We start from the raw sequence: 144179 nt of genomic DNA, 5'->3' as shown, positions 1-144179 counted from the left end.
ATTTAATTACTGACGTGTCCGCTGTAACAGTATGTACGCCATGAATAGCGTATGCAGTCGAACCCCGCTATAACGAAATTCACGGGACCCGCGAAAAATTAAGCGGAAGCTTGATTGTAGTGAAGTCGGACCTTGAACACTGACAGACTGGACCGGACGGTTCGTGAACAATGTTCATTTTCAATGGTCGCTCCGCATTGTTCTTTCGCCGTTTCTAAGTGAGCGCCGTTGCGCAATTTGCTTACTCCGGAAATACCGAACAAGGTGTATTCGCGAGATAATGGCACCATAAACACTGGTTATAAAAATCCGTAATATTTTTCTTTTTCGCAAGCGTTATAAAAGAGCCCGTCTTTTTTTCCTGTGAAAGTTCGTACTAGGACCGCGCTGCCTGGAAGCATTTTGGCGTTGACGAGGTGCTCGTGAGAACACGTCACAGTGCGTTAAATAGGGGTCATATGCACCTCGAAATCGATGCTCTGGAAGACGCGACAGATATGCGGTTGCTCCGATTCTTCGAAAACGCTTTCCGACGCGTGGTACGATACCAGCGACGTGTTGTTGTGTCGACTCGATCAGCCTATAGAACCGCCTTTTCAAAGAGCGAAGGCTCTGTGCAGCACGACCAAAGCTGCAAAAGCCGTTTCGCTGAATCCTGACCTTGATTTGACCTTGTGAGCCTAAATAAATAAAATAATTATTGCAGCGGCTGGCCTGTACACGAGAGCATTATGCTATCGCCGCAGCCTATCACGCCTCGTATTAAACTGCAACACATTTTCGCGCTACGCATTGCACGTCGCCGTCTTCACCAACTAATACTAATATGGAATGGATATCGTCGCCAGACGTGCCGACGACCCAGAAAAGCAAAACCATGAGCCAACCAGGCTAAACACATGATTTCGCAAGTCTTCTCGGTTTAACTGCTTCAAAGCCCTTCCACTTTATTAGCCATTTGCGCGGCAGTTCGCGTACTAGGCATTTGAACCAACAGAAGGGGAAAAAAAAAACCCTAATATACTCGCCTGCGGTGCAAAGCGAACTTTGATTCCATGCACGCGGACGGTCCACTTCCTATAACTGCAGCGGCATGCTACCCGCCGGCACGCTAGGTGAAAACAGATTGGTTACGCGCCGCTTGCACGGTGTCTCTATCCTTAACGTGATCCGCACTGAAGTCCTTTGACTCTTGCCACTGCTTACTATAAAGAGACTAATTAGCGTTATTGTTACCTGCTACCGCGGACACGATAACTTCGCATTGAAATGAACAAGTGATTTCCATAACGCCTTCGTCAGCACAGCGAGCTAAAAAGAAGGCCAGCAGCAAACCGCCTCGTAACAATGGCCGCGGGTAGCATGTGCGGAATCTAAGCCGTAGGCCAAGCAGTAGCAGCTGGTCGTGCGCTGGATCGTATACATCGTTACGCGCACTTGTCTGTGCTTCAAATCAGTTTCCGCGGGGAATATCAGCGGCGCAATTTAAAGTTTAAACTTACTTCGGCGCCCAGTTTTGGTGGAACGAGATATTGAACCATGTATACCCATATTTTGGCGCGCAGAAAAAAAAAAGAAAGCTTTGTTGAAGCGGTACTTGGCTGCGATAATTGTTCGTTCTGGGTGAAATAATTGCGCTAATTGCATTGTACGGTTTGCTAACTGGGAATCGGAAATTATTTGTTATGGCGGATATCTCGTCGTAGCGGAGTTTGTTGCAATGTAGTTGGACTGTACTGCATACATGGACGCGTATCTAGCATGACAGGCTGTCCATATTATCCAGGGGAGCTTCGAAGAAGACGAAGATGAAATAGAGGATATAACACGGGGGCTTCCGTGGGTAATCATTGGGAATACATTTCTGCAGTGGTTGTACCTATAGCTTTTTGTGTGAATATCTAAAAGCTTTTTGGCGGCATAAAATTTTTAGGTACCGGCTTCATCGAATTTATGGACACATGTTTCGAGCTTATGGGGAGGTGATGGCGCAATATTCTCTGCCAGCCCAATAACGCTTGCATTGGGGGACAGACCGTGAAATGCGATGGGCGAAGGTGCACGGATTATGTCGAAGGTGAATGTGTTTTTATCAGTATTTTGAGTAGAGGTGGACAGATTCCCTCCTTTTTTGTTTTCCTCTCCAACTTTTAAAACATTCCCCCTCCCTTATCATCAGTCTCATTTCATAAAATTTGCTTGCCCTCTCTCACCCTCACTTCTTGAAAAAAAAAGTATTTACCCTACTGCTTCCTCCGTCCTCTCTGTCAGCAGTTTTCAATTTCAAGTGTCTTTCTCAAGCTGCCGACATGCGCCGATATTACTGAGTAACAAATGCATAATACAAGTCCCCAACGCGCCATTTGGGCGAGATGATTTGGACCTGATTCTGCAAAGCAGTTACGGTTTTATAAAAAGCTCAGCGTATAGGAGCAGTGGCGCACGCGACCAAATCGCTTGACTCGTGCATGCCTCGACATACCTCATGCGGCGCCTCGAATACATAGGCATCAGGGTAAATCCAGAACCTACAGTCAGCGTGTCTCCGCTTTGTCGCTCTTGCTTCGGAAATCAGTCTCCTTTTCCCCCATAAAAGCATGACAAGGGGAAGAAAAAGCATAGAGCGTTTCTGCCGCAAGGGTTTCCATGGTGCAGAGTACAAGAAAGAGCAACAAAAGACCTGTGAAAAGTTCGTAGACCTACGGTTTGAGTCATGTGGATACCTCGCAAGGAGCTGCCGAAACTATGTCTTAAGGGAGTTCTGATAGGCATCACGTGCACCGTTACGTAATGCCGAAAATTTTTCAGACCCCGTTTCGCTCAGCGCTGGCAGCAATAAATTTTAGGGGACTAGCTTTACATCGAGGCTAGTGGACTGTTTGGGATAAGTGCGACAGTTCGTGTCCTGAAAATCACTTTGAAGGAACTCATACCCTAAGGATAATGCTTCTCGACATGTCAAGGGTTGGGGTCGCCATAACAGGAAGGTAGGTGTGCTTCGTGTAAGGCATTTGGTTGGTGGCGCAACCTCTGCGGCTGCCATTGGTGAATGTGACCAAAAATCGATAGCTTGATAATGTTATCGCCGCGTCAAGATGTAGCGAAACACGCGATAGGCTGTCATGCCTCCACTGTGGGCCGGAAGACGAAAGAATACGCAGGATGGGCACTGCACCGACTTGTCTATATATCTGCGTGTTCACCTCTATAGGAATAGCTATGACAATAGTATTCTATAGCAATCAACAATGACGTAACCACCAGGTGCACTCGAGAATGTAGCGCTCCGTTTATTATACGTGATAATTACGACCCGCCCTTTTTTTGTTTCGAATGGTGTGTGGCACACTGCTTGCGCACCTGGTATTGAACTTCTGAGTTCTTTTTGGTCGCTACAATCTTTGGCACATTTCTGTTTGTTTATAGGCTCTTAGTGGATTTGACAGTATGCTATTTGTTAGTTCATTCGCCTGTGTTTATGCTTCGACGTTACAAAGTGTGGTTGGTTGGTTGATGGCGTTTGACGTCCCAGAGCGACTCAGGCTATGAGGGACGCCGTACTGGAGCGCTCCGGAAATTTCGACCATTTGCGGTTACTTAATGTGCACTGACATCGCACAGTACACGGGCCTCTAGCGTTTCGCCTCCATCGAAACGCGACCGCCGCGGCCGGGATCGAACCCACGTCTTCCGGGTCAGCACCCGAGCACCACAACCACTCAGCCACCGCGGCGGGTGCTACAAAGTATGCTGCGAACAAATAAATAAACATTATCGGTGGTAGGCCTGATGAGCCTGGGGTTCTTACGTTTAAACACAGAAGACTAACACATGCGACGCCGAGAAATGATGTAAACGGCCACATGGGGAGGGTGGGTGACTTCCTGCCTCGCCTGCACACTGGGCACATTGCTCTCTTTCTCACTCTCCCGTCCTCCCATTTGCCATCTCTCGCCCTCAGCTATTTTTCTACTCCTGTCCTCCCTTGCCTTCACTTCATCGCGTAAGCCTCTCACTAAGATGAGGGTGAATGGGTCCTCACGAGAGCTTCCACGTCTGATTTTGCGTTTTATATGATATCGGGACATATTACTAGATTTATTTGTCCACGAGACCGGCTCCCCGCCGTAATCTACGTAATAAACGGACTGCCTTATGTGAACGTAGTGTTCTGGCTCTGAGAAGTGCAAAACGACTGAACCAATTTTTTTCTTCAACCGTATGCATTATAATGGTTCGTTCGCACTTGGGCATTCGGCGGCCAGAGCAAGCGGAATCCGCCGCCGCCGAAATGCTTCCTCGTTCCCACCTTCCGACCAGCACGTTGCCGCTTCGACTGCGAGCTCTCGCGTTCAACGTGTTCCTCCGAAGCTTGTCGTCTGCGTGCCGTCTGCTCACGGCGCACACAGATATGGTTAGAACAGAGTATAAATCGACGCTCTCTAGGCACCATCAGCGTATGCACGCTTACGTACGATAAACGCAAGCGTTTTGCTGGACGTTACGCCATTTGTCACATTAGAGAGATTTAGCATACCGGAGTCGTACTAGCAGGTACGTAAACCGGTTTTACATACGCCTGCTGCGCACGCGCAGTCGCCATACCCGGCCACGCGCTTGCCACTGCACCTGCGCAACCGGCGTACGTAAGACCGGTATACGTCTCCGGTATGCTAAATCCCTGTTTTAGCACGCTTAGTTCAGCGTATGCAGAGAGGCAACAATGAGCTCAGCCGAGTGGTGCCATCTGGTTTTTAGAACGGGAACCATTTTTAGAATCGGCAGAATCGTCACTCTAAACAATAATTAAAGCAAGTTTGCTGCTCATACGTTTTGTTATAGACAGGTGAGGCGAGGCGAGATACCAGTGCTCCATTTATGACTAGTGAACGCAGTAAAAACGGAAATAACAACGACGAATTCAGTTCGAAGGGTGCCGCCATGGATGTCTCCCCGGGAACGCAGTTTGCTCTTCACCATTCTATTGGCCGATGGAAATCGGCTAAATTTTTCTGTCGGCAGAAATTGGCCATGGACCGATCAGCCTTTCTGCTGGGTGTTTCGGCGGAATCTCTGCCCCAGCTGCGAATTCCGCTCGCTCTCGCTACCCAATGCCCAACTACGAACCAGCCATTCTTCCTGTTACAAGTCTTCTACGGGAAACATGCGGGCATTTTTTTTTCTTCTGTAAGGTTATTCTGGAGTCAGCTGCACAGCACAGATATTTTTAGTGGGCTGCACTTGCTACTAAATGTTTTCAATGACCACACACTGTTTTAAGTGGTGCCTGATGGAACATAGCAAATAATTATTATAAAAAATAATCTAGGAGAAAAGTGCATCAGCAATCCTTCTGTGACATTAAGTGACATGGACATTCAATATCTGGACTTGCACATGGCATAGGTTGTTTACCCCCTTTTGTCGTATTTTCTTTTTTGATATATTTTACGTTCACTATATACTACCGCTTTTCGTTCTTCAATAAACTCAGTTGCTAGTCAGCGCTTGTCTTGCCTTTGTTGCGCTGTTCACCCACCATAAATAAAAACGGCCCTTTGCGAGGGGAAATCATTCATAATCTCGTCCCCGACAGCATGCAGGTTTCGAGAACGTCTTTCTTTTTTGGATTGAAACGCTTAATTCATGGCTTTTGTCGCTGGCAGAAGTAATCTATGCGGTCATTCACCATTATACTTCTCGCTGGTAAACCAGGAGCGGCGTGCAGAGCCGCTGAACGTCAGTAAAGAAGTAGAAGCGTTTTCTTGTCCATTACTGTCATTACGAGCGCAGATAAGTGTCGATACTAACTGTGCATGATGTACGTCACGAAAAAGATCTTCTCCCACCTTGCTCCTCAAACCATACTCAAGAAAAGAAGCTCTCAGCTGCATCTGTCGCTGTGGGGAATTTGGCGTTGCGCTAGAGTCCCTCCGCGAACGCCGGTCCCGCTAGAGGGAGGCGTGCACAAGGAGGAGAAGAGCGCGCCATAAAGATAGAAGTCGCGCCTCGGCTCCGGCTTCCAGTGTCGGAGAAGCGGCGAGCAAAAATGCCACTCCATTCGTGCAAGCTGTTAACGGCTGCGATCGCAAGGAGCAGAAAAGCCAGAGACATATGTCGGCACTTCTCAAAAATTACGTCCGACAAGTTTCCGAACAAGCTACTTTCGACGCGACGGGCCAAGCCGAAAGCACAAAAGGCGCGCGTGGGGCCCCCGCACGCACGCACGCACGCACGCGGTTCGCGCACGAGGTTCTCTCGGCGCACTAACAAGCGGCGGCTGTCGCGCGAGAGGAGAGCGGCCCGAGCCCGGCGCGACACGAGAGACCCTGGCGGAGGAGGGAGAGGAGGAGGGTCGCGCTGGCGGGCCCCTCTCTCGCCGGGACCCATAGTGGAAATCCATGTCAGGCATCAAGAATGAACACCGCTAAGGAGAGGGCCGAGCAACAGCGCCAAAATAAAGAGCGGCGGGGGCGCTTCTGCCGCCTCCCCCCCTCCACTCCCGCGACTTCAAACGAACATGTGTCGATCTGTAGGAAGGTACACGGAAAGTACATTAGTTCCTTCCCGCGCTTCTTTCCTGCGGGATCCAGTGCGTGCGTGAGTGGGAGCCCGGTTAGTCGCGGCTCTGCGCCCAACTGACTCCCACCGCCGGCCCGGGGCTTTCGGCATATCCATACGTCCCCGAACCACGTGCGCGCGCGCCTTTGCCCGGACACCGAGGCACGCGCACTCGCCGGCTTCGCTCGGGCCTCGCTGGGAGAGCTTCCTCCCCCGCTGCCACTTCTCGCCGATATCGAGGCACGGCGTGCGCCCGCAGCGCCTCCTGTGCAGTGGGCCGTGACTCCTGGTTGGGGCAGGGCGTGAGCACCACCAAGACTGAGCCGTTATTAGCAGTTTTTAACGCTCTCTTCCACTGCGCTTCGGGCTTTAATCACACGAGCCGCCAACGCCCCAGAACTATATATACGTGGAGCGTTGAAGCGTTGCACCTGCACTTACATCAAGCAGTTTGTCTGCGAAGCGTCAATTCACGCCTAACGCTGCAACTCAGTCGAAAATGAGCAGTATTTTCTTCAACTGCCTCACGAAATTAAGAGTGTGAACATAACTCCCAAAAGCCCCATTACAATTTTCTGATGAGCGCAAGAACATTTCACTGGCGTCTAGCTCACACATGCCATTCGGATAATCGCTGTAGTTAAGACCTATGGCCTCATCGGAGAGGTAGACAGCTGTGAGAGAACTGTAACAGGATTTTTGCTGCAAACGAGAGATTCTAATTTAGCAAACTATAGGTAGCTAGCCCTCGCTTTCATTACAGGTATACTTAAGCGACTACGCGTAATGGCCGCCTGTGAGATTAATGGTCTTTACTGCTGTTTCATGCATGTTAGAATGTAACAAGTCATGTAGCGAAACCTAACCCTGCATTTTTTTTTGGCATGACGGTTAGTCCGGAGGGTTCGCCTCAATATTAGCACCAAGCAGCGTCAACCGCAGCCATCTCTGGAAGAGGCGGCGCTGCGCTAGAGCTGCTGCCGCGTCTAGTTCAACCGCAAAACTTAAAACTAAACAAGTTCTCGTAGTTATCCGCAATTTACCTCGTCGGTAATCCGCACTCGCCATTCTGGGGAGAAGTACTGGTATGCGCGAAGGCAGACACGAGTTCTTCTTTTTCTCCCTAATTTTTTTTTTGAAGGCAATTTTTTTTTGTAGCTAATATTTATGTATTCTCCTCAGTTTTATCAGGCAGTAAAAGTAGATGAACCAAATACCGACACAAGGGAAGTACGGAGGAGGCCAGGTACGCTTCCAAGGACCTAACCTTGTGCAGAGGATCAACGCCCAGTGACAACTCTGCCCATTCCGACCGGATAATAAGCTGGAGAAAACCAAGCAGTGCAAGTTGCTCCCTTCTTCACCTGCTCTGCGACGCACACTTTTAAGTTTTGAAAACTGTGCAGGCGGGCCGCAGTGATCTGACATAGGTTTCTCTCCACGTATTACCAATTCAGGGGCAGAGAGAGGCGCTTCTCGGCCGTACGGGCAGGGAGGGAGAGAAGTGGCCCGAATCGTCGCCAAGGCGGCAGTCGCCGCTTGGCGAGGCAGCGCAAGCGGCTCCCTGGGGACTTACTGCGACAGAGCGCTTGGCGCGAACACCGCCGCGGAACGCGCAGGAAGCCGTATTCTGGGAACCGGGGTCTGCGAGACACCTTTTCTGGCAAATCCCAAATGCACTCCGGCCTCCACGACACGCGCCTTTCTTCCTTCGCAGCGCAGCCGGTACAACTCTGTTTACACTCAGATATAAATCCTGTTTACTCTTTCTCGGTGACGCTGCATTCTTCTCCCTCCAGCGGAGGCGGCGGAGGACAGCAACGTCGTTCCCGCGCGCGGTGGGGTCATGCATCGAAGCGCTATGGGTGGCGAGCCAGAGACCCGCTTTTGTGTTTCTCCCGCTTCTGCTGCGCCATTGCATCGAAGCAAACGGGTAACTGGAGCGTTCTCGGAGCGCTAAACAGGTAGTGGCAGTTGCATTACCGTGCATGTGTCCGAGAATCGTCGCACAGATCCGTTGTTTTCCCGTGTTCATCGCACCTAACATCAAGTGATAGTTGCGATGTACACTGTCTTTCGCCTGTATTGAGGTGGAATATGCATGCCCGGTGAAATGCTAGGATTGTGGAGGAAAGACGCTGTTTTTCTTTTTTTCCTCTTTCCTGGCCCAGTTTCTTCATATTTTTAACGCGATAGATTTAAGGGGCTCGTGGCGCAGTAAATCCGGCGTCGCTGTCGGCGCCGTTGACCGTGAGCGAAAAATACGCGAAAAATCCTCAGAAAAGCAACCTACGTGGGCAGCTGGGCCACCCAGGTCACGTAACCTTGTGGCGTCATCGCAACCTGCCAACCGGATTGCGAGTGAACTGCGCAACGTGACAGTCTGCAGTTAATTTAATGATTCGTCCAATTGGTTATTCTCTAACATTCATAGATCCCTGGGTGTCCTCATACCTGTGTATGGAGCAGTGGTGCAGCGGTTAAGCGCGCGCCACTGCCTGCGATGGCAGGTGCTGCCACTTGTGGGGCTTGTGCGATGCAGGTTGCTTTTCCTCTTGCGAAAAAAAAATTGAATTTTTTTTTTCGCGAGAGGAAAAGCAACCTGCAACATACAAGTGCCACCGGTAGCAGCACCTGCCATCGCAGGGCAGTGGCGCATCGCTTAACCGCTGCACCACTGCTCCATACACAGGTATGAGGACACCCAGGATCTATGAAATGTTAGAGAATAACCATTTCGGCATATACGGACATTAACGCATTAGCTATCACGTCATACCCTTAAGGCGGAGCTTAAGTGCCCCATCCAAGTCTTTCTTCGCGTCTAACCTAACAACAATGGGTTGTAGTCTGTGAAGCGGCGTTTGATTTTCTTTCAATAAGGACCCACTAAACACAGAATAGTAGCCACAAAGGAACTCGTTCGCTGCATGTCATATCTCAAGATTGTGGCTTTACAACCTTGTTCTATTCATCAATACAGATTTGAGGTCACTTGCAAGAAAAGCCTACATGCAGCGCAGCAACATTCACAGGTATACGCAGATGAGTAATGCTTCATTTTTTGTGAACAACGCCGAGTACTTATCACGTGCAAAAATTTCCTTGTTCTCGCACCGTGTGTTTCGCGCGAATACATGCAGTGCTGCGCTTTACTCGAGGAGTGGGACTCAACCCGCGTTATTCCAGGCACGTCCACGGTCAGCGCGACATCTGCTTGTTAAGCTGGAGGCAGTCACCATCTGCCTGAGACGGTGGAAACAGGAAGCCGCGAACGGCAGTCGCCATGATTACGGCGCGCCGCCGTCGGGCTGGGCCTGTCCCCGGGGCCCGGCGACGTCCCCCTTCGCCCACCTGGGCAGGCCGAGGCAGGAAGGTAACCATTTTAAACAATTACCGGGTGCAAACTTGCGGCTCCTCTTACGCTGCCCCTGGCTATCATATATCTTGTCTGTCACGCGCTGCCGTTGCCCCCTCGCCTCGGCACCGGTGGCAGTGAGGAACCTGGCAGAAATCGCGCGCGCGTGCGCGCGCACACACGTGAGATAGAGCTGTAGGCACAGACGCGCTAGACCCACTGGGGCTCTCCGGCGTACTCGGGGAGGTCCCTCCCCCTTTTCGCGCGCGCGCCCCAACGACATGAGCGGCCGTGTGTGCAAATTAACTCCGAAAGCTGTTTAAAAGTTTGGGTATAGCTTCTTTTAAAACCGAATCGAGCAGAGCTGTTCTATACCTGTAATTAGTTACAGCCTGGTCAATTCATCTGCTGGAATCTAAATACGATAGAAGAAGAAAATGCGCCCACGTTGTTCGTTGCTTTTACTTTCAGAGACTCAGGGCACGACTCCGCAGAAGCTATATGCATAGTGCTCTCATTCAGTATTAGTGAAATGAAGAATGAGGTTGCCAGAGATTACTCCAGGGAACCTCAATGCGACGCACAGCACTTCTTGAAAAGTTTGTTCTCATAACTGCTGAATCTAGCTATATAGGGTAGCCTATGTTTGGGATCCCTTCAGTACCGTTCAACAGCAATGTTCAATTGAGAAACAGTATACAATCGAATTTGCTTTTAAATCACTAACCCTTTGACACGTGGGGCGGCTTCACGTTGTCCGAAGTCGTGCGCTCTTATGACGTCACTGTCACGTGGATCGTGAGCGCACCGTCTGAGACGATGGGCTGTCCAGAACAGTACTCGAAATAATAGCTTCGCGAGCGTCGCCACGGACGCGAATGTAAGCGACGACTACTTAAAGAAAAGAAGTTTCAGTCCTCTGAAGCGGAGCGAAGGCGTCGATGGCGAGCGGATCCTGACGTACAGTCTTCGCCAAAAGTAATGAAGCAAGGGAGTTTGCTTCACCCGTATAGCGGAGCCCTTACGGCACCCCTAAGGACCAGAAGGTGGAGGACAAAGGTTCTTACACAGATTTAGAGCTTAAAGGGTGCCATAAGTTTTCCACTATGCGGCCAAGAATTAAACGACATGGCCTGATTACCTTTGACAAAGATGACACAGCCGAGCTCGCGACAACAGCTCCGGAATAAGAAAGTGAGATCCCTCAAAGCCAAAGCCACCGAAAGCAAGTGCCCGGCGAGCTACGATGGTGCTCTAACACATTCGGCTTTTAGTGCCTGTTCAGCGAGAAACTGTAGAGGATGCTGTCAGTTTGAGCGGTAGGTGTACGCTGAACAGCCTCGCATTCATCAGTAATACCATAAAGAGGCGCGGTTAAGCGGCCAACTAGCGCTGGAATTCGTGGCACCACTGATGGCCGCCTGGCGGTTTTTTTCTTCTGCCCTTTTGTTCTACATTTATCTCTAGTATTTAATGCTGGCTATTTTATTTCCTTTTTGTATGCTCTTAGCACATATCCAGTACCTTTCCAGGTCTCACTGTTTAACTGCTGTCTATATGAAAAATCTACGGCGGTGGATGTGCATTTGAAAATAAATGCTGAAGAAGAAATGATTGTATGAAGCGCCTGTTGAACTTGACAAAAGGAACGAAAATATCAAGCTGCCCTGTAACAAGATTAAGTTTAGTAACTGATGACCATGCCAATATGTGCTGACTGTGATGGAATCACGACTAGTGGTGCCTTCGTCACTGCCGTATTTTAGCTAGACGCCCGCATCCTTTTCTAGTGAACAGCGACCATTGGCATATGAATGCACCAATGCCTCAAGGTCATGTTCTTTAAAGAGCTATTTTTTTTATTGTGACAGTGTGTCTGCTGGCACAAAGTATTTACAAATATAGGTACACACTGGATTCGCTTTCGTTTTCAGCAAAGTTAATTAGCCGTGACGTAGCGCCATGCACCTTACGCTCGCTGGCATGCTAGAGTTTAAAGTTAGTGCTAAGTGAACCTCTCTTTCAAACATCCTCCAAAAGTGTGTATTTTTATCCTGAACGTTTTCGGTAAATTAATGCTTTCAGGTCATGAATACAAAGCTGTCATTCAAGGGATATCACAGCTGGAATTAAGTATGGGAAAGACGACGGTGTACGAAACAGTTTTTATGGCTAATAGTTACTTCAAAGCGCATAACGAGGCATTAGGTGATCAAGCGTAAAAAATGAAACCTTGAAGAACTTTCTCTGTAGTCCGTGCAGTACCTTTCGGCCTGACAGATAACAACACAAGCATTCACTGCGCAGTTCTCGTATGCTCATCAAGCACCGCTTTAATAAAACATTAGGCCTGTTAAAAAAACTACGATATCTTGCCGACTGCAAGAGATCATCTGAACGATTTTTTCCCGAAAATCATATAGAAAACAATAAGGTGCGCATCGTCCTCACTCGGGATGAATAATTTTATGGCTGGCATTTGAACGACAGCGTTAACGTAAATATTCCATCCAGTGAATGAATAATAATAAGTGCAACGGATGAAAATAAGAGATGTATTGCGTAAGGTTGCTTTCTTGAACTAGTCGGTCGTTCATCAGGTAAAGAAACTGCGCGACTTTGACAGGACGAAAGAAACAGACAGATACAGAGCTCACCCATGACTGAGGATCTTTATTGCTGTCACGCAATAAATACGTGAAAAATGTGCACAGCCAACATAACACGTGGCACTGCATCAAAGATTGACTACATAGGAAAAAAAAAATTGGTATTTTTTTTTATTCGCCAATGTGGGCAACGTGAATCGCTGGCGTTCCAAAGCGTGTTGGATTCATTTGGACAACGACCAAAGATATTCTGGTATTAGAAACTTGATATGATGATCCCATGTGCGAAAAAGAGGCTGACCCCGAAAAAACTTGTCATCACCACAGCACAGAGGCCCCCGTGCTGCAGCATGGCAAACGCCGCTGTGCAAAGGATCGGGATTGGTTCTTCACATTCATTCTTTAGCCAACCCCAACACGCGAGCAGCCCATCAACGAGGGCAGTGAATAGACGCGTTGCTACAGTTTACTCAGCACGCCATTGGAACTATGCCCTATGTGTGCACTTCAGTCGTAGGCTGCAATTTTTCAAGTGACTGGACTGATACGACCGGCGAAAAAAAAGAGTCCGAAAAAGTTTATACAAGCTGTCGTGCCGTGCCAAGTAACTGACCTCTAGCTGTTTATTGAAGGAAGGCTTATGGAAAAATCTTGAACTTGCAGAGTTCTTGCAAGGACCGTCCACAGTTCCAGGTTTGCAAGCTTATCGGACGTTGGTGCATCCGCGATCAGTTACCAGCAGCCATTCAAAATGTACCGACCGTGCCAAAGAGACGTCAGCGTCTACCGGTTGGAAGCACTGCCTGCGCCTCGTGCGGCCGTTGCGCTATCAGGGGGCATCGTTTACTTTCAAAGAAAAGGGAGGCGCAGCTCCCACACGTCGCATATCCGGCCCTCCGAGCAGGAGCAGCACCGGGTGCCATTTTGCACGCTCAGGCGCGCAGGATCTGTGAAATCTATTGTCGCCCGCTCTTTTCGGCCGGTGTCCCCAGCTGGGGGTTCCATCGTAAGCCGCGTTTCACGCCTTGCCACCGAAATCCCCTATCTACACAGCGGACCCTCGCCGAGGCGAATTTCAATCTCGAGGCGGCGGAGAAACGAGGAGCATTTCCTCTCCTGCGGCCATTGTCGCGTCGGTCAATGCGAAACATATGTCTACGGGGCTCGAGCCCGAGGCACACAAAAATGTTTCTCTTTGAGCGACGACGACGTGGCTCCCTACAAGAGAGATTCCTTTCTCGACAAATTATTGTACACACTAGAGGGCCCCGCTCTCGGCGCATTCTCCGGTTCTTGGCCGCGCATCGAGGCGGTTAAAAAAAAAAGAGCGCGTCAGACAGCGGATGATCTGATCTTGTAAACAGACCGCGTGTCACTCATCTCGCCGCAGCCTCGCCAAACACGAGCGATGCCGCTGCGCGCACATGTGGCCAGAAAGGTGCTCTAATCCCACGACAAAGGGTGTCCTGTGAACGAGGTTAACTCCCGGCCCCCACCGCGCTCCCGGCCGGGTGTCGCCGAGTGACAGGCTCTCTTCAGGCGCGCCCGTCTCTCTGAAGACCGGCTGCCAATCACGGCGACACCCGGCTCACTCCCCCGGCTGCTGCCATTGTGCTCGCCCTCCCAACGCGGCGGCCGCTTCCACAATGGAAGCACGCTTGTCTGAATCGTATCAAGTCGTCCAGCTTGTGCTTCCGAGACCTGATACCGGCCTGCCACTTCGCAGGCAACCTGCCAGGCTTCCAATGCGCGCTGAATGGTCGCGGAGCAAGTCGAATAATCGTCGCCGCTCAACGTGGGATGACTTCCGCAGCTCTCCATCCTACTGAACAAAACGTCAGAGACATTTTAGAGGTTAGTAGGGATCCACATAATGACATAATATCATTTCCCACTTTTTTTTTGTATACGTGATGCTTAGAGCTGTCACAGTCGACAAAGCACAGTGTGAACTGCAGACTGACGCATTCACAGGCTCAAGCAAGTAACGGTGCAGCTTATATATGTGTTTAGACTGTGCGTTAAAATTATCGCAGTGCACTAATGCTATCTGCATGTTAAAAAGTGATTGCATCTGCTTAAGGTAGTAGTACAAAGCAATGTAAAGACACACAAGATGAGCGCAAAGCCTTCCACAAGTCGTTTATATCTGGAGTGCGGAAGTTTTAGTAAACATATTCATAATAATTACGGCGTAAAGCGTGCGATGAAAATTCGTTTGGTCAGGTATAGTGGCGCCATGAAAGAAATACCAGTCAGGGATGGAGGGGGAGGGGGAGGGGGGAGGTTTGATTAACGTTTCAAAACACTTAATGTTGCCTGTCCGTAATGCGCAGCGGCGAACATGCAACACGAAATGGCTTCGAAACGCCGACTTTTGTCGCCGTCATTATGACTTTCAGTGGATTTTCTCCATTCGTATTTTGACACACAAGTTTCATTTAATTAATCTACAGAGGGTTATAAATAATAGAGGACAAATTACACAGTATAATTCGCTGCGTTTCCGACGCAGATGGATCCACTCTGATCGTTCCATTTGGGTGAGCGAATAATGACAGAAAACTCGGCGGCAAACCGTTCGTGAACTGGAGGTGCCCTTGGGACCTGCGCGTCACTCACTCCAAACCGCGGAGGTTTCAGTTACTGCTTTAACTTTCGCGCTTATTGGCCTGGTTGTTGCCCCTGCTTCGCTCAACGCTGGAGCGTACGAACGAGTCCGCATCGAATTTCACAAAAGCACCCGCGTGCGGTTGAAAGAAGTAACACCAAATGGTAGCAAATGTTAGGATGGCAATTTAAAAAAAGAAACGATAAATGCCCCCTTGCCTAGTAGCGTAAAATCGAAAACCGCAGTCTGGTGGATAAAATTACAGCATGGTACGGGGACGTAAATACAGAATAAAAAGTGCTTCGCAAAGGTTGCGCAATGCACCCTTTAAATATTATTTTTGCTGGGTTAACGGTTCAATTCCCCATCCCAGCACAGAACTAACAATGCAGTGAATATCGAACGCTTGTCCGCAAAGTGCCAAGCAAGCACCCTTTTGGCTGGTGATGCCGTCAAGAGCCCCATGGGGAATACATGTAGGCTTGCATGCACGCTCGCGCACGCCGTGCAGTTCAGCAGTCATCGGCTACAAAATGTATCAGGCATGCTTTGTTATGAAGCAGTTTGTTTAGATCTACGCTCGTTCTCGTAATGCATGAAATGCACTCTGTCCAACTGCAATGTCTGCACGCCTTATGTCTCTATCATGTCTCGTCAACGTCGCACAGTCGTTGATGCGAAGGCGCTGTGAAAAGGCGGAGCCTGCTCTTTTGCTCAACATATTTCTGAACAGACAGTTCGCATAGGCTGTCTGTACACCCTACATGGACTTTTAAAAAACTTTTCTGGGGGAAGTTTGTGCAGCAAAAACACAAACAAGCACAAGTGGCTGTAAAACACAATCGAAGAGTTGTCTGTAAAAGCTTAGTCATCTCTATCGTCCGATACTTGACCCTTCCAGGTTTTTTGTACACCTAAAATTTGACCTAGGTCGACCAGAGCAATGCAGAGCACTGCTTTAAAGCTGTTAAGTACAGCTACCAGCCCTTGTTACAAAATGTGAAAAAGCAGCGATAATGAAAAATAAAATGAGTGCAGTTAGATTACTTTATGACGGGGACGGGGAGCTGTTCATGCAACGAAGAAATAATTTGCGTGACACACAACAGAAGGTATTGGTGAACTCTGCAGAAGCACATATTTTCATTCATTCATTCATTCATTCTTCATTCTTTTTTTCTCACTATACAGTGAAAAAAGGAGCCAAGGGAAAAGCCGTTCAAGCACGGCTAGAGTTGTCCTTGCCCCCCCCCCCCCCATATCAGGCATTGGCAGCAGCGTGAACAGCACAAAAAGCAATGCTCTAGGACGCAGCGAGCTCAGTCAGTATAAAGCAAAATATACAGCAATAAAAATGGAACCGTAGCAAGTGGTACAAACACTCAACTTATCAAAATAAACTACATCACACTGCATCAATTGGGCGCATATCACATGGTACAGAATATAATAGAGTAAGATTCAACGGATGGGGGGGTCATGGCGATGAGATCAGAAAGTTGCAGCTTAGAAATGTCAATACATTGATTTATATAGTCATTTAACATACGTGGTAACAGATCGTGCAGCATTTGTTGACCGTAATTTGTCCGACAGGCAGATATTTTTCAAAATGGGGCAGACCCGGTGGTGTATACTGAATCCGCTAACCATAGTCTGGCAATGTCGGTAAGGGTATTTCTTCCGCGCTTTTGACTAATATAATATTCTTGTGATAAACTAAACCTACATAGCTCACTCTGAGTATATTGAACTGTTTAAAAAGCTGAGTGGTAGATTGCAGGTATGGTACGTTAGCAATAATGCATAGAAATTTCTTTTGTGTTATTAGTAACTTGTGTAGATTACCGTCTGTGTTTGTGCCCCATACTAGAAATGAATAATTTAGGTAGGATGCGAACAGAGACCTGTATAAGATTAACTTCACGCTCTCAGGTAAAAGAAACCTATTTCGATTTACTATCCCTATCGTACTGCTCAGTCTGTTCAACACAAAATTTACATGGTCATCCCACGGCAAGTGCTCGGAAAAATGCTCTCCAAGAACTTTAACGTACTGCATAATTTCAATCTTCGAGGATTTAAATATTAGGTCAGTAATCATAGCGGCCTGTTTACCTCTAGGATGAAAAATTATTGCTTTTGTTTTTGTAGCATTAACCTTTACACTGAACGTTCGGGGAGGCACACCACAGCGCCGAAATACGGCAGCTCTATAAACGAAGATTTTCCTTTATTTCACCTCGTCTCCTATGCGCACAGAACAGATTATGAGGGCTTGGAGAGAATCATGCGATAATGTTGGCGTTCTATACAGTATACCTGTGCTTCGAGAAAATAAACGGTATTTACTTCATATGGCATCGACGCCGCCTTCGTGGATGACGCGCCTTCAGCTGCCGCGTCGGTATTGGGAGCGATCCCTCATGCCGGTCACGAAGGGGCGACAGCGCGCTCACGAAATTGGTGATGGCCGGAAGAAGACAGGGCGAGCAAGCTCCACGAAAGCTCGCGCTCCCACTCGCAGCAAAAGCCCCGACCGCGTGTACTGGCTGCGGGGGATAAACCCTTCGGCGCCTCGCCGCAAACCGGTGTTTATGACGCCCTGCCATGGAGAACTGCCAAATCCTCTCCGCGTGTCCGACATCGTGTAGCAGCTAATAAAGGCAGGCACCGCCTGGAGGATCTAAGGGGTGCGCGTCCGCCGCTCTGCTCGCTCTGCCATCTTTGTACAGCGCCGCGGGGGCCCTTCATAACGACGCTGGCCCGGTCATTTGGAGGCTGCGCTGCCTTGCTAAATGACAGAGCACGATGCTCTCCGCGCAAAAGGTTCGCAATCCTTCACCCTTTGGTCGTACGTCGACCGTAATATGTGACTTCAGTGCAGAAAATGCGTCATCTGAAACTTCCCATGGTTGCAGGCATATGGCTGTCTCGCGGTCCATGTCTGAACTCTACAACTTTTCTCTTGGCTTGGTGCGCTAGACGAGGCTTCATTGTATACAACACTGCAAGTGTTTTATTTGCATGATAAGTTATTTCGCGAAACTGTTCCGTTCGCCAACTTCTGCAAGCGCGCGGCGGCTGAAAATGTGACTAAATTATGTATGTGAGTGTATGCAGGCATGCATGAGTGTGTGTGCATGTATGAGTATACTTTTAGATTTTCTCGGTGCTACACACACTAAATGCGATCAATTCAGTTAAAACAACAGCAACTTGTAGATAACGATATTAGTAATGCCGTTTGCCCGCAGATGAGGCCCGGAAAGTTTGTAAATATTCTGGGAGCCCAATTTTCCGCACGTCTGAAACCTGAGTGCATGCGAAGAGGGCTGTACTTCAGCGGGCCACGTTCGAAGACAGCACAAGTGTAGACGCTGGTCGCCACTTTCACTCAGGCAGTGGGCGAAAAAATAGTTCCATATAGGGAAAAAAAAGGAAAATAAAGGTACAGGCTTACTCAGGTGCATGCGTTCACGTGTGCGAGGCTGAGTGTTTTTGCAGCCGACCGTAAAGTCAATCAGGGCCGCAGTGAGCGCACACTCGCTTGAGTCCTTCAGTTTGCACAAGGCCCACTGCACCTACGTCTGCCTTCAGAACTGGCAGTGATCCCCTCGCGAATAAATTATTCTCAGCTTGCCCTACTCGCTGAAAGTAAACAGCGAGCGGTCCGGCAAGGACATCGCACAGCACGGTTAATCCAGTCTGGCACAAATATAATGCATCCCTGAGCTGACTTCACGAATTATACATGTTCCGAAACATGTAACAAACGAACAGTTGACGGGAGTTCGAAGAATGGTCTGAACGCCATATCTTTTCATTAATAACATGCGCTCCTTTGTGGTGATGTTTGTCAAACGTGTTTCAGAACCTCCAATTTTTCCTTCTGCCGTCATTACCATGGGGCAACTTGTGGTGCCAGAGTAACAACACTATGCTGCTGAATGAATCAGTAAAGTAACTAATATATGTAATGCTGTCAGAGGGAAGAAAAAAGACGAATCTCACAGGGGGCCGCGCGTATACATAGTTAATCGCCGCCTTTTTTTTCGATATGGCTTTTGGGCCTTTTCTTACTTTTTTTTTCACCTTTGTCGGATGCCTAACAAGGGGGGTGAACTGCGGACACCTCTGTTTTGCAAGATAACTGTGCTCCATATGTATTGCAGCTTTTCCTGCCTATAGCCGCCGCGGTGGCTGAGTGGTTATGGCGCTCGGCTGCTGGCCCGAAAGACGCGGGTTCGATCCCGGCCGAGGCGGTCGAATTTCGATGGAGGCGAAATTCTAGAGGCCCGTGCACTGTGCGATGTCAGTGCACATTAAAGAACCCCAGGTGGTCGAAATTTCCGGAGCCCTTCACTACGGCGTCCCTCATAGCCTGAGTCGCTTTGGGACGTTAAACCCCCATAACCCATAACCCATTTTCCTGTCTATAAAAGATACTGTAGCGTTTATGCTTGCGGCTTACTCTAGGGTATACAAGTGTGCTTCTAGCGCACCATTTGGAGCGTACTTATCATAAAATGACGTTTTGTCATGTCGCATTAAGAGCACTATTATAAGCTCGTGACTGATGCGCTTGCACGAACAGGGAAGAAACCCTTTCGCTTGGTGTTATGGGCTCGTAATAATCTTCCAGCTCCCTCCGGTCAAACTGCTCTGCTGCGCGTTGCAGCAGCGCGATGTACAGAGATGTCCGTCACGACGGACGCATGCTCAACATTCTTCATGATCCAGTAATTTTTTGTGTCTGTGATGTTGCAGCCGTATGAACGCAACCTGTAATTAGCAGTCGTTCAGGAGCTGTGAAACGCGTGAATGAATGAAGGATAGGTGAACGAGGACAACCAAGGGGCGTGCCAGATTACATTACGACGGGTCTTAAACAGAAGGCTGGCGTCCGGCTTTCCCCTGATTCTCGGCAAACTACGCCCTAAAACGGCGGACATCACGTAGCAGAGTTCCCGCCCACATTGCCTGTGCCTAACACTACCAATTTCTTATCGGTGTTCATGAAGACTTTACTCGCTGCTAACACGTACAGCTGTGTCAATATTGTTTCTTTACTGGGCTCTGAATCTTCAAGATTCTCATGAGTTTGATTTTGGCTAGGCTCGCATGGATACGTAGCTACCAGAGTAATTAACGAAAAGGAGGTGCGTACTATTTTGTAATGCGTTCCGTGCTTCCAGCAGAGAGGGGAAAGCGGAAGCAATAAACAAATTTTATGAAAAAAATGCCTATTTTAAAGCAAACTTGGCTGTGTACACCATTACTGGGCCGTACTCAATGTGTGCCAAACAACTTGCACGGGGCCTCCGGGACTTCTTCGGTAAGTTCCACGAACTGCATGCATCAGTCGTCTTTTTTTTATTTTTGCTTTTCACTTGATCGGTTTATTCCAGGACTGAGATGAATCTAAAGCTTATTTATTATTGGGCTACTTTCTACTTAGAAAGGAGCCTGATTTATGCAGCTCTCAGAAACGATGAATATTTTGTAAGTTATTTTTACTTGTCAGTAAAGAAAAAAAACCCATTAAACTCGCGTCACAAAACCCCTTAGCCATCGCAATAATAAATCGGGTTTCAAGTATGCATACAAACGACCATTTCAGCCTTTTCTAGAAATAATAGAAACGTTGGCAGCTGGGAAAATACCTAAAAACTAATTTAAGTGTATGTATACGTTTGCTACGGCTTACTATTACTTTTCCGACCCTCGTTGGACCCAGAAAGCAAGTCGCGCTGTCGGAAAGGTTGAGTTATGGATTGGACAACTCACAAGTTAGCATTTTCACGTGAACAATTATTTCCTGAAAAATATTTTAGCGGGAACAAAATCGAAAGGCAGCTGCTGCAAAGAGGATGCAAGCGGCGATAATGCTTACGCTTCCTTCGAAGTTTTGAAGAATGATATGGTGAAAATGGACCAATTATGAATCAATAAGTTATCCACTAGCCCCTTCCTTATTTTCATTTGCTGCCGTACTATTTAATATGTGCAGAAATTTGAACAGATACAACACATTTGTTTTGTTTGTGTTCATGTGTAGCCCCTGCCCAGGTTTATTAACAAAATCTCAATTCCGTGTAATCTTCAACTACAAAAAAACCCTATATTTCGGTCTCTCATTAAGTGCTCATTTTACGCTGCCATGAAAGCATTTTTTGGAATAGTGGAAGCATGCAGTAGCATTGTTCTGTAAAAAAGCTGCAAGTTAATTGAGGCCTTCTTTCTGCGCTAGTGGTTCATTGTATGAGCTGAATGACTCTTCTGTACAATCAAACGCGTAGGTATCGCTATATCTGAGAATCACATGAGACACGAATATCCAAAAAACGTACTTTTTAAGACATAGCATAAAGATCTACCCAACCCCTTTTGTACACAAAGCGATGCAGACTTCTGCGATCTTCAACAGGTGTTCCACGTCACTTGACACAAGAGTACACCTTAAGATTTAGGATTTCAAACATGTGTAGACGACGTTTTATTAAAATAAAATATACATTAGAGAGTGACCAGCCAACCACTTTCATAGAAAACACCTCGGACTTGTATTATGCGATGCGAGAAACCTTTTTACTCAATTCTATTTCATTCTGATCATGCGCCAGAGAGCCATTGCATAGTCTGTGGCATTGTCCGGAAAAGATACCAACCCAATCTGAGCTCTCAGGTTGTCGTAAAAGGCGAATAGGGAAAGCAGGTTTTAACAAAAAGAGATCCAGAAAAAAATACAGGGCCTTTTTTTTTATTTAAAGGATTTCGAAACCGCTGAAATGGGGCACTATAGGGAAATAGGCTCGAAAACGCTGTTTCTCTTACGAATATGTTTGGTGTATAAGTGGTAGAAATATGTGAAAAAGGCATAATTAATAACTCACGAGGAACTGAAGGAACAACGATGTTGGTGTTTAAAAGTTGACAGACTCAGTTTAAATGAAATAGAATTAGGCGATGTTTTCAACCAGCACGTTAATTGTTAATTGGCCTGTCCAAACCCATAACTCCCTTCCCAAATTAGGATGATCGAAACCAAACTCATAAATCTGCTTTAAGAAATTGAACTAGTGGCAGGTTTTAAAGATTTGCGTAATGAAACATCTCATGTGATTAATGGACTCAAAATAAAGTCCATTATATTTTCATATGAAAACATTCCTCTACTAGAACATAATACTGTGCACCTGTTTCCCGAATATGATTTCCTGTCGTGAAATCCAAGTCGCGCGTGTTTCTGTAATTCTCAAGAAGGATCACAGAATACGAAAAAAAAATTACAAGCCGCATCTATTCTGCCGATATTTTCAACACTACTAGAAATAATAAACTGCTAACTTTAGAAAACTTTGAGCAAAAACAACGAACATAACATAACTAACCTACAGTACGGCTACCGAAAAGCTCTACCTAATTATCGCTTTATGAAAAAAAAAAGATATTCTTGGAATTCGAGTAGGATAAAATTGTCGACGGTCTTTTTCTGCATTTAGCTAGTGCATTTCCCTTATATATTACCAAATATTGATTCGTAAGCTGGAATGTTATGGTTCTCACAGTCACGTGACATGACTTATGCAATCTGATCTGCAACGTACACCGTCTATGAGCAGTGAGCGTTAACGGCTTTTTATCAGATGCGCAGCTCAACTGTCGCAGCTCTCGGTATGGAAGCATGTTTGGCCTTTTATTTACCAGTATTTTCGCGACAGTGACATCGCGCACATTATCCTTAGCGTAAGTTTACTGCGTCGTGTGACAACTAAGGAATATTTGTTACAATGGGGTACATATTGAAATATTTATACGAAGGGACTTTCATGAATGCGCTACAAGTTAACTTCGTGAAGAACGATATTGTTTTCTGAATCAAGAAGGATTGAGGTCTTCTAAGGAAGGTTAAATATCCTAGATCAACACGCATTTAAGGTTGTACCGGTTCTCAAAACAGCAAGGATCAATTTCTACAAGAACAATGTACTGGGAGGAGTATATTTTCATCTCGCACAAAATGTATCGCGAATTATTCGTCTCATCATCCAGAATCGTCAGACCCTATCATAGCGTAATGCTACTGTTGTACAATTCATTGCTTCATTCCCGCCTTAATTATTGCATTTTAATCTGATGTGCGACGACTCAATGAAGCATTTAAAATCTGCTTGCGCGGCATGAAAGGCTCTTGCAAGTACTGGCGAATGTTCCTATAGTCCCACCACACACAAGAAAAGCGTAATTTACGATTTTTTTCAGCAAAATACCAAACGCCAGTTAATCTTCGGCTTTTATACGACACTTACTGAATTAAGTGTTCTCAAACCAAAGGTTACTACGAGAACCGCTGACGACTAACTTGTAAATGTACGTTCAGAAGTGACCACCGTTTTCAGAGCTATTCACAACATATTACCACTGATACTTATGCCTTTACATGCAACGCTATTTTCATTAAGTATGCTAAATTCCAAAACCTGTTAAATAGCTTCTTCAATAGAATTTACTTTTATTAGCCTTTCAAGTCATTCCTGTGCAACTTTATATTTGTATTTTTTCTCTCGTGTGTTAAATGCCTCGAAAGCTCGAATTCTTACATTCTTCTTTCATGCTAAGTCCTACAATTTTTCTACTTCTGTCTTTTATAAGTGTGGAATTTGTACTATACATTGTTAATGGCTATTTTTTGCCGTTCTAAATGACAATTTGATAATTTTGTGTATAATATGTACCAATGTATTGATGCCAGAACGTGGGTCGGTTGTTCCCATGGACCCCTGCCATCACGTATGATGCGATGGAAATCAACTGAAAATCTGAAACAGGCAATGCTAGATGCGCATGGGTAACCTATTGGTAATGCAGACCATGGCGGAAAGTCTATAGTGCCCAGAATATGCTACTGTATTCAAGGCACTATAGTATTTCAGCCAATAGTGAAAGGTATAAAGAATCATAACACAATAGAACTGGAACATAACCGTTGCAATATCTCGGTGATTGGCTTCTCTTCCATGAAACCCTCATAAGCGTCTTTCTGGTCTCGTGCTAATGAAGTGTTTAAACGCCACATCAGTCTCTGCCACGCTCTGAACACTCCCCGGTCAAACGGACGTGGTTGGTTTTTTTCTTGCTGCAGGGAGCATATATCATTGGTTGTTTTTGCTCATCGCTTGTGGAAGTGGTAAACGCAGAGAGTAAGGCACTGTACGCACAGTACTACGGTTAGTACTATATGCACGGCTATATGCACTATATGCAGGGTACTATATATGTGCGGCTATAGGAAGAACGTTGCTGGACTGTCTCGAGTATTTTACCGGTGCTGACAGTATGGGGGAACGCAGGCGAAATACATTAGGGTGCTGCATAAGAAACGGGCTTATTTCTGCGGGGGAAAAAGCTGTAAAGCTGATCGTTTTGGTTTTCGATCAATTGGTAAGATTGCGACACCGTTATGCTTTGGCAGATGTTTTACTGAAATGAAATGGAGAGGCTTACTCAAATAAAGTGCTGTACAGTTTCGTGCGCAATAATGAATATGCTTAGCCGAGCGTTCGTTCACCACTTCGCTGGAACAGACTCGGTTGTGTGATTTTGTGCCTCACCGTCAAAAGTTTTCACATTCATTTGTTGAGTCGCAGCCCTTGTGTGCCAGTACAGCGCCTCAGTACAATATTTTTCTTTGTACTTTTTCTTCGTGTTTTCGCTTAGAAACTAACTCAAAATTGGGTTCACGAACTGCTCGCTGCCAAAACATTGCTGGAGCTAGGCAATTTAAAACGTACCTACACTGAAAATGCTGGCGAACATGCTAGACATCTCTGTAATGAAATGTTAGACACGCTGTCAGAGGAAATGGCCTTTCACTATGTAGTCAACTTCCCGAGAAGTCCATGAGCATGAACACTTAAATTTTTTAGGTTGCCAACAGACATGAAATCTTTATAATGAAAAATATATAAAAGTACCAGCGGTGGTTCCGAAGCTTTTTTTTTTTTTAGTGCGAATCGGTAAGCAAAGCGTAGGTATTCTTGGCAAATTTGGAAATACCGCGGCATTAATTCTTTGCGCAAATGCCAACGTAAAGGATAGGAAAATACAAGCTAATAGTTACAGCAATATTCATGAAACAAGACATTCATTCCTAACATCCTACTAATTCTAGTCGGCTTTATGAGAGTGCAGGGTACCTTCTCCGCAAGGAGTTCAATTTGCAGGGTCTGTTATGTTGTATTACCAAACGCACTGTAGACAACAATTTTCATTACCGGCCGCTAAAGCTGCTTTGGCCAGAAATATTGTGTTTCTATAGCCTGCACAGCAACAAGTGATCAAGCGGAAAGCCAGCTCCGAACGCGAGCTACCGCCAGCCTCTTGCACGGAGTATCATTTGCTGCAGCCATGGGATTTTACAAACACTCGCACAAGCCTTGCCTAAGTTTTGACTACATCGACAGTGAGACCATCCACGCCGTCGACTGGAAAGGAAAACTCCTGCATTCTGACGCTGCACCAAACATGAAAACCTTGGTTACGAATGTCCGTGAGCTACTTTCCTGTAACCCAGGGGAAAACCGTCGCTCTTCTTAGCGGCCACTGTCCGCACGTTTCAGCAGTTGCGACCGTGGAAATGCAGTTAGAGCTTTCAGGACGGCACACAGGTGACCGAGTATGTTATTACCGTCTCAGGGAATAATAACCAGCGAACTTTGCGTCTTTCGAATTGTGCTGTTTCAGCACTTTTAGGTGCCGCCAGTGGCGTCTCATTTTGATTGCTCTCTCCGATACGCCGACAATAATAGCGTCTCCTTCCATTTCATCTCCGGAAACACACACACAAAACGAAATAATCTCATCCCAACATAAAGCTCTGCAACTCAGAATTCCTTGCCCCTGCGGACTAATCTCTGTAAACAACATAATTTGATATGAGGTACCTCCGTGGTCATCGCAGTTTAGTCCTCTGTTCTCCAACATAGAATTCCTTCTTCGCAGTGTACCTCGCTGCTTGGAAGGTGTAGGTGGAGTATGTGTTTGCGTACGCTAACCGAGCCGTCGTGTTTTATCACAGAGGAATAAGGCCAGTGGATAAATTTTGTTTGGTTTTGTACTGGCCTTGTACCTTCAGAAAAAGGCTTAAAATTTCAAGTGTTGAAAAACTAGCGGTTCTTTCCTTACTGGGCTTCTGTAGCCTCGAAATCGCGGTCAGGGTTCGTGGGAGGAGCGTCGGCATTGTCTAGGCGTGGAACTTGGTGGCGTCCGCATTGCATATTACTCGTGTCCCGCCCACTTTGCTGCGTATGTTAGGAGCCCGTGGTTTATAGTAAAAGCTAATAACTGATACCGCTGCCGTCCCGTCACGCGTAATTACCACGCCTCCTTCCCCCCCCCCCCCCCCCCCCCCCCCCGTTTCAAAGCACTCAACTGCGTTATATTGATAGCAATTTTCCTTGTTATGTCGAATGGAAGCGCTATTGTCGCCGCAGCGGCAGTGGGAAGTGAGGGGTGTCGTTCACTTGTTCCGCAAGCGTAACAGCTCGTGCAGGTGTTAGACGGGATGCGGCTTCAGCACCCCGCTCGGCAGGAAGCCAGACGCTCAGGATAAACACTGCCGCACCGCTGAGGTGTGCCATCTCTCGGCGTATCAACGCAACACTGAAAAAGAAACGCCCGTCCGTGCGTTTCCTCGTGCGGGCCGAGGAAGTAGTGTGCGCCAGTTGCAGTCCACGATATTTTGCAACGAGAATTCAAGCTGTGCTTCGGACTTTCCGCGCCTCCATCAAAGGGCACAGTAACTACCTCCTTACTACCACCTGTCGCCTTACTACCTTCTAACTGTTTTTTTTGTTTTTTCTTGCCTGATTAAACCTTACGTTGTCAGCTGTCTTCGCGCTTCATGCTGAATAGCTGAGTTGAAATATCCGAACTTGGTTGGCTTTGCTTGACGTGTCGCCTGATGAGCAAAGGACAGTTTACTATGTCACGAAATTTCAGCTTTCAAGTCTCATCAAGTTCGGTTCTAAGTAGAGAGAGTATAAAAACAAAATAAACATATATTATTCGATGTTCCAGCAGAGCGCTTGTTCTGATATTTTTTATTTTTTTTTTTTGACATGTACAGCTGGAAGCAATATGAGAGGGAACACGGCAGAAAGTGGTCGCCGCAGTTCGCGAACCGCTGCCACCGAGAGGCGGCGAGAATCGGCGGCAGAGGTGAATGCCCAGTAGGCATGGACGGCTCTTCATTGCGCGCATGCCCCTAGTGCCCCCCTTACCGTCGGCTGCCGGCGGCAGCGCTTTGCGGAGCGAAGAGGCCGCGCGCTTCCATGTTCCCACTCATGTTGCTTCAACCTGTACGAATAAGGAGTGCTAATGTGCACGTGTTTTTGAAATACACATGAATAGCCAGTATTAGTATTCTTCATCGTGCAATTGGCATAGAAGCGGCATTGAAAAGTGCCGCGCGAGCCCTCCGTCTTCGACGAAACAAGCGCTGCCGCCATGCTCCGTCAACGCTCTATGCGCTATCTTTTAGGAAGTACCTTTTATGCAAGCTGCGGTTAGTAGCTGCACTCCAGAAACTGTGGTCTTGTCGTCGTCGGTGTCAGCGCCCACAGAGGGGAGGAAACCGCGTGTCGAGAAAGGGGTCAAGCGGCAAGGATGGGCGAGCAAGACGCTGCTAAGGAGTCTGCGCCTGCGAACGCGATCCTTTTCGTCTTTCTTTTCACCGCTGATTTCCATAACGTACCTCGCTGGGCGCTCGGCGGCGGCCGGTGATAACAGACCCCGCTGCTGTACCAGCGTTACGACGTCCTCAAGTGCGGGAAATGAAGCGGAGAAGCTGTCAGTACCCTGCACTTCGTACAGGGCATCATGCGAGACCCATCGTGCCAACAGTCAATGCCCTGCAGTGCATGCGGCCGAAGTCGTAGCGAAAAGGGAGCGGACTGAAGACCCACGGTACTGCGCTTCGCCTAAGCTAAGGCAAGGCAAGCATCAGCTTCCAAGTCCTCACAGTGCGTGTCGCACGAGCAAGGAAACATCGGAGGCAAGTGGAAGCCGATGCAGCCACGAAGGCGTTTCATAAGCAGTTCCGGGACAATCCATCTATTCGCATGTGTGCGATCGTATATGGTTACGCAACGACCTCACGCCTTACCAATTCCAATGGCTTATCTCTCTCCGCCGCAAGAGGCGTTTCCGTCTACAGACCTACATTGCGGTTGTGCAGCAGATGTCGCGGGATTTCACGTCCTATTGCCGTGATCATGGCGTAAATTTTTGTTCTGGCAGGCAACAGACAAATTAAATATAGTAGGAAGCGACCCCCCGCGTCCTTGGTGTCCACTCTTCCTCTGTCCGTGCGTTTTCGTGCTGGAAACATAACTCATAGTGTAATATGTTTTGAAGTCATCAGAAGGTGTAAAATAGCCCGCAACTTTTCGTTCGTGCCTGGGGCCAAAAAACTTCAAGGATAACAGAACCTAGCTCATGGCATATTCTGGTCCCCACTCATGAAACCCATAACCTCCGAGTCCGCCTGATTCCCAAGACCACAAATGTCAACACATCCCACAGACCCACGCTTTCCTTACAGCTCAGGCCCACTGGAGTAACAGCCTTTCTGCCCACTATACGTGAAGGCGGGAGTTTTCAGATGCAACGTAAGATGCCGGCACCATTTTCATCGGAGGAGTCCCGTATGCAGCTATCGCTGTGAAACGTATCTAGCGCCAATTTTTAATTTTAGAGCTCTTCTTTTCAAACCAAAGGCCTATTCTTCCCTGCTCCTTCCTCCGTCCCATTTTTCAACGGAAGTGTATTTCACAACGTTTGGTCAGATACGATTTCTATACTCGAAAAGGTACTTTTCCAAAAACGTAGATTGCTGTTCGAAAATGTGCAGGTACCGTACGAAGCCTCGTAGAAATAAATCAGGCCTATTTCAAAGCATCTTATCTTCCTTCAGTTAATATTTGGCTATTGTAAGCTTCCTTCGACTTTGCCATCCATAGCGGGACGTCCTATCTGGCTAAATTGGAAAAGTAAGAGCTACTAGAAGCGCTCCCCAAGTAGACAAGCAGTGGCCTGACGTTTTAATGGCATAATTTTGTCAACGCGACCCCCAATGCTTCAGCTATACCAACATGACCCAACTCTAATCACGGCGTGCTATAACGCTATTGTGCTTTCCATGTAGACGCTGTGAAGTTGAATGTCTTCGCCGAGTACGTGCAAAGGAGGACAATTATGGACGCGCAAATGCCGACCTTGTGTACAGTAATCCGCACAACAAAAAACTATAACGTTGGGGAGAATACAAACATCTTCGTGAGGCACTCTGCCATTAATTAAATGCTTGTCAAAAGAATAAATAATAAAAATGTACGCGGAAAATTACAGGGCATCAGGAAGAAAAAGCCGATTAGTGCTCAATTTTCAACACACTCATAAACAGCTAAAATAATGATAAACGCGCTATCGAATACAATTCAGGAATGAAGCGGCAGATGCCCCTCAAATGAGGCTTTCCAGCCAATGACGTCGATTGATTGTCTCGGCGTCGAGGTCAATCCGGATAATCCGCGGTTAATTATCATCCTTCAGCCAGCCCCCTGCAATGTCATGTCAGCATGTGCAATAGGGTTAATCAAGACGTCATTGAATCACTCGACGCCGTTTCCAGGAGGGCCTCCTTTGCAGCTTCGTTCTTGATTTGTACCTGAACATACAGTCTTTGTCAAAAGTATACAGTCCAAGGGATCTGCTTCTGAGCCCTGCAGCGCGGCCCCTCTGTCATACTCAGGAACCATAATCTCACGAAGGGGCGAGGAACTTACGTCCTCAACCCTCCCGATCTTAGGACTGTCATATATGCCAAAGAGCCCCGCTACACGGCTTGGAAGCAAACCCCTTGGGCTGTATATTTTTGACAGACTGCATACCTTAGTTCTTCCCTACATGTATAGCTTTTGTATTCCGATGTTTTTGAATTCCAATGTTTATTTCTACCGCGGTCTCTGCGTACCCATTGTGCATAGCAGTCTATGCCGTGAAGAGTTTGTGGTCATCCAGATTGCCTTCCGCTCCCTGTGCATTGCGACCTCGGTCACGTAAGTCCAGCATTCTTGGAAAAAAATCGTGAAAATTGGAATACTGTAAGATACACTTATGGAAATACTGAAAATAATGGTCCATTTTTTGATACGTAGCTAAATATTCCCGGTGAAGTTTTTCTATCGCTTGTATGGAGTACGTAATACTGCCATAGAAAACCAATAGGGAACATTCTAGACGATAGTAAAAGCGTTAATAGCAAAAAAATGCAAGCCTGCCGAGGGGAGATCTGCAGATACATTGATTGTTATAGTAGAATCTTACAATATGTGAAAGAATTGCGTTCATAAACTACTTCCCGCTGAAAAATGCTTTTGTCCAGAATCGCTGGGTATGATTCTATTTATAGCACTCACTGTGTCTTTTCCCTACTTGTGCTGATTACTGCATTGATTGAATTGTACTGTACTGTACTGTACTCAATTGTATCGACTACTGTGCTGCTCATCATGCTCTTAAATCCTCGCGTTGCTTACCAATTATGTTGTGTATTACTTCTAAAAAATAAAAGCAAACTTACTCGAGTTTCTGTGTTCCCAGTTCGGCATTAATCATTATCATGTCGTTACCTTTTACTTCCACCCCCGAAATGACGTTAGCTACTCCTGTGACAGTTACTGGTTGTTTGCGGTGTTGTGCTTCGACCTTGTACTTCCTGCACTTTTTTTTTTGCTTTTCTGCCTGCGCTTTTCGCACCAGTGTTCCAATGTGTTTGCGTTGTATCCAGCCTCGGCAGCCTCTCTCCTTGTCGCTGCTTGTACCACACTCGTCAGTGTTTATGGTTTTGTATTGTGATTCCTCCTAGTTGATTGTAATCATGATGTCGACCTGCCTCTTTTCTTCGATTCTACCTCTGCGTTTATGGATAACGCGTCGCTGTAAGTCGTAGTTATCCACCCCGACAAATATGGCGCCATCAGCTCCACCGAATAAAAATGTACCCCGCCCACAAGCGCTCGACGCTTCCGCGGTTAAGGTAGTACGTGTAACCTCACACTGAATAAAATTGCGTTTTATTCTACGGCATTCTATTTAACGCACTGAACAACTTTCATGAAAAACGACAACGACAAACAACGCGCGAGCGTTTCTTGATATTGTCGTTCATTGTCCTCGTTTTTTCCGTAAGCTGTTCAGCATGCTACATAACTGATAAAAAAATGGCGCCTAATCTTAAAGCCCCCCCCTCCCCCTAATTCGAGAAAACCTTGAGCTACATGCATTTAGCACGGACCGACAATTACACTTAGGGATGCGTACTAGACCACGACGTATAGAAATGACATAAGCGCCACCTTCTCGCAATGTCACACCGTGCCCCTTTATATGAATGAGTAGTTTTCACGTCAAAGAGTTCATCAGCTCTTTAATATAGCAAACTACACCTGCATGTTAGTGTCCAAACGAGCTTGTGAATCTGTTGTATGTAGTTGTGTGAAGACATCACACAACGTTAATAGCTTGCCATCTCACGTTCTGTGAACTCTCACCTGATTGCGCAATCGAGTCTGCTCTCTTCAAGGTGAAAGAGAAAAAAACTGGGGGGGGAGGGGGGGGGGGGGGGGGCTACTACGAGTCACACGTTGCGACGACGGCTCCTCACCGCTGCGGCAAGCGGAGCGCAAGTTCCTGAGCGACCACTTAAAGGAGCCACTTCCCCGGAGCCATAAAATCGAAGTGGTCCTCTCTCGTTTACTCGCTCTGAGGGAAGGGATCGATGCTCGGGAGACCGATGTCTCGCTCCCCCCGGTGCAAATAACAAGTCCGGTCTCTGAAACAAAAGTCACTCAGCGGCGGGGCACTCTGTCTCAATGGCGGCGCCAAGTGTTCGACCCCAGGCCGCTTTTAGCCCCGATTCTGGCCTCCGTCGGCCACAGAGGGAACCGCTCCCGGGTGCCTACTCCGGCGGCCCTCTAAGCCGCTCGCGTCAGAGTAAATAAAAAGGTGCGAATCGGATCGATCGCTGAGGGGCGTCCGGATAAGCCGGTTTTATGCTCGTGGAGAAAGTGGCTTGGCCTTTCTGGTCCATGTCGGAGAGCTCATCTAAGGCTCTCCAACGGCCTCGCCATTTTTCTAACGCTTCCGTTCAATGTGCTATAGCACTTTGCTTGCTGCGAGCTGTGTGTCACTCACCTGATTTAAGCCATGTATTGGATATTTCGTTTTGTTTTGGGCCAAAAGGAATGTTGAGATTGTGCTTGTGCGTGCATGTGTCAGCAGATTTTTTGTGTCTTGTCGCTCTCAACACTGACAGATAACGCCTGTACTACTGAGTAAGCCCTTCTCTCGTGTTGCTGGAAAGTTGAAGATTCAGGTGGACTGATATGCGAAGGATTAACCCTTACAAAAATGAGCTTTGAGTTTCCATTTACTTCTGTTGAGATTTCCTTAGCTCAAGAGTTTTTCAATGTTAATCAGTTATTGAATTTGTTAAAGGAGCCGCCTCAATGAAATTGTCGTTGAGTATTTCACAACGAAGTATATGTTGAGTGCATGTTGTTGAAATAAAGTTGTGAAGGCTGTAGCTAAGCCTAACTAAAGTAAAATAGGACTAATCTAGATGTGCCTGTTGTACCTCAATCTTAGTATCTACTTTACGCTCAGTGAAAACGCAGCACCTGTAAAGACTCTAGAATGCCGCTCAGATTCTCCCTTTCACAGGAAAGGAAAGTGCCGATGCTACAATGCGCCCTCAGGCTTACGTTTTCTGGAGGTTCGTATGTACGCTCATACAAAGGCGACTCTTACTATTGGCTTTAGTTTTGGTGTTCTTCAAGGAAGCAAGCTATTCAGCTAACAAAACTTCACATGTGAACCTGATTGTGTGACAAAATCAACAAATAGCTACAATAATAATACAGATAAATTTGATGATTGGCAGTTTATTATCTGCCTCCATCGAGACACGCCTGTAGAGGGGTCATTGCGTACTTTACAGTCCCATCTACAAACTGTTCCATGCTCTGTTGTGTGTGCGTGTGTTCGCTTGCTGCGTGCATCTCTTGAAGTTGAAGCAGATGTCCCCACGAATAGCGTCGGCAGTGGTCCTTCCGGCGTAAATTTTGTGCAGTGGCAGTTCTCAAAAATTCCCTCCAAAATGTCCGTAATAAAACAAAAATTTCAAGCCAAGAGTACTTAATAAAATTTCAATGATATTTCAGTGGCCAATATTCAAGAGGTCGTCATGATCCTCAATATTTTATCAACACAAAATTCAACACATTCAACAAAATTCAACAATTCAACACATTGACCAATAACATTCCAATTATTTTTCAACAAAAAAATGGAAAGGCCTAATTAGGCATTTCCGACTTGGTTCGTGCAATGTAAATGCAAAATTACCGTAGCTTCCAGCGCGTGTACACACTTCTTGGTGCATGCACTGGATACCAGGTGTGCGGTGTGGACGTATATTGAAGAGGCTTCTAGAGTGCACACGTAACAGCGAGGGTAGATTTCTTCTCCTGACCTGTAAGCTTAGATCAATTTCCTTAACAGCTTGGAATAGTTATATGTTCCGGTCAAGAATGAATTAAGAGAACGAAATTGCGCTTTATCCTAAGGGCGCATTCGCTCGTAGTTTCGGTGGACGAGTGTAAAGTTAATTTAGTTAAAGCCTCTGTAAAAAGTACACATCCCAAGGGGTCTGTTAAGCAGTGTAGTGGGGCTCTCTAGCACGCCTGGAAATCCCAATCAATGTAGGGGTGAGGAGGACAGCTCGTTTCGCTTTCGATGGATTCAAAACGCTTGCTATCTGTAATGAGCCGCATGGAGTAGCTGTAAAGCAAGCCAGGTAGGCTAAACCCTTACAAAAATTTCTTTAGACAATCTATAGACTACCCATAGAGTTCTATCTATAAAGTATATAGACTCTTTATATACAATCTCCAGAGAACAGTCTATAGGCAATACAAATCCTGTAGACAGTCTATAGACAATCTATAGATTTATGGCTCTACACTTTTAGTAGACTGTTGTCTATAGACAGTCTGTAGACTATCAATGGACAAAAAGAAATATGTATAGGAGGACAATAGAGTCTATATAAGAAGTCTATCAACTGTCTATAGACCATTTTTATATGGAAATATTTTGAGAAAGGCTGCAGATTAACCCTCTTCAGGCTCCGCTGGTCATTTCTCTTCAGAAATATGGTTTTTCTGTCTAAATAGCCTACGCAGGCCTCAAGAAAGACCATCAGCCTGGTTTGCAGCGGGACACACCAACGCTAATTGTTTTAAAGGAATGTACAAAATTTCATACAAAGTATCAGAATGGTTGGAAATTGTAGCAGTGGTACACTATGTAGGAATTTTCTAGTCGGGACTTGGGAGATCAGAGAGTCCATATTGCTTGTTGCGAAGGTGGGCAATGTTTCAGGCACTGTTTCACTCACTCCAGGCTCACTGTTTAAAAAAGCACCCCATTGAGGAATTAAAAGGTGCTAAATTCGTCTTAAATAAATAAATCATTGCTAGCTGTTGCGCACGCCCAGATGAAACTATGAATTTCAATGTACATCCTTTAACAAAAGTTTTGAGCCCAGGGAGTTTGCTGCCAAGCCACACTGTGTGACTCGTAAAGCATCCCCAGCGCTGCAAATCACCTGAAGGTAAGATTTCTCGTGCTGCTCCCTCTGATATCCAGGGTGTTTCACCTAAGGCTTTACACAAAATTTAAAGCTAGGCTTTTTGAGTTAGAACGCTTTTTCGACAAAGCATTTTCAGCGGTGTTGCACATCAGATAACAGCTACTACGTGCTAACAAGCAGGATGGTTAACTGATACTCAGTAGTCAAATCTTTAACTATTTCTGGCAGGCTTCTTAATTATTGAGAGGCGTGTAGCCCACCGTAATTAATATCCAAGTCAGTTTTTAGAATTTCGAAAACGCGGTTACCCTCGGCGTTGAGGCCCAAGAAATTTTGGCTACATCGTGCCAAAGTACATGCGCCTGCGAGAAGCTGGCAGGCAAAGCAGCCTCTCCAGAGCACGTAACTTGTCGAAGTAGCCAAAATTTGTTGGGCCACAGCGCCGAGGGTAACCGCGTTTTCGAAATTCTAAAAACTGACTTGGATATTAATTATGGTGGGCTACACGCCTCTCAATAATTAAGAAGCCTGCCAGAAATAGTTCAAAAGTTCACTGTATAAAATTAGTTAAAAAGCTTGTTGTTTAGCACATCCTAGCTGTATTCTGATGTACTACACCGCTGATAATGCTATGCCGAAAAGAGCGCTCTTTTAACTCCAAAAGCATATTTTTAAATATTGTGTAAAGTCTTAAGTGAAATATCCTGTATAGGACTTTCATGAATCTTGCAGAGCCCCCTACGCGGCTTTCAAGCAAACGCTCCGGGATCTTTACTTCTGACAAAGGCAAGTTGTACACAGTTGTGTACAGAGCGTTTTAAAGGGTTTAAAATCGTTACGCGGCCTTTTGCCGGGCAAAAAGGAAAGCACGCGCGTTATGAAAACAGAACGTATGAATAAGGCCGACAATCTTTTTTTGCCTCTTCTTTCAACATTAGCCCCCTGTTACCGCCATAAAATCGAGGAAAAGGTAAAATTAAGGCACGCTGTTTTTCGATTTGCGTGCAGCGGTAGCCACTGTGCTTAAGCGGGCAACAGTGCTCTGTGAGAACACAGTCGCCGCAAAAGACATCACAGCTGTGACATCCGGGTCTAGCTGAACTTAGTATCGTTAATCTGTTTCGACACTGTTTTCTCTTACAACATATGTTATCATAAATGACTGATATGAGTGGTATTTCTGTCTTTGTAACTCTTGATCAGCATCGATTGTTTTTTTTTGTTATCAGTGTGTGTGCATGCACGTTTTTTACATGTACTATAGCCTGTCGCTGCTCGAGGGGCGGACGGGGCTTTTGTGAAGCTGCGAAACTTGCAGCTTTTTCTCCGCCGCCCTTTTTCACCACCTGTACACTTTGTTGGTGACATAAATGCTCATTGATTGATTGAATCTTACCGAATGACATATTCCGGTGACGGTGCAGGCGTCGAGCCTCTTGAGTCAGTGATGGGTGATGAAAAGAATCAAACAGGAACAGAACTGACGTAGAATCCCGGCCCTTGACAGCATTCACCTTCACTAGGTACGAGCTTCAAGTCAACGCACCTTTCCACATCGTTCAAGCAACCTGGGTAGCACAAGCACAAGGGCCGTCGCCTAACCGCTGCACCACTGCGCCAGGGGTGGTATGAGGGCTCCCATGGATCTATGGATATAAAGTCGAGAATGCCCAATTCCACTTACATGGGTGTTAACCCACTAAAGCTATCGCGTGGAGCTTAAGTGTCGCCTTCATTTTTTTTTTTTTTGACAAAAGCTCGCCATCGATGTTGCAGTTTTCAACCACTGGGGCATTTTGCAAGAAATTTTGCTCATGGTTGTGAGCAATTCGCGTTTTGCGTTTCAAAATTAACCACTTGGCTTTCTTCAGGCCAGACTTTACTACTAAGGTGAAAACGTTTGTTTTCGATCTAAATAACGAGCGTCTCCTGAAAGGGATGTGGTTGCCAGAAGTGCTGCAGTGTGGTTTTGTTAAGGCTGAGTTCGGGCTCTATTTTGAAACGATTTTTTTTCGATACATTCCCCCCGCCCCTTTGCCATTGCTCTGTCCTGCCATTGCTATACTAAAGCCGGCGGCTAACGCTGCTCGTCGGCTACCAGCGTCGACGTCAGTGGCGTTAGCCACCAGAACTAAGGGCGCAGAAGAATGGGTCGAGAAAAGAGTCGTTACAAGATATTGCCCGCGGTGTTTTCTTTGTTGGAGTCGCACGGTCGGTGAGCACGTAAGAAGACCTCCCGCCGCCTCTAGATTTTACAACAATCCTGTGGTACAAACAAAGGAAATTTAGCCTGAAATCTTCCGCGTGCCTCGAAATAAAGTCAGCCAGTAGAAATCAGTAGAAAACGTTTATAAACAAAGTAAGAGACAGCATGCGTTTATTTAAGCATTCATTGCAGTTATTTTTTATTGCGGTACTCTGCACAGGAACAGCTGTCTTCGTTTTTGTACTCCCTGTAAAAAAAATACACGTGTTATTCAAGCAGAAACGCAAAGGCAGAGCAGAGATGCAATTAAGAGCAGTTGAATTCAAACGAAACAACAAATACTACGGAACTAACGCACGTGCACAGAACATCGACATGAAGGCACAGTCAACTGGGTTGAAAGTAGGGCAGCCTTCTGGATTAAACCAGGCACATGACACGCATATTTTTATAACATTCATTTCCTTAGAACTCGATTCTCATGACGCGCTTTAGCGATGCTTATAAAGGGAAGTGTTGTGATAATTCTACCTTGTCATATCTGCCAAGCATGTGAAAATCTTTTTTGTGAACGCTATGAACTGAAACTAATGAAACTTGCAGCAGTAGAAAAGACACTGAGTGGAGTTTTATTCTTCAGACTGTCCTGGAACAATTTGATATACGTCTCTATTTGTTCGTTTTACTGAAATTTGACCACAAACTTGCACAACGCAAAAAACATCCCTCAGCGCGATAATCGGCCGTCGTCTGCGCTACTGCCATTGCGTACTTTATACCGGATGCATCGACATCATTAAATGACACGCGACTGCTTTTCGTTAAGCTATCATGTTAGCGTGCAAGAAGTGCGGCCATCGTAAGCCTTGTTAACGCAACACCACGACGGAAGGTCAAACCTAGCAAGTCCGAGGTTTGTCTTTATTTCTTGCGGCACATTATCTGTAATCGTACTTTTTGATAAATGCCAACCAACTTTTAAAGCACGTACAAAAAAAAAGTTTTGAAGTTTAACTTCAGCGCTTGGAAATTCATTTTACTCGGTGATAACAATCCAGGCAGTATGACAACGGTCGAAACTGCGTTATCATTATGCATTATCTGCATTATCAGCTACGTCTGTACGATGCACGAAAGAATTAGAAGCCTGAAAATACAAAGATAAAGTCATACCAAGAGCTTTCGACTGCCATAACGAGCATAAATGCCATCCATGTCGCAGGGGGACGAAAACACTTCCACGTATGCGAAGCCTCCATGATTGCGAGATGAGAACCATTCTGCGCCGACTGCACGAGCTCGGTTCGTGACCTGCAACCAGTAGTCGAAATTTTCAAAATAACCGGGAACGTTCCGCACAATAATTTACCCTGCAAAGAACATCACGAACACAGCGGCAGCTGTAGATGAGCGAAAGGAGCGGTCATGCAGAGTTATTTGGAGAGTATCTTAGAGCTGCCTGTGGTATAGCCGCTCCCTGGTACCTAATTTCACATAGCGGTGGTGTAACACGTTGAAGCTACAGAATTGTTACACGCTGTCGTTAGAGCGAAAGCAGCGGACGCACTCTATGTGCACACACACTACACGTTTTCGCTAACCGTGCTAGAAGCCACTGTCGTCCACTTCTTGATTACCTACAGCCCTTAAGAGAAAACTAAAGGTGCACTAATCTGACTACAACGATATTCTCATATTATGTGACTCAAGCTGGTATCATAATGGCCGCTGTCACCATAAAAAATTTGCGGACAGCATCCCGAAGCTTCAGAAATCAAGGCGCTCAGAAGTACAAAATTATCATTTTTAAAAAGATTTCAACTGGCTTGGAAGCAGCACAAGGAACGTTTAGAGGGCCTTCACTTTTGTTTGTCCTTTTGAGCGAACATTTTGGTAAATACCAAATTGTGCCGGCCAAACATCCGCACGAAACTATGACGGTACCATGATGACGCAGCAGGGGTTTAGCCCCATGGAGAAAAAAACTCAGGAGGGAGCATCCGGCGCTAACCTCGAAACTTAGTCATAAAAAGTAAAACGGGCAGAGTTGGTCCCGCCCCGTGAATGCACCATGTGATAGCGTGCGGTGATATATGTATCACCGCTGCGTGCGCGCATGCGCGGACAAGCGCGCCAAACCGACTGCAGATCAACCTCCTTGCTGTAGACGCCTGCGCCATGGCCCGCGCGAACTAAATGTACAACACCAAAACATTAGGGACTGAGCCGAAAATCGAAAAACGGGTGAGGGAGAGGCTTCATGAGCACTTGGCTTGTGAAAGCTAGCCGCGTGACGTCACGTTCCCTCCTGAGGTTTTCTTTTTTTGTCCTTGTTTAGCATAACTATCACAACGTCCTCACCGCGCTTTGAGAGGTACTAAACTGAAGAAGCAAAGAAACAAACCGCAAATGTTCGAGCAAACGCACACACACAATAAAAAAAAACATACTACCAAAACAGGCCCACACAACAATTTACAAAAAGAAATGTTCAAAAAGCGCTGTCCACAATAAATCCGAGCACCACTGAAGAAATATCCCAGAATTACATGCACGAAATAAATTAGATTGTGCTCGTTAGTGCGTGTTTCCATTCGGGAGTAGGCAAGAATTTTGCAGCCTTAGTTTTTACGCCAAAGCTCGGCACAATCATCAAAATCTCGTTTTTTCCGACACCAGCCAGTCTTTCAGAGCCGCAAAAGCTTGCAGGAAAAAAAAAAAATGCGGGAAGGTGTCGCGGCGTGCAGAGGTTTAACGCCAGGCACTGCCGATCCTGCCGCACGCAGAAGCGCCGACAGTAGAGAGAGAGACAGAGAGAGAGAGCGAAAGAGAAAACCATAGAAGTTCTTGGGCGGTGGCGCCATCTGGCCCATGGCTACGGAATTATGCCTGCTAGCCACCGTGGCTAACCTGCGGTCAGCAAAAATGCTTGGAGCGGCGTATGGAAGAATATTTTGTGCTGTTTGTTCACCTCCCATAATGACCACTTCATAGCTGCTACGATCGCGCGATCTTTTCACTTTTTTTTTTCTGGAAACGCTCTACGAGTTACATGTCCATTTTCCTTGAAGGAGAAGATATAATGGGACGAAACAGCACAATGAGAAAACGAGCTGCGAGATCAGACGTGGGATAATGAAGTCACACGCTGAGAACAAAAAGAAAGTGGGCTAATTATGCCAGGCAGTCGTTAAAACAAGCTCCTTAACCGCGAAGACGGATGAGTGTTGGTAAAGGAAACGCTGCTAATGAGGACGTTGAGGACAGCCTCGTTAGCATGACACAGAAACCTACGAAGTCCTATGAGAGGAAGTCTGTTGTCCACATTTTTGTGCTTCGTTCGCAGCGAGGGCAGAACATTGTCACGTACTTAGTCTTCACGGACGTTTAAACTCTAGTCCGAAAAAGAACATTAAACTCAATTTCACTAGGCAGGCCGCTTATATTCTTCGAGATTGTTCCCCCATTCCCGTTGTAGAAGGTACAAAATACTAGAGTGCTGATATGTACTGCGCAACATTAGCACACGGGGCTGCGTCAGCTTCTTTTCATAAAAGTAAACGTGTGTATTTTTAAGCGAGGAGGAGAGAGGGTGCGGTCGTACTCTGGAAATCAGCAGTAGTGCAGCTCGGGAGCCTGGTAAAAACGACCGTGTTTCAAAGTGACTGAGTGAATATTCAGAAACCACTGATGGCAGTTCAACTTTTCAAAAATGAAATGGGTCCTGCAAAATTTAACAGCGCGTGCCGTTGTGACGCCTGTAAGGAATGCCATGGCGCTTTTGGTGGACCCATATACTGACTCTAGAGGGAAAGCTGCGCATTGAGCCCGTGCATGTCATGATCCAACGGTTTTTGGGTTGCCAGCTGTTTAGACGCTTGCTAAATCTGGGCAAAGAACGGAGTTTGAACCTGGCAACGTAGTTCGTGGGAAGGTGGCGACATGAAATGTAGCTGTCGACAGCGCTGTAAACATGCTGTAAACTTTAGCATCCGCCAACCGCTCCCTCGGCCTACTAAAGCATAATCTCAGACTGGCTCCCCCGCACCTGAAAAAACTCGCGCTCATCACACTCATTCGTCCGAAGATTGAATATGCGTCAGCCATCTGGGATCCTGATCAAGCCTATCTCATAGCTAGCATTGAGTCCGTGCACAATCGTGCTGCGCGTTTTATTTTTTCAGACTACTCACATACTACCAGCGTCACTGCCTTAAAAATCGCACCGAATTACAAGACTTGTCTTACCGCCGTAAACTATCATGACTAGGACTTTTTTCAAATCACCATCAGCCTTCTTTCCGCGGCTCGACCATCCGCACTAAGTTAAACGCATCTTGTGTCATTCATCTGCATTTGCGAAGTTATTCATACCACGCACCATCATTGAGTGGAACAGTTTACCAGCGCACATAGCCATTGAAACTTACGCCTCCACATTTCTTGCTGTCATGCGCAGCGACGTCGGCATTTGAAATGTTCGTAGTGTTCGAAAGTTTTGAATGTTTTCTTTTTTCCATTTGCTGTACTTTTGTGATTACTTCTGTTCTTTTCGTGCCTAATATGTACACTGTAGTACTTTGCATCTCCGTTATGCCTAATCTTTTTCTTTAAACCTATAATTTGTATTAGATTGTTTTTATCGCCTGCTTTTTAATTATTCTCTGGTGCTTAATTATTTTTTATATGCTATACCTAGCCTGTTTATTGTTCCCTTGCGCGTTAATGCTGTTCTTTGACGTGGTTGAAGTACTGGAGCCCACTCAACCCATCCCCTGGGGATGGGAGGTATGGGACGTAAGGTGTGAAACGAAGAGGGGGATAAAATAATAGTAGTACTACAGATAAGGTAGACAAGCAGGAGAAGCAGGGCGCAGGAAATAGAACCCAGGGCAGTGGCCGGATAAATGCGCGGGCTCCGAGCAGAAGGTCGTGAGACTACACGATGGAAAGGGAAATGGGGACTAAAGGAATAAAATGGCCCTAGCAGTGAGCTAAGGACGAGTGAGTGGCTTTAGAGTGTCTGCAGCTTTGCGTTCAGCCATGTAGGCAGCGTACGAACTGCGATGGTACTTCGACCGCAAGATGCATGTCCGGTTTATCGCTTCTGATATACGTGAATGCTTCCTTTGGGGCAGATGCGATATTTGTGAGCGCTGAGGGACGAGACATCAAAGAATGTGGGGCACAATACGGCTTAGGCATAGTAGCAATGCAAAAAAGAAACACACACACACACACACACACACACACACACACACACACACACACACACACACACACACACACACACACACACACACACACACACACACACACACACACACACACACACACACACACACACACACACACACACACGCACACGCACACGCACACGCACGCACACACACGCGCGCACACGCACGCACGCGCACACGCACGCGCACACGCACGCGCACACGCACACACACACGCACACACACACACACACACACACACACACACACACACACACACACACACACACACACACACACACACACACACACACACACACACACACACACGAGAAGAATAGACACCGAGAGACACGCACAGTGCGTGTCTCTCGGTGTCTATTCTTCTCTTGTGTGTGTGTGTTTTGTTGCCCTGCTGCTATGCCTAAGACAAGTAACCAACTCAACCAAGAGCTCATTTTACTGATACAATACGGCTTCCTGGAATACCGTTCCCATTAACAAGTCAGGAAGTGTCATGCATGGTCCTTTGCCTTTATTTGTACACATACAGACCTTTGCATTGGGCGAGAATTTCCGAACGTCTCCTTTCTGGACTGTCGGAAACCGGTTCTGCATTCGCTCCCAGCGTGCTAGTGCTAGCTGCGCACGAAAGTTCAGCGAACAATAGACGTTTTTATCATACCGAAAACGTACTACCGGAGACGTATACCGGTGTACCGGACTCCTCTTGCGCATGCGTAGAGGCATTGCTGGGGTGAGGGGGAGCCACTGCGCGTGTGCAGCCGGCGTCTGGTAAACCGTCTGGTAAACCGAGAAGTCCGAGCTTAGTCCGAGAATAGGGCTTCGATTAGTATTCAGTTTTTTTACATTTTTATTGATGCATTTATTAGGCCTATATTTATGGTCCCTTGGGTTTAGCCCTCAGACTTGCCCGAGGGAGGGGATAGGGAACAAGGGTGGGAGCAGCTCGCCAGGAGGTGTACTGGGCCATTGGCAAGGTGAAGGACAGCCCCGGGCATCGAGGAGTCAGGCCGAGCTGCTGCTGTGAGTTTGCTTAAAATGTTTCTAGGCGAGGCGAAACTGAGGCACTCACAAAGGAGGAGCGATGACTTAGCCAAAGTGTGACACACTTGGCATAGACACCACACCTTTGCAATGTACAATAGGAGGTAAATTTTTATGTGGGATGAAAAATTTGTTGTTGGGTCGTGGCAGTACTGCACCATGGACGTACAAACGAAGGCAAAGGAAAGCGTGTGCAGCGTAGAAATGATTAGCGCATCGTGTGCCGCCAATTGCGCTTGTTCATTTCCTGTGACGCCTAGGGATGCACACAACTCACAAAGTGACACTGCTCGCGATATGGGAATGCGCACTGCTGCGAAAGGAGATGAGCAGCGGTGTAGTAAAAGTAGGGGAAGCACCGAGGGAAGGGCTCTTGAGAGTCCGCGCGGATGCGAAATGTTGAATGCCAGGCTATTGAGGACAGCGCCAGGGCGTAAGTAGGGGCATGAAGGACGCGAAAAACTTGATATTTGTACACCTCCACCTTTCTTCCTTTCGTTAACTCCTTCTTTCGTTTTTATTCGTCCATTCTAAGCATCGGGTCGATACTTCTGAAGAGGGTCATAATGCAGCAAGTTTTGTGACTACATTGGAATTTTTTTAAAGTCCTTTTTGATCGCCTGCGGAAGGCGGGCTTATCAATCCCTCCTCGCCACGCGAAGCTAGTTATGTTTCGCAAGGGCCGTCGTTTCCGTGGTGCCAAGTTTCTCCTGTAATTCTTCAAGCGCAGCATATTTCAGGCAGCGATGAAGACGGCAGAAGCCGGCACACTTCTTTCGAGACGGCACTGCACAATCTTCCGTAAGTCATCTGTGCTAGTATATAGCCACTGCGACAAGGTGGATTGTTGATAGACGCTTCAATGATGGCTCGTGTTGGCGGATTCACGAGTCCAAGGCGTTCTCAGTTGTGTGCGCTTCGGTGTGGAAATCAGCGATGGCATGCAGATTCTCTGCGTATATGCATGAACGACCACGCCGAACACTTGCTCCTTGATGTCCCACATTGGTAAGCTTTCTCTTCTCTGACATTTCGAGGTCCGCTCTACGAAAGAAACACACCGTTTCTTCAACATACGTGGTATATGGCCTCGGTTTTTGAATCAGAGAGTGCAGCAGTGGCTGGTATTTCTCTTTTTTCGAACGATGCTTGTAAAGCCCTCAAGAGTTCTCTTTTTAATGCAACCCACATTCACTGGAAAGTGTCGAGATTTTCTCGGCAGAACGTCTAAGGGGCAGAGAACGTATCGCAACTACGTACCGTCTTTTCAACTGAGGAGCGCAGGCGTACGCTAAAATTGGTGAAGCCATCCTTCCGAAATATTACCAGGGGAGCCGATGACGTTAGGATGTACTTGGGAATGGCGCCAGGGGCAAGGTCATGGTCAGCGTCAGCGCTTCAGACGTGTACCGAGTCATGTCAGGAAAGAGCACGAATATGCCGAAAGGAGACCTGAAGTTGATGCTATTTTCACTGGGTGCCCTTAGCCTTGAAATATCCTTGAAGGTCTTATACGCCGCGAAGTTTCATTCGCCCAGCATGCAGCCTCATTTTCTTCAATTTGGCCCGAATTACGCTCTATATTCTGTAGATATCGACTTCAAAGGCAGCTGCGCTGGTGAGCTAATTTTCTGGAATGCAATAACATTTTACGCCGCCGCGGTGGCTAAGTTGTTATGGCGCTCGGCTGCTGACCCGAAAGACGCGGGTTCGGTCCCGGCCGCGGCGGTCTAATTTCGATGGAGGCGAAATTCTAGAGGCCCGTGTACTGTGCGATGTCAGTGCACGTTAAAGAATCCCAGGTGGTCGAAATTATCCGCGGCCCTCCACTGCGGCGTCCCTCATAGCCTGAGTCGCTTTGGGACGTTAAACAACCATAAACCAAACCAAGCAATAACATTTTATTTTCTATTTGCGGCTCTTGTCTCTCTCTTACTGGTACCAAAAATTTCTTCGCAGTAGGCTATTCTGAAGTATTTGCTGTACCAGCAGCCATTAACAATTCCAGTTTCTAAACTCAGGGAAAGATACGGATTGAAGTCGTCAGATTCAAGGGCTGGATCCGTGCCTCATTGAAGGTCGGCAGTGCTTTGAGGATAGCGCCAAGCTGGTGCCCGATGCACAACCAGGACCGCATGTCCGATATTATATCCCTGTGTGCTGCATTTTCCCCTCTGCTCCCCAATGGAACTCGTCAAAAAAAACTCGAGGGCCTCACACAACGTTTAAAACGCTTCACGTGCATGTGAGCGTCAGCTGTGCCTACTGCCGTGAAGTGACGCTCAAAATTATTGTTTGTTTGGTTGCTTGTTTTCACCTCAAAGGCATTACATGAGGAGTGGGCTTGTACATCAATTAATTAGTTCCTCGATGGATGACTTCAAGCGCTCAGGGGCAGTGTGGATGGACGCCTGGGTTGGCAGTCTCTTCCAGTCACTAGCATACTGGGCTCAAAATGACTTGAGATATAGCAGAAGTGGATGCTCGAGGTTGATAAACGGCTTTCGAATGGTTGATGCGAAGTGAAAGGCGGTGTGCAGGGATGACAACCGAATGACTCAAAGGTTAATGATAGAGCTTGTGAAAAAGACAAAACGTGGTTATTTTCCGGTTCTATTCAAGGCTGAGAAGTTTGCTATTCTTTTTAATGCTGTAACGCTTGTATGGTATGAATAATCTGAATATATAAACCGTACTGCACAGTTTTGGATGGATTGAAAGGCTTTGTTAAGGCAGGTATAAAGTGAAGGTTGACTGAAGTGCGGAAAACGAATGGTACGCCTCTCGACGCGCAACGCAGACTGCCAACAGGGACAACAGTCCGCGATGTTTCTGTGGCATGACCACTGCGGAAGTAAACGTAACGACGTTAACGTGTGTCTGCATGTTATTGGCAGCAATTTGGCAGTGGCAACCTTACTTACGGTACCTTTTCATTACGAATCAAGCTTTATGCCTCTACCCTTTGCCTCAGAAGAGAGTGCTTTTTTCATCTGGGGGGATAGAGGTCTTTCCCTGCTAGCTCTTCACAGAACCAAGGAAAAGGAGAAGCCCAAAAGCATGCAACCACACAAGAAGAAAGGACAAGACACAAGCGCTTTTCCTTTTCACCTCTGTTGCTTACCTTATTTAAGGCGCGCCTTCCTTCAATAAAATTCAGTTGTTAGTCAGCGCTTGTGTCTTGTCCTTTCTTCTTGTGTGGTTGCATGCTTTTGCGCTGCTCCTTTTCTTTGGTTCAAAATGCACAAACTAGCCCAAAAAGAAGTTTTACTGTAGCTCTTAACAGTTAAAAAGTGCCCTGAACCACCGCTCCACGACAGATAGTCAACACACTCAGCGGCTGTTGCATGTCGTCATGAATAGCTCGACCGAGTTACACAGTGCTTTCACAAATTGAGCACAAGGTGGGCTCTACTTCGTTTCTTGCATAGCGCTATTGCTTCTCAATCGCCGTCATTATGCCATCATATAGAGGCGTGTGGTATGAGGAAAGTAAAGGCGCAGTAAATGCCTTACTCAGGGTGGACGCTTGAACCACTCCGGGAATAAGGGAACGAAGGAAGCGTGAAACAAGGAAACAAGGAAAGACTAGTGTAAGACCGCTATGCCTAACATTAGGCGATTGCGGCGCGCCCGCCGAAGAAACATTGGCTGTGATTTAGCTCTGGTTAAACCTGGAGTGACGCGAGAGCTATATCTGACTGAGTGGGACTCGCTCAATCTAACTGCAAAGTCAGTCTTTTGCCGCTCCGTTTCGCTAGGCGTTCCTTCTTCATCTTCGTCCCTGGACGTGGATTCACTCTCTACCCCTCTCCACTCCCCCTCCCCAACTCGGTTTCGCCGGCGTGCTGTGCCGCCGACAGCAGCAGCTGCTCCGGACTACGTGACCATCCACGTGACCAGCCACGGCACTGCCACGGAGCTCAAGGGATGGCACGCTGAAGGCTCGAAGTGCTAGCGTAGTGTAGCTCTCGCTACAAAAAGAAGGAAAAATAACTTCTGGAGCACATTCGAAGGCTCGCGCTTCCGCAAGCGCGTCCCAGCGCACGGCCCAGGCGCTCATATATCCCTGCGACCTTGGCGGGGTGGCGTGCGTGGACTGAGGGTTCTCTTGGGTTTTCTGTGTCTCTCTTTTCTGTGTCTCTTGGGTTTCTGTGTCTCTTGTGCACTGCATGCATCTGCCTTCCAAGATTTACATATTTGATAACCATGTGCTATTTCGACACAGTTTTCTGTTACAACATATGTTATCATAAATGACAGATCTGAGTGGTATTTCTGTCTTTGTAACTCTTGATCAGCATCGATTACGTTTTTTTTTCTTTTGTTATCAGTGTGTGTGCATGCGCGTTTTTTTTACATGTACTATAGCCTGTCGCTGCTCGAGGGGCGGACGGGGCTTTTGTCAAGCTGCGAAACTTGCAGCTTTTTCTCCGCCGCCCTTTTTCACCACCTGTACACTTTGTTGGTGGAATAAATGCTCATTGATTGATTGATTGAAATGGTTCGAGCGCTAGCGAGAACACATGGGGACGAAAACGCAGCTTAGCGCGCCTACTCCATTTCTCAGCGCCACCGCCCGCTTCTAGAATTTTTGGGCTTGGTTGTTTAAGAGCCTGTTGCGTAGAGTAATGCGGTTCTAGGTCAGGCTTCGCGCAGCGAAGTAGGCGGGCCCCGGCATTCGGCAAGTCGTGATGAGAGAGCGTTGAGCTCAAGCGTAACTTACTGCGTCAGCTCCGGTAGCTGAGCCTGAAGTGTTGAGTTAGCTTTGGTAGTTGAGTGTGAAGCTTCTGTTACTTTCGTGCGTATGCATTTCTCTACTGTTGTTGAAGTGTCATTATAAAGTCACATTATGAAGTGTCATTATAAAGTCACGTGGAGGGAAAGAGAAACTACTCTTTTCCTCCATGTGTCATCCGCCCATCCTTGTATGCAAGACTGTGTGCTACACTACACGCCCAGCGCGGAATCAATGTACACCTCGTAGGAGCGAGGTGGAGAAGAACATGACTTTACTAGTAGCTATATCGGGGGCTCTGGAATAATTTAGACCACCCGAGGTTCTTTAATATGCAGCGACACCGCACAGCACAGGAAAATTCACTGGAATTTTTTTTTTTCAGAGGACCACATTCCACATCTGCATGCAACCGGATCTAGAAGAATTATGGCTGACGCTGCCTAACGTTCCCAACACAGGAATCACCTTTGTGGTGCCCTTTGCATCAGCCTTCGCAACGTCGGCATTAAATGGCAACTTTAGCCCATGAGTAGCTGGAAAAGCCAACTTCGACGATGTCATGAACTAACCCTCAGACGAAAAGAGGAAAAGAACTTTCGCAACTCGTCCGTGTAGCACTTTGTGCAACTATGCATGTTCGAGTGGACAGCCAAGGTATATTATATGGGCGTTGATCTTAACTAATTCCCAGCAAAAGTTAGCTCTCGATGTTCTGTAACACTGGACTGCAACCCAGAGGATGAACTTGTCTTGCATTCTCGGTTCATTTGATCAGGAGAAAGCCTTCAACGTCATCAGCCATGAGTACCACTTTCAGGTACTTGAGGGGGCTGGCATCAACTCTGATTTCCAGAGTCTGGTAACTGTCTTGTACTAAAAGCCAACCTCTGTGCTTATGGTTCAGGGACTCGTCTCGGAGCCTTGCGTTGCCGGACCATGGAGTTCGGCAAGGTTGCCCTTTGTCTCCAACCCTGTATGTGCTGAGCCTCTCCTCAGATTGGTAGGTTTTCGCTTCCACTAGATTTACCGCCTTTCGCCATGCCCTAATACGCAGACGACCTGCTCAATATTGTCCCTGGCGAGGCATCCGTGTGCTCCGGCCTCTACGTCATGGAAGGGTACTGCGGGGTAAATGGGCATAAGCTTAATCGATACAAGAGTACTGCCCTGCATTTCAGGCAGGCGCCGCATAGCGCACAGCTCGTTCACGGTCTCCGTGAGAAGAATGAGGTTACGATCCTAGAGATCAATTTCAATTCCGACGGCCTATCGGAGACCAACTGGCCTCTTGCCAAAGAGAAGCTTGAGCAGAAAGTGAGAGTACAGCACATTGGCATGACCCCTCACGACACAGGCTGCTGTTCGGTCACTTCTGCTCTCGTTCATGACGCTCGTTGCCTGCATACCACCTCTGCCGACATGTACGAAGCTCCAACTAAAATGGATCCTTTTCCATTTCCTCTCGAATCACGGATCTGATCGGGAGACCTCTGCTAAAACAGCCCACAGACAGGACGGACTTCGGCATCACAGATCTCACTCTGAAAATGATCGCGCTTGAACTCACACTTAGGCCCTGATTTAGGCGTGAAGCGTGATGCACGTGTTAATGATGCGCGAATGATGTTTTCAGCAGCACATGACCAAAAATACACGTTAGCTGATTCCCTCCAAGTGTGAGCACGATACTTCGTGGCCGGCTCAACCTTTCGCAAGCGTGAGGCATCAGCCTACGCGTGACGAACGCATACGCTGAGATTCGAGCTTGTCTTTCCGTTGTCACGCATTAATCGGTCGGCGCTCACGCCACCTTCAGCTGAACGCCCGAACTTTCCTTTGTTCAGGCCGAAGGAGCTCAGGCGACTCTCCGGTCTCTCCCAGTGTCCGGGCGCAGGAAGCAAACCTCGAAGAAGTTATAGTGCTTGATTGGCGTCATTACTTCCGCAAGGCGTTGAAATAGGCCGGAGTACTAGTGCCGTGGTATTTCGTCGGGATGTTTACGTAAGTCGACATCCTTGTCCTTCCGCGCGGACGTTGCAAGCACTGCGATTGTTACTGCGCTGAGTTCGTGCGCGATGCCTCATACTGATAACGCAAGAGCCGGATCTCCAAGCGGATGGTGCACTTACTGTGGCCATCCTACAGCCTTTCATGGACGGTTGGACTATCTCGGTAAGAACAATGCTTTTGTTTAGCTGCCTTCGCTACAGGGTTTTCACGGCTTATTGCGAGGCGCTGTATGTGTCTCAAAACGCGTTCCTACTACGACGTTGTCACCGTGCAGGAGAGAGAGGGCACGTCAAGGCAATGTCGCACAACCAGGCAGTCTGACCATGCTCGGCTACTCCATCAGCGCAGCTTCATAGAGAATGCGCTCCCTTGCCGCCCTGTGACGGCATTGTGTCTGACATTGAAACCATATTTTACAGCTCAAGGCAACTGTCGAGCAGTGTCGAGGAAGAAGCGCGCGCGATTGAACCGGTATATCCGGTTTTGGCGCGGTACAGCTTCTGCGGGTGCGTTAGACGCTGCCTGCACCCCATCTTTCCGCTGAAGCGTATAAATATTCCGATTGAACGCTCTGCGCGACGAGCTCAGAAATAACGAGAGGTTTTTGTTTAAACTTGCCAGTAAAAGCATTTCGGCAATGACATCATCACTTTGAAGGAAACGGTGTTATCTTCTCCCGCTGTGTCTAATACATCATGTGATCTGACTGCATGAGTTGCCAAATTTTGTCAGCTGAATCTCTGCCCAGTTCTTACAACGCGGGCGGTTCCGTGCCACGCATGTGAACATTTAAGAGGCGAAATCTTACCGAGCATATTCATATCTGGCTCGCAGTAATATTGGTTGATGCCGGCGTTCTTACTAATTTTACGCCGCTGTACACGAGGTATATTCTCCCCTTTGCTGACTCCGGGAACTGACGGAATCCGATTAAAGTGACACCATTAGTGACGTTCGAACAAGCTTTGCGTCTCCTCGACGATTGTTATGGCGGGATTGCCGCTTTAATTTGGTAGTATAACTAAAGGGCCAGTCCAGAAATATAACGGTGGCACAGATTACTAAGAAGGTGATGATTAAGGATTTTTATGGCGCAAGGGCATCTATGGCCAAAGAGCGCCGTGACACAAGGTATTTTCAACTTCTGAAGGTGGGGTCAAAGACCCATTTCCCAAGCATTTCACCCTAAATAAGCCGAGCACCAGACCAGGGGAGAGCTTGTACCCATTGTATCACCGGTGGGCATCCGGCGGCACTGGGGATCGAACCCCGCACCTCTCGCAAACCTTGCAAACCGCACCTTGCAAAGCGGTCCCATTCACGAATCCAAGGAAATCAGAGACATCGGACTCTTCACACACAACCAGCGACGCTGCGACACAACACTCGCCAAGCTCCGGCAGGTGGGGGGGGGGGGGGGGGGTGCGCATGATCCGCCGGGTTTCCAACTACTGCGGAGGGTTACGATGCAAAGACGCCTTGCGACTGGCGAACGCATTCGTGACCAGTCGAATCTTGTATTCGACTCCCTACCTCCACCTGCGGAAACAGGAAGAGGATGCCCTTGAGGTCATCCGAAAAATCCTGAAACGAGTGCTGGACCTCCCGGTCTCTACCTCTACCAGCCGCCTCATGGCACTGGGGACAGTGAACACTTTCTGGGAGGTTCGGGAGGCCAACCTCAACAACCAATACACTCGTCTTCACATCCAGCCCACCCAATTCACAGCGCAGAGATACCGCCTTCCCGTATACTGGAGATGCGCCCTCCGCGTGCGGCCTCTCCCCACCAACATGTCCAAAGAGGACCATAATGGCAGGCGCCTGGCGCGGGCGGAATCCTTGCACCGCCATTTTGGGAGCAAACCAGGAACCTTCTACGTGGACGCCTCCGGCCCAGACCCCAGGGGATGGTACACGGCCGCGGTCGTCCACGAGGGCAAAACAGTAGACGGACTTACTTTCAAGGCCCAGTCAGCAATTCACGCAGAAGAGGTTGCCATCGCCCTGGCAGCCTCCGACTCCTCCTCCAAATACATAATCACCGACTCGCGAGGATCTTGTCGAAACGTCGAGCAAGGGTGGGCTACTCCCCTGGCTTATCGCATCTACTAAAATTGTAGCCGAGACTCGGATCCTGCGCACCGATCTCTCGTTTGGGCTCCAGGTCACCAAGGCCTCCGCGGAAACGATACAGCCGACGACGCCGCCCGCGCGCTCTCTCTCTCCGTGCATTTCCCACAGGACCCAACGCTGACCAGGACTCCGATTTCAATTAGGTTCACACTTTTAAGGAAATATGCGATTATTAGAAATCCACGCACTAAATTCTTCCCACCCTGTGCAAAGGGCTGGGGAAGGCCAACGAGCGGGTACTCCTGCGCCTGCTCACTAACACGATGCTGTGCCCGGCAACTCTAAAGCATTTCGATCCTCAATTCGACGGGTGGTGCTCACACTGCTGGGAGGTGTCTGACACCTACCACATGGTGTGGGCCTGCCAGCAGAACCCATCCCTACCCCCTATCCCGAACCCCACCGGATAGGACTGGGAGGCGACCCTGTCCGGCTGCTGCACCCTCGAGGCCCGAAGTGCCTTAACGCAGCGCGCCCGGGCTGCAGCAACCGCCAATCGGGTGCCTGACTAGGCATCCCACCTAGTGGTTGTAAGGACGTGACCGTTGTAAGGGTTGTCAGGTCACGACCCCCAACACCTCTCTCTATGATTAATAAATGTTTTCACCACCACCACCACCACCACCACCACCACCTCTCGCATGCGAGGCTTATTCTCAACCACTTGGAGATTACTAAGAAAGCATAACGGACTGTGTTGTAAACTGTATTTAAAAGGATAACTTCCGAACAACCTTGAGCGGTTTCTGGGCGAGTTAAGATGCGTTTTCCCGCGAGAATGGTGTGTTCTTAAGTGCAGCCCTTTATAAAAGCTCGCTGACGTGGTGTTGCTTACAAAGTTACATTTAGCAACATAAAATTTCTTGATTACAACTTTCTTTGAACTGCCGCAGTTTCCAAGCATGTCATCGCGTGTTTAATACCCGCAAGCATGTGACCTCCCACTCCTCCCTTCTGGCCAATGTCATCTGAAGATCGTAGTCTCTGGTCAGCTTGAGACGTCTATGGACAGACACATTTTATAAATTCCAGACAGGAACATTAGCAGGGTTAGCACTTGCATTTTAGCCTAAGGAATAGCGAAGAGCTCGTTTCGGAACTCCCTGCAAGCTTATATAGTTTTATTGCTTTTTGCACTATGCATGTCAACAGCTCCATACGAGCTGCCCTGTTGGCAACGTGTCTCGAAAAAAATTAAAATTATGAGGAATAAGAAAAACAAAGCAGCACTCACATGTTTTCTCATTTAAAATACCCGACTGAATGCACATGTGCTAAAATTTATCTAATTTCTCTACCTGTAAATATTCCTATGCCTGAGCACCAAGACAAGCAGCGACAGAGTCCAGCGGACGACGGAAAGATTTCTCATGACGAACCAACGACAGTGGAAGAGCATTCCAACGGTCCACCCAGCATGGATATTTCAGGTAAGTGTTTCGCAGGCAGCCTAAGCTATTTGATGTTACTGAGTGAATAGTTCCACCATCGACCTCTTTATTAGCACTCCACCCTATGTATATTTTACTGGGAGTAGGTAGAACTACAGAGCATGCTATAAACAGTGATTTCTGATGAGAAGCTTGCTATACCATATAAATGCGTCGTAATTTCAGCAAGGACGCAGAAATTCGCAACCGCCCTTGGGAGGCTGTTCTTTTTTGGACTTTCTTGCAGACAAACTTTAATACCGTACCATGCCATAGTGTCATAGTATACTGTCATAGTGACATGATACAAGACGTAATCCAGGTTATTGAACTGTACCTTGCCCATAATTCAACTTCTGCAGTAATCCTTGAAACATTGAAATCAGTATTTCTTTGATTATCCAGGTAAACTTTGTTTACCTCATAAATGTGATTGATCGTTATGTGTTGTGTTGGGTTTAGTGGCGCATAAGCATCTAAGGCTATCATGCGCCAAACTCAAGGTATAGAGAAAATTTTGCGTGCAGAATTTTACAAAAAAGGCTAAAACAACGGTGGTGTAAAGGGCCTAAAAAGTTATTTCGTGCTACCTAGTGATTACAAAGGACAAGAATTTTATAAATGGCTAATGGTACAAGCTTTAAAGAAGGCGGGTAACCTCAGCGACCGCCCTTGGCTGGGAAAGAAAGGATCTCGAGGCTCTCAACCAATCGAATAAAGGCCTCAGCCTTCTTCTCAAGAATGAGAAAGTGGCTGAGGTGTGGTTAAAGTCTGTTTGTTGTAATAAATTGCCTGTATTTTATGAAATCTACAGTTTATTTAAAACGTCTGCTCTCTTTAAAACTTGAAAACATGTGACACGTCAACAAATGCATCTTCACCTAAGAGCAAGGTTGGATAGGATGGCAAGGGTTCGTGGTAAAAAAACTGCAAAATGCTTTTTTCTTGGTGTTTCAAGTTTTCTGAATGAAAATAGAACATGGTTTACTGGTAGCTCATTTACACATCATTCACATTAGGGTTTGTCTTGTTTTGTCAGTATGAAGGTGTCCGTCCGTCCGTCCGTCCGTCTGTGTGTGCGTGTGCGTGTGCGTGTGCGTGTGCGTGTGCGTGTGTGTGTGTGTGTGTGTGTGTGTGTGTGTGCGTGTGTGTGTGTGTGTGTGCGCGTGCGTGCGTGCGTGTGCGTGTGTGTATGTGTGTGTGTGTGAGATAATCACTTCTGTCGAACGTTCTTGGTGGGTGCAAGACTTCCATTCACCCTAAAACTGGCTTTACAAAGTGTACTTTGTTATTTACTTCGTTGTTCGACGCAGACTGCCATTTCTTTGTTACGTTACGATGAACTAAATTCATCTTTAAATGGTATATGCACTTTTTTATTTACTTGCCACAAGATTGAGAAGCGCAGAAGTCTGCTCTCTCGTTGCTTTTAATTCTGACATGACTTGGTACCCAGCGAAGTTTTATGTTTTGTGTTTGAGCTGTGGCTATATTTATGTTGTGTACGATGTCACCAAGTAGCGGTGTGATTACGTTTCCAGAGTGGAGAGCTGTAAGTACCCTTAAGGAGTCTGTGTAAATAATACTGCTTGTGAGGTTCTCGTTTACTGTTTTTCGTACAGCTGCGCAGAGAGTAACATTCGGCAGTGAAGATCAAGGCACATTGTTGAAGCCTTACTATTTCCTTCTCATTCCTTCGTACCAGTGCGCTTCCAAGGTAAGCATCTGTTTTTGAACAACCAGTGTAAAAGTGAGTGAAACCACTGTATTTTTCCTCGTGTGCAAGAAATTCTTGTATATGTTGTTGTGCAGGTTGTTTTTTACAGAACTGTGTAGAGCGAAATCAGAAAATCAGGAGGAAATCAGGATTGCAGGAAAATTGTACCACGGAGGCAGTGGATATCGTTTTTGTGCAATGCCAGGTAATGTTTCTAGTGCACCGAGGCTCTGGCACATCTCTTCAAAATGCAAGAGCAATGGCCTGAAAGCTTGCGGTTTGTTGTTAAACAGTGTTCTGGATGGACATTTTGTAACTGTTGGGTGACAGATTTGTGTGGTAGTGAACGGATTTTTAGAATGTATGAGCACGTGAGCACGGTTCTTCTGTCTGTAAGTGATGTTTCATTAGTTTCTGCATAAAGACTGCTTATCGGCGACGTCCTGTAGGCACCAGTGGAAAGATGTAAACCTAAATTATGTACTGCATCCAGTCTTTTAGGGTACGATGGTCTCACTGACCCATATATTATACATCCATAATCCAAGACAGAACGTACCACTGAGCGGTAAATTTGTATGAGACGTGTCCTACTTCTCAAAATGTAACCACTTCTCAAAATGCAGATCAGGCTGCGGTGCAATATTAGAAAATGACTGCTCAGACTCGTCTGGTGTGTAGGAATTGTGCCTAGTTTGGGGAAGTGAAATAATAAATGAACTCTCAGAAGAACCACAGAACTATGAACAAATACATTCAAGTATAGGTGACTTCTGTTAAGCTAAATGAACTCGAAGCACGTCGCAGGTGTTGCAAAGCAGCAATAGATATGACAGTACGCGCCGTAACCAACATGTTATTAGAACAAGGCGTTTCCCTCGACGCTTAGTGCCTTTTATGAGACCATGCAATAAAAGGACACCACTATACAGGGTGTCCAGGCTAACTTTAGCCAAGGGTTAAAAAATGAGATATTTTAGGTAGGCCAGTGAAACCACTTACATGCACCTACCAACCAACTGGCTTGCGCATCATGGCCAATTTTTGTTTTGCAATTAATTAATTAGCAATTAAGATAATTTTTCTAAGTGCGTAAATATTGACTTTACACAGAAAATGTGAATAGCAAAGTTGGAGAGCCACCTTCAGAAACCCCCATTCTATTTATTTGTGATAAAGAAAGCCCCACGTGTATATTTTTTTCCGAGCTCCAAAGAAAGCCCGCGAAATACAAAAAAATCACGTGACTAGTGCATTCGCGCTCCACGATTGTGCTGCTCTCAATCTTGGCTTGAGAATGAAATCAGCTGCTGGCAAGGCGTGACGACCTCACGCCTGCTGCGGCAGGCCGATGTGTCGACGGTGGTTGCGACGCCCGCGCGAGCCAGTCTGCAAGCGTGACGCCGCCTACGGCCGCAAGACACCGGTACTCCATGAAGTACTCACAAGGGTATGGTAAGAGGTCTGGGTCTACTTGCGCCCTGAACAGCGTTTGTCATCTGCGCAGTCTCTGCAGGCGCAATCTCAGTTACGATATAGGCCGCATTCAGGAAATGGCTGCCCTTCGTGACACCACAAGTGTAAAGGAGGTCCGGTCGCTTCCTTGGCTTCCTGCCACGTAGTTGACCCAGGGTTCTCTAGTGTTAGGTGCAGCCGCTTTGAGCGTATCATCACACGACATCAACCATGTCCGGACAGGGCCGTTGTCCCGAACCAAAAAACTCTGCCCTCCCCCCCACCCTTCCCACTGACCTGCAGTATGGTGGAGTGACGTAAGGGTGAATATGATAGGTCGATAGGATATTTGAGAGCTTCGGACACGGCGCTTTCGGGTGCCACGCCCCCCACCCATCTGAAAATTGCAAGCATGAACATATCTCATCGACCTATCATTATGTGTTCATACCGCGGGATGTGGCGCGTTCGGGCATTAAGTACCCCTTTTATCCGGCAAAGGTGCATTGAACGGCGGCATCGATATTACCTTCCATGCCTGGTGGCGTGCACAAAAAGGAATTTGGTGCTCTTCAATATTTTCCAGTGGCTCCAAGCGTGTCGATCAAGATAGTGGAGATAGTGGAGGCCGCAGCAGGCGAAGCGTCATTCCCAGAGAATCAAGTCGATGGGAGTATATAGAGGAGAGAGGAACACCGAAAACTAAACATTGTTCCTTTAATTCCTCCTCCCTTATCACAGGTTTAGAGAAATTTCTATCTGGCAGGAACCGCTTGTAGAACACCCAACTGTTTCTAAGCCGTTTGTTATTGACCAAGAGATGTTCCAGGATACCTTTCAATTTCCTCACGAAGAGGATTCCTGCTAGCTCAGTAAAATTCGCACATCATAAACAAGACATTAGCGTACTGATATAAGAGGTGCTACGTTTATTATCGAGCTTTTCTGGAAGTTTTACTGTGCGTGTGCGTGCGTTACGAATTACATGCTTTAAGTCGCCATCTAATTCAGAGGAGATAAAGTAACGCCGGCACAGGTTATTCAGCTTCTTCACTTGAATTATGCGCTGCCGAGAGACGAGCTTTGTAAAGAATAAAAAAATGGAAAAAATATCCAGGCCGGTAGTAGCTAAATGGGGCTGTGCTACCCAGACGTTGCAATAGCGGCACTTCTTTTTGTCGTTTATTATTCCCGCCATTTATTAAGCACCAACTACTTAAAATACACTAAACAATTTTTCGCCAATCACGAACATTTTCTCGTTCTTGCTCGTGAGTGTACTAGCTAACACTTTGAAGCTCATTTTCTCCTCTGGTGTGATTCATTATTAGAATATTAACACGGTGCCTTCTGTCTAAATCTGCTTTAGTTCAAACGATACGGGCACTCTGTGTTTACTTGTGATTCTCTTCTAAAATCTCATTTCTGCCACGTTATACCTTCTCAGCACGCGTTTCATCTTGCACTGTACATCCTGTACGAAGTAATGTGTACATTTCCTGTTTTTTTTTGCATACTTGTATTCCATCTTTCGTTACGTTGTGTTTGCGCTACATTTATGACTACTACCGCAGCAGTATACATAAAGAATGAACAACTCTCAATGCGGTAGTGGTGCTACCTTTCGTTTCCGGCTTTATTCGTGACGTTTATATGTCGGTGAAATAACGTTTACTCTGAAAGCCTATCAAAGTAGTCGAGCCGACTAACTAGAGTTGGTTCTGGTCTGTAGTTAAGCAGCACCAAAGAACAAAAACAGAACAAAAGAAGGACAAGACGCAGCACTCGTCTTGTCTTTCGGTTGCAGCTGTTCTAGTTTCTTTTTTTTTTGCTCTTTTTTAACTAACGGCCCATCAAGACATATGGCTGTTTTTTTCAAACGTCATGCTTACGATCGTTATTCGTCTTACCTTTTATTATGTTCTATCCCAGCGCACTTCGTCCTCCCACACCGCCACAGCGCGGATCTGAAAAATCAAATAATAAAACATCAGTTCAGGCGCCCGGCCTACTTCTTGTGATCCGCGTGCTCAGCGACGTTGTTTCTCTGTAGATCTAACACGGCCGTCGCATGAAACCTGGCGTGTCACTCACCACGTGTTTTCTTGGGAGCTCTGAATGACCCCCGAACCTGGCAAACAGCTTTTCTCCTGCTGCACCATCATGATCCTAACAAAGGGAAGTGTCCGCGCGCGCTCATGGCAGAACCATCGCTGTCTTCGGTGGTCTGCTTGTTCAATGAGGCTTTGTGTTCAATGAGGCTTTGCGGACGGACCAACGTCCTTACACCGAAATTCGCGCGGAGTCCCTCAGGGTGGAGTGCTGAGCCCAGTTCTCTTCAACCTTGCTTTTATCGGCCTGGTCGACGTATTGCCACAATCTGCTCAGATCTCTATATATGCATACGACATCTGTATTTGGGCATCAGGGGTGACCCGTCGTCAAGTTCGTGCAAGACTTCAAAAAGTGGCATCGATATTGACATCTTATCTTTGCTTGCAGGGCCTGAACATTTCGACCGAAAAGTGTTCACTTGTGGCGTTCACATGCAAAATAATGTCACGTTACACCATTCGCATCAATGGCGAAGCCATTCCCTATGAGAGAAGCCACAGATTCCTTGGTGTTGTGATCGACAGGAACCTCTCGTGGAGTCCACATATCTACGACATGAGAAAGAGACTAGTTTCGATTGTCCACGTCCTCTCCTTCCTCGGGGGAAAGTCCTGGGGCGCATCAGTGCGCTCGATGCTACAACTGTACCGTTACCTATTTCTCGGCTACATGCGGTACAGTCTTCCGATATTCAGTTCCATTAGAAAAACAAATATCAGGGCTCTTCAAAGTGTGCAAGCGCAAGCTCTCCGTATCTGTCTTGGACTGCCTAAATGTGCATCAACAGCAGCAACTGTTCTTGTTGCCCGGGAACATCCTGTTACTACATACATTGCTGTTGACACCATGAGAACACATATTCGGCACCTCACACGGGTTCCCTAGTCATCACCTCGCAACACTCCCAATAATTAGGCCACGTACTGCATTCCCCAAAGTCATTGAAGCCCATCGCGCATATCTTCCATCGCAGTTCACCCCTGCGTCAAGACCATGCTCACCCTTATGGAGTCTTCATGAACCTCATGTTCACCTCTATATTCCTGGCATTACAAAGAAAGCTGGTGTATCACTTCCCGCTCTCAAACAACTGACATTGAATCACCTGCATTCTTACCACAGTCACCGCATACATATTTACACAGATGGATCAGTTCCCTCGACCAGTTCTGCGGGGTCGGTGGTGATACCGGCCAGATCCATCTTCATGAAAGTGAAGACGACCTATCCAACATCTTCAACTGGTGTGGAACTCGCAGCCTTACGGGCTGCGGTAGAGTTCATCAGTCAAGAACCTCCACATGACAGGACGGTTTTCACCGACTCCAAAGCAGCCCTTCAAGCCCTGCAAGCTGCGCTACGCCGCGGGTCGCAGGAGCAACTTGTTGCTGAGATCCGTCTACTGTACCACGGCACAGTTTCCAAAGGTCATGACATCATTTTTCAATGGCTGCCAGGACACTGTGGTATTAACGGTAATCACCAGGCCGATGCGGCTGCGCGTTCTGCTCACAACGACGGACTTCCAGTGAGGATCCCAATATCGAGACCTGACGCTGCGTGTGTGCTTCGCCCTTTGGCGCTGGAGCTCACACTTTCAGCGTGGAACACGGGAGAGTTTTGCAACCTCCGCCTCAAGGCACTGGACCCTGAACTGCGCCTTCGTCTTCCACGTAACTTAGAACGTCGCGACGCAACACTGTTATGCCGTTTATGGATCGGTGTTGCATTTACCAATTACTATGCTTTCCGGATGGGGATGGCCGACAGCCTTGCCTGTGAGAGCTGTGGTTGTGAGGAGACCATCGCTCATCTTCTCTGTGAGTGCCCTGCATTTGCGAGTGCAAGACATACACTGTGTTGTGCCCTGGACCGCCTCGATCCTCGCCCATTAACAGAGCAAAAGATCCTCGGTCCGTGGCCACAGCAGTCGAATGCCCTCAAGGCATACAAGGCATCTTTGCCTACTTGAGAGCGACTGGATTGAGTGACAAATTGTGACAACGTTGTGCGTGTGTGTGTTATGCCTTTTTTCCCTTCTCTCTTCCTCCTTTTAGTCCCCTGATCCCTCTTCCCCAGTGCAGGGTAGCCAACCGGAACCTCTTTCTGGTTAACATCCCTGCCTTTCCCTCCTCCTCTTTATCTATCTATCTATCTGTGTAACATAGTTCCTTCCACCATGCCACGTTTGAGGGCGCTAGCGTCGCGAGGGGGGACCGCGTAATCAGGTGAGTTTCAAACATCTGCGGTTCACTTTAAACTAAAAAAAAAGATCCACGATGAAGTTTTCAGTAAAAAAATTAATGAAATCGGAATTTCTGAACGGGCTTTATAATTTATGTATACATTGAAAATTTTGTAATGTTAATGATAAGAAGTGTACTAATTTATCCTAGTTAATTAGCAAGTCAGGCGCATTTTAAAAGATGGTGAGCTGGTCAAGGCAACCGTCTACAATCTTACACTAGTCCAATCTCCGCAGAGCGAGTCGTTATTTTTTAAAGCTTGTTACTTAGCTAAACTAACCTTTATATGCAGATCATAATGTGCAGTGGATATCGAAATTCTCAGATCACAGCACACAGGCACGTGAAACCAAGTACGCCAAGTTGGCGAGGAAGTGTGGCCACCGAAAGCTTCATGTGAGAATGAAGCAACACCTATGGAGCAGCTATGCAGCTGTATACCATGATCTATACAGCAGCTGAATAGCAGCCCTACACTGGTGCATCTTTTTTTCTCTCTTATAAATGAATCAGAGCACTTCATTCAGCTATCAGCGCCAAAGTCCTAAACCGAGCTTCTCTGTAGGTTGAAGCGGACTTTGAAAAGTGCGACACACTGACACGAAGGCATAAAGTGTTCCTGGAAGTTCACACTACAGCTCCGGTGTGATGCAATGACATCCAACAAGCCAAGCCTGTAACCAAAACGCGACCTGATGAGCCCTTTGAACATGGGCTTTATAACTCAAAACAGACATTGTTTTTGGCAATCAAGTTCTAGCGGGGCACGTGTGTTAACGTGCCATCAGTTAATGTTACAGATTATAACCTCGCTTGTCTCCATTCTGACTGGCTCAACTAAAAGAGACAATATGCTTTTTGGGTGTGCACGCTAATTGCTTGCGAGTGAGTGTATTAATATGTCCGTTCTGTACATTACACTCATAGTTCATTATTCGTGCTTGTGTGCGCGCGTGTTTTCTTGAGTCCTGTTGTCCTTGGGAATTGAAGAAACAACGCATACCAACTCGCCAAACTGTGTGCGTTATTACCACGTGACGTGGGCCTGTGAGGCCTCTGATACGCTGAGCGCTGAGGCCTCTGAGCGCAGATAAAATTCGGCGACATGATTGAATAGCATCCTTGATAGCAGAGCTCGAAGAAACACGGTCGTCAGATATGTCCCCCAAGAATAACCGAGCATTCATGCAATGAATAGATAAACCTCTACCCATCAAGGAACGCTGATGGTCGTCAAAGTACTACTCTTTTTGTGGAGTAAACGAACACTTCTCTTTTGAATAGCGACGATTTTTCTACACCTTGCTCTTTGACGCAGCAGACCACCCATGCCTCTCTGCTCGAGGCCCAAAACGGCCAAGTGCAACCCAATACGACACCGTAAGCATAAAAATTTAAGTACACTAGTACTGGACCCACCCGAGGGAAACGTCAAGCAACCGACGCAATGTACACGCTAATAAAGTAATGCCACAAAGAACACTTCCTTAGAGCTCACCGAGTGTCAATGTGCGTGCAGAGCTGAAATTAACTTTGGTGACCCAAGTTACGATGAAAGAATGTAAGAAGTTGAGCTTTCTACCGCGGAAGTCCATGCGACGAAAATTGGCGTGACGGAGAACATTGAACGTTCTCTGGATCTGTAGAAAACATATGTAAGCAGACATGTATGATTAGGCGGCCTCGCGCCCTTGGCGTCTTTGGCAGCACTCTTCGTGGAAACAAAGCTAGCAGTGAAATGAGGCTTCTTCAGCTAATGTGAGGTATGTACACCATTGCGTGATCAGGCACAGAGTTAGATTGCAAGTTCTTCTGCGCCGTATGCATCCAACGTCTCCTTTGTAAGAGCGTTATGCTCCACATTCGACCTGGGATATACCTCAGGAAAATCACAGTGACATTTTCCTCTACATTGCTGCCCATTAGCGCCAATGCGGAAGTGATTTTAAAAAAATAAAATCAACAACCGGCCGTCTGTTTCGCGGCGGCCTAGGCGCGCCCGTATCGAGCCCTCGCAACCGCGCGCATACGACCCTATATGGGTGCTCGCCACGAACACATGCCGAAGCCATTCACGGAAGCAACCGTTTTCTTTATTCGTTCCTTTTTTCTGTGTCTCATTATCTAAAAGCGGCCGCCCAAACGACGGTCGTATTGCGGCGACCATTTGGGTCACCCAATCCCAGAAGCGGCCGAAAAAGCCCAGGCCTGGAGCTGCACATTGGAGCATTTTCTCAACCAGAAGTCATTACCTTGCGCTGGCTGTTTTTACAACGCTATGTCGTACATGGGGTTTAATATTTGAGGGCGTGTTTCCGGAGCCTCGGCGTTTCTAATTAACAAAATGCGGGCGGTCGCCCGCGTACGGCCGCCCCATCAGGGCCCCGAGCCCGGCGCTAGTTCCGCAGCAGGGGCTCGCGGCTGCGGGCGCCGTCTCCTAAATAATGGCCGCAAGCCCTGCCGCAGGCCACGTATTCTGCGGTGCGCCCTGTGTCAACCAAATTGCCTCGTCTTTACGTTCGCTTATTCCTGCTTTTTACTTCCTCTGACTGCGTTCTTTTTTTCTGCCCATGAATTATTGAAGGGCACACAGCCCAGTGTAACGGAATCTTGGGGAACTCACCGTCGATTGCTAGCGCATCCAGGGCAGAAGTTGGGTCATGTACTACCACTGCCGCTACTGCAACCGTAATATGCGTTTAGCAATACACATGTTAAATGCCCCACGCAAAAGCCAGACTAGATATTTACGGTGATGCTAGAGATCGGTAGACATATGCTATACCGGAAAAGGGAGAAAGAAGCGTCCCGCTATCAATACACCGGCCGTGCGGTCGGAATGGCCGGGAAGTGCAGAGGCAAAATACATTATTATGGGAATAGCACAGCAGGCTTGGAGTGTAGGAAAAGTGCTTTGTATCTGGATACGAGTGCAACCTCAATAGCGAATTTCTGAACGTAAAAGGGTAACCACGTGCCGCCAGTGAAGAATTGTATAATTACGGATCTTACACATTAAATTGCAATTTGTTTTTTCAAGCCGACTGGCGTTTGTCAATTACGTGGTTGGCATCAGGTACAGTTGACCCTAAGGCTTTGAGACGCATCGACCAGGCCTTCGTCGATCGAATACAACTCTCGGCGTCCTGAACTAGGGCTAACTGCGTGCTGCTTCCAGCGTGCAGACGTCTTAGAAGGAAGAAATTTCCAGGATCCTCGCAAAAGGAGAAAGACCAACTGGATGTTATTATTCTAAAGGCAGTTAAGACGGCGCTGGGACTCCCTTTATGCACATTCACTAAGCGCTTACTACAGCTGGGGATCCATAACACCATCGACGAACTAATAGAGGTCCACCGTGTAAATCAAACTGTCAGGCTCTCAACATCTAAGCCTGGCAGAAAAATATTACAGAAGCTGAGAATCAGTCCACCCCAGGAAGTTGCTGACAAGATCGACATGCCCATGCAGATGAGATCACACATCACGACTCACCCCATACCAAAACGCATGGATGAGGAATACAACAGAGGACGGAGACTAGCCAGAGCTAGACACCTCTCTAAGCGCTGGGATGGAAACAAGGACACGATCTACGTCGATGCGGCTGGACCCGTTAACGGAGTCGCGGCCATTGCAGCAGTTTCACCCCGGGGGGATATCATTGCAAGCAGCCTTATCCAAGCGGTGGATACCACATCGGCTGAAGAAGCAGCTATCACACTAGCGATATCAAAGAGCAGCGAGAACACGGTTATGTCGGACTCACAAGCAGCGGTACGCAATTACCTCAGAGGCCGCGTTGGCGCTCCGTGTTGGGAAATTTTAGAAAGGTCTAATCCTTTCAACATCCAGATCTTCTGGACGCCAGGGCACCTCTCAACGACGGGCAATGAGGCGGCCAACACAGCTGCTCGAGCTCTCCTCCTCCGAGCATCTGGAACGCAGCCTCTCTCTGACACAGTTGACAACCCTTCACCCTTACTAAGCTACGCAGAAATTACGGAGTACTATAAGATCACAAGAAGGAAATATTCTCTTCTTCACAAAACCCTAAGTAAATATGAAGAGCACATAATCAGGCGACTACAAACTAATACTCTGCCCAATCCTTACCTAATGAGTAAATGGTACCCAGACACCTACCATTCATCCTGCCCCTTCTGTGGAGCAGTTGCCACACTCTTTCACGCGGTTTGGAAATGTAAAGAAAACCCAGACTTGGACAGCAATCCCGATCCGACTTATGAGCGCTGGGAGGCAACCCTCCATAGCCACAGCCCCCTCGACCAGAAATCGTTGGTTGAGAGGGGCCGGATTATGATGGCGACAAATGGGTTCTCGTACTGAACCCACCCGGTTTTTATGCTCTGAATAAATGTTTTTCCTCCTCCTCCTCGCGTGAGTCATGAGTCAGTGCCACTTTAATAGAACATTTTCGGTTTGTGTTGTTCTGTGGGACGAGCTCGTGAACGAATGTTACCACACCTGTCTTCCGTAAATGCTCTCACTCACGAGTCCTCCCCTCCTTTCCCTCTTTTTTTTCTTGGGGCATTTTGATGTGAATACCCTGAGGCCCTAATTCCGCAGTCGACCAAAGGCCTTGTTTCCGCTATCGTTCGCCAGTACCATATAAAACAGGGGTTCCTTTTCCCGCTTGTAACCAATTATTGTTCTAGGAAACATAAAAAAAATGATGGCAGATTTCCGTAGTTAGGCTAAATGTGAATTAGACACGCTAGCACTTCGGTTTTCACTTCGGTTCTGGTGTTCAGATACAGTGTTCACCGGTGGCAGTTGTTCGGAGAGCGTAAAATGGGTTAATGCCCATATATGCGGAATAATTCTCTTCTACATTCATTGATCCCCGAGAGTCCTCATACCACTCCTGGCGCAGTGAGGACGCGGTTAAGTGACAGGCCACTGTGCTTCTATGGCAGGTGCTGCCATCGGTGGGACTTGGTTTGCTTGGGGGATGTGTTGAGAACTAGTTTTCTCTTACCGAGCAAGCTCTCGCGATTAATTGAGCAGCCACCTGCCACGGTGGACAGGTTGCTAAGCATATGTATGTATGTATGTATGTATGTATGTATGTATGTATGTATGTATGTATGTATGTATGTATATATATATATATATATATATATATATATATATATATATATATATATATATATATATATATATATATATATATATATATATATGTGTGTGTGTGTGTGTGTGTGTGTGTGTGCACACACACACACATAGTACACACACACACACACACACACACACACACACACACACACACACACACACACACACACACACACACACACACACACACACACACACACACACACACACACACACACACACACACACACACACACACACACACACACACACACACACACACACACACACACACACACACACACACACGCGCGCGCGCGCACTATAAAGGGCGCGAATGTCGAGTTAAAGCCAGTCATTTTCATTGAAATCACAACAGCTCAGCTAAGCTGCTTCTTAACACGAACCATTAAGCGAAAAGGTCTCCCGCGCCGGCGTTGCCGGATACTGTTCGACATTGCGAGGGACATTATGTGCGCCACTGCGACATTGGTTCGAGGCACCGCCGATGGGGCAGCTAGTCGGTACGCATTTCTCTTACATTCGCGATAGTACCGAACATATGTCGCGTTCATCTGCGACGAAGTTTGCTTTGACGGCGAAGCCTTCCGCCTCGCTTGCGGCTGCAGCGCTAAATGGAAGCAGCCGTGCCTCCGCTCTGAGCTATGCAAGCCTGCAAAGAAGACAAGGCGGCCACGGGCGCGTGAGGTGCGCTCGTCCTATAGTCACGTGGTCTTTCTGCAACACTACCGCCAGCACCGCCATGCGACCTCCTCCCTGGGCCGCAAAGGAGACGGAACTGGCCACGGGCGAGAGCAGAGCACGCGTGCTTGCGTTGCACCTGGGCGGTTCTTTACGTTTCAGTGAGGCCCATCGTGGTCGAGCCCCCTGTGCCAGCACTTCGCTGTAGAACAAGCACAGTACACACATCTGACGCGAGGTAGGCTCCGTGCGCCGATATGTGAAAGCTAGCGTCATTTCGTCTGCGCGACTCGCTGTGCCAATTTATGATGTGAACTCCCTGTTTAACTGACACTATCTTTCCTGGTTGGATCTGTCGAAGGCGAGACCATTTCCACCGTACTTTCATCGTGCACCCTTTTATATTTACTGTCGGTGCGTGCAGGGTAACTGGCGCCAATTATTCAGCATTAGGTTGTTCATCTCTGCACATCACTCCAGAAAGCTCGATATATGCACATTAGCATCTCAGCTAACTCGCCTTCATAATTAATGCAAACATAGCTTTAATCACATCAGTTTGAAAACTCGGGATCAGAGTCTGGAATCTCACGTGACCAGTTTCTGAGGCTCCGCCTGTTAGTTCTGGTGTAACGCTGCCCTTCAGCGTTTGGGCTACGTGCCTGAGCGGCTGGTCGAAACACACGGGGCTGCGGTGCTCTGAACACCTCGACATTTAGGGACAGTCATCGAGTCCGATATTGAAGCATGGCTGATGTTGGGAAGATGTTTCGCAGCTGGTGTGACAAAAAAAAACTATGCTCCCGCAGTCGTTCCCATGTCGGCCGAACCGTAGTTTTGAAGAACCCTATGGGCATTGTAGCGTTGCATTTCCCTTACAGTAATTTTCGTATGAACATGTGGGTGTGCTCCTATTAATCCACTAAGTACGCCATCTTTTCCTTCAATCTGTTTCTCGCAGACGGCAAAGAAGCCGCTCTTGAAAAGTCCGTACATACAGTTCGACAACGCTGACCAACGCAGTCATCGCGGTTAAAAGTGCTATCCAAAGCAACACACTTGTGCAGAAGACTAGTTTTGAGCTTTTGACGCCGTGTATTGCTTTTTAAAACCTTCTTGAATGCTGTGAGAATAGTCGCTTTGTTTCTTTCAACCATTACTATTACACACTGCGGGGACTTGTGATTGAGGTTCGCAAAACCTTCCCGACGCGCGCGCGCTTCCTGGAGGGCCGACGCGCTTCACGGCGGGGTGGGGGTCGTCATTCAGACTTCGTCTGGTTGGTTGTCACAACGGGCATGTGCTTGCGCGGCGGTCAGTCGCAAGGCGCTCTTGCGCGACATGAACCTAACCCATTTACGCGGCACTTTTCGTGGACCCCCAGTTGAACCCCTCGGTAAACCGATCACGCCATGTAAGGCACGTGAGTAATGGAAGTATGCCTGTATCCTGTTGTATTCGTTTTTAAACGCTCATATATTATATTTCACTAAATGGGAGTTTCTACCAAGGGTAGGAGTTTATTTACAAGGAACGGTATAAAGAGGTCGGCCGGAGCTGATTCGGGGAAAGAGGAAAGATAAAGGAGTGTTATATACGGGACGGAAGAGAGGCGCGAATACGTACAAACACGTCATCATTGCGTACGAAACTGAGGAACGTCTGGACTGCCCGCAGAGCTTTCCAAGCCTCTGGCATGCCGTTCTCCTGAAATGGCCTGCTCCTTGAACGCGCCATGGACACGGCCAACTCCACTCTTTCGCGCGTACCTGTGGGGCATACCGCGATGTGGTCCATGGTCTCTGTAATATGACATTAAGTCGAGCGCCTGTGCGAACACGTAAGTACCGACGCGTAAAAGACACTCAATCTCAGTTTATGTAGGCGGCTTGCGTGAATATCTGCCAAGTTCTGCACTTTGAACGTGCTACAGTAGGTCACCTAAGATAACCCAGTGGGCGCATGTTCGTCTTCAGCGGTTCGCCGCAGGCGTAGAACCTTAACAACTTTCGCAGTTACCTGAAGCGAAACCGGTCGTTGTGATCGTTGAGTCACCAATGGAGTACCTGGAAACTGTAAACTTAATCAAGAATTGACACAACGCAACGGAACGAGGACGATAGGAAACACAAAACACAGGAAACATGCGCTGTGTCAGGCTGTGTAGTATAAAGTGTGAGCCAACTAGCCCACACCAGAATCCTATTAGAACGTATTTCTCCTACATTGGGCTCTTTTTTCTGTCAACGTGTGGTGTGTCAATCTGTGTCGTAGAAAGTGTGAACCAATTAGTCCATACCAGGATCATCTTAGAACGTAAACTTAGTATTTGACTTCAGTAATGTTTGGCTGAGAATCTGACTTTCCTTGCAGAAGAATAATAGAGGTCTCTAGACCAAAACAACAAAACAAAAAATGCTCACTTGACATCAGGGCACGCCTATGGATCGAACGCTTAGCCGCATAGTGTAGTACTAATGAAAAACTGCAAAAAAAACGAATGATTTCAAGGAATTCAACCCTGCGCAATGTGACAGTAAAGCTTTGAACATCTCAAAAAAGACCGTGGCAGTAGCCCATGGCACAATTACTTAGACACTTGTAAGTGTAGAATAGATTAATTCCCCTGTCCATGCCTTCTATATACAGGCACTTGCCACTGAGGTAATCTCGGACTGCGCCTTGCTTGCTTGCACCAAATGCTAGCCGTCGTGCCTCGGCCCTAGGGCGCAAGCCCTGCTTCGTTGGTGCACTTTAATTGCGAAACACCATTTCGAAATGAGAGCATGTCTCGCGATTAGGCGCACCTGGGAGCTTTGTCGTCGGCTTACGGCGGCCCCGTGCAGCTGTTCTTCATCCACATTTTGAGTAAGCCTGAGCAAATCGTTTGATTGCCGCTGCTGGCTCTGCAGTGTGCCAGCCTGAATATTTCAAGCCAGTCAGCTTCTCGTATTCGAAAGACGTGCGGCAATTGGCCCGCCGCGGTGGCTCAGTGGTAAGGGCGCTCGACTACTGATCCGGAGTTCCCGGGTTCGAACCCGACCGCGGCGGCTGCGTTTTTATGGAGGAAAAACGCTAAGGCGCCCGTGTGCTGTGCGATGTCAGTGCACGTTAAACATCCCCAGGTGGTCGAAATTATTCCGGAGCCCTCCACTACGGCACCTCTCTCTTCCTTTCTTCTTTCACTCCCTCCTTTACCGTTCCCTTACGGCGCGGTTCCGGTGTCCAACGATATACGAGACAGATACTGCGCCATTTCCTTTCCCCCAAAACCAATTATTATTATTAAGTTTTGCAAGTGGTACGATTAAAGGGTATAGGTCCGAGCCACCATGCTGGCTACATTGGTAGTGGGTCGTCATTCAGCAGATGGCGCACATTTTCTCGGTATTTACCAGGAATTTTTAGCGCGCTTCGCCATCCTTGCGCGCTCTTGCATTAATAAGGAATCGTGACTTGTGAAGCTTTTAGTTAAATGCTCCACTGCATGAGAATTTTCTGCCGAATTGGTTGGAAAGCTTTGAGTTATGCTAAGAGAAACTGGTGCATACTGTTAGTCTTTTCTGCTAGACTTCGCAGGCAAAGCTTGGCTTTCGCGGCTAATTGTGGCAGTCGAGGTTATCCATACTCCTCAGTTTCGACGATATTTTGAATTCAATGTGCATGTTGATTTTCGACCAGATCGGACACAGAGGGCTTGAATTATGTGATTATGCATTAGGCGATGTGCGTAGTGTATGCCGCCCCCAATTGGGGCGCCGCAAAAAGAAAAAAAAGTTCTCTTCCATGTAAGTGGAGTTTTCCGACTATGCATTAATCGATGTGCGTCCTGTGCTCCACCCATGAGTGGGGCGCCGCGAAAAGAAAGGTAGCTTATATTGGTGATGAGTGCGCTCGCGATAGGAAGTCCGCCCGCCCTGGCAGACGGCGTTTATATAAGGTACTTGTCAACTAATGAGTCATAGTGTATGTTACTCTATGAATGAGCGTTGCGGCCTATTGCTGCAGTTACTATAGGTGAAATCCTCCGTCGGCTGTAGGCAGGCGTGTAGGCTGTAGGCGTGAACTGTCAAACTTAAATGCAAAAGTTGATTAAGGAAACATGTAATGAAATAAAAAGCAAAAATAAAAAAATCGCCGAGGTTTAGCTCTGATCAACCCTAGTTGAATTGCGAAAGCTTCGTTTCCTCGGCACGTCGTCTACTCAGCGTCTCATTCCGACGCTCTCGAGAACTCAAATCGGTCTTTTCCGCAGTTGAAGAGTCACTCCGGGACGTGGCACGACTTCTAGCCGCATCTTCGTTACGACACTTCTCGAGTCGTGCGGCGCGTTCTTCTGGCGTCTCTTGAGCGCGTTCTCTCTTCCTCGAATCGTTCTGCCGTTGCTGCGTCTCTTTCGCGCTCTCCATAACGACTACAATACACTAAGAGAGAGAAGTTGTTGCCAGGAAGAAAGAAAAGGAAAGTGCGCAGGCCTGCCCACTGGCTCAAGCCGAGCCACAATCGCTACCACGTGCAGATAGTAGGAGAGTTGAAAGATGGGATAGAAAGACAGGATAGTAAAGACGCGCTAAAGACAAGGCCGATCCCGGAGGCAGTGCAATACCGGGCCAACCGGTGGCGGGAGTGAAGCATCCTTCAAACTCTCCGCCACAATTCCAAAAATAAGTCCAATTGGACCCGTAACAGTTACTCTACCGGGTCCAACAATACACTAAGGCGAAGCCCATATATATATATATACCCCCCACCGCCCCGCGAGGTGACACCTCCTCTCCCTCTACCCCAGCGGAGCACATCTGGTGGAGCCAGTGGCGACGGCAGCGACGCCGACGGCGGCGCCATCTGTTGGAGCGCGGCTGTGGCGTTGCTAGGCAACGGCGGCTCAAAATCGTTCGTCGGCCACGGCATACGGCTGAAGTGCGCGATGAGCCGAAATGGCTTGCTGGCTGGCGTAGTAAAGCTTTCGCTTTAAAAGTGCATGCTTAAGCTTCGTCTTCAACAGTGGGGCGCGACAGCGTCTTACAGCGTTGCCAAGGGGTTCACGGGACGCCACCGCCCGTTCGCTGCGATGCATTGCCCGTTGCACAATTCAAGGAAATGAAATGACGCCTGTCTCACATATCTCGGTGGACACCCTAACCGTACCCGTAAGGGAAGGAAAATGAAATGAAAATTGGTTTTAAGGAAAGGAAATTAAGCCTGTCTCACTTATCTCGGTGGGCAACCGAATCGCGCCGTAAGGGAAGTTAAAATAAACTTGGTTTTAAGGAAAGGAAATGATGCCTCTCTCACAGGTGGCCGAAATTATTCCGGAGCCCTCCACTACGGCGCCTCTTCCTTTTTTCATTCACTCCCTCCTTTGTCCCTTCCTTTAAGGCGCGGTTCAGGTGTCCGCCGAGATGTGAGACAGATACTGCGCCATTTCCTGCGCAGTGTCTTCTACATTTTAACAATGTAGAAGCTGCGCCGGTCGTGCAGCTGTGTGGAAGGTCGGTAAGATGTGGAATGTCCGCAACAGGTGGCCGCTGCCGGTCGGAGAGCTGAACGCGGCGACAATGGGTGAATCTATTCATGGCTGCAGTTGCTCTTCGAGTTGACGGATGACGAAGTTGAGAAGCCGTGGTTGTGTTAAATTGACACCCGCTGTGGTCGCGTTCCTGTTTTACGTCATGCGCATTGCTTCACTATTGCATAGTGCAAGGGGTGCACACATGCGCGGTGTAAGTTCGCGGCGTTAAAAGAGCCTTCACAACCTAGAATGCAGCAGCAATTTCTTTCAGGAAAAGTGTTCGGTAAATAGAAGGAAAAGTAATTTTCTTCTTGCGGCTGTGGTAACTCCAAAGGTTTTGACGCCACTGCCAGTTATGCCATGAAAGCGACCGGAAGGTTGCAACAGCTGGAAGTAAATTACTGAACAACTGATTCTCAATAAACATGTGAAAAAAAAAAACATTATTGTGGAGCAAGAAAACAACGGCGAGACGTATGAGGCATCAGCGGTAACAATAAGTTGCATGCTTAATTGTTCACATAGAGTCGGCAATGCTTCGTATTACCAGTTTCTTTTTATGTGCGACAATTTTCTTATTATAACTTATTATAACTGTTAACGGAGTCGCGGCCATTGCAGCAGTTTCACCCCGGGGGGATATCATTGCAAGCAGCCTTATCCAAGCGGTGGATACCACATCGGCTGAAGAAGCAGCTATCACACTAGCGATATCAAAGAGCAGCGAGAACACGGTTATGTCGGACTCACAAGCAGCGGTACGCAATTACCTCAGAGGCCGCGTTGGCGCTCCGTGTTGGGAAATTTTGGAAAGGTCTAATCCTTCCAACACCCATATCTTCTGGACGCCAGGGCACCTCTCAACAACGAGCAATGAGGCTGGCAACACAGCTGCTCGAGCTGTCCTCCTCCGAGCATCTGGCACGCAGCCTCTCTCTGACATAGTTGACAACCCCTCACCCTTACTAAGCTACGCAGAAATTACGGAGTACTATAAGATCACAAGAAGGAAATATTCTCTTCTTCACAAAACCCGAAGTAAATATGAAGAGCACATAATCAGGCGACTACAAACTAATACTCTGCCCAATCCTTACCTAATGAGTAAATGGTACCCAGACACCTACCATTCATCCTGCCCCTTCTGTGGAGCAGTTGCCACACTCTTTCACGCGGTTTGGAAATGTAAAGAAAACCCAGACTTGGACAGCAATCCCGATCCGACTTATGAGCGCTGGGAGGCAACCCTCCATAGCCACAGCCCCCTCGACCAGAAATCGTTGGTTGAGAGGGGCCGGATTATGATGGCGACAAATGGGTTCTCGTACTGAACCCACCCAGTTTTTATACTCTGAATAAATGTTTTTCCTCCTCCTCCTCGCGTGAGTCATGAGTCAGTGCCACTTTAATAGAATATTTTCGGTTTGTGTTGTTCTGTGGGACGAGCTCGTGAACGAATGTTACCACACCTGTCTTCCGTAAATGCTCTCACTCACGAGTCCTCCCCTCCTTTCCCTCTTTTTTTTCTTGGGGCATTTTGATGTGAATACCCTGAGGCCCTAATTCCGCAGTCGACCAAAGGCCTTGTTTCCGCTATCGTTCGCCAGTACCATATAAAACAGGGGTTCCTTTTCCCGCTTGTAACCAATTATTGTTCTAGGAAACATAAAAAAAATGATGGCAGATTTCCGTAGTTAGGCTAAATGTGAATTAGACACGCTAGCACTTCGGTTTTCACTTCGGTTCTGGTGTTCAGATACAGTGTTCACCGGTGGCAGTTGTTCGGAGAGCGTAAAATGGGTTAATGCCCATATATGCGGAATAATTCTCTTCTACATTCATTGATCCCCGAGAGTCCTCATACCACTCCTGGCGCAGTGAGGACGCGGTTAAGTGATATGCCACTGTGCTTCTATGGCAGGTGCTGCCATCGGTGGGACTTGGTTTGCTTGGGGGATGTGTTGAGAACTAGTTTTCTCTTACCGAGCAAGCTCTCGCGATTAATTGAGCAGCCACCTGCCACGGTGGACAGGTTGCTAAGCATATGTATGTATGTAAGTATGTATGTATGTATGTATGTATATATATATATATATATATATATATATATAATATATATATAATTAAATATATATATATATATATATATATATATATATATATATATATATTATAAATATATATATATATAATATATATATATATATATATATATATATATATATATATATATATATATATATGTATATGTATATGTGTGTGTGTGTGTGTGTGTGTGTGTGTGTGTGTGTGTGTGTGTACACACACATAGTACATACATAGTACACACACACACCACACACACCAACACACACACACACAACACACACACACACACACACACACACACACACACCTGGGCAGGTTGCTCTCCACCCAGTGGGCAGGTGAGTAGCGTGCCACAAAGCTGGTTCAGACAAGCAAGCAGACAGACTAAAATGTAAGGGCGACGACGCGCTTGCTGTAGGAATTGCTGGCCCTGTTTACACGAGCTGGGCGTGAGTATTGCTCGGGGAAAAAAAGGAGCGTGCTCGCTACTGTAATTGCAATCCCCTGGTACACACGTGCGAACGATGTGCATGTAGGGCTGCACTTACAATGTTTGCTTTCCATGAAATGCACGCGAAGAAAAAGGGAAACGAAAAATAAATACCATGCTTCCTATTTCCGGGGTGCAGGAGCCGGCGTGATTGGCGCGGAACAGTTAACGCTCACATTCGTTCGCTGACCCGGTGCGTGATGCAACATCATTGGCATGTCTGAGTGTGATGGGCCAATATGCTGGAGTTTCCGCTACTTCCGCATCAGAATGTCGTGCTAATGTATCTAATACAGCCGCTCTCTACACGCACTAGTGCGTGGCAGCCTATAGAGATGCTGCCTCCCGTCATTTCCCGCGAATGCATCTCAGTGATAATTAGGGTGAAAAATTAACTGATATGAAAAAGAATGGGGGATGTGTTCCACCCAGCAGCCGATAAGACATGCAAAACCTGGGGTAAAAAAAACAAACAAACTAAGCGTATTAAGGAAGTATTTTCTTCGAGAAGGACACTCTACAATTTCTAGTCTTGGAACTGTTTATGCTTTTCCCCAAAGAGGACGGTGTGGAGAGAAGCGAAGACCTCGAATTCGACGTGCGCTTGTTCGCTTTGTACGACATTGAACAAAAAACTCAGACTTGAAAATTGTTTTTGTACACTGCAATTTTAAACATGAACTCTGGTTTAAAGCAACTACAGAAAAAAAGTGCAGCGGTACAATTTAACCAGGTCCAATGTCTCGCCACCAAGTGCTGCACAGCTTTGGTCAAGGCCGAAATTTAAAAACTCCGTATATTGGGTAGGCACTGCGCAGGGCTCTCGGCCGGGCTTCATTACTAACCGTTTCAGCCGCAAGCCTTTTTGGATGGCTGGACAGACAAAACGGCAGCGATAAGGAGAGGGTGGTAAAATCATCCGGCCTCTTCTACGCAATGGCGGAAGTGTAGCATTGCCGTACAAAAGGGCAAGTTCCTTTTTTTCGTGTTCCTCTGTTCGCTGAAGAGGACAGTTAACTTCTTTCTTGTGAACAGTAATCCTTAGAGCATGACAGACACGCCGCGATGTCTTCGACGTATGGCGTTCGGCTCCTCAAGCGGCGGCCACATTTCGGAGGAGACGAAATGCAGGAGGACGCCCGTATGCTGTGCAATGCCAGTGCACGTTAATGAGTCCCAGAAGGCAAAAATCAATCTGGCGCCCTCCAGTAGAGTACATTAAACCTCATGTAACATACCTTTTTTAGAGGGCAAGTAATCGGCCATTCGTTAATTAATATTACATCACAAATACGCAAGAGGTATGCGCCAGTTAAAGCCGATAATGTTGCTTTCAAGCCTTGTTGAACGTCGCTCCAGAAATTTAAGCAGGGACTAACCATGGACAACTACCCCCCTTCCAAAGATAAGTACATCACATACCGGCAGCTACAGCGCCACGAAGAACTACAGCAGTAAATGGCAACGGTGAACAACTTGCAAACGCTTCTCCCTACCTTCCGTGCTTCCTGCTTTGATCATATGAACCCATGCGTGGATCATACCGGTACAGGGCACGGGGGCATAGCGCGATCGTGCCAGCGGAAGCGTTGCCCGCAAACACTAGCACACTTTGTCGCTGCGGCGGCATTCAGTGTCAGCTGTTACTGCGACGCGGTTAATAAAAACAATGGAAACGCCCCTAGCTCTTTGTACACGTGCAACGTTATACTTCCGAGGCTTTTTCGCGAAGAAAGCTCCCAAATACGCTGATGAGCTCGGTTCCTTTTCCATGCATTTTCATGCTTCAAGGTCCTCAGAGAAAGCAAACGGGTATACGAATGACGGCGACCCGGCACCTGCAGACAACAACATCGATGTAGCTACTTTTCTTGGCATATAAAATCTCAACTGGTACTGTTCGCGCTCTTAGTTTGGAATGGTCATGTCCTCTCAGATACGTGAGTATGGGAAGACACCGTATCGGACGCCTGCCTGAGAAGATGCATGTTTCTGCATAATACACGCGTGTTTTTAGAGTATGACACTGATTCTATAGGTTCTATAGGCCTTGTGGTCTGGGCGGCCGCTTCGGTTGCGGGAGGTGGTTGATTCGAAGCCAACCACCGGACACCCACCAGTAAAAATGGGTACAAGCCACCCCCGGCCCGCCGGCTTCTTCAGGGGTGTGTGCTTGGAGGAGGCTCCGCAAACCCCACTGCGCCCCTTCGGGGGCAAACCCATTTTCTAACAATTCAGCATGCAAAGGTGGTAACCAGCGCTGACATCAGCGTTCAAAGCGTAACCAGCGCTGACATCAGCGTTCAAACACTAAGGTCCCTTCGTCAGAAGCGATTCAGAGTATCACTGCTTTCTGGCTGTCCGACCTTGTGAGAAAAAAAAAAGTTAACAGTTGACAAAACAGGTCGTGGCCTAGTGGTCTGGGCGTCCGCTTCGGCTGCGGAGGCGGTTGGTTCTAAACCCACCGCCGGACACCCACCGGTAAAAATGGGTACAAGCCACCCCCGGCCCGGTGCCAGGCTTCTTAAGGGGTGTGTGCTTGGGGAGGCTCCGCAAACCCCGCTGCGCCCCATCGGGGACAACACTCAGCCTGCAAACAGGTGAAAACAAGTGAGGAGCACAGAGTCGATCACGCTTGTCTAGAGTGCTCGAGAGGTGCCATCCGGGGAAAATAAAGCAGAATTCTAAAGCAGGTATTGATTTTCACTGATAATGGTTGTGCTGGAGAGCAGCAGAATAGACACGTGAACCGCACAGGCACCAGCGCCTTACCGCTAGCAAAGCAGGTGCGAAAAGATTTCACTTCATTTGCTCTGCAGCACACCGCCCGAGCGCTCTAGACAAGTGTGATCGACTCTGCACTTGAATTCACTCATAAGTCCGGCTCTGCGTCTTCGTTTCACTTGCAAGTGAACAGTTCGACTCAAGGCTCGTACGCTCTAACCGCGTCAAGTTCTACACTAAGGTCCTTCGTCAGAAGCGATTCAGATTATCACTGCGGTCATGGGCTAGTCCGGCTTTTCGGCTCTCCGACTTTGTGAGAAAAAAAAAGCACCACGTTTGTTGGTGCTATTCACCGCGCCAACAAACCCCTTCTAGCAGACAAGTCAGCTCATCTTAAACTCGTGAAACAAGGCATCATTAACCTATGCATGCAAAATGCTTTCGAAAAGTCATGCCCCCATTTTAGCAGCTTCAGCTTTCAAGTACAACTTAGAAGATTCCTCGAAGCAGGGTATCCTAATGATATCAGTGTTTCAGTGGCTGAAATCTTGCTTAACAAGAAACTTCAGGAAGAAGGAAGAGTGACAGATAAAAAGCAAGGTAAGACAGCTGTCATCCCTCATATCCATAGTCTGTCGCACAATCTCAAGAAAATAGGAAAGAAGGCAAATGTTCAGGTGGTTTTTACAGCCCCAGATAAACTAAGTGTCATGTGCAAAAGAACCCTGCCCGCAGAACAACGTCCCCAAAATCTGCAGTGTACCATCCGCCACCAGAAAAGATTTGTCAAATGCACATGGGGCATCGTGTACAGCATCCCGCTGTCCTGTGGGAAGCAGTATATATGTGGGACACTCCGGTAGGTGCCTCAACGAAAGGCTTCGTTAACACAACAAGAACATGAAGTCCTTAACGAGCAGCAATCTGGCCTTGTATTGCAAGGAGTGCGGGTGCGTGCCATTTCTGGATAAATGCCCTGTCGTTGCCAGAAGCGGAGATAAACTGACAAGAGAAATCATTGAAGCAACACAGATAGCTACTCTGCGTGATCTGTGTGTCAGCGAGCCTTCTATATCCTTATCGAAACTAGAATTGGGATTACTAGGTTTGTAATAGCCTTTATCATCTTACGCTTATCTTTTTCCTTTGATTTCTTCGGCTTCCCAGCTTTGGCGCATGCACTCGGTCTTTAGGCTCAGGTCCCGGTCGACACAGTGTTGGGTTTTTCCTTTAGTCGGAAGTTAGCGCTCGTGGTGTGTGCTCTGTTTTCGTCTGACGTCTTGTTTTTCGCTCTCCTTTTCTCATGAATCGATACCGACTCGCCCAACTTTCCGCCCTTGTCAATCACAGTGAAGTCGGCACAACTCGGCCGCGCTTTGTCCTTTCGGTGCGTTCGTATGCGAGACCAAAGTATGGCCGTCGTCGAGTCAGCACTCAGGTGAGAAAGGCAGGAGGTAAAGTTCAGATTAAGTGATTGACTGAAATACGTTCCTCGATACATTCTCCTTAATGTGCGTGCGTGCGAGCTCCGAAGCAGGTATCTCCTAGATCCACGATTGTGTGAGCCGCCTTGTGGCGAATATTGCCTTTCGCAGCAGCAACGCGCTTCTCCAGTGAAGGCGCACTGGATAGACTACGCAAGCCCCGAGCCGAGCACGCTTTAGCCACAGGCTGCGGAGGAATTCCCTGTAACACAAATGGTCCGAGCACATCACACTGCCCGTAAATACGTATAGAGGGTCGTTCAGAGACAGTAAACGCGAAAGCGAACGTGATGGGCTGAGAGGAGAGGAGAGTCTTGGTAACCGACTCGGCTACTCGAGCTTAGTAGCGCTTGTCATTGCAAAGAGGAGGAGTTCGCTTTCTAACGCCAAATATGCAGGCCAAATATGCTCGTACTGAGCACACACACACACACACACACACACACACACACACACACACACACACACACACACACACACACACACACACACACACACACACACACACACACACACACACACACACACACACACACACACACACACACACACACACACACACACACACACACACACACACACACACACACACACACACACACACACACACACACACACACACACACACACACACACACACACACACACACACACACACACACACACACACACACACACACACACACACACACACACACACACACACACACACACACACACACACACACACACACACACACACACACACACACACACACACACACACACACACACACACACACACACACACACACACACACACACACACACACACACACACACACACACACACACACACACACACACACACACACACACACACACACACACACACACACACACACACACACACACACACACACACACACACACACACACACACACACACACACACACACACACACACACACACACACACACACACACACACACACACACACACACACACACACACACACACACACACACACACACACACACACACACACACACACACACACACACACACACACACACACACACACACACACACACACACACACACACACACACACACACACACACACACACACACACACACACACACACATACACATGCGTATTCTTGCACATAGATACACGGTAAACGCACTTTGATAACCACGGTGTCAAAACACATTAGCTCGGCGGTTGCCAGTGCACTCATTCACAAGTAGAAGGAGGGATTGTCGTTTTCTTCTCTCAAAAAGAAAGCGCGGTTTCAGGTGACAGCATACCGTGACAAGTGCTTTTCGCGTAGGCGTACGCAGCACAAGTTTGAAAGATCGCGAACCATCCACTTGAGTTTTTTTTTATTATTATTATTTCGAGCACGCGCTACATCACGAGTTAATGATAACTCACTCAAGCTCGTGTGGACCAATTAAGTCACAAGGAAGCTAATGGGTTTGCTCCCTCTCGACTGAGAAAACTGCTTGGCGAGTTGGTGCGTGTTCTTAAAATGGAAGGCACAACAAACCGTACAAGAAATATGGAACCGCGACCACGCAGTCACAACTGACTTCTTGTTCGTACGTTGAGGTCATTTTGCACAATTAAATGAATGTAATTTTTTTTAAGTCCACGTCTAGTTGTTTTTTTACGACTCCGCACGCAAAAACTACTTGGGGCCTGCGCAAACTCGCTCCCACGTACAATGGACGCCTGCGCCACCTCCACACGGTTGTTTTCACCCGCGAAAGAAAGAGGCCCATGTCCCCCAACAATAAAGGGAAGCCAACAGGAAATCCAGTGAGAATACATACTTGACGTATAAAGTATCCACGGTGTAATGGTGCATATAACACGCTCATAACCGACTTCTCACGCAGTCCGCGGCTCATGGTCATACCTAGGAGGACTCTCAAAAGTGTTAATAGCCATACGTGCGACGGCAATGGATCATTACAAAGAAACAAAGCTGGAAGGAAAAGAAGTACTAAAATTTGCTAACTGCGCACATTTAAAACACCGCAAAGGAGTGCATGTAAAAAAAAATGGAGGCACCAGAGATCATCTGAGGTCAAACCGCCGCCGTCCGACTCGAATCACTTAAGACCGGCCACTGGGAGCCTAATGCATCTTTGCTCAAATTTTTTTACAAGCATTTTTCAGCACAAGCTGTTGTTAGGACGGGAGCAATAGTTTGTAGCAGTTCTATCTCTCTATAATGTCTGGTCCCAACATCATTGATACCTTCTCACTGTAAGTGCATGGCTGGGTCTTTTATCGGATGGGTTGACCGGTGGCAGAGTATATATATTTACTTAGAAAAAGAGCCAATATACAGATATAAAATTAGGTCTGCGCAAATTACGCATCGCGCTACGAAGTGTAGCGCTGAAGCTGTCATAAGCGTAAATTAATCGGGCATTGAAGGTGTCTGCATCGCGCACCGAATTCAGCCTGGCGTGCTGCAATGCAGGTGCGATCGAAAGTCACTGCAGTGCTCGTCCAAGCAGACTTTATTGTGACGCATTTAAAGTAAATAAAAAAATATACTGCCTCGCTCGCATCACTGACATCACGGGCGTAAAGCCAATTGTAATAAGAAACTTAGATACTGTCCTAGAGCAGACGAATAGACGAATAAGTTTGGCACAACCGATCGTGGAAAAATAAAATATAAAGGAAAATGCTACTCAGCGACAGCACAGCCGGGGGAGAGGGCACGGAGAAAAAAAAAAACTCAGGAGTTACCATCCGGCGCCTAGTTATAAAAACGGAGAGAGTCGGTCACTCTGTGATCACACCACGTGATAGCGTGCGGTGATCACCGCTGCGCGCGCGTATGTGCGGACCAGCGCGGCATATCCCTTAAGAAAACATCTAATGACTTTTGTTAGAAACTCTAATGGCTTTTGACAATAGGCTCATATGCCTTTCTCATGACTTTCTGGTGCCCTTTCCTGATGCATTTCTAATGCCTTTCAAAACGAATTGGCCACCGTGGTTCTAGTGTGTTCCTAATGAATGCTTTTCTGGTGACTAGTTCTTGACTCTCTGATGTCTTACCGGCCTTTGCAAATCCTGACGCAAATACAGGGATCAGTACGCAAAATAAGCGGCAAAACAAAAAAGTAAAGTAAAAACAGAAATCAGCCATATGGCGATTCGAACCAGCCACCTTCGGACCTATAAACCCCTGCGCTAACCACTCCACCACCACACCTTTTTTTTCTTTATTGCATGGAAATAGTGCCGAAAAGAAAAGTCTAAGCACGCTCACGCCTCAAAATACCAGGCCACCTTACCCCTGAATGAACCCTCCTTCCAAAACATCAAAGTTTGGGAGGCACACACATGCATCCAGATAGATTAGCCAGCTAGGCGGCTCTTGCAGGGCAGCATATACTGCCCGCACCAAAGCGCATTGTTCATGAAACAAAGATTTCGACTACCGTGGTGATTCGCCGTGGCGGTCCATCATGCGGCTCTTCCAGCAACATAAATAGATCATATGGCACAACACTGTTTCTTTCCGCGGGCAAAAAACGAATACTGTAAGGTGTGATGTCAATGAAACCACAACACCTTTCTTTTTCTCTAAAGCCAACTTAGCACGTCATTTACAAACCAATCACACGAACAACACAACACAGATGCTAAAACTACGTCACCCGCCACTTGGGGTTACGTGAACACTTTAAAATTCGCGCATGTATAACATAGCTTCCATTCTCGGAAGCCACTCAGGCACTGGGTCTCGTATCTTGTGGCTTCAATAACTCTTCCAACAGATTCACGAAAATACTCTTATCGGCCTCGCGTCAATGTCTGCATGACTAGCTGCCATCTTGGATCGCGAAATACTGTGCAGGCCCAATATCATGATACGCCGCATGTTTCTCACTTGGGTTTTTCTTGTTGCGTTCATTTTTGCACTGCTGTTTGGAGGCAAAGTCTTCGAAGAGAGCACTCGCTTACACTCGCCGTTTGAACCTGCGAATGAGCGAGCCTTATTTCGCTGTTCATTGCTGTACCCCAGTGTCTTCGAGCCTATATTTTGCACTTTGCAGTAAAAAACCTGAGTACTTGCTTCACTCTTGCCTGCAAGACGTATGTTTGTTAGCCACTCATATGAGCGCCACGTACGCTACGTTCACCGCGACGGATAAAGACAGAGGTAACGACCACTCATCTGGAAATTTAAGACCAAAAAAAGAAATAGAACTTTAAATGTAATGTACAAATAGCACTAATCAAACAATGTATTTTTTCCCAGAAAACCTTCTCTGGCCAGTGACCCACCTCTCAGTTTCAGACTGCCGGCAGAGTCACAAAAGGATACAGCCCATCCTCCTATTCCCCCCCCCCCCCCCAATGCTTCCGCGTTTGGTCCAGTTCTTTCATGCATTCCACTGTACGTCCCATAAGGAATGCATGAAAACAGCATAGGGTTCTTAATGTGTAATGGCTTAAGTAAATCTTGAGTATCCTTGCAAAAGATTCTCTGTTGAATTTTATTGTTTAAAGACATGAATACCCCTGACTTCCTGATGACCCTGTAATGCATCACAAGGAATGCATGAACAAGGCGCCAGGAACTCAAAGCTCATTTTTGTAATACTGACTGTAGATCAACCTCATTGCTGTAGAGACGCCCGCACCTTGGGCCGCGCTGACGCGCGCACTAAAATATACCGACACGAAAACATTAGGACAGACTCGGAGAGCGAAAAGCGGGCGAGGTAGTCGGCTTCATGAGCACTTAGCCTGTGAAGGCTGGCCGCTTGGCTTCGAGCTCCCCCTGAGTTTTAAAGCAAAATCTTTACTGGCCTAGCGGCGCCGATTTCGTCGTGGGCTGCAGTTTGACCTTCATTTGACCGGAGCCTGCGCCGCCCGCCGCGGCTTGGCGCATGCGCTCACAGGCTTGGTCTGCGGAGGCGCCGCCACCTGACGTGACTTACCGCGCGCCTGGCGAGGAGGAGCGCCGTGCTGGCCTAGTCAGTGCGAGCAATGCCTCCTGAAGAACATGCCTGAAGCGTCAGCTCGATTTCAATGGACGCCGAGATCGCCACGACAGTGCGCAGGACTAGCCACGAGGCGGCGCTAAAAATTGACCCTCGATTTCGGTTTCAATGGCTGGGGAGACTGCGATGCGTGGCTCCCGATCATGCTGTTTCATTCTTTCTTCTGGCGTCGAGCAAGAACGTTTAGTTCATTAACGACAAAAAAAAAACATGTTTTTTGGATGCCTCAGAGTGCGGCCAATGCTTAAAAAGTCAGCTGACTTCCTGAAAGAGATCATCAGTTTCGATTTGGAAATCTAAAAGCTTGCTTTGCACCCCGTTCTATCATGCCGTTAGGACCTTTTTGTCTGCTGCATAACCAGTAACGTTTGACGGTTTGCAACAAAAGAAACATGTTCGAAAAATCAATATTTAAACAAGTGCTTGAACTGGCGAGAAATGCCGCAAAAGAAGTATTTACACTGCATGATGCATGGTTGTATATTGTACTGCTGCCAATGGCAAAAAATCAATAACCACTTCGGACAAGGCAAAAGGGCAAAATAATCCATGAGATAGAATAAGGACAGGAGGAAGTCCGGAATTACCTGAGCTCTCAACTGTAGCTAGGTGACTCATAGCAAAGGAGAACTGCATATGGCGCTCAATGAATGGAAGCCGGAGACGTCGCGGTAACTTGCCTGGGGAGTCGCTGATCCGCAGGGGGCACATCCCTCATATCTAATGTTCTGAGAACTTTGCGAAGCGCACGTCTGTTACAATCTTGCTGCGGAGCATTGCGAGAGATGTTTCGATCGGGTGAAGCAGATCTTGAAGGGCCCAGCCCGCGCTGTTTCTAGCCATTTTCCCGACGAGCTTTCGCCGAACGGTACCTCCTTGAATAACGCGCGTTGACAAATTTCACATAAACACATGCCCCTCTTGTCTATTATTTCCGCAAGAAACACAGCTCACTAGGTTCCTGCGTGATGCACACGCATACAGTGACTTTGGGAGTAACACAGCCGGTCTGACTGACTGGGTTTCTCCAAATGACAAGCACGCGTGCGTTGATGAAATGACAACTGGAACAAGGGGAGTATCAGACATGGCGAGCGACTTGTGAATATTTAAAAAAAACTGCTCTTGAAGGCACAGACACGTGCGCCCTTACAAAGAAAAACGGCCTGCGTCGGTGCGATGAAGGCGGCGGAAATCGTTTCTTACTGCAGTTTCAAGAATTTTCGGGAAATAGGTTTCTTGTTGTACACCTTAGCAACCGCGTTCTTGTCTGAATGATAGCGGCCACAGGGAAGCACTACTGCATATGACCCACAAGACGTTAATTAAACCGTTGCTATATGTCAAATGCATGCATGGTTTGTTAGCAACGGTTTAATTAACTTGTTGCATATAATATGCAGTAGTGCTTCCCTGTGGCCACTATCCTTGTTCTCACACGTCAGGACAGGCACACTCGCTATTTTATTCATACTAGTTGTGTGAATAAAAATTAAAGTGGCCTTTGAAAATGCGTCCGGTATTTGAGCATGATATCGACGAACTTCTTGAAACCCTGTAACACTCTTCGGAGTGCTGACGTCGGGTAAAAGAGTCCACCCCGGTCTTGGTGGGCAGTCAAACTGTCTACAGTAGCATTTCCTTGGCTGGAAATGCAAGCTACAAACTGAAGAATAATTTGATGTTGGGCTTGGCTGCCAGCTTTTTCCTCTAATTACCTTGAGCCGTCTTTCCCGGAGTTCTAAGTCGGCAGGAATTTCATGGAACGAAGTAAAACACGTTGCGGGGCTAGTTGGTTATGCATATTCTTTCGTTAAAATTTAAGCATGTCTTCTGTGTATTCGTCCTAAAAGTTAGCGCTGCTTAAATTTTAACGAAAGAACATGGAACGAAACGCCGGGCTTCTTGTTTCGCTGACTGGACGTGCAAAACGGAACGCAACAGCAATGCATTTTTGCTCGCTACTCCCTCCAGAAACTGCAGTCATCAACGCGTCACTTGTTGAACGGTAACACTAAACACACCACACTAATAATATAAGATACAGCGCCCCAGAAGGCATACTTTTTGCTGAAACGGCAGTCACAAGAAAATTCTGTGCTGCCTGCGTGTCGTCTGCTAGAGGGTCAGCTGACAGCGCCGCCGTATGGCGGACGCGCGCTCTACGGTGGGCAGAAAAACCCCTGACGCTTCAGGCATGTCCTTCAGTAGGCATTGGTGCGAGCTTGTCCATGCATGAGGTCGAGGCCAGGCCGTCTTCTCTGAGCGTTGCGCAGAAGCGGGAGGCTTTGAACTGTCGTCGGAAAGCGGCGTCTGACCATCCCGCGGATATCGCCCGGCGCACTGCTTCACTGGAGGGAGCCCAGAATGCCAATCGCGCGGAGTTAGCGTCAGAGACCGAGGAAGAGTGAACTGGCGCGACGGGCGAGCACAGACGCCATGGGGGAGAACGTTGAGGAGCCTGCGTGCAGTGCACGCGCGTAGTACTATCTGAACCAGGCAGAGTATGATCATCCAGCCGACAAAACTCGCCGTGCACAAGCCATGGAGAACAAGAATGAAACTCAAAAAAACTAATAGAGGTGCCGAAACGCCGGAACAGCGAGAAGAGCGCCTTGCATAGCACAATTAAAGCTTTCGCTTGTATATCCAGGCTTAGCCACAGTTAAGCCACATCCATTTTTTTCCCTCCATTGCAGAGGGCCAAGGAGACTCCCCTAATCTTCCTTCTGACGTGATTGGAGGGGATGGGCTGTGACGAAAGGGAACTTGGATGCTTATAGTGGGTCATGGGATTTAGGTAAGGTTGCGGACAGCGTGAAATTTTTTAACGAACTCTGATAGAGTCCAGCTCCTCTTCAGGCCTCCGTGGAGGGCGAGTACTTGCTCTTTGCCTCATCTGCAGCCCTCGGCCTCCAAGCGTTCTCCCATCACCACTGAACCTGCGTCTCGTCGGGGTCTCCAACCCTCTGAGGCAGGGAATCCTAAGAGGGGTCCCGATCTGGGGTCCCCTTCCTCAAGCCAGGTTCTCCAACCACGACCATCCTCGACTACTATCGATACGTGTTTCCAATTGGCACAAGCGTGTTTTCGCTCTTACTCTAAAGTAACTCGTCCAAGCAGGAATAACGAATGCACCAGTGTGAAAGTGCTTGCCAGGGGCGAATTTAACGGGAGAAGGAGCAAGGGAGAAATTCCAAGCAGGAATACCATGGAAGACCATGCGGACCACCCACTCTAAGAGGTAGTGGAGCTTGTCTAAAAATTTGCTTGATGCGACAGGGCAGGAGCACATGAAGTTGTCGCGCGTTAGTCTTACCTCTCGTATACACAGCGAAATGCATTTAGCGTTCGTGTTTAAACACTAACGGAGATGGCACGCAGTTCGTTATTTTTGCTCACGTCAGGTACGGCACCGCTAACATCAGCATTTCGTTCATTTCCTTAATTTTACGCGACAAAGAAACACTGTATGCTATGTGGAGGAGGGGAGGGAAAAACTATTCCAGGAGAGTACTAGGGCCCCGGGAATGAGTGCTTGAACTGTTAAAAGGCCCGCTGTCCATCCGCTGGGTCCGAGTGAAACCAAACACTCAAGGACGGAGGAGGAAGAGGGACAGGGAGGAAACGAGTAGAGACAGGGAGGAGGGGAGAGAGACTACTTTCCTGTAGGTGTTCACAGGATAGAATGTTTGGATACCTTACTGAGTGGAGCGAACAGCACAGTCATTGCAGGGGATTTTAATTCGCACCACTGTGTCTGGGGTAGTCGCTGCGACTCCTGCGGACAGCTTCTCTGGTCATGGATGTCTATGAATGCAGTGCGCTGCTGCAATTCCGGAGCAGTAACCTTTATGCGTGGAGTTTCTCGTTCAGTCATAGATTTAACATTAGCATCTCGTGGGGTTGGAGTACCTGCATGGTCAACAGTAGACTCAGGTACATCTAGTGACCACTTTCCAATAACCTTTACTATTATATCCTCTCCTATCATAAAAGGTGGTGCAACAATGAAATTTGTAAACCACATTGCATATAAAAATGGATATCTGCCTCGCTTCCCTCCATAGTTAGCTCAGGTCGAGCAGAAAGAGCTCAGCGGGCAATTTCCTCTCTGCAAGATGCTGCTGAGAGCTCTGTATTCTCTGTGTGCGCTACTGCCCCTGCCAGACAGCCGTCTCCTTGGTGGACGGAGGAGTGTGAGAAAGCTTATCGTCGTAGAAAAGCAGTATGGAAAAGTCTTTCCTATAATCAGAGCCCAGCTAATTCGATAAATTATAAGTTCTACTCTGCATCTTTCAAAAGAACTGTTAAAAAAAAGCGAAGGAGGATTATAATCAAAATTTAAACACGTATTTCTCTAAACCCCAGAATAAGAAGGCTCTATATAGATTCATGGCGCAGAATAACAACTCTCCGGCCTCCAACCGCATAAAGTCAATGGTATGGTCTCCGCAGGAAGCTAAGCAACAGCTTGAACGTATCTCTCAGGGGCTGGTTTACGTTTCCAAGTGCAGGAAACGGAACCTTTGCACACTCTCACCCCCAGCTCGGACTATCCTGAGGTGGACGCGTCGGAGCTCCTCCCAACTGTTTCCTCGATGCAGTCAACTGCCCTGGGATCTAATGGGGTTACTGTGGGCATATTAAAGATTTTAGCGCAAGACTTTCCAACTCACCTTCTGGATATTGTAAATGCGCCATTGGAAAACTCTTGGATTCCTTACAGTTGGAAAATTGCGAAAATAATTTTACTTTTGAAAAATGCAGAGAATGGATTTTATTTAGACAATATTCGGCCGATTGCTTTAACCTCAAATTTAGTAAAGCTAATAGAAAGAGTAGTACGCAGTCGCCTCACAGAGCATGTTCATCACGTTAATGGCCTTAACTCCACACAGATTGGCTTTCGTCGCGGTTGTTCCGTATGGTCCGCGCATGTGGATCTCGAGAGCCGAATACCACTCTCAATGCGCAAGAGAGAAGTTGCGGCCTTGGTGACACTTGATGTTGCTAAGGCCTATGACAGCGTTGAGCACACGGTCCTTATTAACAACCTTGCTCAGCTACATCTACCGCACTACATCTATGCTTGGATTTGTGAATTTTTAAAAGATATATTTTTATTCTGTACAGACGGATATTTCTCTTCTAATACCTACGTTCAATCAAGAGGTGTGCCACAAGGATCTGTTGTGTCTCCACTGCTTTTCAACATATTGGTTTGGGACCTACCCATTCATCCAAACATTACAGTTTATGTATATGCAGATGATATAGCTTTTTTCGCATCAGCAAAGGATATTCATGCACTCTACGAGTGTTTGCAGGCATAACTGAATGCCATTGAAGTCAGGTTGAACCAAATTAATTCATCACTTAGTGTCAGCAAATGTGGCGTGCTGGTATTCCCGTCCGACACTTCTTTGTACATCTCGCTAGTATACCGCTCCACTCCGATTCCGCAGGTGGAGTCGGTTAAATACCTAGGCGTTACTTATGATCAAGGTTTGGACTGGCGACACCATATTAAGAATAATGTTATTAAAGGGGAATGTGCTCTGGGTCGGTTGACATGAGTTGGCAGTAAAAAGTTTGGCATGCGTCGTGACACGTTACTGTTGCTCTATAAGGCTTATATGAGACCGATTCTGGAATTTGATTGCGTCTTGTTCTCTGGTAGCGCCAACTACAAGCTGCAGTCATTAGCATTACTGAAAAGGCGTGCCCTACGGCTATGCCTCGGTCTCCCAAAATCACCTTCAAACGCTGTCTTTTGTCCGGAAGCCCGTATTCTCGATCTCTTTTCCCGCTTCAACCTTCTAACAGTGCGTACTTTCCTCAGGTCCTTTGACCCGGCCCTCGGCGTTAGTAGTCCCATTTTTCTATCCAAACTACACCTGTTTCTCACTAATCATTGGCCAAGCTATCAACTTTCGCAAGTTAGGTTCACGCAGAATCTGTTAGCCCCGCTTCAGGTTGATCTGATCTCCTTGCAACAGAGATACGCAGGCTGACCCCGTCTTCTATTACGACCATATTTTCCCGTCCCATGCGAAACATATGCCCGCAAATATCCTAAATGGTCTCCTTTCTGAACACCTACAGAATTTTCCTTTTCATACTGTTATCTCCACTGATGCCTCCGGCAGCTGTGAGAAGGCGGCGATTGGGATATATTCGCAGGAGCTGGCTTGGAGCTATTCCGTTCGTATCCCAGGTTATACTCCTATATTCTTTGCAGAGTTTCTGGCCATTGGTTTGGCTCTTCTTAAAATTCCTAGGCATGTAGCACGGGTTCTTGTTCTTGCAGACTGCCTTTCATTTCTAGTCGCTCTCCAAAATTCGGGAAAATCTTTATTGAATCGTTCGCTTAGGTTTTTTTTTTTCGCGCACAGTGCGTGAGATCCGCTTTGTCTGGGTACCTGGGCATTCGGGCGTCTATTTTAACGAGGTGGCTGATTTATCGGCAAGGTCAGCTGTCAGGTTCTTGTAATCTATCCCGTCCCTCACCTCATTCTGTTAGAAACTTCACGTTTCCAGCGCTTCCAACATATTTCAGCCAACTTGAGTGATCCATTGCTCAATACCGTGGATTTTCACCATTTAAAGTACCCATGGAATATCCGGCGGTGTAAATCAAGGCTTTGTGAGGTGTCAATGACGCTTCTGCGATGCAGAATCTCTCACTTAAATTTGTACTTATGCAGGTGTGGGTTCGCTGCGACAAACCTTTGTGTATCCTGTGGGCAAGTTGAAACAGTAGATCATTTTCTCCTCTCTTGCCGGCGGTTCGCAGTTGAGAGAAAACAGTATTTGGAGGTCCCTCTTTCGAGGTTAGGACTCCCTCTGTCTCTTCCAGTTCTTTCGTTCGGTGCGAGCGCAAAGGGATTCCCGTTAAGCAGTGTTTGCGTTTACCTTCATGATTATAAAAATGCAACTGATCGATTACCTTGTTAGCTGTATACAAAATTTTGTCGCATGTCCAAAAATGCTCGATTCTATTCCTGGTAATTCATATTTCTTTAATTCATTTGACTTTTCCAATTTTTATCTTGATTCAGTCTTCGCACGCCTATTTTTCCCCGCTCAAATTTCACATTGGGATTATCTACTGACCCTTGGCCAATCCCCCTGCGTGGGTATGTGCAATGCTTACTAAGGAGGAGGAGGAGGAGAAGAAGAAGAAGAAGGAGGAGGAGAAGAAGAAGAAGCAGAAGAAGAAGAAGCAGAAGAAGAAGAAGAAGAAGAAGAAGAAGAAGAAGAAGGAGGAGGAGGAGGAGGAGGAGAAGAAGAAGAAGAAGAAGAAAAAGAAGAAAAAGAAGAAGAAGAAGAAGAAGAAGAAGAAGAAGAAGAAGAAGAAGAAGAAGAAGAAGAAGAAGAAGAAGAAGAAGAAGAAGAAGAAGAAGAAGAAGAAGAAGAGTATGCCGGCTGCTCCTATGATAACTGGTGTTTTATGTGAGGTTTAACGCCCAGAAGCTGCATGCGAGTTGCAAGAAATGCTGTAGAAGAGAGTTCCGGATTGATTTGTCTTGATCTCGACCGTCTGGGGTTCTTTGACGTCCATTTAGTGGCATCGCACAGCACACGGGCGATTTGGAGCTTAGCTCCAACCGAAATGCAGTCGCAACGACCGGCATCGAACCCGCGACTTTGGGCTCAGCAGCCGAACGTCAGAGACACTCAGCCACCGCGGATGTGCTAACTAACCCCACATCATTCTTGGTCTGGCAGAAGAATACCAAAAAGGCCGCCACATTCCACGTTACTAATGCCTCGCCACTACAGTACGAGACAGAAGTTTGAGCACAGAGGGTTTTTTTTTTAGTTAATTTTCGTCTTGTTTTTTTCAGGCCTAATCTTCCTATGCCTCCGAGGAATGAAGCCTGTAGGAGGAGCATTCTGTGCTTTTGTATCCAGGTTCGAAGGGAATTACCTCAGAAGACAAAAGAGGTTACAGGGAATAATTGCGCACATTCAGTTTTCAGTTGGGGCCATGCTCTCAGAGTAATTCAGCTTCGCGGTACCCTGCGTACGACCTTCGCACAGCGCGCCTAGCTGTTGCCGTGTGAGCCCCACAACGGCTGGTTGGCATAGCAGGTAGTGAATGTTTTCGTTCATTTCATATCTGAGTTCGTCTGCAGTACGTGCTGAAGGGCAGCAACAAGGACGCACCTGCAGAATAGTTCGGAGCACATAAATTGTCCCCGTGTTTGCCTCTAAATTATTTTTAAAAGCCATATCCAGTTTATAGCGGAGAATTCGACAGATCTGCGACGACTGCCGCATTATGTCCTTGGCGGCGCCGACGCTAGCATAAATGTAGAGCAACCTGTCAAACCACTTTTTAGCTTGTTCGCTAGAGTCATATGGCCCTTCGATATCTTTATCTACATTCGCAAACTAAGCCATTCGTTACGACGAAATCTGCTGCTCTCATAGTCCATCCCTTTGCCCTCCAGTGGTCATGAATGAAGCGGCGTAAAACCCACAGGCGTATGTAGACAAAATTGAAAGACACAGCGCTGTCCGCTCTGAGCGTAGAGTGCATTGCAGCAAGAAAGACAGCAAACTTTAACAGGACTCTCATGTTTAGTGCAACACATATGCATTGCAGCTCTACAGGAAGCCCGCGATATCTGCTTATAGCATGGCAAAGGTCCCTTAGCTGTAGTTTTCCGGATCCGCATAGGTTCCAAGTCTTCACTCGCATTTTATTATGGCAGTGTTGTGGCTCTGAGTAATGGATATAGGGGGAAACTCATCTTCGCATTTGAAACATTGCTCAAAGGCGTGGTAAGGTCAGCGGCTATATATACGACAGGTGTCCGCTGCTTCCAGCTTACAACACGTTCACACGATGACACATTCAAACCTTTTTATCAAATCAGTGACCTTCGGTTTCCTAATAATTTCTCTGTCTTTTGTAGTCCTACCTATATACCTATACCCAAACACACTCCCTGGACATCGCCATAGTTTCCTGTGTACTGCCGGTGTCCCACGCGCCAACATTTTACAAGTGGTAGAGCCAAGTACACGCACAAGTACAGCGAGCAATATGACGACGCCCAGACAGCGCGTTTGGGAAAGCGTGTATCCGCATCACAGTGCGCTTCCTGTCGCATGCGGTTGAGCATTCCAGGCATAAGCGGCTCAATCGCAATGATAATGCAGTCGAACTCGCATATTGAACCCGGAGGGGATCACGAAATAGTTCGATAATCGGTAATTCGAAATATGAAAAAAAAACAGTATATAAACCGTAACTGCAGTCTAGAAGCAAGAGTACAATGTATCTACGCAGGTGACGAGCTTTATCCAGCGACGCCCGCCGGCATGCTGGCAGTGCATGGTCGCTAGGAGTTGGTACGCCTATTAACCTGCTTCGCACTGAGGCCACAATGAACGGTTTTTTGGAACTAGCCACTGCCTATCATAAGATGGCTGATCTTGTTACTAGGATCAAGGATCTTGCTACTAGACTACTGTAAAAAGAATAATCGCTCATTAAAATTGAGGTATACCATGTTTCCCCAACGCTTTAGGCAGCGAAGCGCGTGAAGCATAGTAGGTTGCATAGGCTGCATAGTAGGTTGGCTTCATCGGGTGAGAACAAAGTGGCGCCGAAAATGAGTACCGTAGGTCGAAGGCCACCATCAATCACACCCCGCGTTCACCTCGTCACGCGGTTTCACAGAGCCATCGTTGCCAGCAGGGGCCCAAGGCCGCGCAGCCGACCCACCCCTGCACGCGAAAAAGAGATCAAAGAGCGCCCTGTAGGAGAAGCGCTACTTGCAGGGACTCGGCGCGCAGTTCGAGATATTGAACGGCCAGACAGCTTGCACTTCGGTATACTGCGCGACTTCCTTATATTTTCACTCAAGATTTTCAAGGGGATAATTTGTGTGTTCGATATACAGCCAATAATTCAATATATTCGGGTTCGATATATCCTGGCTCGACTGTATACCAAGCTTTTCACCCCGTCTGAAATCGAGGTCTTGTATAGATGGTCGCCTCGTAAGCAGGGGGTGCAGAGTTCATTCGCCAGTGCCGCCAGACACCCACTAATTTTTAGTGCGCAGCACTTCTAGCCGAAATCACGAATTTCGCCGATGGCAGTCCGAAGCCTGGGCCGGGCGGTCTAAAACCTCTCTCTGCTCTGAGGAAAGTAAAGGCGCATAGCTAGTTCACTTTGTCGGTGGGCTCCTCATGCGCACCCCGAACGCCGACAAAAAGCTTGGTAGCTCAGTGTTTTAGTCGGCGTTCGTGGTGCGCTCGGGGCATCCACGGGCAAAGTCAACTAGCTATGCTTATTTCCTTTTCTCACAACCGAGAGAGGTTTTATACCAGGAATAAGATTAGACTGCAAATAAGGCTCTCTTATTTTCATCGTGCAAGCCGCCCCTGCTCTCTCTATTCCTCCTCTCTCTCTCTCTCCGTGAGCTTGAAGCGCGAAGAAGACGGTGGCGACGCCGCGTCGCGCGTCCTAGCCGATGAGAAGGCGGAGCGGCCTCGTAGAACGCCGGCGCATTTTGCGTCGCTTATAAAATTATAGCAGGGGTAAGCAGTGTTAGCGCACCTACTTCGCATTTCATTAACTGCGCAAATCGGCAGTAATTTTGTTTTCAATGGGCACAAGCTTTCCCCAGAACTGGTGCTCGGCTAGTCTGGAATGAAATGCTTGAAAAATGGGTATTTTACCCAGCCTACAGCAGACCAAAGGCGTCACCCATAGCACGCTTCAGCCAAAGCGGCCCTTTCGCCATTAAAATGAAATTTTCACCATCCCCGTGACGTGGATGATGATTTGACAGACGGCGAGACGCAACGTCTTGCCATCTGTCTTCGTCCATTCTCGATCTACTAAGTGCATTCAAATTACAAATTGCCCTGGCAGCAAAGGTTACATTATCCTAAATAAAGAAAATTCGATGGAGGCACTTAGATATCTCTTAACTTCGGGAACGCGATAGCCGTTTGCGACTCATTGCAGTGATTTGAATATGACGCGCTTGAATTCATTTCGCGACAGAGGAGAAGAGCTCCTGGCGCGAGCGGGGCAGAGAGATCACGTGCCATCAAAAGGTCACGTGACCAAAAATGTAACGGACAGACGTGAGTATGAGCCATTAAAGGCTATCGCCTTAAAATTAGGAGGACGCTTAAGCTTTGCTTTAAGAGTAGACGCGACAGCGCCTTTTCTTTCTTTCTTTCTTTCTTTCTTTCTTTCTTTCTTTCTTTCTTTCTTTCTTTCTTTCTTTCTTTCTTTCTTTCTTTCTTTTTGTTTCTCTCACTTTCGCGTTCACCTGGTGCCCCTATAACACGCTTAAACCAACAAAAAAACCCTCTATGGCATATAAATAAAAAAAAAACCTTTGTGGCGTATGCATTGCATGCCCGCCTTACACAAGCAGAGGGCCTGGGTTCGAACCCCAATGGCGGTGAATTTCTTTTTTGATTTGAAACTTCTGGGAATATTTCCGTCACGTTTCTGAGGCCTTCCTGTCAATCCTACGTCAGGGAGACGGCTTTTCGAACGAGCCGCATATGCTATCGCGACAAAAAAAAAAAATCTGAGTTACAATAATTCGATGAAAAACCAACTTATTGGTCAAAAGTATAGACACCATTCTACCCTAATCATTGCGCACTAGGAACATCCCCGATTTGCTCCTCGTTTTCTCATTTTCCATTAAACACACGCGTTTGTCACAATTCTATTAAGCAAAACAGCATAGATTGCTCGTACTGGCTCAGATTTCTTTCTGATAAGCCACCAAACATGTTGTGAATATAGTTATATGTTTATTTGAGCAAATAAAACAACCGCGTGGATGAATACCGCGCAAATTGACAGTGCAAAACGAGATGGCAAGAAATGTAAACACTGTATGAGGGCGCTCGAACTCTCGCTTCGCTATGCATAGAAACGTTCTGCTGGCAAAGTGAGCAAAAGTGACGGTAAAGCATGTTTTCATCGTCACCTGAAACATTTTATGATGAAAGTTCGAGTAACAAGCCCAGCGTCTCCGCCGCGGTCACCCCACAATGCAGTAACTACACATTCTTCCAGCGCTGCACCAGCTTCGATTATGACTGTGCCCCTCGAAACTCTGTAGTGGCGCCTCTGTTTCTTTTAACTGACCATAATAAATTACACGGCGGAAACCTGCTGCGGCCGGGTCTAACGCCAGTCAAGGCGCCAAATAAGGTGGGCTGTCGTGCAGACGGCGCCGCGGAGGACTACAACCAAGATGGCGCTTTACTGCTTTCGATAAACGCGCGCACGTGCAGTGGGCTTTGTGAAATCGGTATATTCTCTCATGAACAACACGCTGTATTCTAGTCAGCGAAAATTTACTTCTGGAAGGGAACTCATCCATTGCACCAGTGACAGCACCAAAAGTGCAGATAAACCATAGCTTAAGCGGGCCTGAGTCGCATTGCTAAAATTAAGGCATTTACCACTTAATTAATAGGCTTGGGTATTCCAGGGGATTTTTCTTGTGAAGTTGTATTTAGCATGAGTAAACGCTTACAAAAAAGTGTGTTGGTATCCAAGTGAACGACAGCTGTCACTATCTTATTAGTACGAGACAAAAGCAGATCAGCAGACAGGAAAAAGAAGAGAAAGCTCGGCTCCAGCAATTTAGGGCGTTCCCATGATCCACAAGCATGGGGTCCCTCTGTGGCCAAAAGTGGACTTTGCAAAGCCGCCGCTTACCGAATTTCGGGGTACCTCCACGCTGTGTTGATTCAGTTAAGGAGGAATCACCGAAACGTATCAGTGGAACTGTTCAAACTTCGTTGAAAAGATACGAAACCTGAAGTTACATGCACACTCAGAGGACATTATGACTTTCGCTGACGACACGGCACTCTTCCCCAGCGTCTCGGTAGACTTAGCCATCACCACGCGCAATGAAGCATTGCAGAAAGACGGCACTCGTAGCACTCATTTCCTTTGATGTTCTTCAGCGAAGGCATTACTATGGCTCTGCTTAGCAAAGTAATTTTTTCGTACGCATCAGATGCTACAAGTAGACGCACGGCGCAGCGATGGGCGCGCCTATATTGGTCACCTCTGCAAGCCTTGTCAAAAAAGTACTGGAAGATAAAGTACTAGATCTCTTCACTCCAGTACCCAAGGTGTTTTACCGGTATATCCAGGATTGCTTCTGTATTTCAGGCAATGAAGACACGATTCTAACAAGCATTAAACTCAGTGTGGCCAAGCCTAATATTAACCGCTGAATTCTAACAAGACAACCGCCTCCCGTTCTTGTATGTCCATGTCCAGAGCAACGACCATCGCCAATAATTGTATTTGGCGTCTGGTTGTTCACCAAGCCTCCGTTGTTGCCTCCTCAGCACGGCGCAGCACGCGTCTGCACTGAGAGAGACGCTGTGGAAGGCGGACTGAAGAGAGTGCACCGGGGACTTTCGTCGAACGGTTACCCCAGCCTCTTTATTGAAAGGATTCAGGAGCAGGTTACCCATCCCACGACCACGAATCATAGGACGCTAATGGTTTGGTTTATGGGGGTTTAACGTCCCAAAGCGACTCAGGCTATGAGAGACGCCGTAGTGAAGGCCTCCGGAAATTTCGACAACCTGTGGTTTTTTAACGTGCACTGACATCGCACAGTACACGGGCCTCCAGAATTTCTCCTCCATCGAAATTGGACCGCCGCGGCCGGGATCGAACCCGCGTCTTTCGGGCCGGCAGCCGAGCGCCGTAACCACTCAGCCACCGCGGCGGTTCCGTAGGACGTTAATGACAAAAGCGAAGTCTTTGTCTGTGCCAGCCTTGAAGGCTTGCCAAGACCTGTCCGGGTTCTTGAGGGCACCATTCTCATAATATACACGACATGTTGTGACACTGCCGCATGGAAGTCTATATAGCTCGCGCCCTTGGTCCTTACAACACTCTATTTCACCTTTACGTACATCTGCTCTTCCCTTCCTCCCGTTACCCCGGTGCAGTATTGGGACACAGTTCTGGTCAATCTCTCCGCCTGTCCTCTTCTCTCTTTCTCTCTTGCTCGGTTGTTTTCAAGGGATAACTTGCGCGTCGCTCACGTCCCGTATGCGAACAGGCTTCAAAGCTGACTGATAGGCACGTAATAGAAAACTGATCACATATGAACTTTCTAGGAGGGATTCACAACGTCTCATGCCTGGACTGCAATCATGTTTACGTCGGTGAGAGCGAGAAATGGCTAAAGAAGCACTAGCGCGATATGAAAAGCAACAAGCACGCCTTTGCGCGGGACACGGACATGAGACTAACGGCTCATATCTTAAATCCAAAGAACGGAACGCAACGGCGGGACTTTTACTGGAATCGATATTGATCGAAAATCAGGCCAAAAGCCCTGAACACAAACGAAGGTAACTTGCTGACTACCTGTACGCCTGTTCCATTTCGTCAAATTCTTCCCATATAAACCGGCATCTGTTCTTGTTCCCCTTATTGTGAACAAGAAACCCGCAGCAGTTTCCAAACGTTTTTTTTTTTTTCTCGCTACAGTCAGTGACTGCTTCTTTATCTCAGAACGAAGGTACAGCAAACAAAGAGGGCGAAGAATAGCAAGAATAAAATTTTGTTGCCCAGGTTATACGAACTATAAGAAATGATTGCAGTAATTAAATTTCGACACCTCCAATAGCCGCACCACATTCCGTTGGCAAAGAAATTTTGCGCTGCTTAGATATTCACATTTACAGAAAAACACAAGGGAGTGAGCGGAGTACACATAACGTCCTCTCCTTTGTAATTTTCTGTGAATATGAATTTCTAAGCACCGCAAAATTTCTTTAGCAACGGAACCTTGCGACAACTAGCCCGCGTACAACCTTTGTTGCGTAACCTTCCCACTACGCTACATGCTTTAACACTAAAAAAATTTGCACCCTAAGGGCGCATTTTCGTGTCTATAACTCGCACCCTTGCACCCTCCCAAAAGGGTGCAAAGTATGTTTGCCAGACCCATAGTAAGGGTCGGATCGTTACATTTGTACCCTTTTTCCGACTGCTTTACAGTAGTTTCATAGGTTTTTCACTGCTGTAAAAGGCGCTGATCTTTTTTTTTTTCGGGGGAGGGGGGGGGGGGTGCACTTTTGGAGGGAAGCTAAACATTCCCTACGAAATGCTGCCGACGATCTGGCTAACTTTGCACTACATTTACTGCACCCCCAACTATAATTTTAATACCCAGATGTGTCTTTCACGGTGTTTCTGCGCCTGTTTGCTGGGAGTCACATTTGTGACGCCTGCATGATGTTCAAGGCGTGATTTTTCTTAATACATTCAGAAAAGAAAAAAAGAGCTTGCTTAAGGAAACAACCTTCAGCAAACCAGCTCGCACAATAAAACGATGCTACAATGTGCCACGTATTTTTGCCAAAGGAACATAAACAGGTATAAGCGTAACTAGAATGAGTCGTACAAAGCTACTGAGGTGACAGAGTTCAACACAGAAGACACAGCTGCTGCGCACAATACTTTCTTGCCTTGACACGCATACTTTCTCCAAGTTTATATGTGCCATTTCAGCGAGCCCCTGTTTGGTGTCAGTTATGCTTAGCACTTCAGCTACACTCAGTTGATGGTCACATTATGGGGGCGCAAATCGCAATAATAGCTGCTCGCATCAAGGAAGCAGCTGTCATTTAATGGAAAGCTCAGATAGCTCACATCATTTTAAAAGCACGCCTGACTGAACTACTGCAATGTTTTACAAGTCGAAGAACACCCGTATACTTCTATGAACCCTTGAGCCCGAGGACCTGTAACACCATTGCACCAGTGCACCTTTAAAAGGTCCATGGGTGCATTAAAATTGCTAACGTGTTCAGCGCACCCTTTAAAAAAAACAAGCAAAATTAAGGGTGTGGGAAGGATGCAGTCATTAGCATCACACTTTTAAGGGTGGAAATATTTTTTACTGGGAATGCTTCACATGGTTCGCCACATTGTAATTCGAAAAATGAGTAGACCAGACCCTAAATGACAAAACTAGTACAACTACAGAAGTGATGCATAAGGGTACGTATTTCTTAACAGTAGCTTGGTTTGGGCTAGTTGGTAACAGTTCTTAGAAAACATAGCGCAAAAAGGACACGGACGACACAGAAGTGGACAGGACAGGCGCTAACGTACTATCGGACAAAAGTCTGCGGGACGCGAGTTCTTGGAAAAACACTACGTCTGATGGGAAGAAGGCAGTAAAGAAGCTATTTCCGTGCTTGAAAACTGCTGCTTCAAAAGCACAAATCCTTATGAATATAAAAATGTGCCAACACGACAAATAACAGTCCAGGTGCCCGTGAAATACTACTGCCGAGAGATTGTCCTTCTTTGCGATACGTCACAAGCGTCTACGTTACGAAGAAGGAGAGTCATGATGCTTCAGCGTACACAATGCTCAACAAATGCCTGAAGAAACCTACTTAGGAGTAAGCAAGGTGTTGTAAACTGCATAGGCAGTCTGCTTATAGAGATGTAAACAGCTCATCATTACAAACGGAGCAGGAATAGCGCACAGTCGCTGAATAACCAGCAGACAAAGAATTCTGCGCGCTGGCGCAGAGGGGGGAATTGAGAGAGCGAGAACGAAACGGGTACAGGGAGTCGGACCGAGTCGTCTATTGTGAGAAATGATACGGCGCGCAGTGCCACAAACAGAGTCGCTCTTGTTGGCCCCGTATAGAGCATTGCTTCTCGTTGTGTTCACACAGGTGGAGCTGTGCGCAGAACGTATTTACGACCGTGCGGTATTTTTCTCAAACGCGTCAGCACGCGATGCCATGCGACACGGCGCCTGGGCCATTGAGACTCGCCCCTCGTCACGGGCCGCACGGAAATGCCGTGCATCGTTCGGCGGCGTCGGCGACTTCGAGGCTGAAGAAGTTTGCATAATGTCGCGTGAGTGCGGCGACGCGTGACGGGAACCGGTGCCCGGCCGGCCCCGATTGGACGCTGATGGCAGGTTGCGTGAGCAGATGCCGTTGCGGGGACGTGTTTATGCCCCGGCGTGTACGCGTGCGCGCGCTCGGATCCGCCGTGTCTGCCCAGGGTTGTTTGCCGCGCGACTCGAATGCGAACCGGAAAACAACGCGGCGAACACGGCGCGCGTGTATAATACACGCCTCGCGGACTCCGGCGGCGGGAGGCGGCATAATACGCGGGCCGCCCGTTCCGCGCACTTGATGTATATACCGCCGGCTGCGAATGCAAAAAGGAGAGCTCGCGTGCTCGCCAAACTGCGGCGACTGTTTACATTGGGGCTATCTGCGTCGCGGGAACCGCTGGCTAGATGTCCCGATGTAGGACAGGCGCGCGTGGCGTATACATTGCGGATTGGTGAGCGGACTTAGCGGTGATTAATAGGGCCCCCTACGCGAAGTTATTATGCTGGCGGCAGACAGCATACATTAGGGATACAGCCAGCTACCTCTCAATGCGGGGAACATCGACGCGCTGCGACCAGCAGCGTTTGCTGCTCCGAACCTGAAGTCCTTGGGCTCGAGGGTAACCGAGGCCGGCTGGCCGACCTTCTTTTATCGTGCCACGCGCGTCTCCCCTAGGATGGATTTACGGAGAAACAAACTGCGTGGGGCACATTTCACTGCGCCAAAGATCCGCCTACGTTCAGGTGGCCTGAAGATTAAATAAATTCCACCTACGATAATCATTGTTTGTGATCTCAAAATAAGCTACTAGCCTGGCACAGTGTTAAAAACTTGCAGTCTCATCCTTCGGGCCTTGGCTGAGACTATGGCAGGAATGCATGCCATGCTGCGCAGTGTGACTTCGTCGATGTTGGCATTCTACGATAAATTAGCAGCGCCCGATATAACGGCCTCCATGTTGTGTAGAAATCGAATTAAACATACATTTCGCCTTGTTTATTGACAACCCGCATCAACATCCATATCACGACCATCTCCAATTATTGATAAAATTGGCCACGTGGTAACTAAAACAGCACACACATTATGTGTGACGTGTCAAGATTCTTAGCAAGCACAAGTCGATACAACTACCAACCCTCTGAGGCCAGTGAGCAGGCTCGTTGACCCTATCAACGCCAAGCAACTTCGTGTACCAGGTCAACCAATAATCACTGCTTACTCTCGGCATTAAAATCCTCGCATGTCATGATGAGAATTCATCATCATGCGTGACCATGCGCTCCCCTTTGGACGACGGAACGCGTCACGTCGTAGGGAACGTCACAAAGCGCAGCCGGGCCGCACTGCAACGGGGCCTTTTGTCTCTCCTCCGCATGGCGCAGGTAGGAGGAAAGGGAAGAGAGGACGGTGAATGCGAGCCGCCCACTCGCCGTCTTGAGACCGGCAAGAAGGATGACTGCGTGCTCTCCTTCCTGTCACGATACACAATGGATGTATCCATGCCGGGCGCGTCGAGCGAAGCCTGTGATGTTGCTTGATTGATGGGCCCATCGCGCAATCTTTGCCTATGGGCGCTTGGCAGTGCCATGCATTGGCTATGGGCGCTCATGTATGCCTATGGGAAAACTCTGGAACAACCCACGAAACGGGTGTTCGCGTTTCGAAGACGTTAGACATTCCTTTCTCAAAAGCTGAACGCCTCCTTGAACTACTGAGGCAAACACATCACTCCTGTATATAATATATAGAAGGGATATAATATACAATTCCTACATAGCCCACAATGGTTAAACACAATTGGCAGACATCATGCCATGAAACAATTCTGTAAATATGCGCGGCAAGAATCATCGTAGCGTATAGTAATGCATATAATTTCATGCCAAAGCGCTCAGTACCTCGATGTTTTTTTTTTGTTTTTCACGTAATTTGCAACCTTTCTTATCGAATTCTGTTACGCCATCCTCTCTACTATCTCTTGCTTGCAAGACTATAGCAGTTCTCGCGACCCAATCCTCAAGCAGACCTCTAACAAAAAAAAAAAAAGCTCCCCCAGCTCAATTTTATGATTTGTAATTAAAAACTATAAGGCTGGCTAAAAAAATGTGCTCCACATTATCAAGGAGTGCAAAAGCGGTTATAGCGTTTTTTTTTTTCAAAATGAGCCAAATGCAGAAACCGAAACTATTGGAGAATTTTTCGGCTATTAGAAGTGCGCCGAAAGGAGATGAGACCCACAGAGCCTTCAGATAAAAATGAGCCATTTTATGTAGAGCACACCGTTAGAACAAAATGCCCATTGAATCAAAGCGGTGGGCTTGGTACCTGCGCTAGCGCGCTGTCCACTGTTCCGTTTGTCTAAATCATGCAGGTGAATGATCCGTATTATTGTATTCTAAAAACTGTAGGAATTATTTCTTAGTGCAACTACCACGCTCTCAGTGCTACATTTTCATCGTGTTCGAACGAGCTCATGTTGTTCGCTGCGTGCTTCTTTTGGCAGGCCCAATTGAAACTAACCCCGAGCTTAACACTTCCCAAGCTGTGCTTGCTGAACTAAAAAAAAATTATCCACAGGTCAAGCTGGGCTCATTCCCGAAGTGCAAAATATCAGCTGATGTCTGCCGAATGTGAGATACCCTGCTTAACTAAGCGCATGATTGACCCGCGGACACATTCGCAAGCTTTTTGAACCCTGCAAAACAAACCGAGTTCAAAACAATAAAAACTGAAAATGCCTGGATGGCCCTTCGTATTGATCTTCTAAAGGCCGTTATACATATATTTAACCGCATTCGTATCAAAGACATGATACTTTCTACTGGCCGTAATTAAAAAAATAGTTCAGCGACGGCGAAGACTTATCCTTGAAAATTTGAAACGCCCGAAAGCAGACAGTCACTTTTGCTAGAGCAAAATCTGCAACGTTTGCTTTACGATACAATACTCTGCTTATCGGCCCCAAGCGCTACACTTTCCATGCGACCTCGCAAACCGTAAACGAAATAACAATCATCCCTTCAAAAATCAGAATGGCAATCATCTCGTAATAAGCCACTACAAAGCCGATCCTAAAATGCTCCATCTAGCCTTACCACTTCCGCTGTATTCACTAACATGCCTAGGTGTCTTTCAAGTGCGAACTTATTTATCATCTTGTTTCTTCTTCTAGCAGCGACCTACTGATACTAACCAAACGTTTGTTGAATGATACCGCCATGGACAATTAAGTAGTGAGCAGTGCCAATCTTTGAGCTCTTTATGAAAGACCGCGAGGATGCACAAGCAGGGGTTGCACTCATTGCAGTGAGCCAGGACCTACCTTGTTCCCTAACTAACGATTCATCCGACCTCGAAACGTTGTGGCTCAACCACCACGCTGCACAACACACGGTTTTACTCGGTGTTTGTTATAAGCCGCCACACAACAGTCATAATTTTTCCTGTCAGCCTAACAATACACTAAATAAACTTATCCCAAAGCCCCTATAATTCCCATAGCTTTCCATTTTGAGATTTTATTTTGCCGGATATCGATTGGCATAACCATACCACGCCGACAGATATCAATGGTGAAGCGAGAGACGTTTTAGATTACTGCCAGAATTTCAACCTAACTCATGTAGTATCGGAACCTACCCGCGTGACTTAAAAATGTGTAATTATTTTTAACGAATCCTCTAGATAGTGTTTAGCCCATTACGGACCTCCCTGAAACTATTGACCACAAAGCTGTTTTTGTTAGCCTCGTCCTCAAACCAATCCGCAAAACCATGCCTAAAAGACACTTATTAAGGCGGGAACTTGGGCTAGTTGGAAAGCATTTGAAATCATTTTGCTAGCGCTATGCCGTATGTGCACAACATGTCGCACCGTCTAAAAAAGGTGGCGAAAAAGTGTGGCGTCGATCTTGTATTGACTGCCCCGAAGAAACTTGTGCGCTTGTGCCCGCTCGTAAACGGCGAGGCAAGGAAGCCAATGAGCACTATACGAACCACCAAAACAAGTTCGTACCATGCAAAATCGGTGTTGTCTATAAAATCCCGCTCACTTGTGTGGCAAGGCTTATATTGGGCAATCAGGAATGTGTATAAATGAACGGCTGAGAGAGCACCGCTTGGCAACGGAATCCATATCGGCGGGAGGGAATCTCGCTGGGCACTGCAAACGCTGTCTTATCGAACGGTACCCTGGCGACCCTGACCCTGTACCTTGCACACCAGTCTTTCGAGATACAAGCATTCTAGGTACAATAAAAACGAAATCGGAACGCGAAATTTTCGAAGCTATGTGCATTGATAAAGAAGGTTCGAAATGCGTCTGCACTCCGTCTGTCAATCTATCAAGAAAAGAGATGTTCCTGAAACGTGGCGTTGCTACTGCGCGTGTGTAAGTGTCAGCATTTTGAGATGTCTTATATTGAATGTTTTTCGAATAAACGGCAGTTGAAGACTAGCGTCTGTCCTCTGTATTTATGTTCTTTGTATTTTGTGTTCACTAAGCGCTAGCAAAATTATTTCACATGCCTAAAAGAATTGGAAAAAAAAGCGTCTGTTCCCCTGCACGCAGTTTCAGGGGACGCAAAGGGAATGTGTAAGGTATCGCGCGGCCGAAAAATTATATCCATCTGATATTCACGACGCCACGCGTACATTTTTCTTATTCAGACATGTCTAATATGCTCGCCATTAAACCTAGAAAATTCTGGAAAGCCGTTAACCGGCAACATACGCACGCGGTACCCCTCATAGATAAATCAGGCGCAGCCATCACTGGTGCTGAATGAGCTACTTTGTTCAATGCTGCGTTTTCACCCGTGTTTACTAACGAAACTGAAACACCACTTTCAATGCCACATTTAGTGATAGAGCATACTATGCCAGCAGCGACATTCTTCTGACTGGGTATTTCATCCTCAAATCAAAATATGAAACTTTCATCGTCATAGGGTACCGACAATATCAACTGGAAACTTCTAAACAATACTAGAAGCATCCGTGTCAAATGTTTGTGCTTACTTTTTCAGATTCACTTTAAAAAAGACAACTTCCGAACGATTAGAAAAATGAAGAGGTCGTTCCAGTCTACAAATCCGGAAAGAAAGACTGGTCACTAAATTAACGTCCCCTTTCCCTTACTCCGTGACCTCCCATTAAGTGTCCTGACCAAAACGAGTTCGAAAATGCACTGAGTACAAATTTTCAACGTTTTTTCAAAAGTCTGAGAAATAAAATTTATCATTATAATTAACCATTCCAAAAATTAGTGCGCGAAATAAGGTTAGGAAAGAGTCATCTAGATTATGTTTTATATATTTCCTGTCACTTCTGTGAAATACAGCCAAAGGCAAAAACAAAATGTTTTAAAATTAAAGGACACTGGGCTTGAAATGTGAGATTTCGCAAGACTAGTTGCTTCCCAGTATTTCATGGAAGTGAACTTTCACGTTTTTCTTTCTTTCCAAGTGTTTCCTCATTTTGCTCTCGATAACCGGCTTGCTTAGGCGCAGAAAGTGTTGCACTCGACTTTCTAGATCCTTCTACAGAATCCGCAACAAATAACACCTGCAGGCCAGTGCATGAAGAACCCCTGAGGTCATGCGTGGGTTTCCCCTTAGCATTTAGAAGTGCTTTTTTTTCTTCAAATAAATAACGCACGACTGAGTAATTTAATGTGCCACGCTCACTGTACTATCTGAAATGAGCGCTTTATATATGAACACCAATGATTGGGGGCAGAAAACTTTGCCCCTTTGATATGACACCACTCATATCTATATTGGTTTTTTTCAAACGCAGGTTTTCGGCAGCCGATATGCTCTTTCGTGTCCTGAGACATTTCCACAGGCAGACTGAACTCAGCCTACCAGCGGCCACGGGTAAACGCGTATCTCCAGAAAGAACGCTTGTTCACCTCTTGCTCCTAGAAAGAAGCACTGCACGACAAGCCGCGAAAAGGAGACCGTCGGCCGACAAACCTCGGCGTAAACCGGGGCCGCAATCGATCACAGCAGTGTCTTCACTGCGACTAAACTTATCTGATGTGGCCATTGGCCAATAATGTGAGTGGGAATTAACGGCTAATATCTGGTGCTGGCAACGACCCCTAACGAGACACCGCATGAAGTCGCCGAAATGAACAAAGCGCCACATACTAGAGGACCTATGTATATTCACGAAGAGCCCAGTACCGTCCCCCCACAATCTTCGTGCTTCCTCTCCATTTTTCGAGCCGCTCTCTTGCGTACGCCCGCATCGATTCACACGCGTTAGCGCACAGGGAACGTGTACAAACGTTCAAACACAGCGTCCTCTTAATGACCCTGCTACTGGAATAATGAAGGCAGTGCGGTTTCGCGATACGTTCTGCATTCGTTTGGGAGGCAACGCATTGTGGAGGCTTCGAATGCACGCCTTTTTCCTTTCCTCCTTTCTCCTCCGCCTCAACTGCTATAAACAGTCATAAATCATGAAGACAATAGCACATGCCGCATTATGCCAATATATTGCAGCAGTCGTTGGAATATCAGGTGCGCTTTACATTTTCCCAATCGGTAGCACCGTATCGCTGGAGACTGGAGGACGCTTGTTATTGATGGCGTGTACGCGTACATTAATAAACCAATGGCAGAGTGGCACGGACCACGGTCGTTTAGCCATTCGCCCTAATGTGCTTGTTCAATCGATGAGTTCTTTTCCTCATCGGACAGGCCGAACCCGCTGTTGAAAGCGCTCGCCCCCACCCCCCACCCCCCGTGTAAACACCTTAATCATCGCTGCTTTTCCCGGGATCCGCGCGTGGTATATACGAGAAAAGAAACAAAGCACTTGTTGGTTATGAAGGATAAATGTAACAGGAAACATATGCGTGCCCCATCACGTATACGTAGTTGAGTCATGAAGCTGTAAACGTCACGCGGGATGGTGCAGCTCACGCAACGGTGACAGTGGTTAACGGGCGTTGATCAGAATTCTGCATTGGTCGTTTTTAACTAGTCATGCCTCGATTCATCAGTTTCGATTTATGTTTCGGTTTCTGGGGGTTTAAAGTCCCAAAGCGACTCAGGATATATGAGGGACGCCGTAGTGAAGGACTCCGGAAATTTCGACCACCTGGGGTTCTTTAACGTGCACTGACATCTCACAGTACACGGGCCTTTACAATTTCGTCTCCATCGAAATTCGACCGCCGCGGCCAGGATCGACTCCGCGTCTTTCGGGTCAGCAGCGGAGCGCCATAACCACTGAGCCACCGAGGCGGCTGCAGCGATTTTCCGTCGTTAGAATTTCCAAAATGTATGCAATCACAGTACGTCAGCTGAAGCCTTGCTGCACACTTTTTCTTAAGCCACCTTCGCTTTCTTCACAGTAAACTTTCTGCCAACTGTGCTTCGGGCGCTTCATGGACAAGATTCATATAGGATGGCGAAAACAGTGTGATTTCATTAGGCGTGCTCATAGAAAATATATTTCATAACCTTTCTCAGCGCCTTGAGTAAACGTAATAAAGAAACGCTCAGGAGCACACGCTAACACTTTAACATTTGAAGCTGCCTTAACACGACGAGAAAAGAATTCTGCTAAGTGGAATCGGTCACACTGAACAGTTCGTACAGCAATGTTTTCTATTGCATACTCACTGGCAACAACGTTTGTGTGACTGTTGGGTTCACCGTCACGGCCCTCTTCGCAGCACTCTTAATTCTGTAAGAAACTCAAAATTCCCCCCCCCCCCCCCCCCAAAAAAAAAAAAATGTTCTTGGCTTAGAGATACGCTATATGGCCTGTCTTCATGCTCCAAGAGGATGACGGCAACGCACATTTCTGTAATTTGGTCCATGTCTCTGTATTCTGTACAGTTTAAGCTGGTCTACCTTTCTCGCTCGTTCCCTGGCATCTTCAGGGAACCGGTGACGATGCATGATATATTCGTAACATGTGTGCCACCCATGCGTATCTGACAGGTTACCGACATTGTGGGCGTATCGTTTGTTGGCCTAACTATCCGTCGACTGAGACGCGAAGCGTGCTGCATCCAAATTACTATAAGCGGATACAACCAAAGTCTGCAGCGAAGTATGCTCACATTCATGGCATTCACTTGTCCCTCCGCAACAAGAAAAAAGTTCCTTGTTAAAGCTTTTCTTATTACCTAAAGAAAAAGCTGATCACAAGACGGTATTGCATGCACATGTGTTCTCGCGGATCAATGGCTCCCACGGATACATTATGCACTGATCTTACATTTCTCTTAACTCTTTCTTTCGCTGCCTTCATCCCCCTACGTATGTGTAGGGTAGCTAGCCGGGCACTGCATAGTTAGCCACGAGCATCTTACAGAGTATTGCCTCCAACATGCAGTCCAGTCCGGCAACGCTCTTGGATACTAGGTCGCGGAGGAAGCTTGACAGGTGAACAAGGTTCGGTTGAATTTGAGGATGAAGTCTTGGTCGCTGCCCTGGCCGTCGACGCGAGATGCAAGCGCAACGAAACGAATGCATAAAGGTGTGCTCACTGGCAACGCTCGGTGTGCATGTATGGCAAAAAAATAAAAAAAATACCGCGCAGAACGCATGCATTCCTGCAGTGGCGCATTCAAGGCGTAGCACAGTTTAGACCACAAAGTTTATAGTGCAGAAGCACCAGTTGCGTTGCATTTACGCATTACCGAGTGTCACAATCGTTTTGAACTTTTTAATACTTATCCTAATATCGTTCTTTCAAGCCTTCGAGGGCGCTGAAAGGAGTTCGCGCTGTGGTGCTTGTATATAGTGACAATGAACTGAAAAAAACCGGAGGTCGTATTTCCACTCTGCGACCGTATTGTCTCAACGAACATCAGTTATGCAGTGGTGCTTTGATGCCACTGACCACCTTAGCGGGTAATTATACTGACAATTATGGTTGGCGAATTCAAACATTGAGCGATACTTTTTTTCGTTTAAAAACACACAGATAAAATGACGCGGTCACAGCACCCATAGCCACGCTCACAACATGGACCTAATGAAGCAGAAAAAAGTAGTTGTGTTGTCTGGTTCGTGGCTTTGGACCATGACAAAACAGCGCAATGAAAAGAAATACGATTGACGAAAAGCGAATCCCTGGCTGCCAGCCGAACAAAAGACAGCGAGTGTTGAGTCTCATATGCAGCCCATGATGCGACTGGCGAGCCCCGCGCCGGTGCTCTCCGTTGTGCGGCCAGTGCTAGAACGCAGAGCCAAGTGAGCGGAGGTAGAAGTTTTGGTCAGGGCACGCAGCGCTTTCAAGAAAAATTATGCGAGACAGCTAGGATGGCCTCCTTTACTTAGAACGGTTAATCCTTCCTGTGCACAAGATATATGCGCTCTTTCACACTTATCGCCGCCCGGGTAGATACGAAAGGCTTCGAAAATCTGTCATCATGTCAGTGCCTTATGATGTCGCAATTCTAAAAAAATTGTTTACATTCCACATATTTAGCATTGAACAATCGACACCTCCTTTCAATTAATGAGCTAGTTTTTTTCACCCATTCGTTGATACACTGCCTGTTTGACGGACCTGATGTCGTCCACAGAAAAGATGGGCACTTTAGATGGACACCGCGGCGAAAGTTACAAACCGGCGTGAGAATTTTTTTTTCGCTGTGAATGATTGGCGCATTCCCTGTTAACTCTGCTGAAGAGTCATGTACTTTTTTTTTGTGCGCGTGACGAAAACCCCTCTGGCTCCATCTTTGCCTCCGGCCATTTGTTAGCAGACCATCAATATTGCTTCGTCATGATGAAATCGCATTTCTGTGTAACGTGTAATAGTCATCTTGTTACGGACTGTGAGATGACTTCCTGTCATCAGTGTTTTTCTTTTCCTATTTTTCCCGTTTCCCCACATAATATACTTAGTCGCGTGCGATTAGACGTACATGGCAGTCAATGCCTTCTTATTCCCATGCCTGCGATGTTTCCTCGTGGCTAATGAAGCAAGAGGCAAGGGAGACACTTCCACTTGGATAGGGAAAGAAAAGTAGAGGATTGAGTATAAGGCAAGGAGGTTTATCAGAAAGAGGTACCGGTTTACTGCCCACTTGGTTGGGTTTATGGTTTATGGGGGTTTCACGTCCCAAAGCGACTCCGGCTATGAGGGACGCCGTAGTGGTGGGCTCAGGATAACTTAGACCACCTGTGGTTCTTTAGCGTGCGCTGTCACCGCACAGTACACGGGCCTCTAGAATTTCGTCCCCATCGAAATTCGACCGCCGCGGTCGGGATCGAACCCGCGTCTTTCGGGTCAGCAGCCGAGCGCCATAATCGCTGAGCCACCGTGGCGGCTTACTGCCCACTTAGCTTAGCAGACATACTCAACGGGAGAATTGAAGCACCTATATTTATTGACAAAGCAATCACCTGCCCAAGTAGAAAAGCCCCCCCCCCCCCCCCCCCCCCCCTGTTATTACTGCGCCTGCGGACAGTATATGTTCGCACCAAGTGTGCTTCTACCAAAGGGAAGGTAAAAAAAGTGAACAACAGTCCTGTCCTTAGGCGTGGAAATTGAAAATTACATAAGTGCACACACTTTGTGAATTGCCTGCTCCTCTCTCGTTGACAGTCACGATGGGCCAAAGTTCGCCCGCCGGCAGATCACGCAACGCTGGTATACGTACGATTCCTCTTATCAGTCTTTGCTTCTCTTAATATAGCAGAAGGTCGTGCGAGGGCCTCAGGAGCTCAGCAGCAGTCGAGCGATCATTGCTGAAAGGATCGATACGTCGACGGCATGCCCGTGCCACGTACTGATAGCCGCGACTGTAACAGACCCTTCATGAATGATCCGGTCTAACACGCGCGCAGATATATGCAATCTGCTGCGCTTTAGGTAAGGTTTGTGCGGCTTTTGGTAGCGGAGGATTATGGATCTGCGCAATGGGTTTTGCGGCGGGAACACGTGCAAGTTGTTGACATCTACATCCGGTAGGAACAGTAGCAACAGTGTTTTTCGCACTGCACATGACAGTAAACAAATAAATACAGGATCTACAGTTCCCTCCTTTATCCCTTCCCTTACGGCGCGGTTCAGGTGTCCAACGATATATGAGACAGATACTGCGCCATTTCCTTTCCCCAAAAACCAATTATTATTATTATTATTATTATTATTATTATTATTATTATTATTATTATTATTATTATTATTATTATTATTATTAATATTATTATTATTATTATTATTATTATTATTATTACTATTATTATTATTATTATTATTAGTTCGTATCGATGCAGGGATTATGGAAGCCTAGAAATGCTATTACGTTCAGACCCCTTCGGACATTTTCAAGGCGGTCTTTAACAGTAACAATCGACTCCCGAATTCGAGATAAGTAAAAAACAAAATCGCAGTCGGGAGCCTTGACCCTTTCAAAGAAAAAGCGCTTTCAAAAATAGTGTTTCAGGTCAGAAAAGCGTATGACAGTTTGAGTGTTTCCTTCCCTTCTTTTAAATTTCTTTTTAAAATTATTCTGGCCAGAAGTCCTAGAAGCGCAGAAGGCCCCACCAGGTGGTTCACTATGCCCGCCAGATGTTGTATTGCGCAGTTCAACCACAAAGACGAAGGACAGAATACCGCTTCTGCAGCTCAGCGAATATTTTCTTTACGGCATAACGGCCATAAACATGCGCGTGGGAAGTTAGTCGTTTAACCCGCATTTTGCTTGTGATTGGTGACCGAAACGAAGCGTATTCTATTGAACCGTGGCGCCCTCTAGACGTGCTTTATGGACCATTTACGGTCAATAGCCAGCCGTCCATAAAAGAAGGACCGAACAACCCTGCTCTCATCGAGCGTCTCTCCAAGGTGAATAGAAAAAACGAACATCCATGATAGAATCGAGCTGCCCGAAGCCTCCGAAGCAATGCGACCGCCTGCATTCACACCGCTGTGATCCAAAAGCTCAAGTGGCGTATTCTGGTTGTGTTGGCGTTGACAGCTATGCTCTAGGCCAAGTCACTACAAAACACTTGCGTCTATACCGGGTATTTCTTGAAATACCCCAAAGACTAAAAACCTCCCGACCTTCCGCCAGCTCGCTACTCACGCTGCGGACAGGCCACCCGAAACATCGCACACGTGGTGTGGCACTGCCTGCACTACGAGGCACAACGGAACCACCACAAGCCGCCACACGTGCAATGTTATGAAGTGTGGGCATTCCCCATCCACGGCCAGAACGACACCCTCACCAACCTGCGGCGCTTCGCCTCTGTGTGCAAGCTCCACCTGGCTACCTGAGCGACCACAAGATCAAAAGTTATGAAAACACCCCCATTACAAAACCTAATACCCTTCGCCTCCCCACCCAATGGCCTCGAGCCTTCCCTTCTGAAAAAATTCATTCATTCATTCATTCATTCATTCATTCATTCATTCATTCATTCATTCATTCATTCATTCATTCATTCATTCATCTATACAAGGTGTTCTTTAAATCTCTACTAATTGTTCTTTAAAAATCTCTGAAAGATACGATAATGCTGTCTGTAAACGTGGATTGTGCCGTAAGGCGAACATTACATCCGCGGTAGTAACTAGTTAAGATACCATTAGTTAACTATTCACTCATCAACTTCTTAATATTTGTTTTAGGGCCCAGTATAATATGGCCTAATCGGAAGCATTCAACATCGTCGGGCAACATAATTTTTAAACTTGATATATCGATATTGTGGTTCGAGATAGCCGACGTGGAATTATGCGCGTAAAACAAGCTGATACCGAAACCTACGCGCGATATGATGCGCCGGAAGTTGTATAGCCGCACTTGAATTCATGGGAACGCGTTTAAAGGTCAAAAAACGAAGCAGCGACCCTTGGGCGTAGGGACGACCAGCGCCTTACCTCTCTGCGCCGCCGGAGACAAACTCAGCCTAAGTGGGAAGGCGATGCTCCAAGCTCAAAGCCGCAAAGCCGACGAAGCGCTGCTGTGCTCCATTAGTAAATATCGAGACTGACGCAGTGTTCAGTGGGGCAGGGCAGCCGGGGAAAAAGCGATGGTGCCGCCTACCAAGTGCCGCTACAAGCGAGACTGGCAGCCGTTACTGACTTCTCTCACCACCTGAACAACGGCGGAAGCCCCGTGTATCATGCGTCTGCGTGGATGCGCCGTGTCAAGTGGCCGAGTTGGGAATACCTGGCGAAAAACGCTACCAGATACGGCTGCGTGTCTCAAAATTTAGAATGTGGGCGCTTGTTTGGCGGCTGAGAGCTCCGCGGCTTGAAATGGGGCTATACCATTTACGGCGCATGTCACGCTTCTGTTTTGGTATCGTCTCGATTTGAGCGCAAAATTCTACGTTCGATTTCTCGACCCACAGTGCCGATTTAGAAATTTTAACAGCCTGGGTTCGGCCACTCTGTTGAACGTCTTCAATTTCGCGATATAATATTGTGCCCTAAAACATAAAAAAAATGATGATGATTATGGATTTTTATGGCGCAAGGGCAGCTATGGCCAAAGAGCGCCATGTCACAAGGTATTTTTTCTTTTTCTCAAGGTGGGGTCAGAGACCCATTTCCCAAGCATTTCACCCTAAATAAGCCGAGCACCAGACCAGGGGAAAGACTGTACCCATTGTATCACCGGTGGGTACCCGGCGGCACTGGAGATCGAACCCCGCACCTCCCGCATACGAGGCGGATGCTCAACCACTTGGCCACCGCTGCGGTCAAAACATAAAACATAACATAAAAAAAACTTTTAGTTAATAATAGTTAAGTAATTGCATTTTAACTGCCTACTGCCGCGGACATAACGTCCGTCATGCCGTAGAATACACCCGCACACACCGCATTGTTGTATCTTTCAACGCATTGTAAATGAAAATCTGCATCGAGCTAAAAAAGAAAAAAAGAAAAAAAAAGCGCTGGAAGGTACCAACGCAAATAGGACGCATACATAAGAAGATGAGAATTGACCAGCAGGCTATATTTTTCTTGGGCAGGATGTGGAGGAGGGCCGCCTTAGCATTGGCAGTATACGAAATAGAAAGAAACTAGGCAATGTTCAATGTACAGCTAAAAATTTATTCAAAATGGAGAATTGAAATAACACGCATTATTTTTGCTTAATTTGGGTTGTGCGACAGCAGAGGATAGTGCTATGAAGTGCAGCGTTTCCGACGGTCATTGGACGTTTCCGGTATGCTAAAAACGTCTACTGAAGAGCATAGCGGATACGTATTAGCGTATACGTATATAGTATGCCGGATTACCATGTGTTTACTGTTGTAAGCTGGGGTGCAAAGCGGGACGCATACCTGCCACTGTGAAACAGGCGTACGGTAATTCGGCATACGCCCACGCTAAAACTCTATACAAACAAGGTGCCCGCATCCATAAGCGACGCTTGCGTTTTTTTTCTTTACTTGCACGTTGCGAAACATGTATGCCCTACGATACACCACACAGAAGCGCTTGTTTTACATGAAACAAATTTCAACTTTTATGTTACTTTTCAGTCTGTCATATATGCTTGCAAAGAGGCTCGTTCTTAAGTACAAGGGCTTACAATGGCTGCCGCGTGATGTAAAGACGATGTCGAGCTAAGTAACAGTATGTGCTGCAGTGCGCGGAAGTCGAACGTTCAAAATGGGTTGTGTAATGTCTGCTTAAAAGCCTCTGAAGAATTACGCTTGTAAGCTGCATGTACTATAAAAGCTACATGTGTTGCGCAGCGAAAGGCTGGCGAGTCGATTTTCTCTCCGTCCTGGGGCTGGTTGTGAACGGGAGGAAAACAGTGTGTTGCGCACAGCGCAGTTGCGACGTGTTGGGGCATTGAGCAGGGAGCTTGTATGACAGCTTCGCAACGCCGCGTAATGAGATAAGGTATGCTTTGAGTACCATATCAGCACGTTATTTGTGGACTGCGAGCGTGATTTCTTTCCCGCTGGTGCATATTATGACTGTTTAGCTCGAGAAAGGAAAGTAACAGGGGTGACTGAACAGGTCAGCACTGCTGTTTCACGTGATAAAAACGCAGTCGAATGGCGTAGAAAAGAAGCGAAAACACACAGAATGCGAAAGATACGTGAGAACACAACTGCAAGACCATGAAAACGCGCGCACTGGTGCGGACTCTCCCGCTAATCCAAACCTGACCGAGGATGATGGAAGGCTGTTGGACGTCTTTGCGCGCGCGCGTGCGTGTGCGTGTGCGTGTGTGCGTGTGCGTGTGCGTGTGCGTGTGCGTGTGCGTGTGCGTGTGCGTGTGCGCGTGCGTGTGCGCGTGTGCGTGTGTGTGCGTGTGTGTGCGTGTGTGTGCGTGTGTGTGCGTGTGTGTGCGTGTGTGCGTGTGTGCGTGTGTGTGTGTGTGTGTGTGTGTGTGTGTGTGTGTGTGTGTGTGTGTGTGTGTGTGTGTGTGTGTGTGTGTGTGTGTGTGTGTGTGTGTGTGTGTGTGTGTGTGTGTGTGTGTGTGTGTGTGTGTGTGTGTGTGTGTGTGTGTGTGTGTGTGTGTGTGTGTGTGTGTGTGTGTGTGTGTGTGTGTGTGTGTGTGTGTGTGTGTGTGTGTGTGTGTGTGTGTGTGTGTGTGTGTGTGTGTGTGTGTGTGTGTGTGTGTGTGTGTGTGTGTGTGTGTGTGACGCCCGATCATTCTTTTTGTCAAGTACTAGGGGAAAATGCATTCAGTGCAAGTCAAAAACGGAAGGACCTTCTCTTTAGTGAATACGGCTATGCACTCTTTATCACCGCAACTAGGTCCCAATATACCTATTTGGAAGTTTAGTGTTTGTTGGTACATTTCATATAGTCTTAATCTTCAAGAATTTTTTTTTTGTGAGGAAACATTAAAATAAGTGACACAAGTCGATAAAAACAAAAATGCTGCAGTATTAATGCCGTAGCGCGAACATCTGATTACAATAACATAACCTGTATTCGAACTGGTGTCTCAAGCTGGAAAAAATAATCGAAACGAGCCACTGTAGTTCACTTCAAATTTTTCAGCCAAAACTTAGGCGCAGACTTTCTGGAATGACCATTACGTAAACTTAATTGGTTCTTTCAAACAACTAGTTTCTGCCATCTCCTTTCTCCCAGATCTGTAAATGCTCTGCACAGCAATCTGTGCTTCGTCATTATAAATTAATTCCGACTCTTTCATTACGGCCTGTCTTGCAGCCGACATGTCTTGTTGCTCTGGTACATAAAGTTCACTGATCTAAGCTGTTCGTTACTTCGAAACTGCATCTCAATCCTCCAAAGCGATTGCACAATGAGCTTTCAAAGGTGGATAAATAAAGGAAGCAGCTGGAGAGATAAGGTCATGCTACAGCGAACTAGGTATGAATACATTGCACATCACAAAACAATATCAGGAAAAGACAATAGCAGAAAATGCACTGAAAGAAGTAATATTTATTTATTTATTGTCATGTGCCCACTAACAGCCATAGGCATTTAACAGTGGTGCACTCAGAGCAGTGAACGAGATATTAACCATGAAAAGAATAAAAAAATAGTAACAAAAGAGCAATTAAAATGACGAAGACGATGACAATGACAAGGAATGATAGAAACAGTTCACAGACAAAAGGTGCTAGAGTACCAGTGAGCACAGGAGGTTTCGCTTAAAAGATTTCAAATCGTGATAAAACATATCAGGACCACATGGTACCATGACGTTATACGTACACATCATTCGTACAATTTAAAATTTAAGAAAATGATTTAAAATCAAATGAAGACCTGCGCAAAGGGGAAGCACCTTGTGGCGCAGAAACCTTTAAGTAGTAATCATGCTACTACACTGATATTGAAGGAGACGGAAGAGAAAACTGCCCATCAGTAGATAGCAAGTGGGAGTCACGTCAGGCAAGCAATTCTCGCTCAGCAGCCGCGACGAGCAGACAACGTAAACTTTGCAGAATAAGGATCGCTTCTGGTTATATAGAACGCGCCTAGTAGAAGATGGCAGTGGATGACTATATTTCATGGTATTTTCATCCGCGTTAAGCACAAAATAACCACGACAGTGGACGCAGAAATTACGCAAGGAGCATGACGCATGACATTACGAAGAATTATTCCGAAACGACCCCGTTCACGAAGCTTTTGCGGCACGACGCGGTTCCCGTTAACTGAATTTAGTCCCAACAAATCAGCCTCAGGCAAATACTCGCGAATTTCGATTATGCGATACTCGAACTGCATACGAATAGAATTGAAAAATGTACTCCAATTGCATTCAAAATTTTTACCGCTCCACACGCTTAACATTTTATCGAAGCTGGCTCTTTGCTTGAATCTTCAATGCGATGGCAATACAAAACAGCCGCAGGATCAAATCAAGTGCGCCTGGGTTGCACAATTCACCCGTGCATATCGAGTTACTGCCTTTTCAAAATATTTAAAACAATCTATAGTAACTTTCTTTTATTAGAAGTTTCGGTAAACCCACCTAAAAATGAAAGTTACATGCGTACTTTGTGCTTCCTAAACATCGCTGTTTGCTTTAGACCACAAAGAGAGGACTTTTAATTAAAACGCTGCGATTTGTAGAAAAAATTATGGCGAAAATACTTTCAAATCGTACACTATGTAATAACTACACGGCTTTAGTTTCCTGGTTTTATTTTTTTTTTTTAGAATTGGGGTAACAATCAAGTGCAATGTTTAGTGCTGAAATTCGGGTACAGATCGGGTTAATCGAAAAATGCGTTCAATAGTGTAGGTTTTTTTGGATTACTTTATTCAGCAAAAATTACAGACTTATCAGCGCGCGTTTTTGTGCGGGATGTAAATAAATCGTAAATTGTAAATTGTGGGGTACAACGGTCCCGAAGCAACACATGGGTTGTGAGGGATGCCGTAGTGGAGGGCTCTGGATTAATTTTAGACCATATAGGGCTCTTGGACGTGCACTGACGTCGCACAGCACACGAAAGTTATTTCATTTCACCTCCGTCGAATTGCAGGCGCCGTGGCTGCGATTCGATCCCGCCAACTTGAGATTAGCCCAGTGTCAAAGCCACGGAGCCACCGCGGTAGTTCGGACATAGAATGCTTTATTTTTTTGCGCACTATTATAGTAAATAATAAAAAAATTGCCGGGTTACGCCATTGGACTGTTTGCCAAATAAGATATTGTTATTTTTTTCATTATAATCATTACGTCCCGCACATTACCAAGTCTGTGCTAGACCACCGTGCCTTTGTTCGTACGATACAAAATTATTCAACAATAGAGCGGTCATTTGAAATTCACAACAGCGTTGGATCAGAGCGTGGGAAGCGTGAATGGTGCCACTAAGACGTCCGGTCGGTACCTTTATGTTCTGCGTGCAGCCCGGTTGCCTTCCCGTTCTAAAATGTGCTCTTGGAATTCATATTAAGCCACGCTATGAATGACAAGCGTTGAAAATGTTTAAAATAATCAACAAATAACTGAGAACACCGCTCTAAAAATGAGTACAAGCATTGCGCTAGTTTACGTACAGTGCTCTCGGGTTTGTGCACTGGTCAACACATTTTCTTGGAGGCGAACCTTCAGGTGTCAGTCGAGTTTAAATCAATTTTTCTGAATTACGCTCTGTGGGGAAGAATCGGCTGACATCGGGTTTTAAATGAAACCAGCGCTGACACAAACCATTCACCGTCATCTTATTCAAGTTAAAACGTCACCTGACGTGAACGAATGCGCTTGCACACCATTCTAGTCAAATGAAAGGCTTTCCCAAGTAACGAATAGGGGCTGGAGTATGCATCCTGCTTGCCGAGAAGCACGCATGAATGCGAATAAAACGAGGGAATAATGGATCGGAACCCCGAATCTGGGATCGTATATATATTCGCACAAGCTTCATAAACTAAGGGGGCTATGCGGCAGTGCACTAGCAGTTAGAATAGCCAGCGCGAAAGGCGCCAGTAAGTCCCATCTCTCACCTACGGCAAACAAGTTGTGTTAATTAACCCCTGACATTTATACCCGGCGTTCTGTGTGCCGGTATGCCCAAAACAGCACTACGGGACTGCTGTTAAACTGTTTCCCTTAATGAACCCCAAAGAAAACAGCGGCTTTAAAGCTTGTTAGCAGCAGGCTCTGCCAAACTAAGCTCGCATTTCCCTACAGCCACTGACGCCGTGCTACATCTGTTTTCACGGAACACCCACGCAGCAGACACCACGCGAAAATACACTCGCACATGCTCGCATTGGCAGGAATCTCGGAGCGTAAACGCATGGCAGACGCAATTGTGTAACATGGAAAGAACTTTTCGAGCGGCATTAAAACAAATTTTTTGTCAGCGAGTAAACGTAGTCTTTTACAGGAAATGCTGCAGAAGCAAAGACAACAGATAACAAAAAAAAACAGGTGCACGCGTACAATATCAGATATTTTCCTCTCGACAGCGAAGTACACTTTACACAGCATACACAGCGCTTGTACAGCGAAGTGCGCTTTTAACCGGCCAAGGCTTTCGACTGGGCTCGTCAGAATATCTAAGCACTACAGCAAGCGTGAAGAACTGCCCTGCACACGTAGTGCTAGCAACTACGTGTATACAAGAACAAACAAAAGAAGCATGGTGGAAACGCATGATATAAACTGAACGAGCTGCTGAGCAGGAAGGCATGCTTTTGGGAAAATTATACAAACGGAAATTCCATTTGAGTATTCCTGTCCACATCGGCGCACCCAGAAACGAGCTAGCGGATGGATTGCAGGAGCTGCCAAGCTAGCTGTACTTCCGAAAATCGGTCGAAGAAATAACAAGCAGCCAGTATCTCAACACAAGCTGTCAATCAACAGTTTTGGCCTGATGGGGATTGAAATTTAAAATTTCCGTCTACTTATCATACGGGACGTCCAGCGGACACAGCATTTTTTCATCGGTTTTGCGGCTGGTTGTACTATGATATACGACTCAATTCTTCCAATAGTTCTGCGCATGTCCTAAGCTGAACCTGCGAGCGTCGGACAGAGCATGTTGGTCATCCTCCCCTTGAATGTTGCCCATGCATGCGAAAATCAGCGGCTCGTCAAGAGCGAACTGTCACACCAACCCACCTGATCTCCTTTGTTTCTCTCTGAACTCATGCCTCGGTCCAACAACGAACATGTGCAGAACGGAGCGTTACGCATTCTTAAGAACGACTCATGTGCCTTAAACATTTGAAATATTTACTCTCAGGAACAAACTCATGAGCCGTGAACAAGGTGCAAGGCTCAGTGCCTCAGGTATTTTTATTTGTGTCTTTGACGAGAAAAATGTACACGGGGTCGATATACTGAGATGCGCGTGGTGTCACTACTGCCAATATTCACTTTTTTTGTACTTTCTCTTTTCAATGTCGCCGATTTTTAATGATCGTTTCATTCTTTCATTAGCTTCGAGGTTTTTGAATATCCAACTCCATCGATTCAGTCTACCTCTCGATTTCTTTCTTTTTACAAATATTTCTTATTACCTACCTGAGCAGAAAAGTTGTTCATATATGCAGTTATAGTACTGCAATAGGTGGCACCCAGTACTATCCGGCTCTGATTAAGAACAGAGCGGTAACAGTGAACGCCATTTTTCTTTTATTTGCGCCCACTTCGTTCAGTACAACTCCTCGCCTAATTAGATCGACAAGCTCGCTCAACTGCGCGGGTGGATAAGATTCGGAACGGAAAAGTTCCGGCACACTTGCCCGTCGCACGCAGCTTCAGTAAGCAGTAGCGTGGGCCCTTTGGAGCGCGACGCGGATGAACACAAGCTCTATCTGCCGAAACGATGTGTATACAGTACACGCTCAAAGAAGCGCGCTATGCGTGCTTCGTTGCCACGTGGCCTATGGTAATGCACTGGAGCTTGTTATTATCAATGAGCATTGCGGGTGGTAACTGCGTTCGTGACACGTATACGCCGGCCTCAACATTATGCGACTGGCAGTCTTAATCGAGAACGCAGGACCGCATTCGTCCTACTTATCCGCTGCGTCAAGGGATTCCAATAACGCGAGCGGTTCAAGTCAGCGCCGACGACGGGCCCCTTCACTGCCTGCGAATAGCGCGCTTCGCGAGCTGCAAGGCCGCGTACCAAGCGACGCGTGCGCTTCGCGTCGTCCGCAGCACAGCGCGACATGTCGGAGCAGCAGAGCTGATTAGGTTGCCCGGTTATGTACAGCATCAGTCATTGTGATTTAGCCTTGCGACACGACCCGCGCCAGTCGTCCCGCGAGGACGTATTCCTCCATGACGCAAGCCTGCTGGGTGCGTCACAGGTTGTGCAGGGATCATTTCCGCGTGCGAGAGATAACACCGCCGTATATACTTGCCGGGAGAGGTTTGACGTGCTGATTTCTCCGGGCTCGCAGGCCCGTTTTCAGCGGCGGGTCTTCGCGGCTTAAAACCGCGACGACACGGCACAGCGCCTCTCGAACACTAGCCTTTCAAGCCACGTACTCCTTCGATTTTCCCAGTAGCAGATTCTTTTCCCGAGTGACAAGCTAGCGGGGATTTTTAATAAGTAGGTAGAACGCAGGAATACGGTCAATATGCGCCGATGAACCCGTAAAGAAGACAACGGTTTCCTTTGTAACGAGAAAATGAAAATAAACCAGCGCAGTGCCTGGGCAGGCCACCTGGCAAATAAAGTCATCTTTGCTCATGACGGGTGAAATTTATAGTCGTCTCGAGAAAGAAGGAACATGAACAGCCCATCGATACACAGAATTCTCCCTGACTGTGTACCTTGTCGGGCATTTTGATCGACAAGGTGATCGAGACGACTAAGCGGGTTATTTACGTCCCTTTTCTGTCTCCGCTTTGCGAGCCGCGCATTTTTGAAAGGGTCGTTATGTAGACGGAAAATGAGATTGAGAGAGAGAGATAAATACGACTGAATTCTAAAAGGCCATGTCTTAAGAAGAAACCCAAATGCCTACTTGACATATCGTCAGAAAACAACGAATAGTGTTGATAAATAGTTGTGACAACGCTGCATGCGCCCGCCATTTCTTTCCTGTTTTCGATAAGTGCATATAACCACAAATTTTTAGGCTTGCACGGGGTTTTACTGCTCCGCATGAACAAACCTTCGTCTAACGAGCTCATGACTCAGCAAGTCCTGGAGATTTACATGTGCATGCTGCGCAGAACTCGAACTGTGAGCATAAGGTCTCTGCGCAGTTCCTGCCATGCAACACCAATAACTTTGTTTGACTGAACTACTATCCAGTCCGGTACTTATGGAACATTTGTGGGGGGGGGGGGGGGGGGGAGGGGGGGGGAGAATAAAGAGGGGAACAGGCACAAGATGCATTACTTAGAGCGACAGTAGCCGCCACAAAGGAGACCGAAGTGCGATTTTCCGTTGTTTCGTTCATTATGCCACAATAGTGCGTATGGGCATCTGCGTGCGTATGGGTGTGCGTGGGTATTAGGGTTTAAAGATATGGACATCCTATGGCGCCTAATTTCACAATAGCGTCGAACAAAACAGGAAAACGTGAGAGGGGAAGGGATGACTGAGCAGAAATATGCAGGGAAAGTTTCACTAATCCCATGGATTCGCGCTTGGGAATCACTGCGTTTCAGTTCCTTTCTAATAGTAATTTGCATTAAATTATCGGTGAACCTAGCCTGAATAATACCAATATCACGCGATTTTCTCTACACAATAACTTTCTACTACCAAAAGTACGTACTAATTACGGTAAACAGACAGTTAAATTTGCAGCAATTAACCACTAGAACAGCCTACCCTTCACCGTTTCACTGTTAAATGGTTACCGTCACTTGATTCAAACGGTCGTTGCATTCTTTCCTTTGTACTTAGATCTCCTTTTTTTTTTCTCTAACAAAGAACATCGCTTTGTGTTATTCTCTTGTATGGTTATTATTGCTGTGTTTTTAAATGTTTTTTCTGCTCTGGTATTGATGTTTTATAACCCTTATTGTGGTTATTGTTTGTTCTTTCGCTGTAATTGATGTTTATTCTTTACATAGCTAATGTTTGTAAGTACATTTATCACCCGAGGTCCTATCACAAAAGGTCTCATAACAGCTTTCCGCTTCAGGACCTCTTTCTGCAGTTCATATTCTGATAGAAAAATTGCAAGTAAGAATATTCATGATTAGCTAAACATCGCGTATACGACAATCTGCAGCTCATTTTGTTAAACCATCAATGACACAGGCAACTCAACTCGAATGTTTCTGTGAATGCTTCCAATCATTCGCCGAAACAACATGTCTGCAATGACAACGATATCGACGTTCCTCATATCCTACACAGATTAATTCGAAGAGTTACGAAGAGTTACAATGCTACAGGCGCTCAGCGAGATCCAGCCGCGCTCCAACAAAATGGAATCGCACTTGAATTTCGCGGTAGCAGCACTATCGACAGCGACCAAATCACCAGGCACGACAACCTTACCTTCGCAGGTCCATTCACACAAACGCGAAGTCCGGAGGTGAGCGACTGCCATTGTCAGGCAGCACGCAAGATGGAAACGCCGCCGAAACTTGAACATCCAGCGTAGCCAAAGACGTTTGTTTGGATGCATGCATACGGCGCCTTCCGCTGCGCAGTAGCCACACTGTCGCCATCCGCCACATCCGCCGAACGAAGCTGCACACCAACTCGGGTGAACCCGACACGTAGAGTGCTGGGAGAGCCGTTGGTGGGTCTGTCCTTTTTCTTTTTTGCGCGAAGCGCGCGGCTCATCGAGAATGGGCGCAGTTTCTTCGGCGGAAAAAGCAAACGCGCAAAACTAGTGCGACGCCCTTAAAAGCGTTTCAGGCGCCACTTATCTCCCGGGAGGCTCATGCACGCTTTAAGTGGCCTCGCGCCGTTTTCTCCGCGACCACGAGCCTTCCCCTCTCCGTAATCAGGGGCCGGCCAGCAGCCGAAGCATTTTCTCCGCGCATGGTCCAGCAGCCGATAACGCCGCTCGGGCTCCCTCGTGTGCGTTCGTGCGTTGATACACGGCGCCAATGCGACCGGCGCCTGCACAGAGCTTCTTGGCTTGGCGAAATGTTGGCCAGCTTGTTTGCTTATCGCGACCAGATGGAATTCGAGAACCGTGCGCCGAATCGTCAACCGCGCGATGGTGACGGCGGCGGATGCGCAGACATGCATGAGGCAAATGAACGCTGATGTCTACGCTCCGCTCACTCGGCTGAGTGAGGAGTCAGATCTGAATTTCGTTCTTGACTGAAAGATACGGCAGCCGGCTGCCGTCAGTCGCCGATACGTGTAAGAGCATGATGCAATGTAAACATCTGGCAGATCCCGACATCTCGAGTGAACACACTGCAAGCGGCTGCGTCAAGCAGCAGCAGCAGCAGTCACATAATTCGAGCGTGTAAACCTCCGTCGTCCCCGGCAGCTGAATTCTTATGCTCCATAGATTCAAGATGCTTTTTTCTTCATTCTTTGAAAATTCATCATAACATTTGCCGTCTGCTCTCTGCAAAAAAGTGGTAAGTAGGCACGGTGTGCCTGTTGTTTTCTTGGCTCCAAATAAGCTGGGAAAGTTGTGACCACGTATCTGCAGCATCAAGAAACGAGGCTCTCAGAAAAATCGTGAAACTCCATTTCTCAAGTGTTCCGCTGGAGTGGTGTATTCTATTCTCATGTCATGTGGGAAGTTCAACATCGTGCAAACTGGGCGTTGTGTCAATGACCGTTTAGGAGGGCACACACGAAAATAAGAAAACCTAGAACAGTGCGCATATTTAGTTGCGCAAGTCAGTAAATGCTAAGGATGTCTGGCCCAATTCGAAGGGACAAAGATTCTCGGTAAGAGTACAGGCAAGACGGAACGGATTGGTCTAGGATACAGTGGGTACAAGCTTCCCCCTGGCCTGGTGCTCGGCTTATCAGGGGTGAAATGCTTGGAAAATGGGTCTTAATTTTGACCCCACCTTCAGTAGCCGAAAATACCTTGTGCCGTGGCGCTCTTAGACCATAGATGCCCTTGCGCCATAAAAAATCATCATCGTCATCATCATCAGCATCATATTTCCCCATCATAATCCGGATAAGCGGTCACTACCTGCCCTAAGTAGACGTATTCTCTTACCACTTCCAGCACTTCGCGACCAATCGTGAACTGCTGTTCCCTTGCGAGACTGTTGAACGTTACTTTGGTTTTCTGCATGTTAACTTTTGGATTAGTCGTTCTCCTCTGCCTGTCTTATAACTCATTCATCATGCTTTGCAGTTCATCTCCTGAGTGACTTAGCAAGGCAATGAATAACGATTAATTACAGTTTATAAGTCTCAAATGCGTTACAAAGTTTCCTGTCTCGTACGTCTAACCTCACAGGAAGCCCAGCGCCTCATCTTACCCGCCATCATAAGAGTATTGGTACATACCACGACCAAGCACTGCCGTATACATTATCTTTTCCTTTGAACAAGTTTGTCTTAACTGAACAAAGGAATGAAAGAATAAGTTTATTTCTAAAGGGGAACAAATTTCTCCTTATCCCCAAAGGATTTATTTGATACGCTTCAATGCGTCATAATTGCGTGCAAACTTTCATTTCAAGTTGTTGTTATGTCCTCTCTCTCATGTTGCCAAAATTCTCGAGAAATGTGCAAAATTTCCAATCGATTAGCTATTTTTGATAGTTTAACTGTTCAACTCGCCCTCTTGTCTCTCTTGTCTCTGGCCGGTGCTTCAATGAGCGAGCCCTTGAACATAGACGATCGATGCAGACCCGCACAGGCAGCAATCTGCCATTACACTGCAAAAACTGTGACAGCCGCAACTGCGTTCCTACCTAGACAAAACTGCTTTCCTCTCCTATGCACGCTGCAAAACTGAAAGGGAGGTTATCGAAGCTTCCTGATAGCCAAAAGGGGATGACGACTGCGTTAGCTCGCCCTCGCTGTCGCTATCTACACCAGAGCTAGAGTTTTTAGAAGGGCACGTTCGTGTTCACATCGGATCTGATTAATCTGTACGTTTCTGCTGATGTTTCTATCGTTGAACCCTATGGTGATAGTGTTTTTCTTATTTTTTCGTATGTTCTCTGGCCTTATTAACAATGTGTTTTTCACAAATAAAATCAGTTGGAAGTCTGCGCCTTGCCTGTCGATTTGTGTGCCCTCTCGTCCCGTCTTGTTCGCGCAGTTTATACCCTTTCTGTTCTCTCTTATCCATGTTTTATTTTTTTTTCGGTGCTGTGCACCATATTGACGAATACGCTGTATGTGATGGTGAGTGCCGCCAAGCCGTTCTTTTACGGTTTTTTCTGCCTTCACCTCAAACGTATGTCTATACGTTGTTTGCAATGAATATTATGACTGCAAACAACTGAAAACTAATGAAAACAAATGAAAACTAAAGCAGCTTGTTTTCTGGCTTGTAACCTAATGCTCCATTCACATAGAGGCAATAGCTTTGTATTTAAGAAAGTGTTAACTTGCACTCAATAGGCGGACAAAACAAACGAAAATACGAAATAAAAGTAGACTGTCACAAAGGCTCCAGTGCGAGTGCAGAAAAATGTCAGCACGGCAAGGAAGTGAACATTCCTTTTGAATGATATGGAAATATGCATACGTCAAGTGCATAATGCGCAGGCCTCGCCCCGAAAAGGATATTGAGAACAACTAAATTCAATTATGGTTCTCAGTAAAGATGCATTATATGGCTCTTTCTCGCTATGTTGATATTTGCCCGACAGCGAAGGATTCATTTATGCTGAGAAAATTGCGTTTACAAATTTTCCCGCCCCTCGATGCAAGCTTGTGACGTCAAGATCGAGGACTCCGAGACAGCAGTTTAGAAGTAAATGTCGGTGTAGCCTGACTTCATGGATCCGCACTTAACAACTGTCCTCGACGGAGTGCAGTTTCCTTGCGAATCGGTCGCTCATGGCGACACTGGTATTCCATTTTTTAAAAACCTTTTCTAGCTTACGAAAGTTCTTTTTCAATTAAAGCAGACTACATGTCATTACAGCGTGGTAATCTATTGGCACAGCCAACTTCAGTTTGTCCTCACCGCATGTCCGCGCTTTCACCGCCTTTAAGGTGAAAGTGCGCACTGCATTCGTTCATCAAGCCATTTCAACCGGAATATTCATGCGTGGTGCTCACTGCATGCGGCACCATTGTTCAAGAAGCCAGTTAAGGTGACAAAAATGGCATGGCTAGCTGTTGTTTTAACTTTATGTTGCTGCTGCCCAACTGATGTTGTCTGCTTGCACTGTGACATCCGCTTTGTAGATGACTGACAGCGACATTTTACCGCTACGTAAGGTGCAGTCGTTGTACGTTACGACAAAGTGTTGTGAGCTAAGTTGCCGAGATCTACATCGCTACGAATGCTGCTGACACGAGCCAGTCGCCGTTTGTTGTCTTTCCGCCATACTAATGCAACGCGAGGGAGGGGGAAAGCATCCACACAAGTCCGACATTCCGCAAGGCTCGTAGTGAGGCACTGAGATTCAATCGAGAGCGCCAAGTGACGCGGCACGGCAGTGCTCGTTTCGCCAACAACCGGTTCGCCGTAACGGCACCGCTATGCTCGAACCGTGTCATTTCATTCGCGTGTATTGCGCCCGAATCTGCACGTCCCAAGCGCGCGGCGGTATCTTTGCGCACGCTGTTGGCACCGGATCAGCTGTCCCTTCATCGCTAAGGAAATTAACGCCAAGATCAGGGCGAACAAGGGCAGGCGTGTCGACATCAAAATTGCATGCCACGAACGAAGGGGGAGCCCTCAAGCGCGAATAGGCGGCCCGTTCATTCCCCATTCCGCGCGTACCTCCGTTCGCAGCGGCCTCTCTTCCGCGAGAGGCGCTGACACTTGGTCGGTGCATTAGGGCGCACGCGGATCGCATGCAAAGGGGACCCCTGGCAAGCCGCTAATTGCGCCCGCCCGCGCGCGCGCGCCAGCCCCGACGGGCGCGGGGAAGGCGGGTTCGCCGGCGAGACCGCCCCACCACTGCGGGTCCTGGGCCGTTGCCGCGGCAACGTCGCATCGAGCGCGACCACAACACGAACCACCGCGGCGGCTGCTGCTGCTGCTGCTGCTGCTGCTGCTGCTGCCTGCCCAGCCACCGTGCCCCCCTTCCTCTCTCCCGAGGACTGCGTCTTCCGCCGCTGTTGCGGTGCGGCGCAGTTTCCGCGTATATACCCTGCGAGGACCGCAGCTCGTAATTTATTTGTTTTTCCTTTGCGTTCCTCACGCGTTTGGCGAAAGGCACGTGGGTGATACGGCCGGCATTACAACGGTGCAGGAAGAGTCGCGGCCACAAATTTGAGCCGAAATCTTGCACGCCCTGAGTAAACAAGTAAGCGAGAAGGGGGAAAAAAAAAAGCGGCTGGACCATGCCTTGGGCCCAGGTGGGCGGATGGCGACACCAATGGTTTTTATGCCCTCGGTGCCTACGGACACGATTTAGAGCTCCCAGTGGCAGTGGATCTCCCCGAATGATTTGTACGAGGTCCTGCCTGTAGCGCATGCGAACAAGGCCTGTTCGCAAAGCGGATGAGGTGGAGGATAATTCATGGAAGGAAAAAGTGCGCTACAACCGAGCAATAAGATTGGTAAAGAGCTCAGTGCGACCAACATTTTAGAGAAATAAGCCTAAATGCAGTTAGATTTGTTGATAGGTTGAGATTTGCGAGATATCTTTTCTTTTTCATCCGTCCCATCTTACGTGACTTAGTATTCCACATTTTCTAGATAATGCGCCATTATTTTTCATATCAAACTACCAGTATTCTTCTATCTTTATTTTAATTATCGCATACCCATTATATTTTGCAGTAATTTTGAAAATGCTAAAAATGGGCATGAAAGTCAATGGCCTGCGCCGAAGTCGAAGCCATAACTTCCCTAGAGATGCACTTAGTTGGTCGCATTCACCCAAGAAGGTTTTGAGAATCACTAACGCCACCGGAGGACCGTGTCTGATGAAGTTCTGGGATGAAGTTGTGGGGATGGAGTTGTGGGGGGAAGTGGTGAAGTTGTGTGCAGCAGTTGCGAGGGAAGAAGACGACAGTGTGGAAGACTTTACGACAGTTACTGACTCTACTGCACTCGGAAAGCCACGGTGTGCCTGCCCTGTCGACTACGTCGAAGCCGCAGTGACGATGCGCTCGAAACGCTGTTTTGGTCGCCGCTGAACAGCGGCCGAGCGCGCATTTCATTTTTGAGTTCGAAAAAGTGGCGCCAATAGTTCTTTCATTTCTCACGGTGAACTCTGACAGAAGCGAAATTAGCAAGTGAAAAACAGTTGGAATTCGTATCGCACTGCCGCCAGTTTGCGTCAGGATGTACGGCCATGGTTCAAAACTCTTCATTCCAGAGGGTCTACGTCTGACCCGGGTTTATAGTCGGACACTTACGGCGTCAATGAAGCGCCACATCTCTGAAGGCGAAGAAAACTTCCACCCTCACTCTTCTGGACGTTTAGTGATTCAAGGGCGCTTTAAGTGCCCCACTGTGCAGCTCGAAAACAGAACCTCTGGTCTGGGGAGCCTTGACTAAGGCCTTATATACGTACAGACGTGAGCAACATGAGAGGAACAGACTTTTTGCATAAAGTGGCGAATTTTCTAGTTATTTCACCCACTAAACTTGAAAAGGCTATTGAATACTATACGGCAAGAGGAAAACTAGTCAGAATAGATAAAAAAACTGTGCCTCTCAGGCATAATTATGAAGTAATCACTAAATGAATGCTCAAAATTTGTTACCCTCATACTGCTCGCGACTGTGCATGACTCGACGGGCGTATTTGTGCCATGGCGCAAGATACCTAATGCGCTCGCTTCATATAAACTGGGGGATGCGAATTCGATTCCAGGCAGCGGCTAGAAAAATTTTCTTTTGACATTGTATACTCAATAGCAAGGGACGAGGACGGGCGTTTCATACTGGTGCATTGTTTCTGGCAAAACTCGTCTTGAATTGAATTAGCGCATGTTGAAATAACGCTGGTTCCTTAAAAGTCATCTGCGAGGATAATATCAAGCCACAATCACCACGTTCGCTCACTTCACATAAAAAAAAAAAGAGGAGTGAGTTTTTTTTTTTTTTTTCATCATATAAATCTGGGACACGTGTGTCTGCTGTTTCTTTTTTGTGTGCGGGTGCAAGCGAGTTTCAGTATTGCGTTAGCACGCAAGTAAGTGTTTCTGTCCTTTTCGATGACAGAGGAAATTTTTGCCTTAATCAAAAAACAAAAATAGTAATTTCTTATTCGCCAGCTATGGAGTTGGTGCCATTTTTTTCGTATTTAATACAATCAAACAAACTGCCATTTTATGATTTCATGACTGTACTTTTTGTGAGTGTCATTTCCGCAGGAAACAAGACCCGATTAGCGTTGTAGACGCTCACTCTTGCATTGAAAAAAGATCACTGGTTCAGCAGTGAACTGTATACTGCGACACAGAAGAGAAGAGAAGCCCAGAAGACAAGCTAAAGTATGAGCGCACGCACCCATTCCAACTGGTATACTATTGCCTTTGCGGAGCACACGAGGTTCGCGGAGGTCCGTGCACTGAATAAGCCTGCTGTGAGAGCGAGCTTCGTTCGCCACGGCCGCGTCGTATATGGCAGACTTGCGCTTTCAAGCAGCTCCAGCTTCCGAGAACGAAACAGGGGCGGTAAGTGGCGCCGTATTATATAGCTGAACGCGCTCATAAATAACGTAACTGCTTTGCCCGGTCAGTGGCGCCACACGCGACGGAGCCGCGAGCTGCTGCCGCTCGGATGGGAGCGAGCGTCAAGATGGGCGCCTGAGGTTATGTTCCATTTAATTAGGGCGGGTCTGCCCCGGCCACGTCCGGCTTCCCTAATAACAGCTGTCACAACGGGAGCATTCAGTTACAAATGGTGTTCGGCGCGAAACGGCCGCTCGTCTTTTCCCCGCGGGCCAAGCTTGCCGCACGCGCCTTTCGCCTCTTACCGACAGCCGCTGCCCGCCCAGCGCCGCCCCCAGCTTTACCTGCCCGTCCAGCGACTTGTACGCGTGCTATTGCTCGTCGCTTTCGGCCGACAAGGGGAAGGAGAGTTGCTTGGAATGACTTAAACATCAGCGGGCCGCCGACGCGTTGCGCTACATGTGCGATGCCTATAAAGAGTTCCAGGCCCTCTCGTCTGGGACCGGAAACTCGTCTTCGCCGTGAGGCAGGACTTCTTTCGCGTTTTTTGCGCTTTAATGTGACACCTTACACGGTGAAAAAAGACGATGATGAACGTTTATGACACGCCATGACACAAAGGTCAGAAAGTCACTTCCCAAGCATTTTCACCCTAGAGAAGCTGAGCACCAGGTCAGGGAAAAGCTTGTGCCCCGGTGGGTACCCGGCGGCACTGGGGATCGAACCTCGCACCTTCTGTTTGCGTGAGAAGGACGAGCTTCTCACCATGGCTCGCTGACTGCTCCGGTGACGCGCCCAATGTCCTTGAGGACTTTTGAAGAGCCCCGTACCTGTTTCCGCCATGTACGTGTTAAAAATCGCGCATGTTTCGTCTATAACTGCCTTGGCACAGAAATGCTCGCCGCTGGCAACCATAAAATCAGGTATTTTAGGCTAGCGGAATTTGTTAGCCCCTCCTCGAACCCGCATGAATTCTTGCCGGTACACAAATTCACTTTTTGCTTTGGTCTTGCTTTCACACTTGCCTTACGCTCTTCCTTGTAGCCATTTTTATTCTCCATATACGTCTGCATATATGTCTATAGCTAGAAAAAATATTTATATGAGTACGAAGATTTACAGAAAGTATGATCATGATCCGCAAGAAACATATACCAGCTAGCTATTCGGTTATCCTCCAGACATCGAGGCTGAATCGTATGATAACATGAAAACGCAACAAATAACAACAAATAACGCGTCTTCTAACTAAACAAAATTATTTTTGGCGCTTTCCTTTCATTGTTCTTTTAAGTGTTTCACAATGTTTATTACAAGTTAGACGTGGTACCGTCACTGTGAATATTAAAATATTGCTTGGAAAATTCCGCTAATGTGTGAAATGTCTCTCACAGTGCTGCTCGGCGCATTTATTGGGGTGATATCTTTCTCTTGTGGAACCTTTCTTAAGTTATGCACTCCAATTAGTGAAGCTGCTGTCTATATCTTCCACTTTTTGTTCACTACAAGATCTTCCTCTCATTTTTTCTCCCGGCTTTTAGGTTCCCAAAAGAAACTTAATGTCTCCTGACAAATGCACAAAACAGTTTGACACGGGTAATTAGGTGCATTGCTGTGATGTCGGGTAAGGTTTAGCTGCACAATGACCACATTCACACGATAAATTCCAGTTGTTCCGTCGCTTTCAAGCAAGAACCGAATCGCTTTCATTTTTAACTCGAAATCAAAACAAACCGTACAGTATTACTATACTCATAACTGCGATGGGACTCTCTGACGGAGCGTGTTCCGCAGAGCAAATTCTTTCTTCACTGTCTAAACATTTGTCGCTGAAATTGTCGACCGCTCCACCCCATCATGCACAAAGTTCCGGGCATCAACAACAACGTGCTTTTTTCGCTGCAAGGTACGAGGCTACATGGTGTGTGTGATTTCTGAGATAAACGTGGCAGCACTAAAAGCCAAGCTATACATTCACTGATGTCGGCCATATAATCTACAAATAGCTCGCTCATCAGTTGCGGGGGTGCTTGGGTTGGTGACTACACCAAGAAGTCTCTTGCTCGAGATCGCTTTAATGATATATACTATATGAACCTTTAGCAGCGGATCACCATAATTTCCAGTGGTGCAGAAATTTTGCTTCGTGCTTCGGGCGGCATTTACAATGCTTGCTTCATAGCACCAGATAAAGTTAAGAAAATACACAGTTCACAACTAAATTCTGTGAAAATCGATCTTACAAGCTGTACATGAAAACTTTTGCGATAGAGGAAGCCATACAGCTTCATTGACTTCATACACGTATAAGATCAGCCGTCGTACCATGCATGCAGGAATGGCTTTACGCGGGATATCGAGCTTCGCATCCACTCTGTGTCTTGTGGCGCTGAGTTGATGCCGCCCAAGTTTCTGCACAGTGTAGATGGGCGTCATTATTCCTGAAAACGGTTTGTGACTAAGGATAGGCAACTTCGTGCAGAACCCGCTTCCCGACTATTGTTTTTCCCAGCAAGATCAAAGCCAGCGCACCGAAAAAAAAATGCGGCGATTCCCTTCGTAGAACAACCCATCCTCGCAGAACAGATTGTATAGTTCGACCGCATCGAAAGTCAGCTATCGGCGACTATATGTAAGAACATAGCATCGAGTGCATGTACACATAAAGACCATACAGACCTTGTCAGCTGTTAGTGCCGCAATGTGTCCTGTCCTTGTCTGATATCACGTTACAGTAACCAAACCAACTGGAGGTGTTTGAAGACTGCTGAAAAAATATATAGTAACAGGAAACTAAGTGCGAGCGAGAACATGAAGACAGACCCGTTGTGGAAGGGCGTTCGGTCATAAAAATGCGCTTTTTTTCTCTCTCCTTAGTTAAGCTTGCCGTTCCTTCTTTTTTTTTTTTACTCGCTATGTTGTGCTAAATGTAGTGTATTTATTTACAGTGAATTTTATTCATATCGATTCTTCATGCTAGTTTTCTTCACTTTTCTGTGTTTTTTTGCACTCATTTGTGTTATATTAATATGTGCTTACGGATGTCTTTATGCTTTCTTTTTACTATTATCATGGATGAATGTGTTTATGAATTCTGTATAAAAATTTCCCACAGCTCTGAGTATAAGAGTGAAAAGGGGCTGACACTTCGTCAGGCAACTGTGCCTTTTTGTCGCCTCCTCGGCAACCAAGTGTTGTTTGAAATAAACTTTGAAACATTGAAACCCTTCCCGTCGAATGTACAGCTTTAGTCAAAAATTAGTACATTGAGCCTGAGGGGAGGGGGAGTGGGGGAGGGGAGCCGCTTCTGAGTCATGCATCGCCACCTTTTCATTTTCAAACCTCTCCAAGGCGGCATGAACTTTCGTCTAACTCAGCCCTCAGAAGCCTTCCAGTGGTTCTAAAGAGTCCCACTACTCGCCTCAGAAGCAAGCACCTTGGGCTGTATATTTTGGACAGAGCAACCCACACTCTTCGCAACGCCGCAAGGCGCGTGATGTCACCCAACGAACAACACAGCTATCATGCGAGATAATCAGTAATTACACCCACTGCTTCTAAGAAATTTTGTTCTGAATGCAAAACCCATAATTGTCTAACAGTTTCAGGCTTTACAATTGTGAAGTTATTGCAATTAAAAAAAAAAACGGAAGTCACACACCGGCGATATATGCGCCGAACTCTTGAAGCGGAGCTCATTTCCAAAAACGAATCATGAAAAAAAGAATAGTAAGGAGGCTTTTTATTTTTCTCAGTTTATTACACACGCGAAAAAAGATGACAGCACGAAAGCCGCTTCGAACAATGGTGAAACAATTCTCAGCGTAAACGGTGAATTTTTGTAATATGAAAGAGAACGCCTCATATGACTAAGTAGTGTGCTCTAATCCCATACAAAATATGCGTCTGCTTCTTAACGGGTGCATACTGCGCTATCAGAGCGTGGCTTCCGACCTACCAGCGTGTGTCAACGTGATAACAGCGTCTTCCGGTGCCCCATTGTGACATCGAGCCAGACGTGTTTCTTCATGGCTCACCACCCTTCGTAACGTGGCAGGAATTAAACTTACGAAATTCTGCGGTGCTATACGAGCAAGCAACTCTGCCCACGGGTACACAGGGGCGGCTCGCTCAAAACCGCAGCAGGGGAGCAACGAGGAGGTCGGCGTTTTTGTCGAGCCCTCGTTGCGGCGCTGCCAAGGGGGCGGCCAGCCCATCCATCATGCAGGAAATGCGCCCGGCAAATCGATCCGCGGTTTTATCGAACGCGTCGTCGCCAACGCCGTCCCTTTTTGTCGTGCAGCATGGCAGCATAAGCCTGGGTTCAGAATCGGGATGACATAATCCTGCTAGTAATGAACCTCGCGTTTCCCATCTAGCTCTCGACCAATGCTGTATACCGCATGCAGACGGAGGCTGTGCCCAGAGAAGAATATTGATGGCTCTCTCCGACGCCGTACCTTTCGGCTCCGCACGACGAATACAAATGACAATGCTGCTCACGCTCAATTAATCACCCGACAGTTTACGGTGCGGCCAGCCCTGCTCTGCTGCCGTTTTAGTGAAATACCCCCCCCCCCCCCCAGCCTTTCCTCCCACTATCCGCTCTTTTCAGCTTATACGTCAGCCTTCTTTTTCTCCCTGCAGAGCGCCGTTTTCAACCGCCGTCGTGGAGTGCATATCTCTATTGGACGCCAGGAAGAGATAACAGTACGCTTGCTCGAAAATTTGGAAGGTTCAGCCTCCTGATTTCTCTCTCCACTCGCCACCCCATTTCCTGCCCATTGGAAAATAACCCCAAAACTGAGTTCTTGTTACATGTGCAAAGTACGATTTCCGCTCCTGCTGCATGCGCTCCATCGTTAGACACACAGAAATTGAGATAAAAAGGGTTCTGCCTTTCGTGTTATAGGTCCGGAGTCAGGGTCCCAGACGACGAAGTTAAAAGTAGAACAATATTCAACGGGACCGCATTATGAGTATACGCTGGAACGGAACAGCAAAATTGCGATTTTTTTTTCTAATTGCGTTGCATGAACTAAACTACTTTTTTTTTTCTCTTGAGAGGAGCGCTAGTCATCGCTGCTGCTCGCATACCGGGCCATGTCGCGAGCATGTCTTTATAGGCTATTTTTTTCGCGCCCCTGTTCAATTGAAACAAAAGCAGGGAGAGAAAGGAAATACGAAGGCAAATGCACCCCGCCTCCCCGTTCTCGTAATTAAATGAGTATAATTGCTCCTTGTGAAGCCGTATTATGGGCTCATGCTGGCCTCGAGTAACCTAGTTACTGTTATGCAACCCCCCCCCCAGATCCTTATGTGTTTTCAATCTATGTGAAAAAAGACCCGAAAAATAAAAGCATATCTTAGCTAGTTCGAACGGGTGCCGGCAATGTTGCTACCATGTGACCATACCTACCAAGAGCACGAACCCTTACGAGCACATCTTGTGCCCGCCCACATGTCGCCAAACCAAACAAAGTGGTGTGTAGTACAAGACTGTGCGCCATTTAGAATTACTTGATACGTTCAATCAGTTCTCCGAGCACGCACGAACGCGGATGTATAAAATTGGGTTCCTTCTCTATGCCCTCATTACCCACTCTAAGCCTGGACGCTCATAACCCCGCAAAAAGCCGCCGCATCGTCTCTGTACCTGGAGAACTACCTCAAATGACGTTTATGTCACGAACTCATTAATACAGGATGCAGCTCGCCGCGTATTACTGTCTCGGAAACCAAGTGTGACTAAAGGCGTCAAATTTCTGCGGACGGCACAAGTAATTAAAGCCTGTTCTATTCGTGCAAGCTGTCGAAGATAAGACTTTTGCGTTGATTCATCGTAGTAGAAACGCAAAAGCGTCCACACTACGCACCCAAAGATGCAGTTATCCTCAACGAACCAGGTGATTTTTTCCTCGCAGCTGATTGTCACCTTATGGCAGGTTTAGACGCTCCAAGAATTTAGTGAACATCTCATTCAAGCAAAACACTTTCGGTGCTCAGCACAGCAGATCTACTCACCAGAAGGGACCGCTAGATGGCTTCGTGCAGGCAGACAGGCTTCGAAGCCGTCCTAACTCTGGCTATAGCAACACATGTTTGTTCAGCTCTCGTATGCGAGATGATGTAACGGCGTCTCGAACGGCCTCATACGGGTCCCGGTAGAGCTTGGAGGCCCGTAGAGATTCAATTGCCTGCCCCTGCCTGCCTCCCACGGACACGCGGACGTAGCCGACGCGATGGGCTGATGAGATAGCGTTGAGGTCGACAAAACACACAGAACCAGTTTCTTGACGCAGCTGGGCACTGCGAAGGCGAAGAGTCAGACGTCATTTATAATATTGCGAGCTGTTATCGGGCTCGTCTCCCCCCCTGGAGAGACAGGTTGAGTGATGATTTGGGGACCACCGTTGCGCGCCGGCACTGCGCTCGCGTGATGCCCACTTGGCCGGCTCTTGCAAAATCGGACCACGACATGTCCTTCCGGTGGGGTGGCGTCCGCCAACGCTTCGCTTCTCGAACAGTTCTCAGCAAGTGTAAAAAAATAAATTTGCCTCGGCTTCTGGCGGTTGTTCAAAGAGAGCGCAGATCTGGCTCGCGTGGAGCAGACTTCTACGCCATTTTAGTGATGTCTGAATTTGTAGAAAACTTCCTGATATTGTCATGCCTGAAGATGTAAATATCGTCACACGCCGATAGAATTATACTAATGTTTACCAGTGCATCAACACCAACAACGCCAAAATGAAAAAGACCATTCGTTTCGATTTAAACGTCTCGCGGTTTTAAAGCCGGCTTCAGATTAATTTCGACCACGAGGGGCCGTATTTGGGACTTTTCTCGTATAATTTTTTTCTTTGTTTGTTTGTCAATAGTCCGTCCCGCATTTGATAGTTAGAAGGCAGACATTTCTATACCACAGCTTCTGCTACACCGGTAGTGCATCCTGAGCTCTCTCTACCATGAGCATAAATATTAGCACACGTGGTTGTTTGGATTTCACCTCGGTTGCAATGCGGTCACTGTGGCCACGGATCGAACGGTTGGAATGACCGGTTCAAAATTTTCTGGAAGGCTACTATAAACGCGCGATGTGGGAGGACAACAATGGAAGAACCGGAGTACAACCTCTTTGGGGACACTGGATGCACTTAGTTTCAAGCCAAAGTACGGAACTCTTGAAGCTTGAAGTCCTCAGTGATGTATCGCGTTTATACTAAAACATCAGCATCACTGTGTTGCAACGTCCACCGCAATCCTTCGTTAATGCTGGGGACATATGCGACTCCAGTAGAAACAACTAGTTGACCAGTCATGGTTGTCCGAGCCTAAGACAAGCTGCGCACGTTGTGTCTATTTTTTTTACACGAGCTTCGATATACTCCACAAGTGATGGTTTATTCCAATAATGCGAAATTAGGCGAGTGCATATCATTGCCCCTTGTACGCTCAGAATCAATGGCAGACTGATCACTTAGGTTTGACTTGTTCAGATTAAAGTCCTCTACAACAGTTCATTTTTGCAAGGGCGAGCAAAACAGATGCCCATAGCTGGTCCTTTTCTGCTCTATCCCTGACCGTCCCTTTTATAGGATAACAAGAGATAGTTTCACCGCAAATGGCACATCAGTTTTGCTGTGCCGAAGCGAACCCAGTCACTTTCGCATTGATTCTGACTGTACGCTTTATACAATGGTTATGTAACGCCTGCCAGGAAACTATGTGAGCAAATTAGTGGCTTATAATCGTAAAAGAATCGGTACTCTCTGCTTTAGAAAATCATATGCCGAATTCCTACGTTTAAGCTTCGGCAAGGGGGCTTTTTCGAAAAGTGCAAACGAAAGCAAACCACACGGGACATCAGCCAAAGAGAGACAAAAGCTTTTCTCGCATAACAATCTAGGGTATGGTCCAAGAACAACAGTTGGTTGCGCCGTTAAGGCCGGCAATTAAGATTTCTTTTCGACAGCTGAATAATTCTCCGAGCGATTGCAGAACCACATCTGCAATGGGCAACTCACAACCGGGTCGAGGGCCGACGCAAAACGAGCGAAAACAGAAATATCAGACGCCTTTAATATTTAAAGCCGTCGCTGGAGCTATTAGTCGAACAGGAAGGAGACGCATGAATCCAGGCAAAAGCCACAACGTACGATTTCTCCACGTTGACCTCGCGCAGTTCGCACAAAGTGGACAAAAAAAAAAAAAGAAAGGAACGGAAGACAGAGAGACATCCGTCACATGTGCAAAAGAAGCAATCCCTGCAGCTTTATCGCGGCACAGGCGGTCGCCATTCATTCTCGCTCGGCTGATAGATAGCGCCTGCCGACCAGAGCTTTCCGCGCGGAAGGGGACGCTCCGGAGATAGGTCGATAGCAATAATTGGGAGGCGCATAGGCCGGCAGAGGGGCAGAGAGAGGCGAGTGCCGCGCCTGCTGTCGCAGCGAGCACGGCTGCCGAGCAAGCCACGAAAGCGCAGCTGGCACGCCAGAACCAGTTCACGGACGGATAGCTCGACGCTTTATGACAACCCCCGAGACAGCGCCGCTTCCCTCTTTCCGGAGAAGGCATAAAATTTATGAAGAACCCATCTCTAACAGCCCTCAGTGAACGTGGATTCAAGCGGGCTGTTAGCAACCCTTGGATGCAAGCTCGTTATTTTCTTTCTTTCTTTCTTCCTTCCTTCCTTCCTTCCTTTCTTTCTTTCTTTCTTTCTTTCCTTCTTTCTTTCTTTCTTTGCTGGCAATACAGTTTTCAATGAGTTGCTCTTCGAGCTCTGCTCATCAAGCTGATATCAGGATGTCACGACTCTGGAGTCCTTTCCGCCCAATCGTGTTTTGCAGCATTTTTTTTTCAACACTGCTGCACTTTCTGACATGCTCAAGTGAATCTGTCACTTAGTGTCACTAAACAATAAATGGGAAGTATGGGCTTCGATCCCAGTTCGGAGACAAATCTCTAATTCAATCGCTGGTGGTGGGCAGTGTTTAGTATTAAATGAAAAGTTTAATGAAATTGTGTGTTCGCAACAGTGTATTTTAACTTAACGCTGTCATTAATACCCCCCACATACATAAACTTATCAATACCTCACGACGAGCAGTTCTTTCTTATTCGCGACGTCCGATAGAAACAGTAAAGTATAATAAAATATGTGAAAAATCTGCAACCTTTATATGCAACGCCGGAAAGCTGCTCGCAGACGCAGACAAATCTTCCAGTGCAGGTGTTCATAGATACTGAAATCACCACCGCCATTTTGAAAGTGACAAATGAGTCGCGCAAAATGGTATTGATTCTGGCACCCTGAGATCTCCTTACTCACCGCTGACTGAACTCGCTCTTCGCGCAACTTGGCAGTGAGGCGCTATGTGGCACAAGATAAAGTTCATGTGCATGTGTACAGTGTCCGCGTGGCTCATGTACACCAGCGCACTGCGTGAATGCGCCATTTTGTAGATGTCAACGTCGGGCAGCCCACAAAGACAGTCCAGGGTACGCTAATTTGCCACTTTCTCTTGCTGTCAAGCATGCTCTTACGTTTTGTCTATAGCGGTATAATACTCGTCAAATTAATCATAAACGAGAGCATACAAACGAAAGCACAAGAGAGTGAAGGTTTTTCATCTAGTTTAAATAATGGCCCAATTGCCTATTCACTGAGACGAACCAATATACCATGCAGGAGAGGACTTGCCCCTGAGCAAAGAATTTCACAAAGTAAAATCATGCTTAACCCATTCTTTCCGCAGAAAAGACAAGAACTGCACGGAAAAATTGGAAGTGCATGGAACAAGTCCATGGAAGTGCATAGAAGTACATGGAACATAACTACATTCCTGTTTTTTTTTTTCGTTTCTTCCCCAGGTGCATCGCCGGTCACTGGACGGCGACGACTGTCTGCTGAAATGAGGCTCTTCTGCTATCGCATAATACAGCAAAGTCAAATCACCTCCCGCAAACATTACACGCTAACCCCGTACGCTCACTTGTAATGGCAGTGGCAGCAAGCTGAAACGACAGCGCTGCCTGGAACTTTCACCGCGTTATACAATTAAGTACTTGGTGCTTAGTACAAGTATTTATGCAAGCATGTACCCACCTCAGCGGCTCTATGGCTATATGTCCGGCTGATGATTCTAATTCCATGGGGTCGATCTCAGCTGCGGAGGCCGCATTTAGATGGAGGCGAAACGAAAAAGTGCCCGTGTAGAGAGGTTTCGGTGCCCGTTAAAAGGTCACGGCAGAACTTTTTCAACATCGTAGGTCGTGCTGTCATGAACGTCTAATCAAAATATTACTCCTTCGCACGCAGCAGGGAACGCAGAACCAAGCTCGTAAGTTGGCTTGCTCTTCGTTCGACTTTTTAAACCTCTAGCCCTCTTCGTCTAACAAGTCCAAGTGTATATAAGTTTTGAAACGGCCGCCATTTGTCAGGCGCCTTCACACGAACGACAAGAAGTAACTATAGCGAAACAAGGTATAAAATAACACACAGGAGAAGTACGGCAGCGCAACGTCAGTGTCCTGGCCACTGGCGGGCGCTCTGCCTGGAAGTTTACGTTCCTAGCGAGTTACATAAAAAAAGAACACACAGCTTAACAGCCGTCCCATATATCATGAAATTCGCGGAAACGTTGCCATTTTTTAAAAAACCTCTGCCCCCTTTCACATCTTCCTCAATTTATTCCCTCACGGCACGGTTAATGACATCCTACGCGGGTTAATTACATCCTACACTGTAAACGAGATTCAACCCAAATTGCAGTTAAAATGATTGGCGTCACCCTTTAAACTCCATATGCGGAAACATTTACTCCTTGAATTGAGTAAAAATGTGCTAAATGACCTATTTTACTCCTTGCACACAATAATGGGGCATAAAGGAGGATTCTCCTCCTTATAACTCCCATTTTTAAATGGAGTTTCTTGGTCTCAGTGCGCCCCAAGTACCCTATGGAGTAAAAACCACTTTGCGCCATCCGTCCCTCCACCTAGCGTCTCGTCTGCTTCTGGTCAGTCGTCTGATAATGGCGGTGAGTGACGACCACTTGGTTACCATCGTCGCTGGATCTCTGCTCACTTCTGCTCCTTCACGGGCGCCTGCCGCGGTACAAGATACCAGCTTGTCGCCGTTTTCTGCTAGAGTAAGCTACTAATTGAACTGCTCTTGTGTAGCCACCAGCGCTCTAGCCATACCTGACCTTCTTTTGTTAGTGTCGCCACCCCGTTAGGGCCCCTGGTTAGGTCTACTTCTCACAGCTTTTTTCAGAGTGGTTCTCGCGGTGTGTTGTAGCAGATTATAGTGCGTTGCATGAAGATGGAACTGAGAAAAGTTCTAAGAAACGTCCCCCCCCCCCCCCCCCCCAGTCTCCAATAGCTTGCACTTGGGTCAGATTTCTGAGAATTGAAAGACATCAGTCCTATGACTCTTAATGCAACGCACAGTGGAGCTGAGCTACTTGGCTTCGTAGCCAGTTGTAAAGCATTTCGTATATGAGTAACCTAAACAAGTCATGTTCCAATAGAAGTTGACTGTCTGACCAGTGTACATGATCATGGTTAGCAGTATTTAAACAAACTATGCACAAACTTTTTCAATGCAATTTATCACTCTTCGTGCGTAAAGCTTCCCATTTATAAAGCTTCCCATTTCAAATTCAAACTATAGCCGCCGCGGTGGCTAAGTGGTTATGGCGATCGGCTGCTGGCCCGAAAGACGCGGGTTCGATCCAGGCCGTGGCGGTCGAATTTCGATGGAGGCGAAATTCTAGAGACCCGTGTACTGTGCGGTGTCAGTGCACGTTAAAGAACCCCAGGTGGTCGAAATTCCCGGAGCCCTTCACTACGGCGTCTCTCATAGCCTGAGTCGCTTTGGGACGTTAAACCCCCATAAACCATTTCAAATTCGTTTTATATTGCCGTGAATCTTTGCGCCATTTATTCGTTCGCATTCGAAACCATCGGCACGCGGCTTTATCATTTTGTTTTGTAATGAGAGATGCGACAAGACTTATCTCCATTGATCGTGGTCACGTGCAAATTCTCCCTCATTTTTCCTTGTTGTAGCTGCTTTTGGTTCTTTTTCTCGAAGGTTCCTTGCCAGCTTTAAATTTAGTGCGGCCAAGAACTGCAAGCATTCAGTTCGATGACCGCCCAGTGCACTTGTGGCGATAGCCGCCGCCGAGAGTCATTCAGTTCTTAGTGGGCGCGAGTCAGCTCCTCAAACAGTTTCTTTTGGAAGCCTCTTCGTTGTCTTCCTGACTGCTGGATTGTCGTCACCGCAGCGTAACAGTTTG

The 144179-nt window shown here is 47.1% G+C and overlaps 1 long non-coding RNA gene across 1 annotated transcript; it reads right to left on the bottom strand.

The window, feature by feature from the left end:
• Nucleotides 1–37232: 37232 nt before the first annotated feature.
• Nucleotides 37233–124800, bottom strand: LOC144136209 (uncharacterized). Its single transcript, XR_013315576.1, has 4 exons — nt 124675–124800; nt 58752–58808; nt 38239–38376; nt 37233–37312 (listed from the first exon to the last, which is right to left on the bottom strand). It is a non-coding gene; the product is annotated as an uncharacterized LOC144136209 (long non-coding RNA).
• Between the last annotated feature and the right edge of the window lie 19379 nt (nt 124801–144179).

The sequence above is a fragment of the Amblyomma americanum genome, chromosome 1, assembly GCF_052857255.1.
Source record: "Amblyomma americanum isolate KBUSLIRL-KWMA chromosome 1, ASM5285725v1, whole genome shotgun sequence".
Classification (NCBI taxonomy): Eukaryota; Metazoa; Arthropoda; class Arachnida; order Ixodida; family Ixodidae; genus Amblyomma; species Amblyomma americanum.
This window is presented reverse-complemented; position numbering and strand designations above follow the sequence as displayed.